The following is a 124,951-nucleotide window of genomic DNA, read 5'->3' as shown; positions in this document are numbered from 1 at the left end:
TTTAATACTTCATATCCTTTTCCACAGACAGACAGAAATGCAAATACATTTCCCAAAGACATATTTCCTGGCAGTGTTTGCAGTTTCTGCAGAAGCATCCACAGAAGGAGATGTTAGAAGACCACGCTCTTATCCAGAATTGTGAAATGCAGCTCCAGTTCTGCAGAGCAGGGGTGTACCTCTGTATTCCCTAACAGGAAAAAGGCTGCATCAGTTTTCATGTCCACCACTGGACAATGCACAGGAGAAGGCACACACCTGCCTTCTGTGCCAGCTTTGTCCTCCAGACCCACCCCTGCATTTTCTTCCAGGAAGTCACTCAAGTTCAAGGTAAAGAAAATCAAGCAAGTTTTCCTTACCTTTTGAGTTTTCCCTCTATATTGCTCTCCTGGGATGCCACCTGTAGGACTGAGTCCATCTCTGTAGCCCTCAGCATAAGGATATGGACCTGTGGGAGTGAGTTCCAAGGAGGCCACAGAGATGATCAGAGGGCTGAAGCAGCTCTCCTTTGAAGAGCTGTGATTGTTCAGCATGAAAAGAGAAGGCTCTGAGGTGACCTCATGGTGGCCTTCCAGCACCTAAAGGGGGCTTATAAAAAGGAGGAAAAGAGGCTTGTGGAAAGAGCATATAGTGACAGGACAAGGAACAGGAATTTTCTTGGAGCTGAAGAACCTGGACATATCCTGGCTTTATCTTGGGCACAGCATTGCTCCTGAGCTGGCTTCTCCAACATAAGGAAAAGAGCAAAAATTTTGTCCTAAAAAGTACAATGCTCTGTTTATAGCACTGGTTACTTCATCAATATCTTGCCTTATCCCTTCCTGTACATTGTTCGTGGGCATTTCACAGCATTTTCCTGGAAAATGTTTTGTGGATAATGGTTGCTATTTTTCTTCTTGTTCTTGGGTATTTTTATGGAGACCTTTGTATATATCAACCTTGCACATACTGGTAGGTTATATGTTCTTGTCTGCTCTGGGTCCAGAGGGTTAATTATACCATGATTATTCAGGTCTGTTTTTCCTCTATATAAGGCAAAATTTCTTAGGAAGGAAGAACAACACAATTAGCATAAGCTAAACAAAACTTACACTAAAAGGCATTTGAGGCAATATCTCAAAAAAAAAAAGCTCTAAGCCACAGGACAAGAGCAGGCACCGACCATCAGACAATTTTGGTGTTGCAGCTAAGACAAGCTAGGCAAAAAGTTGCTAAGGTAAATTGCAAGTGATGCATCTTAACATGCATTTTGCACCAATGGCCAAAATCAAGCAAAGATAGATTTAAGGCCTGACAACTTGAGGTCTAGTAAAGCAATGTTTTGAAGCTCAAGATCTGCTGTTAGTGTGGCTGAACTACAAGTTTACAATTTCTAGGTGAGAAAAGGCAAATCCAAGGCCTCTTTGATATGAAAGGTATGAAATGTCAGAAATTCTGTTTTCAGTGATTTGTTCGTGGAGAGCAAACATATGCTTTATTCTGTAAGGAATTTCCAAGAGTTACGAGGAGTTAAGTCCTTGAAACAACCTATGGTACTGTGGACTTTGCAATGGGAGGTCAGTACTTCTGATAACTTAGGCAGCTTCTAAAAAACCCAAGGTTTTTAGATTCTAGTGCCTTTAGTAAGGGTGCTATGGCTTATGTATTTCATATTTCCTGATATTTGACTGTGTCTGAAATAATGTTTGCCCTTGTTTTACACATACAGTTATCGATGCTAAAGCAATTTATTTTTGGAGAAGTAAGCATGAACAAGAAAGCAGCCTGGCACTCTAGGCAAATATGTGCTGAGGCAGAGCTTTGTTTTCAGGTATGCGTCTTTTGCAGAATTATCTGCTTACCTATCTCTGCAACTCCAATGTCAGAGTAATCTGAAATAGTGCTGATTTATCTATTTTCCTCACTATGGAATTGTTTGAATTCTGAAGGCATTCCCCTGGCATTAAGTACTGCTGCAGTCATGCCTCCACTTATCTCCTTAGCTTTAACTCAGGTTTCCACAGCAGTGACTGGCCAGTGCTGCCTGGTTTGGGCAGATGTGTCTCTGGGGACATGTGGACACCGTGTTACTGGTGCCACCTGGGCTGTGCTCCCAAGCCAGGCCCGGGAGTGGGTCTGCATGAGGCCACAAGCCTTCATGGAGGACAAAGAGGATTTCTGTGGCATTAGCAAAGTGCAGCCTTCCCAGCAGGAGAGTTTAGTAAGAAAATTATGCTTTCCATTTCTGCTTCTTGCTAAAGGGCAGAATAAATATTGATGTGCTAGTAAGGTCCAGCTGAGCTGTCTGAATAATCCTCTAATAAATTGTACAATAAAGAAGTGAATTCAGTAGGAGATCGGCTGTTTACACTGATGTGTAATTGATCTCCAGCAAATAACACATGCAGTTAGAATCTTTCTTGCTTTTAATATGGACATTTCAGCCCTGGGGACATGGAGGATGAGATGGCACAAGCCATTCCCTGCTCCTCGACTTGTAATATCATAGTTTGCAAAGCCACCAGGAGCAGGAGCAGTGGGAGCCACTGCTGGCCAGTTGAACCCTGAGGCTCTGCATGGGCAGCATGCAGCTACACAGGCCAGGGACTGATGTCTGGCAGAAATACCTCACTAGGCAGAACTGGTTCTGCTCCTGCTGCTGCAGCCTCAACACCAAGAGCTGACAAGGGAGCTGGCTCTGCGTTGCTGCAGGGGAACTGTGTGCAGGAGCTTCATCCAGGGCTAACAGGCTGCTGAAGGAAGAAGGGCAGCTCTGGGGTTCTGGATACCTGCTGTGGTCTTGGACCTCCGACTTCAGAGCAAACTTTCTGAAAACAAGGCACACGATAGCTGGGAATGTGCACACTGCTTCCTCAGAGATCCTGAAAGAGATCCACCGCTGTTTCCCCCTATATACCTCATACTTGGCCAGGAGGCAGAGGTACCTGCCTGTCCTGTCCTGGACAGGAAATCCTGTCCAAATATCTTGGAGAGGCCTGCCCCTGCTCTTCTTCCTGTCACAGCAGCTACAAGGCAAGGGACACAATGTTCTCCTTACAGTCCAAAGTTGCACTTCTCAAGTCTTCTACACACCTTCTGCAACAGACCCACCTCTGTGTCACATAACAGCACAAGAGGCCCTGCTGCTCACCCTGTTTTTTCCTTGGTACCACAGAGGGATAGGCACTTCCCACATGCTTCCCTCCTGCTGCCTAGCCTGTGACAGCCATGCTGAGCTGCAGGGCACCACACCTTTTACAGCTTCTCACCCTCTGCTGAGGAGCTGCCCTGGCGCTGGGCTTTGGCCGCAGGGTTTGTGCCTAGCAGTGAGCACTGCTTGTGCTTTGGCCCCAGGACGGGTTTTACGTGCGTCCTTCGGGGTCCTGGAGCGTGTCTGTGCGAAAGGCTTGTTGGGCTGCAAGCGATGGCGAGCCCGGGTCGCTGCCCGCTGTCAGGGGAGGTGGTGGCAGCCCGCCCGTCCGGCCATCGCACAGCGCGGCGGTCTGCCTCCTCCAGAGGGCACCGCCCCAGCCTGCCGGCGAGCAGAAAGAAGCCTTGGGGATGCAGAGCACGTTGCCATACGCATGGCCAGTTTCAGTGCTAGGAAGGCTTTATTTAGAGCCTGTGAAATGAGATAAGCCAGACAGCGTTGTGTTGGTATCAGTAGACAAAAGAACTGAAAGTAAGGGCTCTGCATAACACCACCAACAAAAAAAAGATGTATCGAGTCTGATGTTAGATGATTCATAAAATAATTAGCGTTTCCAAGTGTGTCCTAATTTCAGACAAAAATGAAAATACAACAAGATGAGCAGAAAATGATGGGTTATGCTTTTAGAACAAGGCACTTTAATTGAGCCAGATGGGCCCAGATGTTTCCTCACACTCTGACTGAAATGATCACCTATTCAGAGAGATATGTTGTGGGAGAAACTGTAACAAAGATGCAAGAGGAAATTTTCCACAAGCAATGAATACATTAAGGAGACTTGAGGCAGCTCTTACTGCTCTAGTGAGGCTAATTGTGTATGAAAATAGGAACATTTCATACTGACTTAAAGAGGCGCTTGCTGCTGCTAACGCTTCAGCTTGTATTTTGATCCAAGAAAGACTTAATAATCACTCTCCTCTCTCATCAACTAGTTCTGATTCCAGGTCTCCTTTTGGTCATCTGCTCTTTCTGTTCCTGGTTAATGCAAGTTAATCTCCCCTCTCTGTGCTTCAGCTTTCCTGATAACAGTGATAACATTGGTAACAGTGGCTGCTTGTCTTCGAACCTGCTTTTAGAGTATCAGTTTGAAGTTACACCCGTGAGAAATGGTTTTACATAGTTGCAACATTTGACATAATCAACCTAACCAGAGATCTCTAAAGAGTGTCTCACACTGTGAAGGCCTCCCTTCTTCCCTGCAGATACATTTGAAACTGCCAAGGGATTCTGTGTTTGTGGGGAGGTGTAAAGCATGTGTGCACTCATGCAGATGTGCCCACACAAGAAAATGGAAATTTAAGATGATAAAACTAGGAGACTATTTGGTATTAGGAAGATATTGAGGCCATCAGGTCTGGAATGGGTCTGGTGATCCTTGTCCTGTCTGTCCTGAGTGCTCCCTTGTTCCCTGCACTCCACCTCACCCTCTTGGCTGCAGTCAATCACAGTGGTATGAGAGAGTAGGCTTGGTTTATTTTTCTGCTCAGGTTTGCTTTATTTTTTGGCTGTGGTGCTCAGGTGCACAGCTGTGTGGAAGCTGTCCTTGGACAGCCCTGAGTGCATAGCTCCATATCCTGTTACGTGATCCTCTGCTTTGCTGTCCTTGTCCTTCCCTTTCACAGCTCAATCCCCTCTCAGATAAACAGAACATACAAAAATGACACAACAGGGGGGTGGCTGGGAAAGTGAGGAAACCAAGTTCATCACTGTGAGAGTCTTTAATGGAAAACTCACCAATCTGGGAGCCAAATCCCTTCCTCTAAATACTCTCAGAGTGAGGAAAGGGGGTCTCCCACCTGGCCTAATCTTCAAAGTGCTCCACTGTCAGCCTCTGCACTGGATCTGTGGCTCTTGGAGCCCCACCACATACATAGAAGGAACTGATGGGCCTTGGATGACTTGGGGTAGGGCCTCTGTCTCTTCAGAGACGTTCACTGGGAGCTGTGTACCCCTTCTCCATCAGCTGTATCTCAGTCTAGCTCAGCTGGAAAGGAAGACAGGGTATAATTTTTTAGTATTATGCTAATTAACATTATAGAGCAATGTTTCTCTCTCAGGTGCACCTGACCCAGCTCCTGCACTGTTAGGAACTAGTTTCTGCTCAGGCTGCAGAGCAAAAACCTCCAATGAGATCTAGTGATTCCTTCTCTTCCTTGTATGATGAAAGGGTTAGTCCCAGGGACCTGGGTTTGCTTTACAGCCAAACAGGAGACTGCTCCCTGTGACTAACTTAGGGCAGCAGGCTTCTCTCCACACACCTCAAACGCTGTTGCAGAATGGCAGAGGACCTTCACAAACACAGCATCTGAGATAGTGCTTGAGGCATGAGAAGCTGCTGCATCCATCAAACACAACCCGGTTCTTCTTGGGAAGGGATTCATAAAAGGAGGGCAGTGGAGAGCTGGACAGCAGTACCAACAAACATTTCTCTGGAGACTTGTTCCTCCTCAGCTTGGCCCGTTTTCTCTGAGCTCCTAGTGTGCACAATTGGTGTTCTGATGCTTGCTGTGAAGGCCTGTTTGCACATCTCAAATTGTCTAGAGTTGTACCAGTAGCATAATAGTCCCCAAGGTGAATTTTCTTATTGGTTCTATTCTTCATATAAGAAAAGCCTAAAGTCATTTTTCAAATCTTTAGCGATGCTCTGGATCCCTGTATTGTGGATTAACCACTGAGAGTCCCAGTGGGCAGAGCTCATACATATGTTCAGTTGTTTCAAGCAATGCCACAAGCACACAGCTGTTAAAAGAATAATCTTATGCAGGTAGTAACTCCTTACCATCCCCTCACACCTGTTACTTAGCTTACAAAATCTCCTTTCTGCTGATGGGAATAAAGAGCATTTGTTTTTCCCCCTTTTCAGTAGGTTTCTGGGTAGGAGTTAGTTGTGCAGAAACAAAAATTACACAATTTCCTGGCCTGATTTTGGTGTAGGAGGCAGTACCCGCCCCACGCTCTCCCTGGGCAGCTGCAGCACAGAGTGGCTCAGAAAAACGCAGCTGGGAGGAGGGAGAGAGGAGGGAGGGAGGGAGGTGTAAAGGCTCCCTGGGCATCCTCAGGCACTATAGCTGCACAGAGACATAAACCTGCCTTGAAGCATGCCTTGGTAGATGTTTACCCTCAGCTGTTGCTACCACTGGACCTCAGAAATGAGGGATATTCATTTAGGAAACAGACCTCTCTGGGTAACCACCAATCCTTCCTTAAGCTGTTCTCCTACAATGCACACAAGTGCGTGAACCACAGCTCCCAAATGCAGAGTGCTTTTTGCATGAACCCTGGGATGTGGGAACATTGCTCCCTCAGCTTTGGCAACCCAAATGCAACCTTACTGATGATCTGGATAACCTCTCCCTTGTGACTGCATCACAAGCTTTCCTTGGTTTTGTTTTTTTTCCCTTGGACATAGAAGGCAGTGAGAAGATGAGATAAAGACAAATTGCAGTGCTGTGAGACACAGTGGTTCCTCAGTAGATTCACAGAAACTCTCCCAGGAGTGCAAAAGCTGTTCTCAGATCTCTGGTTTATGTTGGTGTTTGAGCACTTAGCGTATGTGATACTGCAAGAGTCACTGAATCCTAATCAAAGCAACTTTCAGAAAGAGAGAAGCTGCTTGACAATGAATCTGGGCGCCAGGGGTTCAGGCATTTTAAACCCTGGCATTCGGCAGCTGTTTCCTGGAGGGACTGCTCTAGGGGATCTGGTATTTCAGAGAACTCCTTTCAAAGCAAGAGTCAGTTGTTAAACCAGGCACGGGGGAGTCTGAATATTTATTCAACCTTAGCTCTGCCCCTTTGAGCGTGACACAGCAGTTCCCTAGTGTGAACATCCACCTGCTGTCAAATTACCTGCTGCAGCCTGGACAGGGAGTTGTGTTCACAGAAGTCCTAGGAAGAAGTTTTCCCTATGCTGAAAACATTGCATTCTGCCTCCTGGAAGCACAGAAACAAGCAAGAATGTATTCAGGCACTCTAGTTTCTTCCAAATATATGTACATCCCACCATTGCTGGTAAAGGAATTGGATTACCTCACTGGGTATAAACACAGGTTCTTGGGGTTTTTTGGAGAGAGGCTATGCACTCTCTGGCCTGGAGATGAGGCAACTCCCTGAGACAAAGCACACATGTCCCCCTCCCACTGTCCCACCATCACAGGGACTTTCAGCATCTGGAATAAAATATGCCTGAGCACTTCTACCAGAAACACATTTCTGAGGGTTCCCCTGAGGAGAAACCCCCCTGATTTGGGTCAATGCTGCTTTCTGCATTTTGCAAACAACTATTGTAAGGATGTGACTTATTTGTGTGTACCACCTGAAACAAGTCAAGTGCCCTCCAAAACATCAGAGAAACCTTTGCCATCCTGGATTATCTGTGCAACCAACCCCCAACAGATCCTGCTCTAACAACAGCATCCTGTCTTCCTCCTTTTTCTCAGGTAGTGTCAGGTCTAACAGTTAGTAGATATGGGAGTTCTTCTGTCTCAACAATATGATAATCATTCTCTCTCTGCCCTACTTCTAGGCTTTCTGGCATTCAGAAAGGTCAATAGTTCAATTCCTAAAGGAGCTGAATACATACTTCTTTTGTATCTGAAGAACTGAATAAAACAGAGGGTGTTGGGTTTTTTTTGAGACTGTATATTGGGGACAATCTAAAACTTTCTTGTTATTCTAGTTCCCCTGGCATAGCTGCAAAGAAGTTCTACCAGCAGAAAGCATCTTTTGCCAGCTGATGTATAGCATCTGTTTTGTCCATGGTTAACACACTTTTTAAACAACAGTCCTTTGTGAAAAGGAGGATGTAGCATCACTATGCTGGAGGGGAGGGGTGTCAAACTGCCCAAGGAATTGGTGCAAGAAGGAGGAGCAGTGGGGAGTGCAAGAGGGCTCAAGCATGGGCTTGAGAGCCCCTGTGGACATACCCACAGCTGTGCCTTAGAGAGGATGCTGAGTGAAACTTCCTCAAGGACCTTTGGAGACTCTGGCTGAGGCTGAATGGCATTAGTGCTGGTATGACATGTGTGCCATGGAACTAACTATCCTGCCTGGAAACTGCTACAAGTTGGAGGGAGTTCATTTACTATGCCTTGATTTCTGTTCATCTGATTATGAGTTTCCTCAAGAGCAGGTTGTTCAGTGCCTGTTCCAACAAAAATCTGTCCCCAGTAAGGTTCATGGTATCTTCACACGCCATACCAAGTGTAGCCACAACAGAGAGAGATGGTCAAAACATCACTTATGTTTGTTCAGACTGAGCAGGAAGGTGGAAAAATGCGGGTCACTCCACCCTAGTGGCGGGATAACTTGCTCTGCTTCCCTTGCATAGGTAAGAAGGAGAGAGGTTAGTGCCTACTGTTCTCACTCCAGTCTCAGCAGGCTTAACACCAACATGGTGATGACACTAAATGTCAGGCAGTTTCATGAAGATGCAGATCATGTGCTGTTGTTTTAGCAGATTTCCCAGGCACTGGTCTCTGGATAAGAACTCAGTTCCAGGGGTTAGCTCAAGAGAAGGCAGACTTTGCAAAGAAACTGAGCTTAGAAACTATGTATTAAAAATGAACTGTGCATTGCAGCAGGTGAATTGAAATGAATGCATTATAAATAATAAATAGAATAAATAGCATGTGATTTAAATCCTATAAATATAACAGAAGGGAATACTTGTGTACTGAACATTTTGAAATCTTGAAAATGTTAAAATACCACAGATGGGTACCCAAACATTGCAGAGACTTCTGATGCAGCTCAATTTTTTTTACTTTGGTTTTACAAGTGCTAGTCTGGATTGTAGGCAGTTTGAGGGCAAAAAGCAAAAGCAAAAAAAAGTCTGCATTACTTCCATAGCTTCTTACTGAAGACCACATTCTCTGGTTCCTCTTTCCTCTTTGATCCAGCTTAAACTGAAGGTTTTAACATAATACTCATAATCCTTCAAAGAAATCTAAGACTCTGAAAGAAATGCAAACATTTATTGCCTTTGCTGCTTTCCTACTTCCCTTTTTTGTATATGCAGCTTGGGATTAAAAGCAGCTGCTCTTGGTTTTTGTTTGCACAACACCCAAATCAGCAGATTTGGTCCATCTCTGGGTTTTCTATATTCTGCTGAAAAGCCTCATTTTCTAGGCAACCATCAAGCTTGCATTCCTGCAGGAGCCCAGACTGAATCTGCCTGCCTGAAGGCAGCAGCAGGTGCTTTGTTCTCCTTTCCCTCATGCCACTTCTGAAATGACACAGCTGTCCTTACAAGAGATCTCTGCTTCCATTTGTATCATCTGCACCAGCCTGGAAAGCCATTTATATTCCCACTGCTTGTACAAACATCTATATGGTAGTGCTTACTGTATCCCATGGCAGGGGATTCTGTGATTCTGTGATTTTACTACAGTCCTTAAGCAAAATCTCAGGCACTCATATGAAAAGAACTGCCTTAAATGGGGGATCACTGTGCCCTTGAGGCTTTGTGAAATAAACTTCTGTTGTGTAGCGTAGTAAAAAAAGAAGCTCTGAAAGCATTTCCCCATTGATGCTACATCATATTGTCCTTTCCTTGATTTCCACATAGTCTCCTGTTTCCTACAAACTTCAAATTAAGAAATTCTTTCTATCAAGAACATACAAGGAAGCTGCTGTTTGACCACAGCTCTTGAATTTAGAGATATGTTGGTGTTCCTTTCCTTGAGCAGTCCTGACTGTTAATAGGGCATTGTGTGCCACTCAGTGCATGACCCCAAGACTGGCCCCGTGCAAATAATCAGAACTTCCCACAGAATAAAGTTCTGCTCATTCTGAGTGAAAAAGCAGGTCCTTCATTAACTTTACTGCCTTTTGCTCATGCTATTCTTATGAGAGTAGTCCCCAGATGGCACTGTTTGGCCATTTAATACGATTATTTCTTGTCTGCTTTTTATAAAGTTCATATGCAATATAGTCTTTGAAGAAATGCTACAGATTCTCTCCATACAGAAGGGAGGAACTGCTTCCTAGGAGCCATGGCTTGATGATGGGATTATTTATTTCTTCTTGCTTTTACAGTCTCCCCCTCAGAAATGGCTTCATTATTTTTGAATGTCAGTGTTCCACAATTCTCTGCTCTCCAGGAGCCCCTTCTTCCTATGATAGATGTCCTCTCTTGCCTTAGAATGTTCTTCAAGTATCGCAAGCAGCCAGCAGCTGACAGCAAGGCCCTGCTGTACTTGGCTAGGTGGCATATCCTAAAACATCATACTCATAACCTGCCATCCTTCTTTGCAGCTCCAAATTCCCATACTTATACTGTCAAGGGTGTTTATATTTCTTTCCTTTTTTTAATGTCTTTTTTTATGACTGCTTTCATTGTTAAGTCACACTTCAACTACTTATAGGAAAACCAAGGTGACTTTGAAACATTTTTCTCCAGACAGAATTTCAAGCTGGTAAGGGACTTTTAAACTGTTAATAACTACCAAGATTGTAACTGCTATGGTTTGACAAAAAGTCAAAGAATAATTTTTCTTGTTGCATTCAGTGCTCAGGAAGGGGATCCAGAACCAGATAAAAACAGGGTAGCACAATGGACAGAAATATCTGGGGAAGGATGCCATCCATAGTGGCAGTGAAACCTGTTCTTGGGTGGAAAGAATTAAGTTCCTCATCTAGTAAGGAAAATTATGAGCTTCAGAAGCAAAGAATGTGTCTATTCAGTAAAGTCACGTTAACACAACAAAATGAGGGAGACAGATTTATAGGTACTCCGCTGGGGATTCTGAGGAATGGCTGATTAATAGAAGTCAAGGGTGGTAGGTGCTGACTGCAATAGCCCATTTAGAGACAGGACTGATCTGTGCTGTCCTGTGGATGGTAACTTGTTTACATTTTTACTAGTGATTTTTGGCACAAGAATTAGAACTGGATCATTTAAGGAGATGAGAGCAATGATACAACAAGAGCTTCAGTAATCTAAAGTGATAAGATGATGGTCCTGAGAACCAGCAGCTTGAATCTTTGTGTTCAGCTGGAAATACATCAGAGGTCATGTAGGTGGAACAAAATGCATGACAGCATGCCAGTTACAAAACGATCAGAGAACTGGTGGGGCACAGCTGGGAGAAGATCTTCAGATATATCATGGCCACTGCCAGCAGAGAGGAAAGAGACTCTCAGGGTTACTTGGGACCTACTGAGGCCTTCCTCAAACATTGTGGGCAGTGCTGGCCACTTGCAACATTGAAATGAGGGCCAGCGTGAGAAACTATAACCTAGGTGGGTGCAGCACAGCCAAAAAGGGCCAAAGTGTGGTGACAGTTTTCTCGACAAAGTTACCAGTGCAGGGAGATGAAAAACCTGCTGGGAGTGAGAGGAGCTAAGCTGGATGACATAAAATTCTGGCATGTGAACAAGGGATCCTCAGTATGCTGAGGGTGGAAATTCACAGCTTCCTGGTAATTGTAATTCATCCTCTTGGACAACCTAAGAAGCCCAAATAACAACAATGTGGATTGTGACTGGTTTAAGGAAGCCAGCATATAAAATAATAGGAAAATGATGAGATGTGGCCCCTTCATCTACTTCCCTGTGCCATTTTCTTGAAAAAAAAGAGATGTGATTTTTCATAGTTCATTCTTCCTTGTAGAGTTTTTGGGACCAAGCTTAATCACTGTTACAAGCAAAATAATACAAAAAGACCCCTCCAAAAACAAACCAGAAGGGGAAATAAAACAACAACAAAAAAATCTTGACCTGGTATTGTACCTATTACATGGTGTGGTTTTGGTGTTCTGCTATGTTGATAATTAAATTCACAGTAGAGTCTGCTGCAGTTTAAAAGAGTGTGTAAGGAGGACTCCTACTTCAATAAAAGAGGATTTGCAGATACCTGTCCTAATAATACAAGCATTCAAGGAATGGAAAACCTTTCTTACTAAGGGCTGAATAGAAATCTCATCTTCTTGACAGTTTTTGATTCTTGGTTATAGTAATTCTTGTGCTCATTGAAAGCTTTCAAAATTTATTAAAATGGACACAAAACTACGGGGTTTTTTTTTCTTTTTCTACTGTCAGGAGCCCTGGTTATCTTCGAACATCTTTCAAAAGCTCAGCTGGTTCCAGTGTTGCTGAGACCCAAGTCCCATTCTTCATCTACATTTTGAGAACACAGGCATTGAGAACAGCCTAAGTAAGGGAGAAATCCTGCTTAAGCTTTGTCTCATTTGATGGATATGCCAGAAGCTGTCTTGGAAATGAAAAAAAAAAAAAGCTCAGACAAGGAAACTTTTTCAGTTTACTAGTGCAGATAAGGTTAAAAGCCTGCAATTAGATGTAAGGAGTTCTTGACTTATTTCCTCTAGAAATAGGCTTTACAGGCTTATAATGTTTCTGTGTGGCACTGTCAGTCCATCTTAATACTTTATTCCTCTTATCAAGTACAAAGAAACATGCAGAGAGGCAACAATGTTGCATGACTTGAGGAGACAGGTGGCTGAGTAAGGTAGAGAGGACCTATGAAAGGCTGGAAGTGATATTGAGCCCCTCAAGATTTGGGCGTCTCAAGAGCTGAATCAAACTTTGCAATTTTTTTTTTGTTGTTGTCAATCAGTAGATGTAGATCATAACTAGACAGTTGTGATTAAGCAATTGCATTGTGAACACTATATGCTTGGCTAGTGTTTGTTTTAGAGAGAAGGGAAGCAATCCCAAGATGAATGGCCTGTCTGGATGAGACTCCACCAGGAGTAAGGTCAGGACTGAGCAGTAACTGGGGGAGACGTAATTCCAGCAGTGGCCCACCAACTCAGTGACCACCTACTGCAAATAGACCCCGGCATCAGACAGGGGGAAGAACTGCACCTGCAGACTAATTAGCATGGCAAATAGGGGGTTGAGTACTAATTAATGGCAGTCACGTAATCTGTAAGCAATGAATGCTGATGTTTGTTTGTTAAAATGTACAAATCATGTAAAGTTTTGATGACTGGGAGCCAGTCTTTTGTGGGCTACCACCCTGCTCCCTCCTTTGCACAAACCAGAATAAGAGGTAGAAATACCTTGCCTGGGTGTGTGAGTTGGTGCTACACAACACAGAAGGAGCCCACAGTTGGCACAAGAGAAACACTAAAGCAAAATTCTGCCTTATTAGACCTTAGAAATCCATGAGACATCATAATTGGCTCGGTTAGGTGGGGGAAGCAAGAGGTCCAGCCATATGAAGAAAGGAAACTCTGGAAAACCTAGATGGTTTAGTTTTTCTGTCTGGCACTGTTTTCTTGGCCTGGCTGCAGTGGTCAGGTGTGAACACAGGTAATTGAAATGTGGTAATGCAGATAGTCTGTCCCAGGATCTTACTTCCCCTCGGTGACACTGCACCAGGCTTGGCCTCCTGTGACCATTCAGGCAGGTCAAGTTCCCCCTGATCCTCTATGCTCCTTCACAGGGCAGGCAATGGCTGACAGCTTCCCCCCACAGAAAACACACCACTCTGCTATTGCAGAAGCAAGCTGGGAAAACCCCAAAATCAATGGTCTTGAAGACCTAGTTGATTTAGGGCATGGAGGAGAGAGGGCCCAGGTGTGATGACTCTGATCCATGCAGGAGCAGCTAGACTTTTTCCATAGGGGAGGAAATGGGTACATCTGCATGGCAGGCTGTTACTCTGTGACAAAGCTATCAGAGCAAGACATTCTAGGTGCACAGCCCTGGAAGAGATTTATCCCGAAACTATAAACACTTGAAAACATTTTTCAGAATTTGCTGATGCCAGGGCCTGATGAGGCTGATTAATTACCCTAGGTGACTAAAGACAGCTAAGTTGCTGTTTCTTCCCCCCTCACAAACACTTTTGCTTTGGATAATTTAGCAGGTGACAGTTTCTTGTTTTCCTGACCTCCCTGCAGCCACTAACACATCTTATTAAGGCCCCTTGCATAGTTTCAGCTTTTCCCTTGGCGATGACTTGGCTATCCAGTGTGAAATTTGACAAGTGCACACTTCAGCTAGCAAGCACACCAACAGCCTGCACCCTCAACGCCTGCCAGACTCCCTCACTCTCTGCTTTCTTAGCTCAGACAGTTGAAGAGCGTCGGAGCATTAAGATGAGCAGGCTTGTGATGCTGGCTTGGTACAGCACAGCAATTCCCTACAGTGAAAAGCAACACATAAAGATCTCTCTCCTGGAAACAATTGCACGAGGAAGTGTCAGAGAAGAAGATGTTTTCTGAAACAAGAAGTGCTTATGTTATGTTCTGGTATTTTTTAACACAGTCTAGTGTTTAGTTAGTAAAAAATACCTAGGCCTAAGGTAAATAAAGGCAGTATCATTGAACATCTGGCACCTGCAGGTAAGTCACTTAAAAGTGACGGTTTTGGCTTAGGAAAGGGAAAGATGTGAGGCAAGAAGTCTATGGAGATAAAAAATGCTTTACTAGGATATTTTAGGAATGTTATTTTAGTAAAGTCATATGTCATGGAAGAATGCAGCTACATTTCCTACTTCATGGTTGTAATTTTTTATCACCATTGCTTGCAGGGACACAGGAAGAGAAGATTTCTGCAGCATGAGAAATTCTCAGTCGGATAAAGACCATGTGAATAAAGAAAGCCCTATAGCACTAGGCATATCAGGCAAGCAAGGAGGATTGGAGGGAGTTGAATTCATCACCTGCATGCTGAGTATAATGTATTAATGTCATGGAGAAGCAGTAGCTAAGCAGGAAAAGGGACAGTCTGGTTTCTTGCAGTTGCAGGGAGGAGGTGCTGGATTCCCTGGTAACCAAGATGCAAACATTTGGTTGTTTTGCACATTTTTCTGGATAGGATGCTTTGGCACCTGATAGGGAGTCAGCTTACACAACAGGCAGTTTCCTTGATAGGGACACTGACAATGTCTGTTTATTGTTTTCAGTCATCATTAAATCTGGAAAAACCTAGTATCACTGGGTTCCCTGTTCATTACCTCTCCAAAAATAGCTAAGGCCGTCAGGAAGAGCAGGAGAGAGATAAGAAAGAAAGTGGGATTGAAGGAGGGTAAAAGATAAGTAAGATTAGTGGGTAAAATTGTAGGGACGAGAGATTATGGTTAGTTTTCATGTGTCATGAAAAAATGTTGCTTCAGCTGAGCCCTGATTTGGCTCCTTCTCTCAGTGCCTGCTCTGAAGGCTGGATGACTGGCATTACTCTAACTTGTGGAGTCTGCTGACATTTGGAGGAAGTTTCAGACACTAATACTACCAGAATCAGTCTATCTACTTAAGTGGTTTTGGAAGTTTTCCTTGAGGTTTTACTCTTTTTCATTCACGTTTTAACTAGTTCATTTAGACGGAATGAAAAACTTACCTTGGGTCAGCATCCCATGATCTGTTCTTATCAGCAGCACATATGGGGTTCACAGTCAGTGACCCCAGTTTATGGCTGCAGCTCTGAAAGAACCTGCCTGGATGAGTGCACAAACATAGCTCTAAAGCCAGGGCTTTCTCAAGTAGGAATGACTAGGTACATCTCTGTACAACCCCGTGTAGAGAAAGAGGGATGCAGATATTGCTACTAAACCGTGCAAGCTTTGAGTGCAAGGCTCTGGGGGAAACTAACAAGCAGCTTCTTTCTCCAATTAATTCTTGCTCTGCAGCTTTGCTTTCCCTTCAAAAGCAAGTAATCTCATACTGCGGCAAGTAACAAGTCTGCAGTCTACAGAAACAAACCAGGCTTTGGCTCCCTACAGCTCACAGCTCAGGGGTTATCAGGGGTTATCGTCTTCAGTGATCCCTGGTTGCCTCAATCTCAAATCCCATAAGCTCTGCAAGCAGGGTTTCCAAAATAGCTAAATCTGAAGGCAGACTTCTGTGCATGTGTGCATGTGTGCACACGTGCTTGTGTGCACAAAGATAGACAATCAATTATTTGATGTGGATAAAGTTATTGAATTATTTCTTAACGTGTTTTTTTTTCCTATGTGAAGAAATTTCTGATTAGTCTCAGATTTCAGAAGCTGGATTTACAATGCAGGGCTTTTGCTTTGTCTTTTGCCTCAGCAACTGCAAATCTCTGGAGGCTTTGCAGTGCACCAGAATGGAGGAGGAGAGTCACACTTCAGCAGACAGACTTTTATAACCTTTTCTGATGTTTTACTGTGTCTTAAATACAGCAGAGACCTGACATACATTCAAATTGCCATGTACTGAAGAATGGAGAAATAATAGGAGAGAAAAAATTATTATGTGTCCTTCTGAATTTCTAACTGCATCACAGTGTTTCAGAGTGTCAGATCACCGTGGAAAGTCTCGTTTTTTATTACAGTTTCACTTAATTTTGAATTAATTCTTCCTCACACCCCTTGCATGTAAAAATGATTGCTTTTGCTTATACATACCAATTTTGCCACTGTCCATATTCTTGCTCCACTTGTGTATTCCCCAATACAATATTAAATGTATTAGGGACAAGTTTAAGAGGTATCACTGATTACAGAAAAGAGATGCTTGTTTAAACCATTGGCATGAGGTGCTCACATATCTGACATTGTCAGTGACAGAAGAGATGAGCAGGTTTCACATAAACACACATATTCAGATGTGAAATCCTGTTAAATTAGGCCCAGAGAGGAGAATAACTGAGGCAGTTCAAAAAGCAAGGGGGTGATCTGCAGATACCCAGAACTTATCAACAGCAGGCAAACAGGCCTGAGAGCAAAAGTACAAGGGAATTATTAAAAATAAAGCTAAGTAAGACAATGGAAAAATTAAAAAAAAAACCCTGAGAAAACTGACTGCATATTGTCTGTATTTGAAACTAAAGGAGAAGGGAAGATAGGGTCTGTTTTTCTAGTCAAATTGTGATGCATAAGAAGTGAAAGAATCAGGAGAGAAGAAGCTGGGGAAGCAGACATGCTGAGTGCTGACTAATGGTCAGCCTTTCATTTAGGCGTGGCAGAGGACACAGAGACTGTTGGAAGGGCGTGTGCTCCTCCCTCGCAGGACACACAATTTTTTACTAGCTGACCCCGTAGAGAAAAGCCTGAGGGATGCCAGAGCGACTTACAGCATCACCTGGCTGCTTTAAATGCTGGTGGCAATCACTCTCACCAAAAATGTGTTCCTACTGGTTCCTATATTTACCTGTTGAAGACAAGGCTTGGTTGGCTTTCAGTCTGCTGATTTCTCAGCAGATTTGGGAAAATGCCTCTAGAGAAGGCTCTGCACAGAGCACTAAATTCCTTCTTCCTCAACACACAGAGATGTAAATTTGCTTGAGTGGCTCTTCACAACAGCAGCAGTAGCAACATGCTCTCCTATAGAGAAAGATGCAAATTCATCTCCCACAGGGATGGGTTGTACCATGCTCTAAAATGTTTGCTGGCTGTGATGAAACAAAAGCCTTCTGAATCACATGAAGTGCACTATATTGCACCTTTCCAGACATTCTGGCATGAACCTTTAACCTTCCAAAGAGTATTTAAGTCAGCCAGTACCTATTGACATGAATTGGTGCACGCAACACTGACTGTGCGCTTACAAACTGGGAAGCACACAAACACTTCCTCTGAAAGCTCACGAAATCACCGGCTCTCAGGGCATAAATGTGTTATGCACAACAGAGAGGGTTGTACCCCAGAGCTTGTAAAACGGCCACAGCAGTGCGCAGCAGTGATTGTCAATACATTATGTTGCAACATGCTTGTAGGCTCACAGACAGACAGATTTAAAGTGTGGTACAACGCTCAGGATTCTTCCTGTATCTGACCCCTGCAGTTAAGTGCTACAGTTATGGACTTGAAAGCATGTTGCTACAAGAACTTGCCAAATGGTGATGGTACTCAGTAAATGCCCAGTGACAGGTCCCAGGGAGTGTGAATCACACGCTAGATACTGTTTTTTATGTCTGTAGAGAAATCCTTTTTCCTGAACGCAGAAATTCTGATCTTCTGTGGGAATTTGAAGGTTGGAATGACAGGAGAAAGATGCAGTTTGGGGAATTTCCACTTACTGAAAGGGAAAGTAAGCTTTACACATGAAATAACATGAAGACAGACATTTCTTAGATGCTGTTTTGTGATGCATAAACATTTCTTACATTAGGTTACTTTATATTTGTTAGGCAACCTTTCCTAGTTTCTGGTTGGAGAGTCTCACTAATTCAAGGTTTAAAGGAGAGGAAAAATACCCATAAAAAAGCAACCAATACAGCTTCTCTTTGATGCACAAATAACGTAACTTTAAGGCATACTACCTAAAGTAATTTTAAAGTTTGTATACAATGGCCCAAAGTTGCCTTTTGCCATGTCCTACTGTTTCAAGCAACATTCCTTGCATGGTTTTTTTTTTTCTGAATTTGATTGCACAGCTCATAATCAGCTGAAGTTAATAACTGAATACTGACTTTCATGGGCCTTCAGAGTTGTGCTTCTGCAAAAAAACAAGTGAATAGTGTCTGCAAAAATGCAATTTCTTTTAGAAATAATGGGTTTGGATCATCTCAAGAAGTGGAAATGTTATCAGTATTCTCAGTAGAAGCATGAAGTGGTAAAAGTGGCCAGAAAATGCACTCAGGTAGCCTAAAGGTAGCATATTGCTCAGGAATGCTCATACGTAAAGAGCATGAATACACAGCACTCAGCCTCCTTGATTTTTTTTTCTTTGTATTTGGAGACCCTATGAAAGGCCAAACACAAAGCTTTTATCCTGAACCCACTCACACATGCCTCTCACATCACAGCAACTTTGCCTTGTGGCAGGTGTTGCAAAGCCCAGAATTAACAGCTGGCCAATGTAACGGGCAGTAAAACCACAAACTGACCAACTGCAGCAGGGAAACATTTCTCAAAGCACAGTACAACACATTTGGCCTATGTTTACACAGAACAGATCATGCGTTGTGCTGAGGGAAAAGACCCAGTGGGAAAACCACCCTGGCATCAGCTGTCATGGTTCTTGCAGGGTCACACGGGAGCACAGGCACACAGCTGTGGGTGGTGGCTGCAAACAGGCGCCGTGCCAGCAGCAGACTGTGGCAGTGCAGCTTTGTCCCGAATGACCACAAGGGGACACGTCCAGGTGTAAGTGGAAATGGAGCCGGCAGGGTGCTGTGCTTGTTAGATCAGGGAAAACGTGCCACTCACAGGTAAAGCCAAGGACTTGTGTACACTGCAGAAACATGTGCCGCATCTTTCAAGCACAGTGGTGGGCCATACAAAAACTTCCTGGGTAGGAATGAGGAGCAGTTTTCTTTGGGAGAATGAAATTTTGAGGCTATCCTCCTATTTCAGTATACATAGCAAGACCGGTATAAACTCTGTTCACTTTGCAGAGAGTTTTTGGTTTCCTTTTTCAGAAAATTTAAGTTTAAAACTTACTTCTCCTCATCTTCTGACATGATCTGCCTGCCATAGTCCATTTCCATTCAAACGGAAAGATTAAGAGATACCACTATCCAGTTTTATTAAGAGGTGTGTGTTTGCCCGGCGAAAGATTCTGCTTGCCAACACCCGCAGCAGCCACAGTCCAGGACTCCTTCCTGCCCGGCCAAGCACTCTTTGCTGCAGCAATTCGTCAAACCTGCTTTCTGCTCCCGCCGGGGAACGCGGGGTCGGGACGCGGGGTGGGATGAGGAGTCGGGACGCGGGGTACGATGTGGAGTTGGGTCGCAGGTGTGGGACGCGCGACCGGGATGCAGAAGGGGCAAGCAGAGGCAGGAACGCAGAGACCGAAAGCACAGGAATGCAGAGATCGGACGTGAGTCCCGGAGGCGAATCGCGGAGGTGGAACGAGGATCCAGGAGGCGGGCTCGGAGGCGGGATGCGAAAGCAGGAGTTGGTCCGGAGGTTGGTCCGGAGGCGGGTCCGGAGGCGGGGCGCGGGTCCGTGAGGCGGGTCCGGAGGCGGGGCGCGGGTCCGTGAGGCGGGTTGTGGGGGAGGAACGAGGGGCTGTACTTCCGCTTCGGTGTTGCTGTTACGCGCTGGCGGAGGGGCTGCCGGGACACTGGCCAATAGCGAGGCTTGGCGGAAGCGCGCGCTGGTTGCTGGTTGGCGGGCGGCGGGCCGGAGGCGGGGCCAGGCGGGCGGGGCGGGCGTGCCGCAGGTACCGCCCCCCAGAGCCGGCGCAGCGCCGGCCGGGCCGGGTCGGGTCGGGTCAGGTCGGGTCGGTGCCGCTGTCGCTGGTGCCGAACCAGGATGTGGCTGCGCTCCGGGGTGTTCGCCTCCTCCTGCCTCCTCGTGCAGGCTTTGGGCGTCGCGCTATTCCTCCGTGGCTTCTTCCCGGTGCCCGTCAGGTCCGTGCCCCGCAGAGAGGCCCGCGCGGACCCTCCCGCCGAACCGGCCCCGCCCGGCCCAGGTAACGCGAGCAGCTGCCGGGCGCGCCCGTCGCGCGGTGTCGCGGAACATCTTTCTGTAGCGCCCTCGTGTTTCCAGACCAGTTTCCCGAGTAGTTTAGAACTTAACTGGTTTTCACGTAGTTATGGATCACAGGCAGGTGTACCTGCTCGCAGTCGAAAAGCGTCAAGCGTCAGCTGTCACTTTTTTGAAAGGTGTGTTTTCCTGTCGTTTTATTTCCCTCTCCCTGACTCTGATGGAGCCGTGATACCCCGGCCTGTTCAATGGCACCTTGTTTGCATTAAATGATGCCGCCTCGGCTAAAACGCCTCACGCTTTTCCTGTGATCATTCGCTGGCTGTGTTGTGCCCGAGATTCATTGTTCATTGATGTTTCTGTGGTGTATGAGTGTCCTAATGCCACCTCAGTGAGACTTTTAACACCTCAGTAGTGACAGAGCAACTGTAGTAATGCAGGTTGCAATGTGTACGGTATTGCCATCCGTCATTGTTTCTGTGAAATCGCTGTCTTTACAGGTCCTACTCTGGTCCAGAGCTGAATTTGTGAAACCAGAATTTTCAAGACTCTTTTTAAGGAGCCTGTAGAGGATGTGCTAATAAAGCAGTTGTCTCATATGTTCAGTCACAAATTGTATTAAAGTAATGGGAAGAGGACTGTGTACTTGAGGGACCGTTTTTCACCAGTTTGGAGCTTGTGGGGTGAAACCTCAGGTTCACTTGGCAGCTAGATCGAGTTGTATTTTGCTCATACAAAGCTCTTGATTGGAGCACCAAGTTATGGTTAACTTTTTGGAGCAGGACTGTAATAGCCAAACTGGGTCTTTAGCTGCTTGATATTTACTGTTAATTCTTCTAAGTGTGTGACGTTATGCCTGTAGGGACAGGCTTACTTAAATTGCGAGACACAGTGGAGAGAACAGAAGGTTGTGTGGTTTAGAGTGTGGTGTGCTGGTTAAGCAGGAACGCTGAAAGAATCTAGTCTGGTAACAGACTGTGTGGTTTCTGCTGAAAGGCAGGTTGATTTTTAGCTGGAGTTTACCAAGAGTATCACAGATATTTGAAAGGCTGCTGTGAGTGAAATATTGCATTCACATGTGATTATTAGCAGAAGACTTAATGTAGAAGGAGACTGTTCGGATGGGAAGGAGATGTCAGACAATTTGGTTTTGGAAGGACTGGTTTGTGTTGAAGAGTGGAAGTGTGTGCCACAGGGCTCTACAAGCAGTTTAAATTTAGGCATGTCATGAGCAAGTCTAGGTGTAGTAGGCAAAAATGGAGTGACAGTAGAAAAATGCTTACTTTCTGTAGTACTTGGTTACAGTATGCTAGCAGAGTGATGTCTGGATGATATTGCCCAGGGTATTGCTTACTAAACCGCGATGCAGAAGGCTTTCAACCTACTTTAGACCTATTCGGAAAACAACGTTTCTCCAGTGCTTCTTAAATTCCTGAATGTTTCACTTTGTGAGTCCTGACTGCTGTTGAGTGCATGCTGTCATAGCTGTAAAAAGGCTTGATACTGAATGCTTGCAGCACATTATTGTAATAAGTTCTTGGTAGAGAACCTGTGGTTTTCTTCACAGAGTTCAGGTTCATTTAGAGTAACTGTTTTCTAAGTAACCCTGGCAGAGATAAATAAGCATGCTGCATGGCAAGACTTGGACAATGTGTTGCTTTAGCTATCTTACAGTAAGTATTTTCATATGGCTTGTAAATTACTCCAAATTCATTTGAACTTCTCAACACTTTGGCTTTCTGATAAATCACACTGCAGGAGAAATTTAGGAGTAGGGCGTATGTGTCTGTGATGTTCAGATCATTTTTGGTGTCCAGCAAGCTTTCTTTCACTAAGCAGTGGATAGGGAAAAGATATAACTAACAAAACATCTGGTGATGCCTTCTTGTTTTTCATGGAGAGCCAAAGCATGCCTGATAAGTTGATAATTCAAGTCCTGAAAAAAAAAAAAATTATCAGTTTAATTGGGATTGCTTGCAGTCAGCATTTTGTTGTTGTTGAGATTTCCTTCTTCCTGCTGTGTCCTCCTTCTCCATTTCCTGATCTGGAAAAATCACTAGCAGTAACTAGTCTGTGAATGTCAGTTGGTTGATGCTTATCTGTGTAACCCCAAAATAAAATTTCTGAGGTTGTTTTTGATGTTGCTGTGTTAGACACACCATTATCTGCAACCTGTCCAAACTGTCAACCACTTTTGCAGAAAAAATCTTTACTCTGAAGGACTGTAAAACCCTAACTTTATATAACACATTTAGAGAGCAGTTGATTCAACATGATGGTGTCTGGATAGAGGCCTGTGGGTAGGATACATTCTGCTTCCATTTTGCCCTTCTGTGTTTTTTCCTGTTAGAGAAATGAGATCTGTAGAGGTTGGAGCAAAAATGCTGCTGTAAGTCCTGAATGTCACCATGTGGACCAAGTTCAATGCAGATGAAGGAAGAGTTGCTGTGGCCAGAATTAAATCCATGCAAGAGAAAGAGGTGGGCTTGAAGGCATGGCGTTGCCTACTGCTTGATGCACAGCAGCATTTTTCTGTACCCACCTATATGTTCAGAGAATTCTGGAATTGGATTTTGGCCCTGCAGCTGCTATCACTGAAGTAGCCTGTCATACAGTCTTCTACCTTGAAGGGAGTGAATGTGCGTAAATCTGTTTGATTCAAGTTTCAGTGAAATTGTCTCTTTCTTTGTAATCTTCCTGTTATCTTACGGTGAGACTCCATACAAAAGTGTTGTTTATGTTGTGATGTGCAAAACTGGGTATTAGCACAGGTGAATGCTATGTCTTTTTTCTAACAGAAGTTTTCTGTCAGATACAATTAGTTCAGCTTTACTGAAGTAAAAAGAGAGAAGGTAGCAGCTGTTACTTTGAATGCTCTCCATTACAAAGCTTTTCCTTAGTTTTCTCAATTTCATGTCACACATTGTTTTCACATCGTATTTTACTTCCTAAAGGTGATATTGGAGTTGTGTTATTCCTGTGCTGGATGGCTTGAAAACTCTTCTTCAGATTACTTCTCAGGTTTGCTGTCTGCAGCTTCTTGTTTCTGGGTGTAGAATTAATAAAGAAGTCGAAAGCACCCATTTATGTGGTGAAGTCGTCCTTTAACTTCTGTCTCGTCTTTGGTAAAATTTTTTGACTTTTATATGCCCTGTTTTTGTTGCTTAGGAATGGTTTCTAACTGGACCAAGATTCCTCCACCACTTTTCAAAAAAGTTGTCATTGTGCTGATAGATGCTTTGAGAGATGATTTTGTGTTTGGACCCAAAGGTAAACAGTTCATGCCGTACACTACTCAAGTTGTTGAAAAAGGGACTTCCTACAGTTTCATTGCTGAAGCCAAGCCACCCACTGTGACTATGCCTCGAATTAAAGTAAGTGGGATTTTTTTCTATCATTTCATTGGAGAAGCTTTTGAAGTATGAGGTGTTTCATATGCTTGGAGTTGGCATAAAGGACACGTGTGTGGTGTTGGTGCAATCTATGGCTGAATGTCTCTGTGCGGTAGTAGTGCATGTGGTAGACTCCTGATTTGCCGTGCGCAAGAGGTTAAGGACAGGTAAGGCCCTAGTCCAGGCTTAAGTGATCGATGTAGCGTTTTTATTTGTAATCATGGGAAGGCAGTAGTCTCTTAGTTGTCCAGTTTTCCAGAGGTCTTCTATCTAGAAACATTTTTATTGTATTTCTCTGTGTTCTTGTAACTTCTGAGAGAAAATCCACTTTAGTATGAAATTGTTTTGTCATAGGGATGTTTCTAAAGAGCTTAAAAAGGAAATTCTGCCAAGTTCCAGGTAAATAAAAGATGAATTGTGTTGGTGTCATCAAAATACTAGATCATCCAGGCTTATCAGTGGTAGATCTGAGTAGCAACTCTGTGCACCGAAGAGGCCGAGGCAGTGATCAGTGGTAGGCTAACTAGCAGGAGAGTGAAGGAGAGACAGTCTGGTAACTCTTTATAGGTGGGCTTCAGTGCTTCTTCTAGAAGTTTCTTACTTACTGTTTTGAAGGTACTGTTGTTGTTAATGTTGAGTCAGTTTACTTACACCTAAATTTTCTTTTGGTGGTTTAATGACCAGCAAACATCAACTGTTTGTTTGATGAAAAGACCGAAAGTCTTTTTTCTGTCCATTAATTGAGACAGTAATACTTTTATTTTCTGTAAAGCAGTAATCATGTACATAAACTAGCACTGTGTTGTGGCAGATGAGATTATGTGGCAAGACAGCTTGTGTTCTTTTACTTTGTTATATTTCATTCTCAAAAATGTGATTTGTCTACCATCTGGCTTATTCCTTCCTCCCATAGCTGCTGTCTTCTGAGCACTGGAAGTTTCCTGTTTAATGCGTCTCTTTTCTTCTTTCATTAGGCTTTGATGACAGGTAGCATACCTGGTTTCATTGATGTTGTTGTGAACCTCAATTCTCCAGCTCTCTTGGATGACAATCTGATATGGCAGGCAAAAACAGCTGGGAAAAGAATCATATTTTATGGTGATGATACTTGGGTCAAATTGTTCCCAAAGCACTTCGTGGAATATGATGGAACAACATCATTTTTTGTGTCAGACTTCACAGAGGTGAGAGGTTTTGTATGATCCTAAGTTAAATGAAGTGAGTACAATCAGACAGTGTCAGTTTTTGAGAATACGTGAATAAAGCTACCCTTGTTCTGAGATATTCACCTGGCAATTAAATAGAAATTGAATTTGTATGTCATTTTGGTGTGGGTGCTGTAAAGCTAAGCATTTGAATCCCTCATGCATCTGCTGTAAAAAGTGTTGGGATGATACGTAATCATCAATTTATCACTCTTTAATTTAACTAAGCATGCCATTTTCTCACAAAACTTGCTCTGGTTGGAAGTTAGACTAGTTGCTTTGTTTAAAAATTCTGCTAACCACATTTTCAGTTTGCTATCAGATATTTTTAATTAGTGCAATCTTTAAGAGGTCCATTAATATATTAGCTTGGTGTCTTAAAGGTATACTTTTATAGTATTGCATCACTTTTGTAATTGCAATGGGAGCAGTGTTTCTTTATGTTGTAAAAGAAGGAGCATAGAAAGTAAGTGAAACAAATGCTGATAATTTTTACTCTGGGCACATTAGAAGAGTAAATGCTTTGACAAATTTACTTCATTTTTGAACCTTTATGATTTTTAAAACCTCAAGCCATTGACCTGCTGCTACTGACTGAAGTATTTTATTATTTAAGAAAGTTAGAAAGGTCTAATGTGAATTGGAAGACGTGTTTAATTGTTTATATTGATGAGACTTGCAAAAGCTTCCACCTGAAGTAAAAAGTACCAATGTTCTACTAGATCTGTGGTTATGTGGCTCTCAAACTCTTTATGCAGTCCTTATGCTGTCTTAATGCAGTGTATTAAACACACAGCTTTTTACAGTTCTTTTGGTAGTTATATACAGACTCAACAAAGTAGTATCACATGGGAAATATTGTAGGGATTTTTAATAACTGAAGAGAATATATGCAACTAAAAATGTATTGTCAATCTAAGCAGGAAAACAGTTGGGTTAGTTTGAATAGAACTTTGCAGTTTTTCTTTCTCACTGTGTTGTCAGTTCTTTTACTCATAGCAAGTTCCACCTTCTTGTGTTTGCACACTAGCAAAAATGGAGCTGAGAAATTAGGGTTTGTTGTACCCCTGAGCTTCCCATCATTAAACTGAGACATTTTGTTGTACTTTTGATATGATGTGTCACATGTGAAGTGATAATCTGGATTGTGCAGGGTGAAAGTGACTGAAAAGTTCTTGGGACAGTTTTTAAAAGTTTCTATGGAAGCTTGGCAACTAGATTGCCTTGTTGCATGTAACCTGGTGTGTCCTTACCAGAAAAGATTAAATGGGGTGAAGAATCTATTTTGTTAGACAAATATATTTGAGTGCCTGACATTGAACTAATCAATTTTTTTTCTTGTTAACATTGCCCGTGTAAGTTCATCAACTTCTATGGAATTTTCATGGGTAGTATATGGTTAATTTTTTTGTGCTTTTTAAAAGAGGGAAGGTTTTTTTTTACCATATAGTTGTTTTCCTTTTCTTTGAGGTTGATGATAATGTTACCAGGCATTTGGATAGGGTGCTAAAGAGAGAAGACTGGGATCTCCTAATACTACATTATCTGGGGTTGGACCATATTGGTCATATGACTGGGCCAAACAGCCCATTAGTGGGACCAAAACTTCGTGAAATGGATAACATACTGAAGAAGATTCATATTTCCCTTCTTTCAAAGGTAATACAGGTTCTTCTTGGGTCAATGTCTGTTAGTTGTGGACTGACATTAAAATGCTTGCTGGTTGTTGTTGTTAGCTTCTTTATTAATAGACTAAAGTGTGTATTCTGTTCTTTGCTTTCCTGGGCTATTTCCCAGTGTAGAATTTTTAAGGATTTGGTGGCTGACCTTAGTAACATCTGCTAACAGCCTCTTCTGGGCAGCTGTGGGACATAATATCCCCTTGATGTGCAGGAAGAGGAGAGGAATGCCTGCCAAAGTTCTCTCATCACTAGTGAATTAAAATGGTTATTGATGTGCTTTCAAGTAATGAAATTCTGCAGAAGGAGGAATGGGCATGTGTAGCTAATGGTTCTGATGTCCAGAATTATGAAGGCATACTTAATTCTTAGATAGTTGATAAATTCAAATGGAAGTGGTGGTCTTAATCTGCATTTTTTATGGTAAATGTAGCACATCTGAATCTATTTTTAGATTTGTAAATACTAGTTGTCACTTACCTAAGCAGTCTGGATACTGAAATACCAAGTCCTAGTTCCAGGTGGCCTGAAGCTCTTTTTTTTTATTGTTTGTTTTTGGCTACTGCAATTCAGAATAACTGATCATGAAATTTTAATAATATTTTTAGTCAAGTGGGTACTATAACATGAAAAAAAAGGTTAAATCCTGTGTGTGGAAGTTCCAGGAATGCTACAGTTTTCTGTTTTTTAGTATCTTTGTTTTTGCCATTTATATTCAAGCCTTTATCTTTGTTTTAGAATACAGACATAATAAAAGCACTTTATTTTTTGGATAGCATGTGTACTGGTAATAACTAGAGATGATACAAAAGTGCTTTGTTGTTGAATGACTGTTAATTTTCTGCCACTTTGGTTAGCTCAAAATTCTTGGACAGACCTCACTTAAGTTTCTGTTTCTCTTTATTCAGAAACATACACCTCATTCAACATCATTCTTCAACAATCATTATCAATTAGTCTTCATTGACTGTTAGATTTAAATACCAAATCAGTCAGATTTCAATCCCTAATAAAGCCCTTGGGAAACTATCAACCATTAGAAACAGGATTATTTTTTAATATTGAATTGATATTACGTTAGTATTTACAATATTAGTAATTTGGCATTTATATTAAAAGTTAGTGAAGCTGAGGGAATGAAGAGGGGGATTATTTCTGTGTTAATGATGCTCTTCTGGGACTCCTGATTTTCTTCTCATGGTGATAGCCTTTATTTAGTCTTCCAGAGAGTTTCTTGTAACTCTGTAAATTCAGGGTTTTTTAAAAAAGCTTTTTTTGTGCCTTTTTTTTTTTTTTTTTTGCTAAGATACTGGCAAGCATGTTAGATATGAATATGCCTTAACTTTTAAAAATTACTATTACTGAGTTATACTTAATTGCAGTGATCTCTTATTATCTGCCCCAGGGTGAGCAAGTTTCAAAACTGAAGTTAATTTTGAGACATATTCATGTTTGAAAATGATGAAGATAGTGAAATTATATAAATTAATTCTGTTTGTATGGTAACTTAGATTTTTTTTCTGTGATTTGCAGGAGGAAGCTTCTCTTCCCAATTTGTTAGTTGTTTGTGGGGATCATGGAATGTCTGAAACAGGCAGTCATGGTGGTTCTTCAGAAGGAGAAGTGCACACACCACTACTGTTTATCAGCTCTGCTTTTGGGAAGAGAAGTGGTAAGGATCAAAGAAGCATGACGTTTTTTAGAACTGTCCTAGTTTCAGATGGAATAGAGTTAATTTTCCACTTAGTGGCTTGTACAGGACTGTTTTCTGGATTCAGTATAAGAATAATGTTGATAACAGACTGGTGTTTTCATGTTTACTCTGAATCAAGGACTTTCCTGTTTCCCGTGCTCTGCCATTGAGCAGGTGCAAAAGGAGCCATTAAGGAGCATAGCAAGGACATCTGACCTGAACTGGCCAAAGGGATATTTCATGCCATGGAACATCAGTCCTAGTATATAAACTGGGGCTGCCAGTCACTGCTTGGGGATGGAGTGGACATCACTCAGCAGGGGGTGACAAATTTTGTTGTGAAGCACTTGTTTCTCTTGGGTTTTTATTCTTCTCCCATCTTCTTTTCATTACTATTATTAGTATAATATTTAATTTTGTTTCAATTATTAAACTGTTCTAGTCTCGACCCATGAGGTTTACCTTTTCTTTCTCCTCCCCACCAGGATGGGGGGTGGCTGCATGGTACTTGGTGCAAGGCTCCAGTAGGTACCAGTGCATAGTGTACTCTAATAGGATGGGAACACTACTACTGTATATAGCTGTAACAAGAATAGCAATAATAATTATGTGTAGATTATAGTAGTTATTATTGTAAGGGAAAGAGGGGAGAGAGAGGAATAAAACCCAAGAGAAATGTGTGATGCACAATGCAATTGCTCACCACCTGCTGATTGGTGCCCAGCCCATCTTCAAGCAGCAATCCACAGCATCCAGTCAACTCCCTCCAGTTTGTATACTGGCTACGATGTGCTATGATTTGGAGTATTCCTTAAAGCAGTTCAGGTCAGCTGCTTCAACAGTGTTCCCTCCCAGCTTCTCATGCTCTCTGGCAGAGCACAGGATGTGGAAAAGTTCTTGATTTAGTGTAAGCCCTTCTGACCAGCAGCTAAAACATCAGTGTGGTATCAACATTATTCTCATACTGAATCCAAAACATAGCCCCTGTATCGGATACTAGGAAGAAAATTAACTCTGTCCCAGTTGAAACCAGGACTAGAACACACTGTCAACTCTTAATTTATATTATACTAGAATTCTTTTTGAAAAGTGCTTTGGTTTGTTTTACAGTTATTTTGGAAGCCCATTCTGTGTGTCTAAAACTCTGGTTTCAGCTAAAGTTAGCATCTGTATCTCGGTGAAACCGAGAATCATGAATGAAGCTTTGTAACCAGTGAGAGAATTGTGTATTTCTGAGATGATAATCTTTTACAGCACTTTTACATCCAAATGTTGAATGCTAATGAGTTCTATTATCAGAATATTGGGCTAATGGTAAATGAATAGATGTATATACAAAATCCTATTTGAAGTGGGTTGAAACTGTGTCTTTCAGGGCCAGAATATTTCCTTGGCCTCTATTCTTCTCTCTCAGACAGCTAGGATAGAAGAATGAAAATTTCTCACACGGAGTCCCCCAGAAGGAGGAAGAAAGCCCTTGGGAGACTAGAGACTATTGGAAATAGGATTATTTGATTATTTTTTAACATTAAATTGATCTGACCCTTGTGAAAGGGTGAGAGGTGATGGCACTGATAACATAACTATTGATTGCTAAGTCTTAAGGATAGAATATGGACCACGAGTTTGTTTACTGTACAGGCTGCTTAGTTTTATATAACTGATGTGAGTTCACATGGTTCTAAAGCTGATTTTCTACTTGTAGATAATGACAAAAACCAAAAAACAGACAGTTAAAGGCAAGAGGCAATAAAGAAATGGACTGGGAATCTTAATCTACTTTGTAGAGTTGTGCTTAAACAAAATTCTTGACTGAGTGGATAGGTGGAATGCAATTATACCAGGAGTGAATATTTTCCTCAAAATAATACTCCCTTCTGCCTTTCCTTCTGCCACTTGTTCATTTCCATGTCATTTCTTTTCTTCTAAAACCTTTGTGCAGAAACTTGATTTATTTATCTTGCTGGAAGTTCCTGCAGCATGGTGGAGGTAGATTTTCCTGTAAAGTTGTTATCCAGCTGCAGTAGAAAGCACTGCTTGAGGAGTCCTTGACTTCTTCTCCAGTCTGTAAACAAAACAAAGTCAAGAGTGGATCAAAACTCTTGGCTAAATTTTTATTTTATGAATTTCACTAGCATGTGTTGACAGCCAGGCCACAAGAGTATAGATTCTGTAAATGCAGTCTCCTGTTCATTGGAATTAGTTTCTGTGAGGTTTAACCTGAATGAGCAGTTCTTACAATTCAGTGAAACGTATCTATTTACCCGTCTTTTGGAATAGCATTTGTGATTTCTAATGCCTTTGTAAATATCCAGCAGTTTACTTTTCATTGGTACAGTAATCAGGATTCTAGTGACTGCTCCTTATGATCCTACTGTAAACAAAATGTACGGTGGTTAATTTGGTAGACCTCAAAATAGTAATCCTGTGGGCTTTTTACATTTAGTATGCTGTCAGAGTATTACTTGTATAGCCTTCTACAGAGATGTGTCACCCATGATTGGCTAAATGTGTTTGGGTAGTTTGGCTTTTTTTTACCAGTTAAGAACTTGCCTTTAAAGATAAAATCAGAAAACTGCTGACATACAGGCACTCATGCAAAGAGGCTTTATGGATTATAGATGGCATTCTGTACAAGTATGGGATTAATCAGAGCTAGATGAGAAATGAGGCAAATTTTAATGCTCTTAAAAGCAGCCTTGAGAGGAATAAAGACTATATAGAATTCTTTCTATACTGCATTTAAGTCAAAACTCAATGCTTGAAGTTACAAAGAGGATGAAATAAAAGCATATAGAAAACCACCGTTACCTAACTGGTTTAGGATGAAAAGAAACAGCTGGAAAAACAAACAGAAGGTTCCTTATGTTAGTAAAATCATTCATGTCTGTAGATTTCTGTGGGACTGAAGGCTAATCCTGATAACTGCAGTAAGTTAATGGAATCTTACACAGGACCCTTAAAAAATCACTAGGTTTTCCTGCAGGTAGCCATGGATTTGGAGCCTCAACATTCTTTACCTGATGTCTAATTCTGTTTTCCTAGCAACCTGATATTAATTAAATCTTGAGCTGTTGTCATTATATCAAGATGCTTCTGGAATGCTGTCAGCATTATTTTAGGTTCTCATTCTTTGTTCATATATTAAATCGACCAACTGTAGTGTTTTCTATTATTTCTAATGTAAAAGTTATGAAACTCTCTTAGGATGTAGGCTGCAATTTGATATTAAGGTGATGTCCTGGACCATCCATTTTCTTACTTCTACTTGTATAACATTTATTTTATGTTTACAGTAGTTATTATCATTGAAGAGTGGCGCTGGCAAAGAATTTAATAAATTTTGGATTTACAGCAGCAGAGGATAGCAGCTGAGAAAGATCAGTCAGCTCTCTGTAGACCACTTAAAATAGCTGATCTAACACCAATGAAACAATTTTGAATCTAAAAAGGTACCAGCTGTCTCTGGAGAAATAGAATGGACTTGTTATTGAAATACTTCTTTTCCTCTCTCTTTTTCTTTCTCTTAGCTCCTCCAGCCCAACCTGAGCATGTGCAGCAAACAGATTTAGCTAGCACATTGGCAATAGGTCTTGGCCTACCAATTTCAAGAAACAGTGTTGGGAACCTTATATTGCCAGTTGTTGGAGGCAAGACAATGAGAGAACAGCTACGTTTTATGCACTTGAATGGGTTCCAGCTCAGCAGATTGCTGCAAGAGAATATGCCTGCATATGAAAAAGGTAAATTAGCTAAAAAAATGTTACAGATATACTAAAAGGAGGTTGTTTATAAAACAGTTTGGATTTTTAAATTCAATAGTATGGCATTGCACTGCAAGTTAGCTATTCTTTTGAGAGCAGTATTCAGAACAGTTGTACTAAATTCAATCTTTACTGCAACCTACTTTATACTGCTTCTGAATACAATTTTTTAAATGACTACTAATATTCCTAGTTGGCAAAAGAGCAAAAATAAGATGGAGTAAGATTAAAGTAAAAATGCCAATGTAGTTAAATCTCAGTGGTTTCATAACTGCTCTTTGTGAGGTGTTCTATATAGGGCACTGACTCTGAGCTATTTGGAGAATTAACACAATGGACTGAATTTTCTAGTTTAAATAAAAAGATGCTTCAAGTAAAGCTGGGAGATAATTTAGGGTAAGTTATCTTTTTATTTCATTTTTATGTATTTACTTGAAATGAGAACCTGGAGAACTGCTTATTAAAAATGCATGAATGTGTGTGTGTGTGTATGTGTGTGTGTGTGTGTTTATTTGGAGGAAAGAATAAAAAACAAGTAGAAAAAATAAACCAAACCTAGCAAAATGTTGTATTTCATTAGGAAGCATGATACAGACTGCAGTATAAATAATGAAGTTAATATGATAATTTTGTTAAAAAAATTGAGTCAGAGGGTGAAGGAGAATATTTTACCATTGACATTAGAAGATGTCTTAAAGTGACTCTGAAGCTTGTCAATTGATTTGTAATCTGTTGAGTTATTAAAATAACTAGATGAGAATGCAGAGCTATTGTATTGCTAAGAATAATTAAAGTGAATACCAGCGTAGATTTTAGCAAAATAATTGTTCTAGGTCAAGAATCAATTATCTTTCAACATCACAGCTTCTAATCATAATTAAACCTTGTCCAGGAATCTCAACAGAACAAATTCTGCTTGTAGCAACAACATGCCTATAGCAGGACCCATGCTCCATCTCTTCTGACATTTTTCTTCTGCACAAATTTCTTCACTTAACCCAGTTGTGTCAAGTGAGGAACTTGCCCTGTTGAGGGGTTTCAGGATACGACTGTGTTGCTGAAAATGCCATCACAAAACTCCTATCTTACAGTATTTCTGCAAACACTGATGAAACAGGCTGGAGTTTCTACCAGCTTCTTGTTTATATCTTCATTTTCATTTTATTTTTTTGTCTGGGAACAGTTTAATTTCAACTTGTAGCTTTCATCTGAGAAATGAAAGTCAAAATTGCTGAGGATAAAAATGTGAGAAATTTTTATGGTGCTTGCTTGTGACTGCAAACTTATTAGAGGTGATACCATACTGGAAAGAGTTTGAGAGCCAAAGCACCCACAATGACTTTCTCTCTTTTCAGTAATGGAAAGTCTCAATAATGTGGTGGAAATTAAGCTTTTTTTACAGAGTCTTAATGTCAATTTCCCCTGTTTCTGTGGACTTCTTAGAGAGGGTCTTGTTTTTCTTAGAGTGTCCTAGATGTGCAAGGCTTTGGTCTGTTCAGTTAAGACTGGCAGGGAAGCAGTATGTTCTGTTTCTTTAGTATTGTTTGATTGATGTGGATACTTCAGGCCTAGAAGTACTAAAGACAATGCCACTAACTCAGTGACTTACATATGTAACTCAAGAGCTGCATGGATGGCCATTTGTTTTGCATGGCCTTTAAGTGAAGATAAATGCTTCCCACTATCCCACTACAGAAACATAGACATCTCTCCAGATTCCCCTTACCTTGCAGAGAAGTTAGTATATTCAGTAATCTGATTCATGTCCAAGAAGGTTGCCTGCTCTTTAAAAAAGGGAAAAAGGAAGGGTTCTGGGAACTGCTGAACCAGTCAGCCTCACCGCTATACTTGTAAAGATCACAGAACAGATCTTCCTGGAAGACATTTTAAACATGTGGAAGACAGAAAGGTTATTGGAAATTACTGACACTACTTTGCCATGGGAAAATTGTGCCTGGCTAATTTAATGTCCTTCTATGATGGACAAAAGATGTGTCATCTACTTAGACTTCTGTAAGGCGTTTGGTAAGGCCTCCCTAAACATTCGTGCTGCTGTTGTTAGAGTGATATGGTTAGACAAATGGACTCTGTAATGAATAAGAAATTGGCTGCATGTCTGTAAAGTCGGTGGCTTAATGTCTAATTGGAAGCCAATAATGAATGGTGATGTAGCAAAAGATGTCTCCATTAACAGTGCTGGCAATGAATGAGATAATCTTAAAAGCAACTTCCAGCCTGAATAATTCTACAATTCTAAGATTGTAAGTTTGGAATGTGAGGAGGGAAAATTTATCTTTATGTGAGAGAGTGGTGACAGGCATGTAGCTGTTCCTGGGAGTGGATGATGAAATAGTTGAGAACTTCTGAGTCAGGATTAGTGCACAGACCAACATGGGCAATATTTTATGGGTGTCTAGGGCAGACAGTTGGATTGTAAGGAATTGTAGCTTTTGTTGTAAGGATTGTAGCTTTTCAGACAACTAGAGGAGGTCTTATTTTCACCATCCATGGTGCTCATGTGATGCTTCAGCCATCCTGTTGCATTTCAGGCTAGATAGCTGGACAGTGAGATGGACTGAAAAGTGGCTCACCTGCTGGGTTCATGTGAATGTGATCAGCGGTACAAAGTCTCCCTGAAAGCTGTTGTGATCAACCACAGGGCTTGACTCAAGCTAGAACTATTCAGCATCTTCATCAATGATCTGGCCAGTGGTACAAAGTGACATCTCAGCAAAGGAAGGACACAACAGAGATCTGGGAGAAGTGCTTGATGCAATAGGTGGGTCTCCTGCCACTCAGAAGCACTTTGATAGCCTGGAGAAATGGGCTGACAGGAACCTCTTAAGGTTCAGCAAAGGGAAATGCTAAATCCTACAGCTGGGAAGAAGTAATCCCAATGTATCATAGCAGATTGGGTTTTGGGTGGCTGGAGGCAGCTGGAGGAACCACCACGGGGTGACTGGGGATACCAAGGTGAGTATCAGGCAGCAGAGCACCCTTGTGGAAAGAAGCGCAATAGCATCCAAGGTAGCATTAGACAGTGTCAGTAGTCAGTCAGGCTGGTCAGTCCTGCCTCTCCTATCAGTTGTGGTGAGCGGGCATCAGGAGTCTTGGGTCTGGTGCTGGGCTTCTCGGTACCATAATTTAGTGGATGTAACATAGTAAGTGTAGTGCATGGTCATGAAGGTGATGAAGGAATTGGAATGTCTGTCGTATGAGGAGGGGCTGAGGGTGCTAGGTCTGTTTAGGAGGGGTCTTATCAATGTAGGTAATATATGATGGGAGGCAATAAACAAGATAGGACCAGGGTATAATTGGTGGTCCTCACAAAAAATTTGGAGGAAACCTTTTTCGGTAAGATTTGTCAAACACTAGAATGAGTTGGCAAGAGGGGTTGTGGAGGCTTCATACCTGTAAACATTCAAGACCTGACTGGACACAGGTCTGAGCAGTCTTCTTTAACTCACCCTACTCAGAGCCTTTAATCTGTATTTATGGAACTTCTGAGCACTCAGCAGAGTTGTGCTGACAGCTCTTGAGCTGTATAATTTCTGAATTCCACAGACAAGGTCTTCTGCCAGATTTTTTGGAGTAAAAGAAACCCCAAAAAATAGTTGGATTCAGCTGGACATCACTCCATTTGTTTAGTTGGACATCACTCATATTGAAACTGCTGCTGCAGTTTCAAGCTTTCCACTGCAGATTCTCCTCTAGGAACAACTAGTGGATCAAAACATTTCAGTTTCAATGCTAAGAAAAATGCCTATACTTGCAAGGATAGCATAAGCCTTGCTGCTTTAAAAAAAATATATTTTTGACTCTTGAAGTCCTGTCCACTGCTGTAACTTACAGCACAGAGATTAGAGCAACAGCTGTTGGTGGCACCATGAGGATGATGACTGAGTCAGGAAAAGACTCACCCATTTTAAGCTATATCATAAAATGTACATTCATTTTTGGTGGAATATTGGTTTCCTTCTTAACACAGTGATATGAAGTCAGCTGTCAGTTGAGTTGAATTGCTGTCAGATGGGAAGGCAGAATGATTTTAATAAGCTGTTTCATAAAGAAGCCATGGATTTCCCTGAATTCAACTGCTCCAATGTTAAGAGCAAACTGTAACTGTACACAAAAATGTCATAATTTCATCTTCAAATGTGTTTTAAATGTATCTGTTAAAATAAATAAAGAACAGAATGAAGGCAGGTCAGTAACTTCCCCCCCCCCCACCATATTTGTTTGCATAAACACGCATTTTCAAACAAAAAAGCTGCACAACATTTAATGGGACTTGGGCTTTGCTTTATTGAGGTTCAAAAGAATCCTCACATTTAAGCATATCATCAAGTAAATTAAATTTTACATGAGAAACTTGAAGGTTGACTAAGGGCTTTATTATTTAAAATATATTTTTGAAACATGGTAATAAATTGTAATGTGAGGCATAAGATTTTCTTTTGATAGATGTGGATACATGCAGCTAAAGAAAAAGTCTGAAAAAGGAGAATAAAAATAGCCAGCAAAAATTAAAAAGCTGAAAGAAGAATTATCTAAAAACACACTTTGGGTTTTTGAGCAAGTTCATACCTCAGTGTAAGATAGGCAGCCCTAGGTATCTAGCAATGCTTCCTTTATGTTCTGAACTTCTGAACATGTAGTTGAATGATAAATTAGGACCTCTTCTTTGAAAGACATTTTACAGTGGAATGAAGAGCCATGCTGGAGAGCAAGTTGGCTGGTGGTATTAAAATGAGTGCAAGCTTTTCAATTTGGGACTGATCCTAAACTTGTATTAGATTAAAATAATTTGACTTTTACTGGGACATGTATATGTTGAAACTGGAGAAGTCACTTTTACATTATTCATTCTTTCTTATAACTCTTTTTAAATTATTGTTGCCTGTGACTGGAACTAAGTGAAATTATTGTCAAACAGATGCTTGCAAAGCTTATCCATCTGGTTGTGATAAGATGGTAGTGAGGCTGAAGCAGAAATTGCTAATGTAATACTATGCAAGTAAAACATTGCCAGTGCTTTGTGAAATACGCAGTTGGGCAAGCTTTCTTTGGATTTTGCTTCAATTTTGACTTGTTTTATAAGTATCTTGTATGGGAGTGACTTGCCAGTATTACCTGCCTGTTACCAAAATGTGTCTCCAACAACTTAATGCCCATGACCCATATTATTTTATGCCTTCTGCATATAAATGTGCCACTTAACCAATATAACTGAAGTCCTCTAATGAAATTTGGCAACCATGGTCTTCTATTCCTCTCTGAAAGATCTTTAAATAATTCATTCATGAGAGTTTGGCTAAAAGTCATCTTTCATAGCATGGACACCATAGTTTTGATGGGCAGTTAGCATGGAAAGGAAAAGATGAGAATGAAATAAAAATGCTGAAGGGGCTGAAGAGGAAGACTAGTCAAGAAGCATGAAAATGGAGCAGAAGATGTGGAGAAAATTTATTTATGTTTCAAAATATAGCTTGAACTCATTTCAGTCTTCTGTATAATGAAAAAGTGTCATGCCAAATCTCAGTTTGATTAAAGCTCATTTTAGATGATCCTTCATGGATGTCCTCAAATGTATGAATATTTAACTCTTATTTCAAATATACTGAACGAGAAACTTTACAGGGAAGTCAAAAGAATTACAGGAAGGAAATAGAATCGTCTGTGTGCACTGGCAGCTATCTTGATATACAGGTGTTTGCTGCTGGCTGGATTGTGCTTTCTGGCAGATTCCTGCAAGTCCCCTGCATAGCAGGGTCAGCATGCCTTGGAGTCTGCTGGAAGTCTTAGGAAAACAAACTGCACATTTTGAGTTAAACATTGCCTTTTAAAATTCTCACCTTAAATTCAGCCCACAGTAAATGATGAAATATCTTGTATGGTAAGAGACATGAAAATAGTAATTCTTTCATGACTACATGAGTTGAGAATAGAAATACTTCATTCAGCTTCACTCACTTGAAATAAAATTTAAAATATTTCTAGATTTAATAATGCACTTTTGCTGAAAGGGCTTAAAAAAAATAAAGTGGTTTTTTTCCAAGTGGAATACACTGTTCATCTACGAGGAGTGAAAAAGAACTGCAGCTTAAGTCTTTGTGACACCAAAGTTATTTCACTCATTGTTTTAACCTTTCTTGTCTGAAACTGTACAGCAAATGTTTCACCGTACTTTAAGCTAAAAAGGGAAGAACTGCACATTATATAAAATTTCCAAATTGACTTTTTGTACTTAAGTTATCATTACCTCTCAAATTAAATTGCAGGGAAATAGCAAGTACTATTAGTGTGAAGTGAAATTAAACATATATTTTTCAGAAAAAATGCAGATAAATGTGAATATTCGTGCATAACATAAGTTTCAGTGAGCTATGAGGTTCTGAAAATTATGCTCTTGCTTTCCATGTGTTATCAACTGAATTTGTATTGTGAATGCATACTGTATTCAATGATCAGTATTTGAAAAGCAGAGTCACAGATTAGGTAAAATAGGACTGGATCACTGCAGGTTATTTAGTCCAACTGTCCTGCTCGAGCAGGATCCCCTACAGCACATTACTCAGGAATGTGTCCAGACAACTTTTGCATATCTCGAGAAAAGGGCTCTGCAACCTTTCCGTGCAACCTGTTCCAGTGCTCAGCCACCCACAGAGTAAAAAAGTTCTTCCTCATGTTTAGGTAGAACTTCTGTGTTCCTGTTGCCTCTTGTCAACAGGCAGACTCCTGCCTGTTGCTGGGCACTATGGAGAAGAGCCTGGCTCCTTCCTCTTGACACCCTCCTTTCAGATACTTACAGACATTGATGAAGTCCCCTCTCATCCATCTCTTCTTGAAGATGAACAGGCCCAGCTCCCTCAGTCTTTCTTTGTAGAAGAGATGCTTCAGTCCCCTCATCATCTTTGCTGCCCTCCACTGGACCTGCTCCAGAAGCTCCATGTCTCTCTTGTCCTGAGGAGCCCAGAACTCCAGATGTGCCTCACCAGGGCTGAGCAGAGGGACAGGATCACCTCCCTTGACCTCCTGGCAATATTCTCCCTAATGCACCCCCGGGTCCCATTGGCTTTCTTGGCCCCCAGGACACACTGCTGGCTCATGGACAGCTTGTTGTCTACCAGGACCCCCAGGTGCTTCTCCACAGAGCTGCTTCCCAGCAGGTCACCCCCAGCCTGGGCTGGTGCCTGTGGTTGTTCCTCCCCAGGTGCATGAGGGTTACCCTGCTCTTGCCTCTGTTGAATTTCAGATGTTTCTTTTCCCGTCCCTCCAGCTTGGCATGGTACTTCTGAAGGGCTGCACATCCCTCTGGGGTATTGGCCATCCCCTCAGCTTTGTGTCATTAGGGAACTTGATCACGGGAGGCCTCTGTGCCTTCATCCAAGTTGTTGGTGATTAAGTTAAACTTCTTTGGACCCAGTGTCGATCCTTAGGGGATGCTGCTACTAACAGGCCTCCAGCTAGATAGACTTTACACTGCTGATTAAAACCCTCTGAGCTCTGCCTTTCTTTTAGTTCTCAGTCCACCTTCACCATCCACTCATCCAACCCATACTACCAGCTGATGTGGCATGTGTGTTGTGTCATTTGGTGTTTTCCCTATATATCAGCTATTTGATAATTTCCTATTTAGCTTATACAATGTGTTCCAGTGGACAGCATTGCTTTCTTCCCCCTCCAGTATCTGAAGCATTTAAATTGTTTGTCCTGGAAACATTTTGTAAAAATGAATGCTTATTCTAATAAGTTTGTCAATTGTTGGAGGTCTTGACAGTTTATTAGGTTAGAATTAATTGCTTTTATTCCAAGTAACTGGTATTGCTGCAGAAAGATAGTGTGATTTTGTACCCATGAAAAACTTTTCAACTGCCATATCAATTATATGTTTTTATACATTTTACAAGCAAATAAAAAAATATGATCACATCTCCAAGTAATCTTAGTTCATGGACCCTCTTTCTTCTTTTCTCTTTTTCTCTTCAGATCCCGGATATGAACATTTTAAGATAGCAGAAAAATCCCATGGAAATTGGATCAAATTGTATTTAGAGGGGAATAATTCAGAAATACTCTTAAATCTTGGAAAGAAGGTCCTGAAGCAATACTTAGAGGCCCTCAAGACTTTGAGTTCTTCATTAAGCAAACAAGTGGCACAATATGACATGTATTCAATGATGGTGGGGACTGTGATCATCATGGAGGTATGAAAATCTTTTCTGTGTAAAAGTTAAGTGCACAAAAGTAAAGTATCTTGGTGTTGGATATCTAATGTATACACTTACTAGTCTTTAAAATTACTGAATATGGGTTCTTAGGGTTGGCTGACATTCTGCTTGCATGATTAATACTCTTTTTAAAGTAAAATCTGGCCTTTAAAATGATTCAACTGTGCTTTTGATATGAATTACTTACATTTTAGTGTATCTAGTTACAGTAGATATGCAGATGTGCTACAACTTTAATTACTCCCATATTAGTTAGCCTCCTATTTTTGAGTGACTTTACTGCATTAGGAAAAAGAAAAAGAGTCTGGCAAGTAAATCCCTAGCTGTTCCTCTTTATCTAATATTGAGTATAGCTGCTGCAAACAGGCAATACCTTATATGGAAAACTCTCACAGTTCCAGGAACTGTTCCTTGTACTGATAGATTTAGAGCCCTGAAATAAATACTTGCTGTAGAGTTACCTCCTCATATCTCCTGTAGTTACAAGGATAAGAAATACCATATCTTTAATTTTAAGTGGATCTCTCCAAGTGATGTTTTGGGGAAATTCAAGCACTGGGTCTCCTTTGTCCTGACGGGGCTCTGTGCCTTGTCTCCCATGCACTGCTCTCTGCATAGAGTGCTTCTGAAATGGCTTTCTGGTAGAGTGCTCAGTGGGGTTAGTCACTCTGCTGATCACTTCACAGGAATGAGTTCCACGGTGCCCTTGGGTAGATGGGATGGTAGGTTCTGTTCCTGCTCTACAGATGGAAGATCTGGAGGTGGACAAAGTTCAGTGCAAAGCTGAAGGTGCATATCTTTCTTTGTTCCTTTATTTTCAGAACCTGTTCATTCAAGTTGGTGACAGTTACTTTAGATTTTTTTTTGGTCTGCAGTTGTAGATGCTTACTATTTCTTGAAAACAAATCTTAGGTGTTATACAAAATCAGTCTTCATCAAAGAAATATGCAGCTACTAACCACAGAAATTTTTGTTGAGAAGTGTATGCTTAGCGTAGCTGTAAGACTTCAGCAAAATGGCTGGAGTTATTTATTTTCTCCAGTGCAACACCAAAGAAACTGCCTTGCTCTCCAAAATGTTTGTCTTGATATCAATTTTCCACCTTCACTGAATAAATAAGAGTAGAGAAACTCAGATGTCTCTTCAAACTACATTATGCTATAAATGCCATTTATCCTGTATTTCAGATGAGGAGAATACCTCTGAGATGTGAACTGATGACAGTGCATTTGTTCAAAAGACCTAAATGTAGTTTGGTAGATACCTACAGTTCAAGCATTTTCCTGCCATGAGTGCTGTTTTGGTTTTGAGTGATGGGCTGAAATGTAAGACTTAAGCCATAACTGCATATTTTCATAACCAAATGAAATATGCAGTAGAATGTGAAGAAACAGCAGACTATTGCAAAGATTTTTTTTGTCTACTTTACTATGTCTCACTGTAGTGTGGGAAAAATTTTTAGGCATAGGTCTTCACAAGTGACAGTGAAAGATTACGGGTTGACAGTGGTCTGATATAGTTGTTTTTGTTTTGATTTGTTTTAATCTTGCTCTAGCACCAGCTGATTGAGGTCAGTCTAGTCCTAGCTCCATCTCTGCAGCTTGCAAGCATTTTAGCGTGTGGCTGAAATTTCCCACTTTTTGGTAAAGGTTTGTATACGAGTTGCAGAAAGTTTCTTTGTGTTGATCATCTCTGCTGCCACAGTTATGTAAGAGAAAACTTGGAATTCTGCTTGATCTGTGTGCAGGTCAGAGCAAAGTGAAAGTAAAACCAATAAATTCAACTAAGATCAGGAGAGATAAAAGAAGTACTGGGAGAATTCATAAACTAGAAATTCAGCATACACTTGTGTGATGGTATGAGAACTTCCCCTTGTTTGGGAAGCTATTTAGCTCAGCAGGATCTCATACATATGTATTTCTCATACAGGAAATAAATTTCCTTTGACAGAGTGGATTAACTTCAGGCATTTACAGGTGACAAACAATGGGTCAAATTTGTTTGGTTAGGAACTATTTTGATACTGGGAGTTCAAGATCTTTTACAGGGAATGAAGGTCATACATATCATTGGTTGCCACAGGTGAGGAGGCAAATGATGATTTATTAAACTTGGGAACTTGTGTGTTTAAGCCCTTAATAAGTGAAAAGACAATATTGGGTTCTCCCATTTATATGGTAATATCTTACTGAGGGAAAAGAAATCCAACATAATTCTTCACCATTGTTTTTACAAAGTATGCATATTAGCATAGTGACATGGATGACAGCAGCATGATTTTTTAATGTGAATTCTTACTGTATAGCTAACCTCAATTTTTTTTTTACTGCTATAGCTAACCTCAATTTTCAAGGTATTAATTCTTTTTTTTCTAGGTTCTGATACTGCTTTTGCTCAGTGTTCCAAAAGCCTTGAGCAAGCGGGCAGAATTTGAAGTGCCCCTCTCCCCTCCACTGTTCTCTCTGCTGTTTTACTTGATGTGTCTGATGCTGTGTGCTGTTCATGTCATTGTATGCACATCAGCAGAAAGTTTGTGCTATTTCTGCAGTATGTCCTGGTTAACAGCAGTTGGAGTGATGATGCTGATTTCTGCACTCATGTGTGGTATTTTATCTGCTGTCGGAAAGATCTTAGAGAATTACAGACTTCCACTGAAGGTGAGAGCATGCATTAATTGTGTTTCAAAATGTTTTATCTTTCATATACTGTCTTATATCTTTCATAATATTGTCAGTTAAAATTCTGTTTTCTCTGCATGTGCTTAAAGAAATTCTTATTTGTAATGCAATATGAATATGTATTATTATTTAAAATTGTAATTGAAATGTGTTGTTGTTCCTGTGGCATGATACTGACCTGATGAAGATCTAAGAAGTGCTTTTTTTGACATGATTTGAGGAATTTTTTTAAAATACTGTACAGTATTTTCTGGTTGACTTTATGAGATTGGAAACAATTATGCCTTGTACAAATCCTATGCTTTTACATAGTTAGGTTTCACAATTGCAATTAAAGCAAGATGTATAATGCTTTACAACAATATGAACAAAGGAAAAGTGATGATACAACAGACAGTAATGCTGTAAGTATACCTTTTCTTGTGTTGGTGTTACTAATGTTTGGGTTTTTTAAAATAGTTTTGAAAATGCAACAGAGAGAGATAATTTAATCTGTCTTTTCTACTTTTTAAGTTTAAGGAATAGAGTTTGTTAAAATCTTGGGAGTTCTCAAAGTGTTCTCAGTGCAAGGAGTTACCTTCTGTATGTTACTTGATGAGTTTTATTGTTTGTGTTCAGTAGAATACAGGTAATTCAAAGGAAAGTGACTTTTCAATGCCTTTTCTTCCACTGTGAAACTCAGTGTGCTAAGAGCCGTCAGTCAGACCATAAAATCAGCTTCTAGCTGTTTTTTCTACTGCTTGTTAGTCATATTTTTCAAAGGTCTCTGATGTTCAATAGCTTCACTGCTCATAGTACTCCATTTGATGGTGCAGTCTCTGTGCAGTACAGTCCTTCATCAATCTGTTTCGTAGAATCAAGCTTGGGGGTTTAGTACCTTTTTTTTAGTGTCTGACAAAATAGGGCAAGTACATTGCTTTTATGATATGACAACATGCTCTATCAAGGAAAAAAACAAACTTTCCAACTTGAAGAAACATTTTGTAACAGCTGTATTTCTTACAATTCAGAAAATTCAGAATTCCTGAGTAAAGATTTATTTTGCAGTCTGTGCAGATATGTGCTGTAATTCCTGAGTGTAGATTTAAATTCTTATAAGTAGGGTTGCTAATATATTTTATTCAAACTATGCCAGATTATAATTTTGTTTCCATAATTTCTGACTAGGTGGTTTTTTTCTTAGAAAAAGAAATAATTGAAATAATTATTAATGCTTCAGTGTAGAAATCTCACGCGTACTTGGTGTGCAATGACAAACACAACTACGAAAGATAAACTTGTTTTTCATTTTGTTACTAGTTTTTCTAATTTTAGTAAACAGTAGAAATTGAAATACGATGCATTTTGTGGACCTGCATAAAATTTACGTACATACCACTTCAGTAGCATGGAAAGCAATTGCAAGAGATGATACCTTTCTTCTCCAGGTGGATAGTCTCAAAGAATCACAGAATGATAGAATGGTCTGGGTTGGAAGGGATACAAAAGATCATTTGGTTCCAAATCCCTTCCATGGGCAGAGACACCTTCCACTGGACCAGATGCTCAGAACTCTGTCTAGCCTGACCCTGTTGGGGCATCCACAGCTTCTCTGGGCAACCTGTTCTAGTGTCTCACTACCCTCAGATCATCTGCTTCAAGTTGATAATACACAAATGAGATTTTCATCAATTGTTTGTATGTTTTTTTTTTTCCCAGGGCTGGGGCAGATAGAAATAAAAAATATTGGATTCTCCATCCGAGGCTGGTCTGTGATTGTATTCCTACCTGAGATATATCTGAAAATGGGGAAGCTTAAGTAAATCTTATGAAGTTTAGGCAATAGTAATTCTGGTTGGGCAGACATGACTTTGTATTCAGACCAGTAGAAATACATTTTTGTCATCCTGTCTTCACTCCTATTCCATAGGTGACTGAATTACTGGATGTATCTCATCGCATCAGTCAGGGATGTTCAAGTTCCACGTGTCTGTTCAAGTTCCAAACAAAGCTTGAAATATTTCTTGGGTTTAGTTAGTATGTGCCTTCATTCCAGATATGTGTAAAAGCAGTGACTTGGTTCTGAATAACATTTTTATCAGTCTCAAGGCTGTTGTAGAATGATGTGGCGGGGTTTTTTTGGGTCTGCTTAGACAAATACAGAGCCTGAGAAGGTGAAAGGAGCAGTGTATAATCTGGTGCTGCTTGTAATGAAGATGTGTTCCAAACGTTCATCTCCATCTTTCATCCCCTTTCCAGTAGAATGCCTAGGTTTCAGGGGAGAAATGGGTTGCTTTCGTATGCTGTGTGTTGATCTCGAGGGGCCTTCTGTGTGAGTTGTGAGTGTCACTTATGCTAAAATATCTCTGAATCCAAGTGTTTTGTGACCTGTGCATCTCCACAGATGTTTTGTGAATCTGCCTGTAGAGTCCACTTCTGACAGAATTCTGAAGCCCTCATCTTCTGATGGTGGGAATAGAATCCTGAATCTTGCCCTTTCTGGTTAAAAAAAAAGCTAAAAAGCCTTTTCTAAGCTCAAGCTATACGATAAAATGTAGGTATTCTAAAAGTAATTAAGATAAGCTCTCCTGTTAATGGCTTCAGAGCTTTTTTCCTTCAAATTGTTTCCGTTCTCTTCTAAAGATTTCTCTGAAGTGCTTCTCATTTGTAATGCTTTTTTTTCCCCACTGTGGCTGAATATAGAAACTGATTACCAAGTTCATGAATTTTCTGAAGACCAGTGCAGGCAGTGTTAGCATCTGCTTCCTGATGGTTATTTATAGATTCTGATTGCTGTGTTTTTAGCAGAACCAGTCCCTTCTTTTAGTGATACTTCAGGCTTTAAATAGTTCTGCAGCCCTTTATGAATTCCAGAAAATTGTTTAAAATTTTAACTTGTTGTTCATAGTTTCACTGTAATTGCTTGGTAGTTGATATAAGCATGGTATTTACTACTACTAATTGTGGGTTTTTTTTTCCCTGTTTCTGTTAGAAATAAAAACTAACCATATTTTTGAACTAGAATACAGAAGTTAAGGCTTGTCAAGTAGAGGTCTTGAGAATTTTCATTATGCAGAATTATAGTGGGTTTTTATAACATATACAAAATGTCCTTCTTTCAGTTTATTTTAAAGCACCTGTTCATTTAACAGTACTTTTGATTTTCCTCCTTTTTTTGATATTCTTGATGAATTGAACAATGTTACATTTTTATGCAATTGCACCTAAAATATTTTTGTCATTTTCTGACCTGGGGAGAAAAAAGCTGATTAGGTAGTGTCTTTACCAGATAGTGTTCAAAAATTATCCCAAACTGCTGTGAAAATGTAGGAGCAAGTGTGATCTGTAGTACTTTGTCATGGAAAAGTTACCATCATAGAGAATCATGGGTTCAGGGAGCTCAGGTATCAGAAGGGAACATAATGATAAGTGTTTAAATTGTGAGTGATGGTGAGCATGAAAAATAAAATGTTTCTCCTCTGAAGAGTAGTTGCAGAATTTCTCAGGCATTAGCTGTAGATGGTTAATCACAAAAAAAAAAAAGTAACTGGAATAAGAGAGTGCAGGAGGCTTTATTTCAAAGTGTAGAAGTTTCAAAATTTAATGATCAAAGGTGCATGTACTCTGTCATTTATGTACTGACACTTTTGCAAGCTGGCAAGGTATGTTCAAAGATGGGGCAGAGAGGTCAGTTTCTGTTGCTTAAATATTAATGCTGATACATCAGTTGTTAAAGTTGCCTTGGCTTGGGAGATGATATGTTTACATCGTTTGAAGCCTGGCATTTAAAGATTTCTAAACAAAAGCTTTTGTTTTAAGTTTTTTTTGCCAAGATACCAAACAAACTGAGAGTAATACAGGTTTTTTATTGTCTGGAGTGTCTGCTGAGTTCCTGAGGGCTGGAAATGTTCAGCAGCTGGAAAAACAGAGCTGTGAATATCAGAGTAAGACCTACATTTCAATGCCTTTAAACCAAATCTAAAAAATAGGTACAATCTAAATAATCGAAGGTCAGACTGTATATGACACCATACTCATGGCATTCGTAATAAGGCACAGTTAGTTACTATATAAGGAATTAGAAGTAAATGTAGAAAACCTTGATGAAGGTATTTCTAGAATTTCTTAAGATTATCAAGGCTCGGGAGATTATAATTTGCATCATAATTTTTAATTTTGCATAGTGATTTAACTCTGATCTGAGATGTGGTTTATCACTAAATGTCATTGGATTTTAATCCTTTGATGTAAATGTAGGAGTAATTTTTTTCTCTTTTCACTGAAGTTAGGAGAGACAAGCAGGCAAAAAATACAGATTTCTGATCCTGGGTCATTTCACATTAATGCCATCATTTTAATGAGATTTTTGTATGTTCCCCATTGATAATGCATCACTTCTTCAGTTTTCATATCAGTTGCTGACAGAAACCAGATACAGGAGACCAGTCCTTCTATAGATTTTATGTTATGTCTTACAAAGAAGACAAATTATATCATGGACTTTTTCATTCTCATTTATTTAGGATCTCAGATTCCTTTGTCTCTGCAAGCTGATGGTGCTTACATGCTCGTTTATTTAGTTAGCCAAGATCTTTAAGGTCAGCATGATAGAATTATTGGAATTTAAACTTGCTGAAGATCCATCATGTACTGTTCTTGTCTCAGCTTTGTGAATTTCATGCTCTTTGGTCTTTGCAGAGACTACCTTGTCCTTTTGTTCCAAATACCAGCTTATGGTATTTGCTTTTCAGAATAGAGTACTAAACAAACCTGAGTGGTCTTTAGAACACCAAAGAAATTTCAAATGCTAGTAAATTTAGATTGAACCTGGGCATTTTTTCTGATTATTGGTATTTTTCTCTCCATTATTGTTGTGTGTAACCTCATGAAGACTTTTTGGTTGTGTGGGATTTTGTTTGTATGTTTGTTTGTGTTGTTGTGTTCTGTTGGTTTTTGTTTTAAGTTAAACGAATTTGATGTAATGTATTCTTTAACAACACAAGAAATGAAGCAGATGTGAATAGGTCATAATTGTAGTTATAGCTCCTGCATCCTTTCACATATGTGTCATTAAATTTTGATTTTGCAAAAGTTCTTTTTTTCCTAAACCAAAACTAATAATGTTAACTATCTTCTTGCATCATGTGTTTGTTGTCCTCTCGATGTTACATTGTCTTGCTTATTGGACAAAAATACATGTGCTGCTGTCAGTAAGTCATAAACACAAGTAATACTTGCATTTAAGATGCTCAGAGATACTTGTATTGTTTGTACATGCTTACTTATTATTGGCTCAAAGGTCAGTTTGGTTTGATTTTCTATTAACATGATTTAAACTGTGCAGGAATAGTAGTACACTGTACATCTTTTAATTTAGTATTTTCTCTCTGAAATTTATCCCTGTGAATATTCAAGATTTTTTAAAAAGTTTGTTCATAGGTCAGATGTAGGAGGATGATGTAGTTAAAATACGCAGTTAAAGAAATGAATGTGAAAGTAGTTTCAGATATCTTTGTTCTGAAGTAAAAATGGCATGCAGTAATTTCAGTCTGGCTTTTAAATTTTTGTTTCACTAGGTGCTTCAAATACATTTTAAGAGATTCTGCATAATATTCTGTAATAGTGCAAAATTAGATAAAATAAAATAGTAATGTGTGACAGTGTCTTGACAATGTTGTTCCCAAAATTCTTCACAAGCATGTATGCTAGCCTATTCATTAAGGTATTGTTAGGAAGCTCCTGGTGGTTCCAGTGTCCTCTGGTTCTTGCTTTTACTTGCTCTGGTCTCAAGTTTTTGACATACAGGCTTGTCCCCAGCTACTTGCAGTGGCATCTTGAAACACCCACAGGTGGGACAGGGAATGGGGTTGAACAGAATATAGGAGAGGATTTAGTAAGACAGGATAGACCACAGTGACCAGGCACAGGGCTCAGTCCGAGATGTCCACTGGCTCCTGCTTATATATGACTGAATCCTTTCTCCTTTCCCCTCTTACTTTGCCCCTGCTTCCAGCATGTTCCTCACCACCCCCTCTTCCCCACCCTTGACATTCTTGAATCTCTCTTTAATGAGTTGGTAGAGATCCACAGGCGCTCTCAGATACCTGTAATGCCCATGTACTGTCACTTCTCCCTTATCTGTTACAGAGTCCAGACTGATGCTCTTCAGAGCTGTGCCTGTGATTTCTTACTGGCCTGTCAGTTAATGGCTGAAGAGTTTTGGTCATCTCTGTGATCTTCCTTAGTGCATACTTACCATGGTTGTGTCTCTCTGTGGTCTTTTCATGGCTTTCTCTTTGTGCTGAAATGGTTCTTTACTTGATAACAGCAATAAACTGGGTACTCTCAACTTCCTCATGCCCTTATGCTTTCTCTTTAGCCCTACCATTGAAGGCAGTAATGGTAAGGCAATTCCAATTAGCTGCTGAGAACAGGAAATTGAGCTAATGAAGGCATTAGACAAAAAATATTGTGGTTTTAGATAAGCACAGTTTGTAAAGTAAATAATAGATGGGTAAAGGTTTAAAGTAGATTTTATGATGAAAGACGCATTTCAAGCTAAGCAAGGTCACGGGGTGCCATCAGGCAGCAACTTTGTTAACTTGAGTAGTGAAGGCTGTCACTGCATTGAGTTGAAGATATCACAGATTTCAACTGCTAGAGAATTACCTATTATCTATATCTCAAGATTTCTGCCGGATTTCTATTTTTACTTCTACTGATATGCAACAGGGCATGAACTTCCTTTGAACCTTCTGTTACAGGGTGGTAGGGAATCTTAATCTGTAAAGTTGTGATGATTATTCATAGAGAAGTTTTATTCCTTAAACAGAATGCAGTTTTAAAAATCATTACTATGTTGTAGTGCTGAGTATGCTTCACTGAAATTTTGAATTTCTAAAGATAGAAATAAGTTATCCTGCTATTTGTTTTGTTTTCATTGGTGAATACTTACAAGTGAAAGTTTTACATACTTTTTCACCACTTCTTTTTTTCTTTTCTTTTTTTTTTTCAGAATCCTGTTGCTTCCAGTTATAGCTGGTCAGAAATAGATGTCCTGATTCTGGCTGGAACTATTGGCCATGTTTTGAGTTTGGGGGCAAGCAGTTTTATAGAAGAGGAACATCAAACCTGGTATTTTCTTATCAATACACTTTGTTTGGTGCTGTGTCAGGAACTTTGTAGAAATAATTTTCTTCTGAAAGAATGTGACCCTCAACATAGCACCAATGTGAAACAAAATTTTGATAGTGTCAGGGAATCCTCTGAGTGCAAGAATATAGACATTCCAGCTGCAAGTAATTCAAAACTGGGCAAGGCTACCTCTTCATCTGAATTCATAAAAGGATCAGATAAGTGGATAAGCTTAGCAACTCCATGGATCATCCTTATTTGCTGTCGGCTACTTCGATCCTTGAATCAGACAGGTGTTCAGTGGGCTCATCGGCCAGACTTTGGACACTGGTTGACAAGGTTGGTATCTGATTTACTGCCACACTTTCTGTCTTATTTAAAAATTAATGTGTGTTTAATTTGGTGGAATATATATTTTTCTATATGGTTTCTGATCAGGAAGTGCTGCAAACATACAAAGCAGATAAATGGTGAAGTGACATAAGGAATTTTTTCATTTCTATTTCATGCAGGAGTAATTTCTTGTGTACTATCAATAGTTTATAATCTTTGCCCTGCACCATGACATACCTAATTAATGTCAATTATACATGATAGGTTTATCAGAAGCAAAAAGTAAATATTTTCCATGTGTAAGTCAACAGTGTCTGGTTTGAGAAATTAAAAATTACTTAATAGAATTAAGCTTTTGAAATTAAGGCAGGAAGGTTCTGCATAATTCCAAACTTTATGAAGTCACAAGAGAAGATGCCACACATAGAATTCATCCTTGTCTATCACATGCTTGTAATGTGTGGGTGAAAAGGTGAAGGAATTTATTGAGTGTAATATGATAAACATGAAAGGGATTTTTTATAACTGAAAGTACGGCAGAGAAGGGCTTCTGCTTTTTCTAATGCCTTTCAGTATTTTTAAGGACTAAAGTTATTATTCAGTGGTACTTGAACTGTCTCATGTACTTCAGTTAGTGGATAGAGATGCAATACTTTTTGGCTATCTAGTCAATGTTTTGCAAACAGCATATGAAGAGGCTCTGCTGTGTAAGATAAATAGATTTCTTGCCAGTATTTTACAACACATGGATGAAATGTCATTCATCATTCATTAAAAATGACATGAGGAAATGGACTAATATGAGACTTGTTATTTATTGGCAGCCTCACAGATGAAATGCTAATTGCAGTGACAGGCATAAGTGCTGAAAGACATGAGTTATGAGGGAATTTATTGCGTTATAGCAGTTGTTCTATACCAGAGTTTTGCAGACATCTTTTATGAAAAATCCTTTCCTTAGGATTTTTCCTCCTAAGAATCTGAGAGGCCTCAGAAACAAAATGTAAACAATGGTTATCTGCTGCTGTGGAATGTAACAGGTGGATCTTTGATTGGCCCATGTTAGATGTTTGTGGCCAACCACAGCCCAGCTGGATCAGAGAGAGAGCTGAGCCGCAAACCTCTGTTATCATCCTTTGCTATTCTATTCTTAGCTAGCCTTCTGATGAAATCCTTTCTTCTATTATTTTAGTATAGTTTTAATGTAATATATATCATAAAATAATAAATCAAGGCTTCTGAAACATGGAGTCAGATCCTCATCTCTTCCTTCATCCTAAGACCCCTGTGAACACTGTCACACCAGAGTTTTCAGCATGCATTTCTGCTCTTGAGGTCAGGAAATGAGGAAAAAATGTCATATTTCCTATATCAAGTCCATATGATAGATAACTCACTTCTTCACTATGCGCTAAGCCAATGTGTGAGCAGGATGAGGTATGATTTGGTGTGACTGTGAGGATTTGTACAATTAATCCTGAGCATCTGCAGAAGATTTATTTGTCCAGTTATGTCCTGAGCCAGATTTTTTTCTTCAGACTGTCAGTCCTTTTCTTTGGAGTGTGCTGGTGCCAACAAGGCCATGAAATAAGGACCTGATACTCCTGCAGCTGAAAAGTTTGGTTTGTTTTAGATACATCCTTTTCCTCATGTGGTCTGCCAGAGATGTTTATTTACTCTTGGAAATGTTACCAGACTTATAAAAATTGTGTGTGTGTGTGTGTGTGTATGGACTTAACTTTCGAAGATCCTCTCTTGCTTTAATATGCTCCCACGTCTGATTTCTTGGTGCTAAGTATGCCTGGAAAGCAGCAAAACTTTTTGTAGCTTTGGCCTGTGGGGGGGTCTCAGGGGGATAACACAGATGGAGTGTAGACTGCAGATAGAACAGGTGCTTCCTAATTTATAACAAAAGTGGGAAATTCTATATGCCCAGCACTAACACTAGTTGCCTGTCAGGAACTTCCAAGCAACCCATTCAGGTAAACCTAAAGCTTTTTACATATTTTTGGTTTACTCTGGTGTTTTTTGTGGTTTTTTGGTGGTGTTTTGTTTGGTTGGTTGGTTGGTTTTTTTGTGTGTGTCTGTGGTTTTTTTTTTTTTTTTTTTGGTTTTTTTTTGTTATTGTTGCTCTTGAGGAAGGAGAGGGGAGAAGGGAGAGAGGATTCTATTTTTGTGTTTGATTTTTGTCCCTGTGAATTGGAATTCATGTGAATTTGAATATGTCCATATCTTTCTCTGCACTGGGTGTCCCCTAACTGGAGCCATGGTTGAACCCAGGGTGAGAAATAACCTTCCTCTGTCTTCGAGTAGGGTTCTGCATGTGCAGCTCCACATGCTGTTGGTTGCCTTTGTTACAAGGGCATCTTGCATTGCTGATCCTTGAGTCAGGGTCCACCCAGGCATTTAGTCACCTCTGAGAAGATGGTCAGCCCCCAGTCTGTCCTGATATGTGTAGCTATTTCTTCCAAGCTGCAGGACATTCCTCTTTCACTCATTGAACTTCATAAGATCACTGGTGGGGAATTTCTTCAGGCTGTCAAGGGGCCTTTGAATGTCATCAGACCCACCTACGGTACCAACCATCCCTCCCAGTTGTGTATTGTGTGCAGACTTGCTGAAGGGGCACTGCCCCATCCCCCAGGTCATTAGTGGAGACATTAGTGGAGACATATTGGCCCCCCTGGTGGGGGCCAATACCCAAATCCTAGGGTTGACAGGTAGTGACTGCCCTCCACATGGACTTTGTGCTACTAACGGCAACTCTGTGAATCCAGCATTTGAGTATTTTTCAGTCTGCCTGACTGTCCACTTATCTAGCATGAGATTGCCCATGGGAATGTTATGGGAGCTGTTATGGGAGCTGGTGAGCAAGGTTAACAACCTTGTTAAAGCACAGATAAACCACAATGCCTGTTTTGTGCTCTTCCACTGAGCCTGTCTCATCACAAAAATCTGTCAGGTTGATAAACTGTTCTCCTTCCTAAAGCCATCACAACCCTATTATTAAAACTGTCTGCCTCCCCCTTCAGTAAGGCTGAAGTATAGCAGTTAGACATCAAAACAAAAACACCAGAATTTTACAGATAAATTTCTTCCTTTGTTCCCTATCAAATTATGGCCTCACATTGAGTGTATTTGCTTAAGTCTTGAAGTAAGTAGAAGAGAAAAGATTCTATGTCTGTAGTCTTAGGCTATGACTGATTGTTTGGCTAAAATGCTATATTTTGCCATACAAGGCAAGGAACTTGCTTTCTTTCTCCTCACCTCACTGGCCTGTATTTTACTTGTTCCTGTGTCAGTATGGTGAACTACTACGTCACTGCATAGACATGTCTGGAATAATAACTCAAGATGGCATGGGAAACTCTTGGTTTTCAGTTGGACTTTCACTTTTCACTTTAATTTACCATCAGTCTTGGCAGGCAATTGGGCTGACTTAGTAACAGGAATGCAGGATGGGAAATGTATACAAGTCAGCACTGCTGTTGTTGCAATTACTGTAAGAAGAGAATGTGGAAGTGTCTGCATCTTTTGAAGTGCTCCAGACAAACAGTTTTTTCTTTCTGCTGTTGTCAAGCATTCCTTACAAAACCCACTTGCCTTTCAAATCTAATTGAGAAAGAAGCAATGATTCCCTACCTTGTACTTTGGGAGGCTTAAAAAGCTTATGCAACAGTCCAGAGTGTTGTGCCATGGCAGGCTAAGAGGATATGTGATTAGGACTGTCACTGTCACAGTTCTGCCTTCTCCCTTTCGTTGGTGCAACTACTTCTGCTGTGTTTAGGGACCAAGTGAAAGAGCAGAGCCCTGGCAGCCCTGGCACATGTTGACTCAGGCTACTGTGGGACTACATCTTGACTTAAAACAACGGAGCAATTTTCAGCCTAACAGGAGAATATTATGTAGGTGTCCATGGTGACATAAACTTCAGTTGCAATATAGAGTTAAAAGATTAGTAATATTTGAAGTATGACAATTTTTGAACTTGAATGATGGGATGTAGTTGAGTGTATGACTCTGTTATGGCTCACTGAACAAGCTTTGGAAAGGTTAGTCAATGATGCAGCTAAATCTTTACACATCCTGTGGTCTGTAAAGTGTCTGGGAATTCCTATTTGGCCAGCATGCTTACATTTTCTTTGGTCAGAGGTTTTAACATCTTTATTCCTTCTCCTTCACATGATATTAGGGTTGTAGAGATCTCTGTTTCCCTAGTGATTTGATCAGTATTGAGATTAATAGAATGAATTAAAAGTTGGGGATAAACTGAGTTGCATAAAGCATTTATTGTTCTTCCCAAAATGCATTGCTAGTCTATAAGGTTGATTGTTATTCTGTTTTTAGTATTTGTTTAATTGGCTTAATTATGTCTTAATAGCATGTTTTTTACTAGTAAGAATTAGGAACCTTACTTAGATCATGTGTGCTGTTAGTTTGAGTTTGGGCTACTCAGACTTTTTCTAGCCTGCCTTCTGTTTTGTCTCTAAGATAAACTAATGAACAAACAGCCCTCTTTTTTTGTTCCTCTGTATTTATTTTCTGGACATCTGCGCTCATGCTCAGACTAGGATTTTGCTTAACTAGACAGTGCTAAAGGGGCTCAGCATTTAAAACAGAGAGACTGTTGTCTAGATTTTCCTGTTTGATATAAGCATCAAAACACAGAAAATCAATCTTCCTATAGTGTGTTGAATTTGGCTACTAGGAAAGCATTCAGCAGGGCTGAAATAAGGAAAATGTTCTTTGTTACTTACAGACAGACTGAAACCCGAAAAATACTTTGATGGGACAAAAAGCAAAAGAAAATCAGACAGTAGATGAAATGAAAGAAAACATGCAATCTAAATCTGACTGGAAGTCAAGTTTTCTTTTTGGTTGGTTGGTATTCAGTTAGCTTTATTTGGCTGTTAATCTTGGTCAGCGCTGATAATTGAAAGTATCTTCCATGTACTTCCTCCATGGAAGTGTCAGCTTGAAGAGAAGTGACAAGAAGCATCAGCATGGAAAGATGATAACATTTTCTTTAAATAATATATTAACCATCCCCAAATGCCCTTCCCCTCAAAGCTAGCACACCTTGTGACTTCTGTGTATTTGGTTGTAAAACGAAAGAAACAATTAAAAAAGACCACATCCACTTAAGTTATTAATCATGCATATTTACAATTTGTTTCACTCTACTTGTATTTGCAGTAGTGAGGTGAGGTACAAACAGTGGAAGAAAATGTCTTCAACCTTCCTTCTATTACCAGAAGTATGAGTGTAGACCTAACAAGCTGATACAGTAGGAAGGTAGAGCCAAAGTGCTCTTTTTTCCTTCCTTTCTCACCAGATTTTCTCTCAGGGGACTATTGGTTCTTCACTTTTGGTTTTGTGGTTTGTCCAAAAGCCAGGACAGGGCAGCTGAGATCAGAATAGCTTGTTTGTGCTTGTATTTCTGAGCAGACTATCAAAACCATTTAGAACTTTCCATTATCTTTCAAAATATATGCTAATTACATGTGCTTTTAACTGCCTAACTGTAAGAACCTTGGCTGGAAAACCTTGAAACAGTAGGTGATTTGTGCTGACCTGACTTGGCTGTCTGTAAATCCTTTCCTTGTTTCATCAGCAAATGCTATGAAACATGCGGGTAGGGTTTTTTCCAACAGATTTATATGATTCCAAAAAAATCCAAACAGAAGATCACAGGAGACTGTTACCAGAATACCTGGACATGAGATGTGTGTTAATCCCTGTGCTAGCAGTCAAGAATGTAAACTCAATGTGTATTGAGTTTTTTAGATAAAGAGACAAAGATGATGATGAGGGTGTGCTGTTATTTATCCCTGATTTGTCTTGCTCTCACACAATGACTAGCCAAGGAGAATATGACCAGAATGGTTAGAGTTTTCTGTAAGTCCTCAAAAGTGGCTACTAAATTAGTTAGTTATATTTTGATCATAAAGAAGGTGGTGCTTGCGTTACTTCATAGGTTGCTGCAGGAGTCCCCTGTTTCTGCTCTCTCCATGTGTATAGGGAAAATAATTGGGAGGAGAAACATCAAGACTACATTTTCTGTTTCATAGTATTCTAGATTTTATGCCTCTCACTTTTCTCCACTGGGTTTCAGAGAATAGTTCATCTCTTGGGAATTTTGTTAAGGTGTACAAGCTACTTGACTGGGTCCTGCATGCAGAACTAACAGGACAATTTATCTGCCCTACAACCTTTCCTCCATGACTTTTCAAGCACCACACTTGGAACAGCTATTGGTCAAGCTCCTGATAAAATGTATACTAGGGAATAGGAAAGTAAACCTGTTTTTGAAGTACAATAATTTTTATTAAATCAGAGATAAAACTGGAGTTTCATAAGTGTGATTGAATTCAATGCAGCTAACAGCCCAGGCACACTGTTGATTTCTTGAAGTTAGTGATCTTTTATCATGGGATTTTGAGTTGTGGAAAACAGAAGATGGAGCCCTTAGCTCTCAAAATCTAAATGTAGTTCATAACTGAAGGCAGATTTAACAAAATTAGTGGTTTTATATTATTTGGGATACTGGGAATATTTTCAGTAGGCATGGGTTGGCAGTTCTTGGACTACAGCAGGCTTTCTGAAGCTACATGTTAAGGAGTGGGTGCAGATCTTTTCCTTACCCCATTACATTTTGCAGTGCTGGCTCCTACTACTGAAGATTTAAATATATAACACTGGCAGCATGCTGAGTGGAATGCCCTTGTTTCTGGAATGAGTGTTACCTATTTAAGATGCAGGGGAACAAACAAACAAGCTGTGTCTGTGATCTTCTCTGCCAGTGATGCAAATTTTATGTCTGTCTCTTGAATGTATTGACAGAATACAAGGGTCTGTAGTTGCTTAAGGGAATCATATTGTGCTAGCGAGTTTGTGTGTGTGTGTTTGTGTCTGTTTTAAACTATGTAAGTATATTTTTGGTCATTTTGGGTAGATAATATGTTCTATAGGTGGTAGGGTAGGTAATGTGTCTAAAATGAAGCAAATACATATGTAGTTATTTCAAAAGACGGTTCTGATCCTGTAGTGCAAAAATATTTGTATAGGGCTAGAAAATAAAATACTGTAGTATAAGAAAAACACACCATTTCAAAATGTATAAATTACAAAACTCTAGTTTAAAAGCAGTAGACCCTTTTCCATTATGCAATATGCAGCTCAGTTTTATATAATTAACAGAATAACTAGCATATGGTGGAACACAATAATTACACTTTTAATATGCATGCTTGAATAGAAAACCTCATTAATAAAACTGCTTTTCTAAAAATACTAAAATATTTTACCATACCTCTTGGAAAGTTCATAACAGACACCATAGCAGTGATTAATTTGGTGCTGCATTAATTAATACAGTTTGTTTAATACAGTGCTGTAGCTAAGGCTTTATCAAATGTGTTTAGCACTAATTACTGGTTTTAAAGGGTTTTTTTTGTTTGTTTTTTTTCCCAGCTCTGAACATAAATCTGAACTCTCCTTCTTGGCTGCAGTTTCCCTTCTTATGATCTTCTTTCTGGTTCAAAGAAGATGCTCCCTGGTTTCAAAAATTGCTATGGCACTTGGGCTCCTGGGAGTCTACAGTTACCGGGCAGCTATTGGAAATGTCACATTTCCATGGCAACATGGTGGCAAAGATATTTCAAAGTAAGTTCATCAGCAGATAAGTAACTGTTTCTAACAAGGTGTTGAACACTGCCTATCAGGGGATGAGTTGGATAGGATGTTCTAGGTTGGAATTACATTCTTAGGAATAGAATTGTAGTTTATAGGTAACCAGCACTGAATTTTTGTGATGCGTGCTTAATTTCAAGCCACATGAAGTGTCTTTTCACTGTGACACATGAGAAACCAGTCAGATAAACATTAATATGAGGGAAATCTAGTAGGTATACTCTATATTCTTTGCTACTAAAACCTCCAAATGCACCTTCTCTTGTTTTTAGATGGATTTACCACATCTAGCAGAGCACAAGTTAAGCTCATTTAGCTACTTCTTAGTTTCAAAAGTCCTTAGTAGTTCAGAGAGCTGCTTTTCCATACCTTACTTTTGCAGTTGAGTGTTCTATAACATAGGCTTTCAATAAAGGTAAATCATGCTTGACCAACCTGACTGTCTTCTGCTATGAAACAAATACAGGGATGAACAGGGGGAGAGCAGTGGATGTTGTCTACCCTGATTTCAGCAAGGATTTCAACACTCTTTCTCACATTTCAACCCTCGTAGACAAGCTCAAGTAGTGTGGACTGGATGAGTGGACACTTAGGTCTTGGCTGAGTGGCACATCTACACAGCCCTCAACAGGCTGGAGAGTTGGGCAGAGAAAGGGGCGTGACCTGCTGGGAAGCAGCTCTGTAGAGAAGCACCTGGGAGTCCTGGTGGACAACAAGCTGTCCATGAGCCAGCAGTGTGTCCTGGGGGCCAAGAAGGCCATTGGGACCCTGGGGTGCATTAGGGAGAGCATTGCCAGGAGGTTGAGGGAGGTGATCCTGTCCCTCTGCTCAGCCCTGGTGAGGCACATCTGGAGTTCTGAGTCCAGTTCTGGGCTCCTCAGGACAAGAGAGACATGGAGGTCCTAGGCTGAGTTGGCAGGTGGACTCTGAAAGTGGTTAGGAGACTGGAACATCTCTTGAATGAGGAAAGGCTTGGGGAGCTGGGCCTGTGTAGCCATGAGAAGAGAAGGACTGAGAGACAACTCAGCAGTGTCTCTGAAAGAAAGATGTCAGAGAATGGATCCAGGCTCTTCTTGGTGGTGCCAAGCAACAGGACAAGAGACAGTGGGCAAAAACTGATGCACAGGAAGTTCAATTTGAATATGAAGAAGTTCCTAACTGTGAGGGTGACCAGACACTGGAACAGGTTGCATGGAGATGTTGTTAAGCCTCCCTCACAGGAGATATTCAAGAACTGTCTGGAAACAATCCTGTGCAACATTCTCTAGTTTGTGCAATGTGCTCTGTTTGAGGCTTGAGCAGGAAGGCTGGATCAGATGACTTGCTGTAGTCCCTTTTGGTCTTAGTTTCTCAGACCTTGCACTTCTAGAATATAAGGTTACAGTTTTTAAGCTTACTGATCCTCCTTCTTGTCAGCTTTTTTGAACAGCATGCTGTGTTTCCATCAGAAGCTGGCTTTCACTGGAAATTAAGAGGCAAATGAATTTATAAGTGGTTTGAAGATAATGTAAGTGCTAATTACACTTACAACTTAAGACGTACATTTTTCTGTAATGGAATTGCTTAGGGATTTCAAAAATACTAGCCTTGGATTTAACCTGTTTGGCAGAACTGGTTGGTCTTGACCTCTCTTGAAAGGTTCTGAAGTAGGTGTTAGTAAGTAACTAATCTTTCTGGTTTATTTACTTATTAACTTTTTTTCAATTTTATTTTTTCTTTAGGGGGATTACTGAAGCTCGTTTTGTTTATGTCTTTGTTCTTGGCATAGTCTTCACTGGCACTAAAGATTTACTAAAGTCACAGGTTATTTCTGCAGACTCCAGCACGAAGAGCACAGGATTATGGGAAGTATATAGTGGATTGGTTCTACTAGCAGCTCTTCTATTTAGACCTCACAATTTACCAGTCTTGGTGTTTTGTCTGCTGATTCAGACAATGATGACAAAATATATTTGGATACCTTTGAAATTTGATGCAGCACAGATTACTATCATGCACTACTGGTTTGGCCAAGCTTTCTTCTATTTTCAGGTAAGCTGAATACTCTCTCTGCTGCAGAGGGGGAGATGGAATAGTTTTTCAGAGAAATATTATTGTCCATTGTAAATAAAATGCTAACTAAATATTACAGTGGAAGACTTTACTGAGTTCTCAGAAGGATTTAGTTTCTAAATGCTTTAATAATGTTTAGTTTTCAGAATCAGGGAAAGATGCATTCCTTAGTGTCTTATCCTTATTGTAGATTTCCAAAAGTGTTACAAAGATCAGAGAGCTGCACCCAGATGATTTTGGTCTGTTAATGGGCCTCATAAGTACTTTTCAGATGATAATTACTTTAAAAATGTCATCTGAGTTGTTTAATACCAGTAAAGGACAGGTGGCTTTTGTCACTGGTTATTGATAATTACGATAGGTCTATATACTGTTTAAGACTGAAAGAAAATGCTGTGGTATGAGGATCTTTCTACTTCTAGTATTGTGGGAACTGTAGGTAGCAGGCTGTCTAAAGAGAGCATTTGTTAACCTGGGAATCAGGTTTAAAAGGTGGGGTTTGCAAAATTTCAATGTAGGACCTCCGTTGACTACCTCTGAGCCATGGCTGTGGATGTTGAAACTCTGGTCAAGCTTAGGGTACTATAACTGCAGATTGAGGGTAGTGTATGTCTAGGCAGGGGACAGCTGATGCAGGTAAGATCATCATGATTCATCCCTTTGTCCCCACTTTTCCTCTGCAGAGGGCCTAGCATGTCTTGCTTGAGTGGCTTTTGCATGTTTTGAATGTTATTTAGGCAGTCACTTTTGATTACAGTCTTCTGAGAGCGCCTCTTAGTGCAGCTGGCAAAATGCTGAAGACCCATCTCTGTACTGAGGTAGCAAACCATAACAGCTACCCAAAATTTAATGGTGAGGAGGCTGGCATGAAAATCCTAGTGGAAAAGAGACTAAAAAAGAATAGTTCTGATTTTTTCATTAAGCAACAAATGGTTAATGTTTTCAGTGATGTTGAGCTCTTGATATACTTGGCTGAGAATTTCACAGGACCAAGAAATTACAGGAGAGTTGAAGCTGGAAGATGCCTCTGGAGATCAGTTAGTCCAGTCTGACCCTGACATGAATCAGCAGATCAAACAGACCAGGTTGGTCTGAACTGTCCATTCCCTATTTCAAATACTTGAAAGGGTGAAGACTCTGCAAGCTCCCTGGGTAGTTGGTCCAGGGCTTGACCACCCTAGCTAGTAAAAAAAGCTTTTTCTGATTTTAATCAGAACTTCTTGCATTTCTGTTTCTGTGTATTGCTTATCGTTCCTTTGCTAGTCATTAGTGGGTGACTGAGAAAAATCACAGTCTGGCTACATTTTCTGTACTCCTCTCATCAGGTATTTATACACATTGTTATGATCCTTGCTGAGCTTTCTCCTCTTGAGAGTAAAAAGACATAGGGAGTTGCTTGTATGACGTGTTTTGTTCCTGCTGTCATCTGTGGTGCTTCAGTGGAATTTTTCTGGCACACCCATGGCTTTTCCATGGTGGCAAGCCCAGAACTGGACCCAGGCACCCAAATGTGGGTCTCACCACTGCTTATTAGAGAGAATGGAGATATCCCTTATATAGCTTAGTAGAGTCCTGGATGCTGTTGGTCTTTGCACAAAAAGGACAATGGCTGGCTGATCTCTTCCAAACTGCATTCCATATGGTTAGTTCCCAGTGTCACCAAAGGCATGATTTTATTCCTCCCCAGGTGCTAGATTTGACATTTCCCTTTGGTGAACTTGCTGAATTTCTTGTCATTTCATTCCTTCAGCCTGTTGAGATGCCTCTGATGGCACCTCTGATGGCAGCTGACCCATGTGCCGTATCTGCCACTCTCCCAGTTCTGTATTGTGTGCAGACTTCCTGAGAGAACTCTCTGCCTACTGCCCAGGTCATTGGTAAAGATGTTAAACAGTATCAGCCCCATTGTCAATCCTTGTGGCTGATCACTAGTGATTGGCCTCCAGATGGCTTCAAGCTGCTGATAGCAGCCCTGTGAAGTCAACATTTGAGCATTTTCCAGTCCACATGACTGTCCAGCTTCCTAGCCTGGACTGCATCCATTTGTTTGCCTGAGGAGATACTTAAAAGTGCTTGTGGGGTGAATGTGCCTTAGATAAATGTAGCCCATGTATCTTCAACCAGCATTGCATGATGGAAAAGAAAACAAAAGCTTCTTAAAGTAATAGTTTTGATTTGGAAGTTTAATGTGGCAGATGAAATGTTGTGTCTTTTCTGCTGTGAATGATGCAAAAAAAGTTTGGACTAACTTTTCTGGAAGAATTTACATCAACTTTGAAGCAGCTATAAACATCTTCCAGAAATAAGCTATTAGAGGTATCAGGAGCTTGATACATCTTTCTATTTTACTGTGCTGTGTCAAAGGGTTTTTTTCTACACCAGTAAAAACATATTTATGCAAGACCAATAGAAGATAACAGGATCTAGTAACATCTGTTTCAACTTTCTAGTGGTCTTAAACTGGTGTTATGGGGAAGGCTGCTCTTTTTTGTTATGAATGTTTTGCAATTTTAACTACCCTTGCAATTGAGGAATTTTTTCATTTTTAGAAGATTGGAAGTGATTTCCATTTTACATGACTGCAGATTGTGTTACTGCACATCCTGCAGTTTCAGAGCATCTGCCTAGGCCCTGTCACTCTGCTGGCAAGTTTGACATTTCTTCTAGAAGTGTTTCCTTTGGAAATGATATTTTCCAGTATGATACAGATTTCAGCAAACTTCAGGATATTTGAAAAATTAGATCTGACAGGGGAGTTTCTTCCACATAGACATGTTGCTGAGTCACAGCATCCAAATCTCATAAATGAGAAAATCTCCATTGCTCTATTATGAGCCAGATTTCTAGATGGGTCTTTGTGCATCTCCCATCACTGTAAGATCTGGAAAATTATCTGATCTGGATGATGCTTACCTATCAGAACTTCTGTTAGAAGCACAGCAAAGCTTTTCCCCCGATGTTGCTTCTCCTGCTGCTATGTATGAAATAGAACAGGCCCAGATAAGAAGCTGCCTTTTTCTGTCCCCAAAGCTCTAGCTTTGAAAATATTATTTTGAATAGCAATGGCTTAGCAAAAGTTTTGAGAAATTCTTAAGTTGTTTTAGCACAGTACCCTTTAAAAAGTAACAATTTCTGCAGAACATGCTAACAGTCTTCTAGAATTTTTTTGTGTGTCGGTTCACAAAAATGAAGGTGCATGCCTATTCATGATGCCCAAGGCTGATTAAAATGACAAATGAATTGTAACAGAACAGGACAGATTTCCTCTATTGTCTCTCGTTATTTCTCTTTTTGTTTTTCTATTTTCAGAACATCTTAGAAATGTTTCAGAAATAGAGAAATCAATTCTTCTAATGAAAAAAACAACAGCTTTTAAGGGTCAAGTCAGATGGAATTTTCTTTCCCACCCCCCTCCTCCCCCCACCCCCTTAGAGAACAAGTTTTTGGTTCTCTTTTAGAAATGTTTTAAGTACATTCATATTAGATGCCTTTTTAGGGTGGAAATTAAGAGTTTGACCAAAATACCCATCTTTAGATGTTGGCTTGTTCTTTCATTCTCTGATGAAAAAACTGTTCTGAAGGTATGGAAAGAAGCAAATTAATTCATACAAGGGTAAGAGGGACTTTGTTTTTGCATTTCACAATTGAAAAAAAGTTATCTGATATGCAGAATTTTAGCATAGAAAAGTAGAATATTTGAGCTGGTAGTTCATAAATTACAGAGGCTACAAAGGTGCTTCAAAATCTAGTTAATGCTCTCTCTTAAATTTGTAAATTTCTCTCAGTTTGTGCTGAGAATAGTTTTTCCAGTCTGGGTCCATATTTCCAAGGATGGAAGGAACTTGTTCCAAAAATGATGTGTAATTTCATGCCTCTTTTATGTTGTTTTTCTCTGTGTGGCATTCTGATCTGCATTATCTGGGAAAATTAAAAAGCTGGTGACGTACAAAACCAAATTCTTCATTATTAGTTTTTTTAAAAATGTATTTAAATATCTTCTTCCCTTTCCTTTGAGTTCTGTCTAGAGATGAATGACTTGTTGCAAAGGGAAAAGTACTCACTCTGTACAGCTGAAAATCAGGATTGAAATGTTTCTTTAGTTTATTTGTGACACATAATTAACTGGCAACTTTATGTTGATAATGAACTGCCACTGGAGTACAGATGCAGGTTCCATACCAGATATACAGCAGGTGAGCTTTTACCAATATTTATGCTATTTTTTTATGTGTACCTGAGTTGGAAAAAAAATCTAAAAAATCTCCTGTGCTGGGCCACCAGTCTACCAAACACATGGAGGTAACCTCTCCCTGTTTACTCACATCTCCTTTGACAAATGCAGGCACTCAAGGTTTCTTCATGTATCTCAAGAGTACTCTAGGCAAGTGACTCAGGTGAAGCTACAGATGATTCTGCATGGTTGTATGCATTTTCCAGCTCTTCCTTAAGTGAGTGGTGGAGGGTGGAGGTCTGGATGTACCCATACTGGTTCAGTAACAGATTTTACTTGTTTGAATAAGCCATTTGATCTTTTTTCTTTATTTGTGGGAAAACCAGGAAGATCTTTGCTTAGTGACAAGCAGATTCAGATCCCCACCTTACTTCTGTGCCTCCCCATGAAGTGACAGTGTTCTTACTGAGTACAGTTCAGGTGTCCCAGGTTTAGGAACTCTGTCCTGTCCATGACCATCAGTGCTGAGTTCATACATTTTGACTGACTTAGGACAGAGTTGTCTTTCAGACTGAGCATGTATGGTTTGTTCTCAGACACTGAATAAACATTAAGGAAGTACAGCTGGGCTGTTTCTGGAGGAAGGAGTCCATCAAATTCTCCCTTTCAGTATTGACCTCTGTTCAGCTTGCTCTTGATAACAGTCATTTGTTTACTGCCTCAGGAGCAAGCAATACTTATGCTAGAATTCTAGGGGAGAGATGTGAAGGAAGCACAACTGTATTATGAGGTATGATATGTACTGCTGGCATAGATTTAAATGTCTTCCTTTACTTTTTTTCTCCAAGTTTTGTGGTCACTAGAGCTTCAGTATTAAACTTACTGAGTTCAGAGTGATGCTAAGGTTTTAATTTCCAGACAGACATAAAGATGTAATGTAGCATACAAAAAAATAGCAGGCTTATGGTTGAAATACAAAAACTGAATACCACTGAAATTCACTGGTGATGTAGATCACATTGGATGCTAAATTTATACTGTGTTGCCTAAATGAGGCAGGAGAAGAGAAAAATAAATGTGATATGGAATGCTTCCATCTGGAAGTAGGAGAGAGGTTTGGAGAACTACTTTTTGCACATGTCTTGGTGTGATTATGATGTAAATGAGAGTTGCCCATGTTGCTGAGTCTTTATTAAGTCTTGGTAGACGATATGTTACATAATGACTAAAGGAGTAACTGTCTTGCTGAGTGTGGATTGTAAGTGATGGCCTTTTGAATATGATAGTAAAAATAGCCTTGTTCAGGATAGCATATTTAATGAATGAGGCACTGTTCTTTCAAAAAAGTATTGTAGAGTCCTTCAAGACTTCATGGAAGTAGATCTGCAAAAATCCCAAGTGTACAGAATAAGCAAGGCTGACAGGAACAGATACTACTTTTTATTAATCAGTTGCTATAACTGATGAACATGGGGGAAAAAATGAAGTGCCTGGGTGTGGAAGCTACAAAACTTTTTGATTTTGAATGTAATAGGAAAAAAATAGAAGGATGGGTTGAAAACAAATACCTTGATATTACACTTGGTTTTACATTCTGCATTTCGTCTGTGTCTGAACCCTGAATGCATCTTCTGTCTCAGTTTAGTTAGCAGACTTCAGGGTCATGTCCTTGATTGAGAGAGGAGCTGATGGGAGAAAAGCAGAAGGAAAGGCCTGGCTCTTCTTTCCATTCTGGTTCTGCTTTAATCTGATGCTTTACTGCCTGTGTAAGCAGGTATGTGTGTTCCTGTCTTAAACTTTCTTGATCCTGCCCTGGACCTGGACCTGATGGCTGGGCTTTCTGTGGACTTGCCTTGTCACTACAGACTTGCGATCCCTAGGCTGCATCTAGCCCTGATCATTATCTCTGGATCCAGCCCTGACGTGGTCATGTCACTGAAGAGTCCTGACTTACTGCTCTCACCTGCCTTGTTTTCACACTGTTTTCCCAGCTTATCTTCTTTTGCAGAACCAAAGTCCCTTTCTGCTTTCTTGCAGTTTGGATCTAAAAGGCAAATTTGTCAAACAGTTGTAAATTAAATGGGAAGGCTATGTGTGATGTCATTTTTCCAGCATTTTAGTAAGATTTTTGTGAATATTAAGCAGAGGAAAAGGTTGCTCACACAGGTTGTGTAGTCTTCATGCTTGGAGGTTTCTAGAGATTGTCTGGATAAAGTGTTGTGTTATTAATGTGGAGCTGGGTAAACCCAATTTGTTTTCTAGTCTTGTTTTAGTAATTAAAGGCTTGATTTATCACTTTGTGTGAATTGATGAAGTGAAGGAAAGGTTAAAATACTCCAGTATTGTCAAAAATAGATGAAGTTAATACATTTAGTCAGAATACTACTTATTTACCAGGATATTATTGCAAGCTTGAGAATCTCTTGATGAATTTTGCAATGAGCTTGAATAATTGATTGTTTTCTCCTAAGCCCTGAGTTGTCCACGTCTCATAACTCAGCAGTCATTTCCCAAAAGTATGTTGTATATCATTACTATTTGTCCTTAAAATACAGTAAGAATAAAAATAAATTACTTGGTTTCTTTTCTCTTTAATAGCCCAGCTCATAAAAAACTTACTTTGCTGTAAATATTGCTAAAAATGTTTTTGTTTCCTTGTGTGAATGCTCATAAATGAGCAAAAATTCGATGTATTTATTTATTAGTCTTGTGGAATTTTGTTGCCATGCTTAGAGCAGTATATCTGCAGAATGGGAGAAAGAAAATACAGTTCCAGTTTCTGGTGGTTTTTATCACTAGAAGAAACCAGAATAGGTTTGTATATTTAGAATTATTTGGATCTAATTCGGCTTGCCTTTAAGTAAAGAGATGGACTGAGTGACTATTTAAAGTGATTTTAACTTTTTCTTGTTATGGTTTCAAAGCATTGTAGGATAATTTACGTTGGAAAGGACTCCCAGTTCAGTCCCATTTTCAGAACAGTGTCAACTGTGAGGTCAATTGAGATGGCTCAGGGTCTTGAAACCTCCAAGGTCTGTCTGGAGACAGCAGAACCTTTCTGGCCAACCATTTCTGAAATACTAGAGTGGTATGTTAAAATAAAAGGAGGCACTCTGAATTGTCAGTTATTTATTGTGTGGTGTATTAGAATTTATAGCTTTGAAAATTTAGTGTAAATACATGAATTTGTCTTGGAGAAAGATATTTAACGTGAAGAAAAAATGCTTCTTCCTACTCACTGGGACTCTTCCAGTAGAATAGTGGCAGTAGTATCCATGAGACTCAGATTCACGGTAGGAACAAGATGTTTGGACACTTCACAGTGTGATTGGAGTTGTGTGCGGATCCAAATGTGTGCGTCCTTGTTCTACAGCTATGTCACTTTAAGCAAAGTCAAAGACAGATGGAGTGAGCCCTGTGGTGAAGGGACTCAGGGAGCTGAGGAGGAGAACCTGTTCCTTCTTCCAGCTTCCTTGCTTGCCTTGACTACCTTCTACATGGAAGTACATATTTTTGTCTGCACCAGTTCTGTAGGACCAGTGACGTGCACTGCAGTGCAGCATTTATTCTTGCTTCTTCACATATACAGTGGCATGGGGAGTTTCCCCAGGATGCCAACGATCAACCATGTGCATGAGGACTAAGCAGTGTAAAGAGACTTTTCAGCTCCTCGTGACACAAGCAGGAGGGGTCTTCTAATGTCTCAGCTTTTCTACTCTGTATGCATCATGCAGAGGAGAAGGGCAATGAAAAATAAGTAGATGTGGTGGGCAAAAGACCTGCTGCTGTTGACAGGGACTGGAGGAAAATAGAGCAAGTTCCTTCCCTACCTGTCCCTGTCAAACTGTAGCTTATTGAGAAGCAGCACCTTGCTCAGCACTCAGAGTGCTTACACTTACCTTTCTGCTCTTGCCATGACCTCAGTCTGTACTGGTTAAACCTGAGAAGTAGTCTTATTTTGCAGCTTCCTTTTGCAGTCTCATATTACAGGTTCTAGGGCACAGACGCGCTTTCTTTTTTAGCTGCTTGTCCTTAGTTGTGCTGTGCTTTGCTCCTGGCATTTCTGGGCATTGCGCTAAATGCATAACAATAACTGATTACACTGGTGCAATGATTTACTACAGTGGTGCATGATGAAAGTCAAAATGAGGAAGACTAACAGTCATAAGTGAAGATTTTTATACTGTATGATATCTTGGTAAACTCTATACCATACAGCCCTCTTACAGATTCAGGCTCCCCTTACATTCTGGGGATATCTTCATGGTGAGATTGATGGAGATGGTGACTACTCATAATGGGTTCTGAAAGGTTCCATCAACACAGATGCCTTTTTTCTCTTAGGTTTTAGGGCTGTCTCAGAAATAGGGTTTTTTGCTGGTGCCTCGTTAGTTATGTACCTAAAAGAGCTGTCTATCTTTTATGCTTCCCTCTGTGCTCTGGGCTTTGTGACAGAAATGTGTATTTGATGATAGCACTTCCTTGCTGGGTTAACTTGCAGTTCAAGAGGACTGCAGTCACGAAGGTGACCCAAGGTCAGGTTTGAGGGAAATGGAGAGCTACCACTCCTCATATGCTCTGTGGGGATTGAGTCCAAAGCTATTGGTGGTGACAGCTGTCCTTACATTAATGTTGTTCTGGAATTCTGTAGGTGGAAAAAGAGGGTTTGATGGCTGTTAGAAGATCAGTGCTGTAGAAACTGAGCAGTTTCTCAAGGTACAGCAAGAATATCTGAGAGCTTTCTCAGTAGTCTGAGGAAACCTATCTGTGACCTTTTAATTTAAGAAATATTCTGCCTTAATCATAGGGTGTCTTTGTTACTTTAGGTATTTGGGTAAAGTTAAGTACTTTTGGATTTTCAATGGAAAACACTTCCTTCAATTTTACATTGTTTCTTGTTATTTAGTGGTCCTGGTCACTGGAAAAGAAAACTAGGTAAAACATATCAGACTTTGACAGCTCTTGGTATTTTAATTGCTGTATGTTCCTTCTGTTTTTCTCTTGGTAGTTTTAAATGCCTTTTATTGATGATTCAGGCTATCTAGACTGACTTCTGGTCTATTTCAATGCAATCTTATGTGGTACAGGGACTTGAGAAGGAGAAGCCTCTCTAAATTTGCCTGTCTTAATCTGTTTACATGCAGGAACTTGTGCCATGAGGCAGGCAGGTGGGCGATGTAATGTTCCATTACAGCTCTAATTTAGAGTCCTGCTGTCTCTAAGGGCAAGAAATATTTATTCCTGGTGTAATTTTAGGCAGCAGACCTAAAATCTTGTGTTCTAACCTTGTGTGACAAAAATAATGCACATTTTTCAATAATGTGTCTGAAAGCAGCAACTGGAACTGTTTATTTTAAATTCTTTATTTTTTTAATGTAACTTACTAAACAATAGGCATGTTAATTTGCAGAAAAAGTAAGACTCACAAAGTAGCATGTTGTTTATGCCTTTGTTAATCTGTAAATTTTAGTTAAAAGCACTTGTTTGGTAAACTGTATTATTGAAAGTCACATGTAAAGAATACGGCTGTACTTTAAAGCAATTCAAAGAGTAAGTCCTTAATGGGTGCAATAGTTAATATTATTCTAATGTATTTAAAATGTATCTTTGTAGGTATTTGGATATTTACTATTTTATCCCTATTTTCAGGGAAATTCAAATGGCATTGCTACTGTGGACATTTCAGCAGGTTTTGTGGGACTAGACAGCTATGTGGAGATACCAGCTATCTTCCTCACAGCATTTGCCACATACGCGGGACCTTTCCTTTGGGCCATCCATCTGCTGTGCTACTTGAGTTCTGAAGTTAGGAGGTAATAATTGTTGAACTAAAGTAATGCTCCTCTATGCACTGCAGTTATAAACACCATCTATAACATGTATATATTTGCAAAGAAATTTTTGTTCACATAGTCTTTTTCCCTGAAAGTTAGTTTTGTATTAAAAACATGCATGTTACTTTTTTCAGTATAAGTTCACCTAACTCTACCAGTTCCATTTTATCTGCAGAAGCTTTGCTTTGGGAATATACATGTATGTTTTACTAATTTTGTTTCTTAATGAGTTCTCAGTTTGCTGTGCTAAATTACTTAATTTTTTTTTTTTTTTATGACAGCATGTTCTGCCTAAAAACATTTTTTCTTGAAACCTTTTGAGACCTGAGAAGGGCTTTTTAAAGTATTAGAATAGAATTCAAACTTAACTAACATGATGTTCTTTGAATGTCCTTGGACATAGTGACATGCCAAGTTTTATAAATAAAACACACTAATATTATTGTATGTTACTGGTTATTGCAGTCATTTGTAGCTAAAATATTTGTACTTCTTTGGGTATCTTGTGTAGTGGATGAGTTAAAGTAAAATGAATTATTGCATTGGAATTAGAATTTTAAGACAGTTGTAAAATGCTTATGTAATTTAGGAGTGTGCATATAACATCCAATTGGATTCTCTAAAATTGCTTTTAACTCATCATTAAGGGTATTTAAACTGAGTGGTACAATATGTTTAAATAGGGGAGTTATTGTATCATACCAATGTACAAATGCCAGAACTTCATGAATTTTCACAGAATTGACATTTGACAGTGACAAAATTCTTACCATCTCAGAGTCTTTTCTCTGTTATCTACTTTCTTTTAGTGATTGTAAAAATATTACAGTAGGCTCAGTAGGTGGGATTTTAGGCAGTATTTAGTTTATCACAAATTTTTACCTTACTTGTCAACATCTGTAAACCTCTGATTCCCTTTTATCTACACAGTGTCATCTGGTCTCACTCTGTCAGTGATTTTTTGTTTTCTGGCTTCTCTCCTCTCCTTTTGCTTCTCTGTTTTGGGCTATGCCTACACTGTGTACTTGTGTTGGCTCATTAAAGGTGTAGGGAGATGGGATCTCTGTGCAGCTGACAAAACTGCACAGACCAGTGGAGGTTTTTTAGCCAGGAGGGACCTGTTGTAGCAGACTGAATTTGTGCCCAGTCACTGCGTCCATTTTTCTGGATTAACAGGCCCCTTAACAGGTATTCAGAGTTATTAACCTTTGTTCACTGATTTGCCTGTCAGCTACATGGCTCTCTAAAGATGTCTAGCAGTCTCTTGTTGCTGTGGATTTATGCAGACCAGTGCTGGGCCATTGTATTGATCTACTCGTGCACTTCTTAGTGTAAATTGAGACTCTCTGTAGAACCTTACGTCTTAGTCTGGGGCCAGCTACCCTGAAGTTGTCTTTGGTCTTAAATAGATTGATACTTTGGTCTAAGTACTGGTGTTTGAATATAATACTTCTGAAAGCCAGGCTTTTCTCTGTTCATTCACTTTGTTCATTTTTTTGCTTCAGCAAGAGTATATGTGGAGTACACTAAATATTGATGTTTTGATTTGTGTAACCTTATAAAGCCTTTCCTGAATTTTCCTTACTGCCTGCTGACTTGACACCAGACTGAGTTATAACTCTGTTTCTAATGCTCCCCAGTTTAGCTTTAGTTACTGCTTTGCTCAATCAATACATTTTTCTAGTGTCCAAACTCTTCAAGTGTTCTCCATTCTTTCACTCTATTTTACAAAATAGTGAACCTGTACATATAAAAAGTGTTGCCACTTGTCTTCTGGTAAATATGTTACCCGTGAGTCTGGGTACTGCTTGCATTCTTTCAATGTCCTTTTTTTCCCAATTCCTTTATACCTCTGGTGTGACTTGTTTAAAATAGCTCTGTGCTATTTTAAGAGTTCACATCCGTGTTTCTGCCATGTTGAATTTTTTTCTTGTGGTGTAACTCTCCATTCTTTGTTGTGTACTGTAGATGCTTTTGAACTGGCACTTTTGGTTTGAGCTTGGAGGATTCCAAGCAGAGTAGAGAGCACTGCCTTGGTGGCATTCTCTGGGGAAGGAGAAGAAAAAAATTTAGCTTCTGTAATTTAAAGAACTGCAGTTTTATTGTTTAAAACCTAGACTGCAGACTGTGATGAACACTAACATACAATGAAGAGAAAGTGATAACATACAGCATGTTTTGGAAAGCTCTTCTAACAAAATAACAAAAAACTGTAGGTGACAAAATCTTTGAGTATCTGTACTTGTTTAATATTACTTCAAATAATGTGCCTCTACAGTAATGTTTCTTGTTGTTCTGATGTTTTCCTGGTTGAATTTTTGCAGATTAAATCTCAGCTAGTAGTGTTGCCAGGTACAGAGCTGGCTTAACCTGCTCTCAAGCAGGTAGCTACGGCCAGTAACTCCCACATCACTTAAGTAAGTAGATTCCATCAAGCAGCTTGTGTCTCTACCCGTTCTAAGGTTCATTTCGGTCAAATGGTAAGGTTGTTTCCTCAATGAAACAGTCCATAAATATGGACTGGAATCTCTAGCTGCTGGGACTTGCTTAAATTGATATGTTAATCTGCTCGGAACTTGGTCTATATGCTTTTTATTTTTTATTCTTGTGCTTTGCCATTGCTGTCCAAATGGTTCTTATTACTTGCTTGTTACTCCTTGGAACCAAAGCTGAAACTGAAGAAGGCAGGGGGTCAGCTACTTCATATGCTTTCTTAAGTGTATGGGACACTGAACTTTTTTTAAAAAAATGCTAGATGCTTTAGGATGTTCTTTATAAAAGCTTCTTACTAACTGCTTTATAGCAATATGCTTTGGTCAGTGGAATTCAAACCTCTGCTTTTTGATTGTGGTTCTGAGTGCAAGATTAAGATGAGCCCAGAACTACTCAGGAGTATCATTATTAGCAAAGAGCCTGGCATTCTGCAGCCTGTTTAACAGCTGTTGCATCTGAGGAGGTTGGCCTGGATAGGAAAGCCTGATTCCAGGGCTGTCTTTGTGAATTTCAACCACTCTAGCAGAGTCCATGTAATTAACAGCTGCATCAGCTGGGTTGGCTTACCAGACCTTCTTGCATTGGGCATCACTGCATAGGTGCAAGTACCCTTCCCTCTTTTGGCACTTTGCATTTATGAAGCCACAGAGTCTGGAGTCCAGCCCTCCTATTGAAAGGAGGGTCAGTCAGAGCAAGCAGAGATATTCCAGGGTCTTCTTGAACAACCTGTTCCAGGAGTTGAACAGTTGTTCACTGGTGTTTAAGGGAAATTTGTTGTGCATCATTCATCCTTTCACCGAGCACCAGTGAGACGAGTCTGAGTACATCTTCTTGTGCCTATGAGACATTTATGAACATTGGTGAGAACCCTGCCAAACTTTGTCTGCTCAAGGTTAAACAGTCCCAGCTTTCTCAGCCTCTCACTTTATCAGATGCTCCAGTCTCTGAAATATATTTGTGAGCTTTCGGTGCATTCTCTCCAGTAGACCCATGTCTGTCTTGTACTGGAGACCCCAAAACTGGATCCAGAACCTAGGTGTGATCTTACAACTGCTTAACAGAGAGGGAAGATCACCTTCTTCAACCTGCTGGCTCCACTTTTTGCACTACAGCCTTGGGTTGGTTCATGGGAACATTGCTTGCTTATGCTCAACTTGTTGTCCAGCAGGAATGACATACATCCTTCTCTACCTAGCTGCTTTCCAGATGGTCAGCCCCAAGCCTGTTCTGGTGTGTGGTGCAGAATTTGGCATCTCCCTTTGTTAAACATCTTGAGTTTCTTGTCAGTCCATTTCTCCAGCCTGTCGAGATCCCTCTGAGTAGTAGCAGACCATCTGCTGACCCAAGTCCCGCACAAACTGCTCCCAGTTGTGTGTTGGGTGCAGGCCTGCTGAGGGGGCACTGCCCCATCACCTACTTCATTAGTGAAGACATTAAGCAGTACTGGCCCCTGTGTGACATCCTGTGGTTGACTACTGGTGACTGGCCTTCAGATGGAATTTCTACAGCATCTCAATAATTTTTCAGTTCACGTGAATGTCCACTTTTCTTAGCCTGGACTAGGCTAGGAAAATACCAGAAAATACCAGTTTGCATGAGGAGATGTGATGAGAGACATTAAAAGCCTACTTGTGAGATGAAAGTGCGTTAGATACATGTAGCCCATGTATCATACCAGTATTTTGCTGGTATGATAAGGTGGAATAGAAGATAAGGATGTTTTCAGATAGTACATTCGCTGTGGAAATGTAGTTGGAAGTCCTTAAACAATTTGCTTTCATCTGAATAAACTCGTGAAACTATAAGATATTCTCCTCATATGGAAAGGTAAATGTGTTTCTAAAATAATTAAGTGGCATATGATAGACACTAGCATGGATATTACTGCCACTTTTAATCGTTCAGGCTCTCCTGAGAAACTTGGCAGCATAAATGTGAAGGGATTTTCACAGACAGAAATAGAAAGAACTCTTTAGGTTCAGTCTCCATGGAAACCATGCAATAACTCTTGAAACTATTTTTGAGATGGGGAGTACTGATTAAACTGATGCCTGAACTTAACCAAGTGTTCTGTGTGTGACTTGCATAAATTCCTGTGAGTACCTGGTTCATATAAAAGGTAGTTTTTACAGTGACCACTCTATTGCTCTGTTCTGGATTAGAACTTCGGGGTTTTGGCTCCCTAAAACTGGAAAAGGGCCATGTTGTTGGATAATTTAACCTATATTATAAGACCTCACTGTGCAGGTACACTCCATATGGATTCAGTTTCCGAGCTCCTACCAAAACAAAATTGTCATGTGGGTGATGTTCACAGTGTTGTGTAATTACCACTCTTCAGTTAGGCATCGTGATAGTTTTCAGATTACCAGCACATTCAAATCTGTGTTTTACTTGGTTTAGTTAGTTAAGTGTCAGGGTGAACTGGTGGGTGTTTCCTAGCACTAGAAGCCTGCATGCCTATTAGTTTTTGTTCCTCAGATATCAAAAGTTGTAACAGTGCTTTCACATTAGCAAATGGCTTTCAGATAGCAAAAATGGATGTATGCCCAACAGGAGGGTGTTAATAGTTGCATAACTTTAATGTTATGCCTTGACTCTGTTAATGTAGAGCTCTGGCACATCAAACTTAAATTTTGCTCTGAATTCTTTTATGATGCTGATCTAAACAGAATTAGGAAGGTGTGCTAGCTGAAGGAATTTCAGCAGTTCATATCAGCTTTTGCTATCATCAGCCCATTGTGTTTGATTGATCGAGTCCCCCATCTTGGTTTGAAAACACAGGTGTCTGTTAAGGAGGGCAGGAGCCTCTCTTGAAATGGAAAATGTAAACTCCCTCCCTCTGAATTATTACAATTCTGAAATTAATGCACTCTCAGGCAAGATATGGGAGTAGGAATAACAGTTCTTTATTAGGGAAAATAAAAATGCAGTAATATAAAACAACACTGGCAGAGTCAGAATATGACCTGACACCCTCTGGGTCAGGGTGTTGGTAGCAGTCTGACTGAATGGTGGCTGCAGTCCTCCTGCAGTGACAGGTGTGATTCTGTTGGAGCAGGGATCCTGTAGAAGGGTGCAGTTTTCCTCTGAAGGTCCAGTGGTGGTGTAGATGGGCCTGGTCTTCCTCTGGGAATCCAGTGGAGAGGAAAGCTGCTCCTCTGGGAATCCAGTGGGAAGAGGCTGCCTGTTGTGTTCCATATCTCAGATGATATTTTGGAAGGAATGCTTGGCTCCTCCCCCTGAACGAAGCATCTCACAATGGGATGATGGGACTTCATCAGTCATGCAGTGAGACTCAGTGGCCCATTAACGGGAGATATCTCCTGGAGGGAGGATGGGTCATGGAAAAGATAAAGGAAACTGCCCAATTAACAGAAGATAACTGCCCCACCTCTAAGAGAAGGCGATAGAATAGACCCCCCCATTTGCAATCTAAGACACCCCCCATTCACTACCCATGTTAATGCATTAAAACTTTTCCTTCTAGCGTAAGGTGGACATGCAGTAAGTGTTTCAATACCTTTTTTTTGAGTCCTGGGTAGAAAGTGTCTTCTTAAAGACAAAGGACAGTCCAAACATTTTCCACTGAATCCTTCAATATTTTATACAAATAGTTTTTAATTCTTCTGTTTAAATCCATTCTGTCTTACTAGGTGTTAGCTGAACAAGGTGTAAGCTGAAAAAATGTTGGCATCTATGAGTATATGCTGCTGCATTCTCTAAAATTGTAATACTTATTATCTGTTATATTGTAGCAGTCTCATTCTCTAAATAAATAAAAAGAAATACAGAGGTCATCTACTTGTTTGTTGATATGTATGGAAATCTGGAAGTGATTGGCTCAAACTGGGCTGGGGTTTTATTGCCATGAGCTGGAGGAGTATTCTACTCACTTATGTTTTTCCTGAGATGCTGTCATTGTAGAGATGGCTGAAGATTTCTCTTGGACTTTATTACTACTCTGTGATGGATACCTCTTCAGTCATTCCTTTTCATGTTGTTGAGACACTGACTTTTCCTATGAGGCTTCCTCCAGGCAGCCATGACTTTCAGCGTTGAAAAGTATTTTCTAATTGGAAAGTGATCCAGCAAAATAGGGTTGCTTCTGTTATAAACAAATAACAAGTTACTTCCAAGCCATTTGCAAAATAAATATCATCATTTTGCTCCATTAATCAGTTTTAGGAGCTGAAGCACTTTCTATGTAAGTATTAAGGAAACTTGTGTGCACAGAATTTATGAGTAAACAGATTGGGGGTAGGTTAGGTTATTTTTGCTTTCTATAGATAAAATTAGGTGTCTGAATAGATTTAGAACTTAAAAAATTATAATCTAATTTTTGATGGAGTTAGCATATCCAACATGAGGTTTGCTTTCCAGTAATGACTGGAAATTGAGAACGTGTCCTCCAGTGTGCTAGCTACTGCCCAAATCATTGAGGCTTACTCATTTGGCTTTTAAATGGTCTTATGGATGCTGTTTATTACAATTGCTATGAGATTTGTTCTCATCAGCAGAACTGCAGTCTTAGGTAGAGAACACTTCGAGTAACATCAGCTACACTTTTTAATTGAAATGGTCTATCACTTTGTAGGTAATACTGAATTGAAAGGATTCTGAAAATCTTTTTTATTTCTGCCCAAGCTCTGGTTTGAGGTTGTCATGGTTACATTGTCTTCTTCCTCTTGTTCTTCTGGTTTTCATGTGACTTTTGCTCAAGAGCACATAGCTGAGTTTACAGTTCTCATTGCATCTTTAGACTGCAACTACCTAAAGTGCAAGTATGTAGCACCACTTTGCTGTACAAAAGGGCGCAGTATTTGTTCTTTATTTTTGTTTTGAACCTCTGTATTGTGAGACAGTATTTTTCTGCCATCCTATATGGTTAGATTTCCCAAAGTTGCTTGCACAAAAGAGTTCATTAGATGTTAATACATGCAAAGCTTATTGAATATTAAGACAATCAGTATTAACTGTGTTGGACATGAGTAGCCTAGGGGAAGTTTTGTGTTCCAGTGGTAAGCATGCAGAGTATCCTCAAAGAATAATGACAGTCTAGTCAGAAACTGTTGCAGGATTCTAAAAGGACTTGAAAAGCTGAAAAGCTAATAATGAAAGGTTGGTTAAGTTTTGTGTCTGTAAATAAACTTATAGCATAGCAGTCCTTCCTATTGTTACTGAACTATGCTTACTGGAACTTAACAGAGGAAAACTAAAAAAAACACATCATTCTGCAATAAGCAGAATTTTAGTAAGGTTGTATGGAGAAGGGATTAGGTTTTTCTACACTACCATGTAAGAAAATTTTGATTAGTCAGCCCAGCTCATAGTAGATGTTGAGCTGTGAAGCTTGGTGCTGCTAAAAAATGAAGATTTCATTTTCCCATGTGCTTTCCTGCTGTCTCTGACTCACTGTCCTTCTTTATATCTTGCCTGCTGTCTCTTCTCTCATTCCTCCTTATCCTTTTCTTTAGCTTGTTTGGTATCTTTCCTATCCCTCTCTTGTTATCCGCTTGCCAGCAGCACCCCACCCCACCCCAAACTTCCCTTCTTTCTTGGACACACTTTGCACCTGTTTTTCATACTTTTTCTCCCTTGCATGTGCAACACATCTCTCCCTCTCACACTTGCATCGAGATAAGACCGCTGCATGCAGACTGAGAGAGACCAAGATGGAAAGCATAGAATTACAGGAGTAAACAATTATTTATGCATATGAGGTGTCCCAGTAAAACGGGGGCACCTGGATGTGGTTTAACACCTCTGTTCATTCTCCTCTCTCACTGTGTCAGTCTCTCTCTCTGTCTCTGTATGGTGCTACACCTGTCTTCTCTCCACTCCCCTCCTTCTTGCTTTCCTATCCTGTCAGACACTTACCCTTCTTGTGCACGTTGCCTGTCTCTCATGGCTGTGCTTTCATTATCCCATGTGTTTGGGTTTCCTGCCTCTTTTACATGCAGACTTTTCCTACTTGCCACATGTGTTTGCTTTATGCCTCTTGTGCTTCCTGTCCTAGCTATGCTTACCTCTCTCTCTTGGGCTTCCTCACTCCCTCCTCCTCAGTGCCCTCCTGTCACTCTCATGATTCTGCCCCTCACAAGCATGCTTCTTCCTGTTTCATGCTTCTGCATGAGCTTTCCTCCTCACACACTTCCTCACTCACACTTCATGGATCCCTGACTCCCCATCAAGGCTTTTCCCCTTCTTTCTTACTCAGTTTTTCCATCTCTCAGTCATGCTTGCTCCTTCTCATGTATGCATTCTTCCTGCTTTATGTGCTCTTTACATTTTCTCTCACACACTTCTGCCCTTCTCTCACATACCTTTCTCCCTCTCTCTCGCCTTTTCCTCTCACCTTTATGCTCTTCTCCTGATTGGCACACTTCTCTCCTCTTTTGAGCCTTCCCATCTTGCAGCTCCCCCCTTGTATGCTTCCCCCTCTCACGCATGCAACTCTCATTGCTCGTGCACTTTCTCCCTCTTGCAAGCATGCAAATGCTCTCCCTCTCTCATTTGAATGTGCTTTGTTTTTCTCTTGCTTTCTTGTGCATGTTTGGTCTCTTGTTTCTTTCTCTTGTGCATCCTCATGTCTCTTGTTTATCCTTTTTGTGTCTTCCTTTGCCTTTTGCAGCTTTTCTCTTTTATTACATGCTTTCCCATGCCTCACAGATTTTCCAGCTTTCGCATGCACTCAAATACTTTAAAATCCAAACTGCTTGCACTCTCCTCTGTGCCATGTTAAATCTTTTACCTGGGTCCTCATCTTCTCCCTCACCCTTCTTCTTTCACATGCCTTTTTCTCTAGGACTTCCCTCCCTCATTCCCTTTGTCTCTTTATCTTTTACTTTCTCCTTTGTATGTATTCCAGTCTCTTGACAGACATACTTTCTTGCATGCACTGTGCCTTTCTTGAGCTTGCAGTGTCTCACTTGTGCTTTCTTCTTCTCACTCGTTCTCTATCCTTTCCACCTCTATAGTTTTTCTTCTAAATCTGTAGAGCTTGCCCCAGCCATACCCTGCTTTGGCTTGTCTTGAAGCTGCTTTTCCTCCCTCTTAGATTTGCATTTCCTCTCTCTTGGGGATTTCCTATCTGTCTTTCAAGCTTTTTTGAGACCCCTTCCCAAAACAGAGTGGCTTCCCTTCCTCTCTTCCCTGTCATTATCTCCAGTTGTTCTTCCTCCTCTCAGTTGTTCCTTTCCCACATCTCTTCTCCCTCTCACTGCAAAGCTTCTTCTCTCTTTATGTCTGCACCCACATTTCCCTCTCTCTCTCTGATAGGTTTTACCTTTTTTTCATGTACTTTGCTTTGCCTGCCCCTCATCTGTATCTTTATCAGTGATCTTTACAAGCGGATTAAGTCACGACACCAAGTTAGGTAGAAGTGTTGATCTGCTGGAGGACAGGAAGGCCCTGGAGAAGGATCTGTACAGGCTGGATTGATGGGCCTAGGCCAGTAGTATGATACTGAAAAAGGCCAAGTGCCAGGTCCTATCCTTGGATCACAACAACCTACAGGCTGGGAGCAGAATGGCTGGAAAGCTTCCTGGTGGGAAAGGACCGGGCAGGGATACTCGTTGGCAGCTGAACATCAAGTGCCCAGGTTGGCCACAATGGCCAATGGCACCCTGGCCTGTATCAGCAATAGTGTGGCCAGCAGGACCAGGGCAGTGATTGCCCCTCTGTACTTGGCTCTGGTGAGGCCACACCTTGAGTGCTGTGTCCAGTTCTGGGCCCCTCACTACTGGAAGGATATTCAGGGGCTGGAGCATATCCAGAGAGGGCAGTGGAGCTGATGAAGGGTCTGGAGCACAAGTCTTATGAGGAGCAGCTTAGAGAATGGGATTATTTAGCCTGGAGAAAAGGAGGCTCTCCACAATTACCAGAAAGGAAGTTATAGCTAGGTGGGGGTCAGACTTGCTTCCAAGCAGCAAGTCATAGGACAAAAGGAAGCGGCCTCAAGCTGGACTAGGGGAAGTTTAGATTGGATGTTAAGAAAAAGTTTCTTCACTGAAATGATTGTCAAGCATTGGAACAGGCTACCCAGGGAAGTAGCTGGGTCACCATCCCTAGTGGTACTTAGATGTGCAGATGTGGCACTTTGGGGCATGGTTTGGGGTGGACTTGACAGTGCTGGGTTCATGGTTGTACTCAAAGATCTTAAGAGTCTTTTCCAGCCTTAATGACTTTGTATGTTTTTTGCATGTATGTTCCCTCTCATGCTTTCCCTGCTATCCAATTCTTGCTTTCTCCTGTGTGCTTTGCCTCTCCTGCCTTTTGCCTGAATATTGTGCTGTGCCTCTCTCATGTGCCTTTTTTCTTGCAACTCTGAACTTCCCTTTCTTATTCTGTCACTTTGTTCTTGTGCTTTGACCTTTGCCTCCACTTGTGTGTTTCTTCTTGCATGCATTTTCCCTCCTTTGTACACTTCATCTCTGACATATCTTTCATTCCCTTCTGCCTGTTGTCGTCTTTACACACGTGTTGCCTTCTCTCTCACATACTCTGTCTTTCATGTGGGCTTTATCTGTCACATGCTTTGCTCTTCCCTCATTTGTGCTTTGTCCCTTGTGTCATGTGCTTCGCCTTTCTTCCTCTCTTCCTCTCTTCCTCTCTTTCTTTCTCTCTGTCTCTTTCTCTCTGTCTCTCTCTCTCTCTTTTTCTTTCCTTCCTTCCTTCTGCCACTTCCTTCCTTTCTCACTTTTCTCTTTCTCTCTCTTTCTCTCCTCAGTGTTTTGCACTCATGCTTTGCCTCTTGTGCATGTGCACTTCGACTCTTGTGTGTGTGCTTTGCCACTCTGTCTCCCACAGATGCATTTTGTGGCTTTGTCTTTTGTGCTTTGCAGTCATTGTGTCGATTTAGCCATTTTACTCTCCTAGTCTCTCTTCTTATAGTGTCTAACATTCTTCTCTCTCATGCATTTCCATCTTTCAGTTTTTCTCTCCTTGGACTTTGTCTCATGACAGCTTTCTGTCTCTCACTATCCCCCTTGTGTCGCTTGCTGTCTTAATTTATTTTTTGCCTCACTGTACTTCTCTTTCCTGCTCACTCCTTCTCAATCCCTTCTTCTCAGTCACACCCCCAACCATTCCTCTCCTTCCTGAACTTTCCATCTCACTCTGCATCTCTTTTTGCGTCCCTCTTCCCCATCAATCTGTGTCTCTTTGACCTCTGTCCTTCTCTTCCTTCATCTCTTCTGCTGTCTCCTGTCTTTCCGCCTCCATGAGATGGGCTTTTCCTCTCTCATTTGTATCTCTGCCCTGCAGCTTTTCTTGTCTTCCAGACATATTTTGCCTCTCACTCACTTCACTTGCATGATGTTTTTTCCCATGTTTGCCTTTTTACATTCTTCCTTGCTTTGCCTCTTTCACTTTTTCCATTCCTCATGTGCTTTCTCACCTCTTTGACACATTCTTGCACTTTCCCTCTCCTTCATGCTTTCATTTCCTTGCTTATGCTTTCCCTACACTGCTTGCTGTTTCTTGCTCTTGGCATTCCACTGCCTTCATTTCTCTATCCATCTGTCTCTTGGGCTTTTTCTTTGTCTTAGATGTGTTTTCTCTCCCTCCCCTCCTCACAAATTACCTCTCAGTCCTTTCTTCTCTTTGTGTAGCTTCTGCCTTTGTCTTTTCTTGTCTTAGGCTTTCTCTGGACTCCTCTTTGCATTCCACTTGTATCTATCCTTCCCTGTTTTCCCTCTTAGCAGTGTGCTTTTTTCAGTCAATTCGCTCTTACTTCTCAACCTTTGCCTTCCTCTTGGTCATGTTGTCCTCCTCCCAAAGAAACTGTCTCCTTCTTGTAGAGGTGCTTTCTCTTCCATTCTGATCAGTCTTCTCTTTCACAGACCTTGCCCTCTCCTACAACCTTAAACACATCTGCTTTCTCTCACATACATAACCTCTCACAGACATGTTGCTTCTCTCTTGGTTTGCTTTTCCCTTATGTTTTTGTGAATGTTCATGCTTTTGTATGTTTCTTTTCTATTTTTCTGTGTTACTCACTTTTTCCTCCCTGCTGTCATCCTGTGGCTTCTCTTTTTCTTGCTTTCACTTTCCCTCACTTTTTCTCTCTTCTGTCTCCAAATTCCCTCCCTCCCTCCCTCCTTTGATCTTCCCATTTCCCTACTCTCTTTACCCTCCTTTTACTCTATCTCAGATGTTTTCCATTTCACATTCACTCTCTCACATGGTCTTCCCTATTTACTTTCTTCGCCTCTCTCACTCTGGTTCTGACATGCTCTTTGTCCCTCTGTCACATGCTTTGACTCTCTTGAGTGTTGTTACTTTCTTTTGCACTTCCCTCTTCTCACTCTTTCTTCTCTCTGTCATTCTTTCCTCCCCTTTGGTTGCTTTTCCATCTCAGACACATTTTTCTACTTTGATGTGTTCACTTTCCCTCTTGCTCATGTTTGCCATCTCTTGCTCATACTTTCCCTACCCCTGATCTCTTCCCATTCCCATGCCATTTAGGCATGCTTTTCCTCCCTGATGTGCTTGTTCTCTCCTTTCCTCACAGATTTCTCTCAAAGGGAGCTGAGCAGGTGGGTTCTTCCTCTCAGCAGCCATTCAGGCACAGGGAGGTGCAGAGGTGCTATTAAAAGAAGGCTCTGAGGACCATGGTGAACAGGGCCTGTGTTTGAGGGAGCAGTGTGGCAGTTTGTGCAGGCAGGGTTGCAGTCATCCTCCTCCTAGTGGGGTTTTTATTTTGTATTGGGGGTGGGTTGTTTGTTTGTTTGGTTGGTTGGTTGGTTGATTGGTTGGTTAGTTTTGGGATTTTTTTCAGCAATAGTCTCTAAATGATGCCATAGCTAGTAAAAGTGTACCAACCCAAACAGAACCCCTCAAGAAGGACGAATCTGTCCAGACCCTTTCCTGTAAGGAGTGTTTGAGCCTGTGAGAAGTACCAAGGGATGGATGGTGCCTGCCTGCGGTGTGAACAGCTGAATGATCTCCCCTGTCTGGTGGCCAAGCTAAGGAGGAAGTCAAAAGACTAAGGAGTATTAGGGAAAGCGAAAGGGAAATATTTTTGTGGAGTTTCACCCTTCCATCCGTGAGAGAAGCCCTCCAGGAGCCAGAGGACTCCTGTGCCTCCTACAATCAGGCAGAAGGAGGAGACCTAGTAGATGAAGGAGAATGGAAATGGGTTTCTTCTTGGGGACTTAATAAAAAGTTCTTCCTGACCCTCATTACCTGCCGAGGTGCCACTTCAGAACAGGTATGAGGCCTGAATCCAGAGGGTCAGCCAGATGATATTGAAGAAAATAATCTGCCTGGAGAGCCTCCAGATTACATTTCATCTGTCAGATGGATCACTACCTCTAGCATTAAAAAGAAAAGTAGTCACAGTAGGTGACTCCCTTCTGAGGGGAGTAGAGGACTTTGTATATTGACCAGACCCATCCTACAGGGAGGTCTGCTGCCTCCTTGGGGCCCAGGTATGGGATATCACCAGGAGACTCCCTGGGCTGATTCAGCCCTCTGATTATTACCCTCTGCTGACACTCCAGGCTGGCAGTGATGAGACTGAAAAGAGGAGTTAAAAGGGACTTCATGGCTCTGGGTTGATGGGGTAGAGTGGTGTTCTGCTCAGTCCCTTCAGTGGCAGGGACAGATGATGAAAGGAACATGAGAACCCACATTATCACCAAGTGGGCTGGTGCCATCAGCAGAATTTTGGGTTTTTTGATCATGGGGCTGCTTTTACACCACATGGCTTGCTGAAGTCAGGTGGGCTTCATCTGTCTATGAAGGCAGAAGGATTCTAGCCCATGAATTGGCAGGACTCATTTAGAGGGCTTTCACCTATGTTCAAAGGGGGAAGTAGATGCAACTAGGCTCTCCAGAAACAAGCCCATGGTGGTAAGCCTGAATCAGGGCTGAAATCAGCAGCCCAATTGAAGTGCATGTACACTAATGTGTGCAGCATGGGTAACAAACAAGAGGAGCTGGAAGCCATGGTACAGCAGGAAAGCGATGACTTTGTTGCCATTACAGAAATGTGGTGAGACGACTCACATAACTGGAGTGCTGCAATGGATAGCTACAAGCTCTTTAGAAGGGACAGGAAAGGGAGAAGAGGTGGAAGGGGGTAGCCCTGTATATTAGGGGGGCTCTTTACACCACAGAACTTGAGATTAATGATGATATGGTTGAGTGCCTATGGTTAAGAACCAAGGGAAAGGCCAACAAGGCCGACATCCTGGTGGGAATCTGTTATAGGCTACCCAACTAAGATTAAGAGGTGAATGATCTTTTCTATAGGCAGCTGGAAAATGTTTCACAATCACCAGCCCTTGTTCTTGTAGGTGCCTTTAACCTGCCAGATACCTTCTGGGAACTCAACACAACGGAGAAGAGGCAGTCTAGGAGGTTCCTAGAGTGTGTGGAGGACAACTTCTTGTTGCAGCTGGTGAGCGAGCCTACCAGGGTAGGGACAATGCTAGACCTGCTGTTTGCAAACAGAGAAGGGCTGGTGGGAGATGTGGTGGTTGGAGGCCACCCAGTGCACAGTGATCATGGAAATTACAGTTTTCAGTATTTGGTGAAACAAGGAGGGGGGTCAAGTCCACACTGGACTTCTAAAGGGCAGACATTGGCCTATTCAACAGACTTAGTCAGAGAGTTCCTTGGGAAGCAGCCCTTAGAAACAAAGGGGTCCAGGATGGATGGGCATGCTTCAAAACAGAAATCTTGAGGGCACAGGAGCAGGCTGTCCCTGTGTGCCAAAAGATGAGCCATCGGGGAAGACAACCAGTCTGGGTGAGCAAAGAACTTGTGAAGGAGCTAAGGAAAAGAAAGAGGGTGTATCACCTTTGGAAGGAGAGTCAGGTGTCTCAGGAAATGTTTAAGGGAAATGTTGCTTAGTTGGTTGTGTAGGAAAAAAATTAGAGAGCCAAAAGCCCAGTGGGAACTCAATCTGGCCACTTCTGTGAAGGAAAATAAAAAAATGTTATTTTTAATACATCAATGGCAAAAGGAGATGCAAGGATAACCTCCATTCTCTATTAGATGCAGGAGGGAATTTAGTAACTAAAGATGATGAAAAGGCAGACATACTTAACACTTTCTTTGCCTCAATTTTCAGGAGAAAGACAGGTTGTCCTCAGGACAGCTGTCCTCCTGGGCTGGTAGATGGGGACAGGGAGCAGAATGGTTCCCTGTTATCCAGGAGGAGGCAGTCAGAGACCTGTGGAGCCACTTAGATGCTCACAAGTCTGCGGGCCCAGGTAGCCATCCCAGGGGGAGGAGGGAGCTGGCAGATGAGCTTGTGAAGCCTCTCTCCATCATTTACCAGCAGTCCTGGCTCACTGGGGGGGTCCCAGATGACTGGAAGCTGGTCAATGTGATGTCCATCCACAAAAAGGGCAGGAAGGAAGATCCAGGACACTACAGACCTGTCAGCCTGACCTCTGTGCCTGGCAGGAGAATGGCACAGATCATCCCAAGTGTGGTCACATGGCACCTCCAGGATGGCCCAGGGCTCAGATGCTGCCAGCATGGATTTAGGAGGGGCAGGTCCTGCCTGACCAACCTGATCTCCTTTTATAACCAGGTGACCCACCTGGTGGATGAGGGGAAGGCTGTGGATGTTCTCTACCTGACCTTCAGCAATGCCTTTGACACCATCTCTCCACAGGACCTCCGCTCCTGGAAAAAGCTGGCAGCCCATGGCTTGGACAGGAGCACTCTTTGCTGGGTTCAGAACTGGCTGGATGGCCGGGCCCAGAGAGTGGAGGTGAATTGTGTCACATCCAGTTGGTGGCAGTCACCAGTGGTGTCCCTCAGGGGTCTGTGCTGGGACCAGTTCTGTTTCATGTCTTCATTGATGATCAGGACAAGGGGATTGAGTTCACCATCAGTAAATTTGCAGATGACATCAAGCTGGGAGCAAGTATTGATCTGTTAGAGGGTAGGAGGGCTCTGCAGAGGGACCTGGACAGGCTGGATAGATGGGCTGAGTCCAAGGATATGAGGTTTAACAAGTCCAAGTCCCAGGTCCCAGACCTGAGTCACAACAACCTGCAGCACCACAGGCTGGGGATGGTGTGGCTGGACAGTGCCCAGGCAGAGAGGGACCCGGGGGTGCTGATCCACAGCTGACTGAACATGAGCCAGCAGTGTGCCCTGGGGGCCAAGAAGGCCAAGGGCATCCTGGCCTGTGTCAGGAATAGTGTGGCCAGCAGGAGCAGGGAGGTCATTCTTCCCCTGTACTCAGCACTGGTGTGGCAACACCTCGAGTGCTGTGTCCAGTTCTGGGCCCCTGAATTTAGGGAGAATGTTGAGATGCTTGAATGTGTCTAGAGGGGGGCAACAAGGCTGGTGAACAGTCTGGGACATAGGTCCTGTGAGGAATGGTGGGGGAGCTGGGGTTGTTTAGCCTGGAAAAAAGGAGGCTCAGGGAAGACCTTACCTCTCTCTACAAGTGCCTGAAAGGTGTTTGTAACCAGATGGGTCTCTTCTCCCCAGCAACAACTGACAGAACGAGAGGACACAGTCTTAAGCTGCACCAGGGGAAGATGAGATTAGATGTCAGGAAAAAATTCTTCACTGAAAGAGTGATTGGGCACTGGAACTATCTGCCCAGGAGGTTGGTGAATTCACCGTCCTTGGACATGTTTAAAGAAAGACTGGATGTGGCACTCAGTGCCATGGTTTAGTTGATAAGGTGGTGTTAGCTCATAGGTTGGTCTTGATGACCTCAGGTCTTTTCCAACCTAGTTAATTCTGTGATTCTGTAATTCTCCCTAAGTATCCCTCTCTTTTCCCTTTGTTATCCCTTTCCCTTTGGCTCTGTCATTTGCCTCTTCTACTTTTTTTTTCCTCACACTTGCCCTTTCACAGGCTTCCCACACCCTTTTCCTCTCTCTGTGTCCTTTACCCATGCGTGATGCACCTTGTACCTACCTGTCTCAACAGCCTCCCTCTTAGATGCATCCTCCTCACTCTCATGTGTTTCCTCTCTCACATGAATTCTGCCTGTCATGCTTACATTATCTTACATGTGTGCTTTTTCTTGCTTGCTGTTCTCATTCTCTGGCACTGCCCTCTCTTACGTGTATTACTATTCTTAATTTCTGTGTCTTCCTTCCTCTCTTGTGTGCTTTCTGTCTCACAAAATTACCCTTCCTGTTTGCACTTTCAATGCCACTTGTGCTTTCTGTCTTGTCCAGTGTCATTGTTCCCTGTCTCACTGTCATTACCTTGGTCTTGTTCCCTCTCTTTTTCTCTAGCTTTCCCTCTCTCCTCATTTCCCTCTTTTTTTATTGTCCTCAGTTCCCCCTTACCTCTCTTTCTTCAACTCCCACCCTCTCTGTCACTTGCCTTGTCTTTCTCACACACTTTCCCAGCAGTATATGATTTGCTTCCTTCTCACCTGCCGTTCTTCTCTCTGTCATGTGCTTCCCCATAACTTTTCATGATTTACTGATGTCATGTTGTCATGTTCTGCTCACCTTGCACTTTCTCACACCTCTTCCCCATCTTCACCTCATCCATATTCCTTCTGTCACACACATGTTTCCTCATGCTGTCATTCAGTTTTATTGTCTGTCTGGTATGTGGTTTTTGTCTTGGATGTGCACTTTGTGCTCGCTCTCTAATGCTTTGCTTCCCTTGCATGCTTTTTCTTCCCCTTGTGCTATACTGTTTCCTTTTTTTATCTTGTGTTAAGTCTTTCTCTCTCACTAACCTCCTCTCTCACGCTTTCCCACCTTTCTCACATTTTTCCTCTTGGACTTCCCTTTTGCTTATGCTTCCAGCCTCTGGCTAATGCTTTCCCCCCCTAGCTTGCTACCTCTCTCTCTGTTGTTCTCTGTCCTTGTCCCACTTGCTGCCTTTCACACTTCCTCTAGCTTTACATTTCTCACAGTATGTTTCCCTCTCTGTCATATGCCCTTACTGCTGTCTTCAGTGTTCATGTCCTCTCTCCTGAGTGTGCATTTTCTCTCTTTTGGATGCTCTTTGACCCCTTCTCTTGCTTTCTCTGTCTCGCTTGCATGTCTTCACTCATTTGTGTGTATCATCTTTTTCTTGCACACCCTTGCCCTCTGTCCCTTTGCTCTTCTGCTGCCCTCCTTTCTTGCATTGCTATACAAAGCACACAGTTCTCCTCTCCTCTGCTTGTACTTCCTCTCTTACTCCTACTGTCAATTTCCTGTGCTCCTTTCCTACCTCTGTCATGCTACCCTTTTCATCTTTTATTACCCCTTTTGCTTTCCCTTCTCCCTTCTTTCTCTTGTTTTCCTTCCCTCTTGCACGATTTCTTGTTTGTCTCCATCTTTCCCACACTTTTCCCTCTATCGTGGGCTCTCTTACTTCGCCACCTTGTAGTTTTCTCCCTTGCATGCTTTATGTCACTTGCATTATAGCCTCAGCACATGCTGTCACTCTTGGTTGTGCTTCTTGTGTGTCTCTCACTCAGCAGCACTCCTCTCACTGTCTACTTGCTAGTTCCCTCTCTCTGCATTTCTCTCTTCCATAATTTAATTCATCTTGCTGCCCCCTCACTTACCCTCCAAAATTCACCCTAACACTCCTTCTCTTGCTTCCTTACTCTTGCTTCTCACACACCTTGGCACTCACTGGCATACACAGGTTCTGTCACTCCCACATGCTCCTTCCCCATCAATCTGTCTCTCCTGGGGTCTTTCCCTCTCCCTTCACCCCTCTCTGGACATCCCTTCCCTCCCACCCACTGTACCTTTGGCTCCCCCTATCAGATGTCTTTCACCTTCTTACCCTCTTTTACTTTTTCACACATTCTATCACTTTCTTCCTTGCTTTCTCACACTTGCCTCACAGGGCTTCTTCCCTTTCTACCATGCTTGTCTTGCCTCCTGCTCTTGTGTATAGGCATTTCCCTATCCCTATGGCACTCCTTGCATGTTTTTTTCCTTTTCTTGTGGGTTGTCTCACATATTTTGTTTCTCTTTTATACTTCTTTGCTTTTACTGCTTTCTCTTGACCACATTTAGTTTCAGTTGAGCAGTATCCCAGTCTCTCTTGCTTGTACTTTTCTGATTTCATGCACACCGCCTTTTTCTTACCTTCACTTGCTTTTTCACTTCCCCTCTTCTCTTTTACTCATACTTTCTGTCTCACTTTGACACATTCCATCCCTCTTTCACACATTCCATCCCTGTTTGTTTTTGTGCTTTTCTTTTAGTTAATGCTTTCAATTCCTAGAATTCTGTATCATGGCTTTACTTTGTTGCGTGTGCTTTTCCTTTGGTCTGCTGCAGTTTTCCTTGCTTGCCCTTGTACACTTTTCTCCCTTGTGTATGCTACCCCACCCTCTCAGCCTCATACTCTGTTGTTGATTTCCTCATCTTTTAAGTTTCTACTTCCTTGCATGCATGCTTTCCTTCTCTCTCTATTGTGTGTCCCCCTTTTTCTGCATGTGTTTTTCCTCTCTGGTACACTTTCCTCATCTCACAGTCTTATGCTTCCTCTCTATTGCTTTTACTTTCCCTCTCTTAGGCACACTTTCCCTCCCTTATGCAGCCATTTTCCTCCTTTCCAGTGCTGACTTGGAAACCTTCCAATCTCATTTGTGTACTTTCCTGTTCTGTCACATGCTTGTGATTCCACATCTGTATTCCTAATAAAATTGTCTTCTTCTTAAATTCTCTCTCATTTTTTCATCCATTTTCCCCTGCCTATCCCCTCTCTGACACCTTTCCTCTCTCTTGGGCACATAATTTCTCATCTTCTCTCTGGTGTCCCCATATGCTCACACCCACAGACACATTCAGTGTGTGTTCCTGGTATGCTTTCCCTCCTTTTCCCTGTTGTTTTTCACCTTTCTCTCATACTTCTCATATTTCTCTCATGGACTTTCTCTTCCTCAATTTCTTGCTCTATTATATGCATTCCCTCTCTGACAGGCTCTTTCACTTTCCCATACACACTTTACCTCTTATTTGCTCAAGTGTCCCTTGTCTCTATTGTGAATGTTTATCACTTTTACACTCTCTTGGTCTTTCTCAATCAACATATGTTCCCCTCTTGTACCTACCTTCCTTCCTTCCTTCCTTCCTTCCTTCCTTCCTTCCTTCCTTCCTTCCTTCCTTCCTTCCTTCCTTCCTTCCTTCCTTCCTTCCTTCCTTCCTTCCTTCCTTCCTTCCTTCCTTCCTTCCTTCCTTCCTTCCTTCCTTCCTTCCTTCCTTCCTTCCTTCCTTCCTTCCTTCCTTCCTTCCTTCCTTCCTTCCTTCCTTCCTTCCTTCCTTCCTTCCTTCCTTCCTTCCTTCCTTCCGCCACTTCCGCCACTTCCGCCACTTCCGCCACTTCCGCCACTTCCTTCCGCCACTTCCGCCACTTCCTTCCTTCCGCCACTTCCTTCCTTCCGCCACTTCCGCCACTTCCTTCCGCCACTTCCTTCCGCCACTTCCTTCCGCCACTTCCTTCCGCCACTTCCGCCACTTCCGCCACTTCCTTCCGCCACTTCCTTCCGCCACTTCCTTCCGCCACTTCCTTCCGCCACTTCCTTCCTTCCTTCCGCCACTTCCTTCCTTCCGCCACTTCCTTCCGCCACTTCCCCCACTTCCCCCACTTCCCCCACTTCCTTCCTTCCGCCACTTCCTTCCTTCCGCCACTTCCTTCCGCCACTTCTGTCACTTCCTTCCTTCCTTCCTTCCTTCCTTCCTTCCTTCCTTCCTTCCTGCCTTCCTTCCTTCCTGCCTTCCTGCCTTCCTGCCTTCCTTCCTTCCGCCACTTCTGCCACTTCTGCCACTTCCGCCACTTCCGCCACTTCCTTCCTTCCGCCACTTCCTTCCTTCCGCCACTTCCTTCCTTCCGCCCCTTCCGCCACTTCCTTCCGCCACTTCCGTCACTTCCTTCCTTCCGCCACTTCCTTCCTTCCTTCCTTCCGCCACTTCCTTCCTCCCTTCCTCCCTTCCTTCCCTCCCTTCCTTCCCTTCCCTCCTCAAAGTGCAAATTAACAACTGCAATCTTCTGATAGTTGTGTTCTGTCTGTTTACATTTTCTGTCTCAGAGCCATTATAATTACAGTGTAACCAAAACTAGGGCATGAAAAATCCTGTGTTGATTTGTCTGACTTCTCAGCTGGGGTCCAAAGAGGAGGAGGTTCTGCAGTTACTAATCAAGGTATCTTCATAAAACATCAGATTAATCTTGCAATTAATTACATTTTGTTCAGTGTTCCTTTTGCAGTTAATGATATTAGCAGTGTCTCATCCTTTCCATCCTTGCAGAGATCTTAGGTCTACAGATCATGCTGTAATCCATTTTGCTTGGATTATGGTTTGTGGGGCTCTGCAGTCCTTATCCCAATGCTGAGTATTGCTCTTAAAAGTAGTTTGCACAAAGCTGAATCCAACACTCCTATAAACTTGCATAAGTAAAAAGTGTGTATGACACTTGGGCTTAGTAAGAGTATCCCTGTGTAATCCCAGAAGGCATCTCATTGCACCGCAAGGAATAAAGGGTCTCTGAAGATGAATGTGCTGTGCATTGTGCTAGAAAAAGCTGTGAAGAAAGTTGGGAGCAATATTCTGATACAATGCATGAATGCACAGTTCACTGAAGAAATTATTCCATTGCCCCTTTCTCTTCAGTATTTTGCATATTCCTCCCTATTTATTCTGAAACAGATTGGAGCATAGTACCGACTTTGTTTCCTCTCTTAAACCAACAAGAGCTTCATGATGATATTGGGCTCTGAGTGGTTTATGCTGCTGCTCAAGCACAAGCAGAGTCATTCAGAAGATCACTGCTAGAAAGAGAGTGTCAGACTTGCAGACCTTTGCTTATATACCTCTTTACCTCTATACCTCTTATATCTATTTATTGTAGCAATGTTTCTAGATATAACCTGTACTTTTGCTGGTATTGGCCTAGTCCTATTATTCTTACAAGTTTTTTTTTCCTTTTTCTCCATTACTTTTCTGTTCTCCTCTGTTCCATGGCCAACATAACTACTTGGTTCTGGTAGCTGTGACATACTGTCATTCTGCATTTATCTAGGATTTTTCTATCTTCTTTTCTCACACCTTTTCTGGAAGTTAACAAATTCTTATTGAATGTGTGTGTTACTGGGATGGCAGGAGTAATTTGAGGAGAGAGCTCAAATTTTATTTAAGTCGTAAGTTTAAAAATAGTTACTGTAGTGGAAAAATACAAGAAAGAATTGAGTCTGCCCTCAGTGCAGAAGAGTGAGAATTGCTTCACAGAACCACAAATCACCCCAGGTTGGAGATGCCCTTAAAAGATCATCTGGTTCAACCTTTTCTGGGAAGAGGAGCCTCCATGAGATCATCTAGCATGCTGTCCAGTCTTGTCTTGAGAATTTGCAGTGAGGGGATCTCTACCAGATCCCTGGCAAGATTGTATCTGTGAGTGATAGTTCTCACTATAGAACATATCTTTTTTATACTGAGATGAAACCTCTCCCAGCACTACTTGTACCCATTGCTGTATATTTTCTCCATGTACCACCTGGTGAGGAAAGCGTCTCCATCCTTTGTTGCCATCTTGAAATAATAAAGCACAGGAATGCTGTGATGAAGTCTCCCTGAGCCTTCTCCATGAAGAAGAGACTTAACTTCTAATGTCTTATGTTGTACAGCTCTTTCATGCTCTCCAGTCCTTCTTTAGAGCCCCTCCAGCCTGTCCATGTCTTTTTGGAAGGGTGGGGAATAGAACTGAACGTAGTACTACAGGTATGGCCTGACAAGCACTTAGTAGTGTTGGGATAACCACATCTCTCCCTGCTAGTAGTACCCCTGAGAATGCAGCCCAGGACGTGATTTGCCTGTTGCTGCAGCAGTGCTCTGCTGACTCGTGTTTAGCTTGTTGTTCCCCAGTACGCCCAGGTCCCTTTTGGCAGCACTGTTTCCCAGTCACGTGCGTGCATCCTAGCCCATAACCCGGGTCCAGGACTTTGTGAAACTTCATATAGGTCTTAATAGCTTGATCAGATCTCTCAGTAAGACAGCTCTCCCTTCTACTCTGTCCACCTCAACACCCAGTTTAGTGCCCAACAGCACATTAGCTGTGTTTTCAAGTCCTACCATCTAGACATGATTCATCCAGAATTAATAATGTATTTATGAAAATGTTCAGCCGTTTGGGGCTCAGTAGCATTCACTGTGGGACCCTACTTGTGACTGACTGCCACAGTGAGTAAAAAACATAGATTACCACCCATTCTGGCCTTGCTGGTCAGTTTCCTATCCTCAGTTACTCTTAAATAAATTGTGCTTTACCTTTCTAGAAATGCCTTGTATCACTGTCAGTATGTCTTGTTATACTGGTATATTTTAACATATTACACTTGAATTTAATTGAATAACCTGGACACTAACAGTCTGTGTTAAATTTCTTCAGATCCTGTCTGTCAATAACAATTGTCGGATGCAATTTTTCTTTACACCTTTAGCTAAGGTCATGAAGAATAACTGTTTGTTTACAAAGATGGGCAGGAAATTGTGCAGATGCACCTGAGCAGAAAATCAACCTGTGAATTTCCTTGTTATTCCTTGCATGTATGATGCCATTGTAAAATGCTTCAGGTTTTTTTCCTACTGGAAAGCTTATGAAGTGTTCAGTGAATTCTGGAAGAATAGTCATAGAAAATTGAGTGATGCTGGGCTTTGAAATACTTAGGATTTGTGTTTTGCTTGTTAGGATGGTTTGGTTATACCTTGCTGCAGTAAAATCTGGGACAGTGTCAAGAGGAATAGGCTGGCTTGGTTTAGTGTTTTTTTTCTTTTTTGTCTTTTTTGTTTTGTTTTGTTTTTTGTGGGGTTTTTTTTTGTTTGTTTGTTTTGGTTTGGTTTTTGGTTTGGTTTGGTTTTTTCAGGGTTTTTTCAGGTTTTTTTGTGTGTGTATGTTTTTGTTTTGGGTTCTTTGTGTGTATATGTGGTTTTTTGTTTTGTTTGGTTTGGTTTGGTTTTTTTTTTTTTGCTTATTTTGCTGACATGAAGCTCACAGCACAACTGATTATGCCAGCAGTGAGAACCAGAAAAAACATTGATACAATTCTACTTTTCATACTCTTGATGCTGAAATCAAGAGAATTGAAGTTTTAAGTCCTAATAGCTTTTTACAGCTAAGTCTTTGTGAGAACCTGCTGAACCCTGTACTACAATCCACATGTGCTACAGTCCCCTGTAACTTACTGCCACAGACATGACCTTGCTCAGGTAGTTGTACCTTCTCTGCCTTTCTTACTGGGACAAGAATGCAGAGGGCAGAGAAAAATCAGTCATCCCCAAGTTCCTAATTTCCATGGCAGCAGAATACACTTAACAGCCCTTTTATCTTGCTGGCAAGCACCATTTTTGACATCTATCCATTGATAGGGTATTGTGACAAAATTGTGACTTCATAGCATTAAAACTGTGGTTCTGATTCGTAGTTTCTACCAGAATTAATAATGTAAATTTCCAGAGGACTCTTGGTTCCCTTGGAACTGATAAATATATTAAGTGTTTTTCCATGAAAATGCAGGATTGTGTTCTATAATCTAAAATAGTGTTGTAGAATTATACTAAGTGGGAATGGGACATGTGAGAGAGATAGAGCAAATTTGTTCTTGCTGCTGAACTGCTTGGTACTTGCTTAGATCAGAGAAATTTCTTACACATTGCAGATACTCTAAGATGTTGGAGAAATTTTGAATGCTACACAGTTTGTTTCTGAGTGCAACCCTTCATTAGTATGTATGGGGCAGATGAGCAAAATCCTGAGTATTTTTCAGAGGGCACTAAACAGGGAGATCTTTGAAACTGCAGAATGCCTAGAAAGAGAAGTGCCACTTAATACTGTAGAAGATGTTAATACAGTGACAGTACAGTAATTGCCTTCAAATAGGCAAAATTCAGGATCTCCAGTTGGAGATAATTTAGGCAGTGATGTTCAACTAGAAAAGGGGGAGGTGGAAGGGCAGAAATGCTAGAGGGTAACTTGCATTGAAAGGACTCAGCAGATTCATAGTGAAACCCTCCAGAGCAACCCTCCTCTTCCAGCCCTAGAAGAGCAACAATAGTAGGGTATTCCGCCCTCATATGCTTGCATGTTTCTATGCTGTTTATTTGGTATGGTGTGTTGGAAAAAGGGTTGGAACACTGTAAACACTGTAAAGATTACTTTAAAATTCCTTGCGGATGCATTTGTAGGCCTGTCTGTGGAGATGTTTTTCTTGATTTTTAAGCTACAAAACTTGTTGCCACCAGCTGCCAAGTATTCTGTATAACTAGGAGACATGTTTTCACAAGATAATAGTGGTTTGGGTTTTTTTTTTTGTTTTGTGGGGGTTTTTTCCGGGTGGATTTTTTTTTTTTTTTTTGCATTGTAGTTTTTTTTCATTTTGCAAGACTTGTATTACTGAGTGGCACCTTAGAGATGGATTTAGAGGTGAAAAATTTGTTGATGGAACATCTACTATTAGGGTTTAGGATATCAAAAGAAGTGGTAAACGTATTAATATAACAGTTTCTTGGGCATATTTTACTATGCATTAAATATTTTCCGTTAAGAGACAGTTTTTGCTGAAAGCCAATGTTTTCTAGACCATACTTAATGTTTGCATTCTAATTACAGCATGTTTATTGATTTTAATCTGTAGTGTTCTTTGCTTCAGAACTCTCCAAAAACATTACTTTTTCCAGGATCTCACATGAAGTTTGGATATGCTTTGCCATTTGTAACACATGGATCTCTGTTTCAAGTCCCCATAAGCTGACTTTCTAGATGAGATGATTATTAGAAGCTGAGTATTCCTTTTTGTTACTCCTGCATTGTGCAGAGGCCTTAATAGTGGGCTGTTTTTGTCAGAACATGGAGGTAGTTTATACCTGTCTGTGCTCTTCTCCTTTAAATAATGAAAGGTATTAATTGCTGAAGAACGATTCAGGGTGGATTAGTTACAGTTTGGTACTTTAGATGTGTCCTGTAGTCTTCCATTATTTTAATTGGAGCAGCACTGAGAATTTGCAAGGTTATTCATTACTGGCTGGTCCAGATCATAAACATAAGGATACATGAGTGGCATCCCACAGACAGCTTTCTCTGTTCTTCTGGTGAATTAGTTTGGAGTAACTCAGAAACTGGCGGAACTAGCTGGATTGTCACGGTCATGTTATCAGTAGCTGCCTAATCCCTGGATGCTGCCTTCCTTGTGGCCTGGAGATGCTGTGTGCACTGTGTCTGTAGAATGAGAAGAAGGAGCACACAAAGGGCATTACTACTCGCTGTGCAAATTTTGTCCCTGGCCAAAGTAAGAGAAAAGAATGATGATGTGCTAAGTTGTTGCCTTAGGATCAGGCCAGGTGGGTCTCACTGCTTCTGCTCAGTCACTCCAGTGCTCTGTCTGCAAGGATGCATGTGTGAACGCTTTCACCAGCTCTGAGATAAACCTAATTATTCTGCTGTTGAATCCCACTAACAGTTTAACTTTGTGGATACAGTGTGCTTTTGCTGCCTTCTCTAAATTGCACCATTGCATCATACAGCAAAACTGTCCAAGTTTTCCCTCTAAAGATATGTGTCTGTGTTATCTTGAGAGGTGAAGTGAGTGCTGAGAGCTTTTGTAAGTAGAGGTATCCTGTAAGTAGAAAACAGCTGTTTTTATGATATCGGAATACAGAAAGAATTGGATCATTGACCTGCAGATTCATCTATATGATCTATCAAGTGCATTTTTTAACTCTAGAAAATGTTTTTAAAAATGCCTGTTTGTCTGACTGAAAAGCCATTTCCTCTGTTTATTCAGTGGTCATCTGACTATTACAAATACTATTTTACTACGAATACTGTTTTAACTCATATCAGCATCAAGACAGCTAAGACTGAGTGAACTGCACTTTGTTTAATCCTTGTCAATAAAATCAGTTATTAAACATAAAGTTGGTTGTTTACACAAGCTCACTGAAGATTAAGATGGTTATGCAGCAGCAAGGAGCAGTCTAATTCACTCCCAAGCTCCGTTTTCTTGGCTAAGCAGCAAAGGAAATAGTTTTCTGTGAACTGAATATATGCTTTTCAGTCATTCATGCCTGCTGTTCTTGATTTTAAAACTCTGCTTTCATTACCTGTTCTTCCTTCTACTGAAAGCCTTGGGAATTTAGATCTTGACTTCACTGGAAAACAGGACTGTATCCAAGTTATTTTTATTTTAAAAATAAGAAGTTTAATGGTTTATGTAAAATACTGCGTTCTGTAGCTTACTTAGTCATAAGTAACTAATTAACATCTTGCAGAAGTGCTAGCCATGTTAAATTTTTATTACTTGGAACAAGATTAGAATTAAAAACTGGGAGGAGCAGAACAGATCCTCAGATCAGGATTTCGCTGTACAACATTTCCACTCTTTGCCAGTGTGTTCTTTTGGGAACTGCTTATGTAAAATATTTTGATGGGGAGAGGAAAATGTTTGCTTATTATTCCAGTGAAATAGTTTTTTCCTTCCTTTTTTCTGAAGGGGTAAACTTCTGAATTTAGTGTGAATTAATCTCAGCAGATGTATTTTGGGGAAATTGGACAGGGGCCAACCCAGCATTGCTTTGAGTTGGTGCCTCAGGAGAGGGAGGACAATCAAAGTGCAGAAAACCTTTTCACTTCCATTTTCATCTGACTTTTGTCATCCGCCAAAATACATCGATGTGGCAAATATGGTCCATGTAAGTTACATGGGGCAGACATTTCTTGGGATGCAGTGGACCCAGCTGAGCTAAGCACCTGTGACAGGAATGCAATGTATCACTCTTGTGAGATTTAGAATATGGTATTTGGAGAATGTTATGTGGTGCAGTGTGATGCAATATCCTGTTTCAGCTATCCCACTTCCTCCCTCAGGTGTGCCAACAACAACCTCTCCCTTCCCCTCCCCTTGCCCCCTTGCTAAGTGCTGTCCGTCAATCTTAACATTCCAGCAAGGCCATGGTCTGATTGGCAAAAGTTCAAAAGAGGCTTCTCAGCCCTGGAGTCATTGGGCTATCCAGGTGTCACTTGTCTCCTGAGACTTCCCCCCTCCTACCTGGTTGGTGGCACATCTATCCCTTCCCTCCCCCTCTCCCTGGGCTTAAAAGACACGGGCACCATGCAGTTCGGAGTTCTGTTGGAGCTGTTACAAGATTCAGAGGTCTGTGACCTAGGCATAAAGCTCTGGATCAAACCCTCCAGCAGGACCCAACTCCTTTTTCCTTCACCTCGCCTAAAGCCTTTCCACCAGAGGTAAAACTGAGTTCCTGCATGCCTGGACTTGTCCCAAGTGCCAGCTGCAACATACAGCCAGCCAAAGGTGTCTCTGATGTAAAACCACCTCAGTTGCTGCTTCTGGTCAAGCAGCAAGAGCCAGATGAGCCCAGGTACGGTCCATCCAGTAATATTGGGATCATATTCCAATAGTTATGTTAGTTAGCTTTGTGAAGCTTTCCAATAGCACGGTTTTTATGTTGTTTTGTACAGTGTTGCTGGCTATATGGGCAGTGGTGCAGTCTGACAAGTGTAATGCCCTTTACAAGGGGGCTGCATGCTCCATCTGATTGTCTGTTAACAGGTTAGCAGCTTTGTGAGAAGTACTGTCGTCCTCTCTTCTTCCTACCATTCAGGTCTGGTGGAACGGCACTGCAAGGTCAACAGGAGACAAATCGGTCTTGAAACTGCTTAATGGAAACTTTGACAATTAGAACAAAATACATTAAAGTACAGAGCAATCTAAGGTTGAAGTGAACTACTGGGCACCTTTATTGTAATCTATGCTTACACCTACATACACATTATAGGATATATAGAGGTGACAAGAACAAATTTTATTGGTTCATCATTGCATTAACAATCAGCTTTCTAAAACAAAGTGGAGGTCTCTGAATACTCCTTGTGCTGTGAAGTAATGCTGAAGAGGGGAGGAACTCAGGTGTCTTTTCTGAGTTTTCCTGAGAATGACCTCCTCTGTTTTTGTTCCCAGGAACTCTGCAGCAGTGGGTCACGGCTGTTTCTGCTACGCTCTGATGCGTTCCATCCCAGTTGCCATCTACGTTGTTTTGGTGACAGGTCTACGCTACCACCTGTTCATATGGAGTGTCTTCTCACCAAAGCTCCTCTACGAGGGAGTGCATGTGTTCATCACAGCTACTGTCTGCCTGTTCTTCACAGCAATGGATCAGAACCACTCCTACAAAGTGCAAGACTGAAAATGGGTGTGTGGTGTGTGGTTCTGCATTGCAATATCCACTGTGCCACTGGATTGGAAGAAGGAAAATACTGACTTTAAATTGTTGTGGAGATTTTGAAGAGTAAATTGTTAAAAGAGTTGTTTATTTTACTCAAGATCAGTCTTGTGTTAAAACTGAGCTTGCTTTAGAAATGTTGAATTGAAATAAACTGTCTTTTCAAGGATACCTTTTGTTCTATAGCTGTCATTATAGCGCTTCCCAAGTAACAGAATGGTGATATTACATGTTTTGAATTTGAAAATATACATCTTGATATAAATACAGACCAGTGCCTTGTAGGCACAGAAGAAATCCTGTGTGCATATAATTTTTTTACTTTCTTAGACTACAGAATCCTAAAAATGTGCAGGATTTCTAGGTGCTGTTCAGAAGATCCTGAATCCATTAGCTTCAGGGGATTTTTGTGTTTGTTTTCTTTCTAGTGGACGCATTGAAATTTTTATTGTACAAACATCCCAGGTAAGAGATTTTGTTTTGCATAGGCAGCAAGCATTTCTGTTTAAAAGCAGCATTTTTCTTTGTAGGATGAGTGCCATCATTGTTTGTAATGGATTTCGATCTGCACTTCAGACACCGAATAAGAAACACTTATGGTCTAACAAAGTAATGAATCTTTTATGGAGTCCATTCACAGCTAAAATGTTGTTTCTTCTTATCAATGTTATCTTCTTATCTTCTTAAATGATAAATCAGGTTGGTGCTGCTATGCTGAACATTTGATCATGTTTTCCACACATTGGTAGAGAGTTTTGAGCAGTGAACAGGAAAACAGTTTAATGGATTAAGTTAGCAGCAGAATAAAATGTGTAAAAGGTGTGTTTTCAGTTTGCATCACCACCCCCCTAGTGACCTGTCTAGCCATCTCACTTGAATGTGCTGTAATTAATTTCTAACAATGTTGTTTTCCTTGGTTCTGTAAAGAAGATACATGTTAACGACTATACTGACTATCAGTATTCATGTGGGGTCCTTTTACTTCTTTGTTTTGTCCATCGAGTTAGTCTAAATATATTTGAGGTATATCAGAAGAGAAGCAGACCTTTTAACTTTTGTTACAAATATGGAAAAATAAAGCTTTCAAGACCAATATAGCTGACAGCACAGTTAAAATCACTGATGTCCTTTTTGTCTCGTGTTACAGATAATGCAGATCTCAAAATGTAGGCCTTTAGTTTTTATACATTAATACTAGGCCATCTTGATTACTCGTAAGGAAATATTTTTTCAGCTATAAAACAACTAAAATTTTCAATATACTGGCAGCATATTGCTCATTACCTGAAGGAGAGAATACTCTATCTTAATGTCCTTTACTGTGACCTGCTGGAAGATTGAAAATTAAATATTTCTAATAAATCACATTTTACTGGCAATTAAGGTTATTTAAATCAGTTTGTATTTGTGAATGTGCATCTACCATTTTCACAATTCTCAATTTTTTTTTGGTTACCTGCTGGCTAGCATCCATGTTGGCATTATCAACATATTGTCTGTTTACTTACATCGTTAATTTGTAAGCAGTCCTCCCTAAAATTCATAAAGATTATGTTTATAAGACATTTAAATCAGAGGGAGAGGGTGCTAATAAAGAGATGGAAGGCATAGAGCAGAGCTTCTGGTGTACAGAATCCTAAAACAATGTGGGATGACATTTACAAGGTCTTTTATTGCTTCCTTCTGGGTTTGTTTTTTTTCTTTTGTTGTTGTTGCTTTTTTGTTGTTTGTTTGGTTGTTTTTTTTTTTTTTTTGTTTGGGGTTTTTTTTTTTAGTTTTTTGGGGTTTTTTTGGTTGGTTGGGTTTTTTTTGGTTTTTTTTGTTTGTTTGTTTTTTGTGGGTTTTCTTTTTGCTTCTAGTGTATCTCTTTTATCAAATAGTGGAATCTAAACTATTGTGTGTGTATTAAGATTGCATTTTTTCAGATTACTTAGTTAAATGATCAGTGTCCCCCTTCTCCTCTGGCGTTGAAAGAGAAAACATCCCTGTCCAGATTGGATACAGTATTAAATGGCTTGGGAAGGCTGTTACTTAGGTCTTCAAGACCAGGAAAGGGGGGAGGAAGGAGAAGAGACTGCATTTCTGTCTCAAGTCAACTCATGAGTTTGCATGATATATGAAAGAAACATGGTGCTTTCAGCTTCAAAATCGACATTTCAATTCTTTTTCGTCCCTTCCCTTTGGGTGTAGGCAAATGAAACAATGCTTCATGAGCTTGTGGGCTCTAGCAATGCAAATCTTAGGCAGTGAAGGAATGAATTAGTTTCTGCTGCAGGCAACCAAGCTTTAACTGAGGGATTATGTTACAATAATTTTATTTTTAATCAACATAAAGCAAATGCCTGAATACAAATTCTTAATTCTTATCTCACTAGTTAGTTGTTGCACCTCACTTCTTGTCATGTTCAGCATGTTTTAAACTCTCAGACAAGGAGACAAGTGACATGGGAAGCAGGAATGCTACTGGGATGTTTTTTGCGATTCTGAGCATATCAGTTTCTTCTGTCCACATCACCTGTAGTCCCTGCTCCAGTGTGGGATCAGCCTGGAATTCCTTGGTAGTGCCCTGTGCATAGGCACAGACTCCTCCTTAAATACCTTCTGAGCAGGGATGTTTCCTCTGTTTGGATAAAGCTTTGCCATGTTAAATATTTCTGCTCAGCACCTTTACAGACAGTGCAGCCAGTTACTGTGGGCTACTGTCTGCTCTGCTAGATTTCACTGGGTTACCACCAGCCAGCACAACTCAAAGCTAGCTGATGTCTGGTCTGTCCCATGGATTCGCAGTGGTGAACCTTGAGCTTCATTCTTGTAAATGAATTCAGGTTTAAGAAAAAATATTAAATCTATTTGTATTTCAGGTACTACATATATGTATTTCTGCTCTCTAGGAAAAGAAGCCTCCATTTTCCCTGCTTCTATAAAAGCCAGCACAAAATCCACAGTGTGAACCCCAGCCTTTCCAGCAGGCAAGGCACGTGTGTTAGGCCACTGTTCCTCTGTGGTTCTCTCTGTAAGGGTCAGGGCAGTTTCTGGAATCTCTCACACCAGGCATTTGCAAACTAAAGATCCAAGATTTAGCTCCACAATTGCACAGTTGCAGTGGAGGGGCTACAGTTGCGAGTTACCATGAAGGGCTTCCTCTGAAAAACCAGGGTTTTCCTGAGTGCTTCACCACCAGAAGGAGGGGAAGGGAGCTGTGATCCCACTGGTCAGTGGGGCAGGAGAAGGAGCTGGCTGATGTCATTATAGGCATCCCACTCTCCTGACTGTGAAAGACTGTGATCAGGTGCTGTTTGTGAGGCTGGCATTGCACCATCTTACAGTAGTATGGAAAGTCTGGGAAATAGCCTCTCTTCAGTCCACAGGCAGATAATACAGAGGGAGACCCTTTGCCAAGAGCTACATGGAGGGAAAATGACTGAGAGGGAGTTTGCCCAATGTGTTTGGCCCATTGGTACTTGATTTCTTCTTTTAAGAGATGACAGACTCTGTGGAGAAGGGAAGAGCGTGGATGTTGAGCAACTTGAGCAAGGCCTTTAGCAGGGTGAACTTGGCAGCCACATGTTGAGCTAATAGATGAGTAGCTTGAAGGATGGACTGGATCTCTGGGCTCAATGGTCTGAGTCACCCCAACTTGGCCTTGTTTGTCAGAGAAGTGATGTGATACTAGGGCAAGGCACTTTAGGATCATTCTTAAGCTGGATGAGGGGAGAGACCAGAGCAAATCTGGAAATGGTACCAGGTAGGTGGACTGGTGTATATGCTAAAGGGAGGACCACCCTTTGGAGGGAGCGTGGCACACTGCTGACAGCCTGCAGTACAGCCTGGGCACGTGTCCCTGGCTGGTGATGGTGCAGGGTGGTGCCCACGGGCTGCTGAGCAGCCCTGACAGCCTGATCCTGTTCCCCAGCTCATCACTGTTCAAGGAGCAAGTGCACACACATCTGCATGGACAGTTTATCTAGTACCTGGCCTGGATCCCAGTGGCCTGCCTTGCTGCTGTCAGTCAGACAAGGGAACCCCAGAGGTTTCCAGCTTCTGTTGCTGGTATCCAGACCTTTTCTCCTACGAGTGAGCCCAGCTTGAAGTTCACTGCTGCTCATAAACATCTATCAAGACTAGAGGATGCACTCAAAAGAAGTAGGATTTAATGAGAGGAGGGAACACTCAGCAGTGATGAAGTGAAGGACACAAACAGAAATACACACACTAGAGGCCTGTTTATACAGAGTCAGCACTTTTTCTCTACATTTTCCTCTGCTTTTCCATGTTTATTCCTTTCTGAGCCATCTTGGTATTTCCTTTTCTTGTCCTTTTGTCTCTTCCCTAAGTATTATGTAATGACTTGCATGTTTCATCAATCCCCTTAAACACACATCATAAATTTTACTGAATCCTGAAGTGCTTTTCCTTGTGGATCCCATGAGTCCTGTGCTCCTCCAGGCAATAAATTCCTTGAGTCTGCAAGGTCTTCAGGAGGTGACGTTTCTTTTTTTTACTAATCCTGGTGTGCTTCACACCAGGGATAATTGTCCGGTTGCTTAGTGAGTGATTATATTGTCATCTAAATAAATTAGTATAAATTGTTGATTGAGCAATTAGGTTAGCTGAGATCCTCAGCAAGTCCTTGCCCATCTGACCTTTGTGCAATCATGAACAGTCTGTTATCACCTAACTTCACAGTGATTTGTGCCTTGTTTCAGCCTGAGCATGAGGATGCATCAGAGACCTTTTCGCTGCCATCAGCTCCAAGGAGGGAAGGCACAGAGGTGAATTTTTCTCAGACGAGGAGAGGGAGAGCCTCAAAGACAACAGGCACAAGTTGGAGTACAGGACATTTCCAGGAGTTCAGGGGACTCTTTTCTTACCTGTGTGTTTACTGTGGGGATGAGCCCCAGGTCTCCACCCTGGGAGATCTTCCAGCACTGGAGCAACCTCATTTAGTTACCCCCTCTGTGTGTTGGAAATTGTACTGTGTGTGCTCTGAAGTTCTTTTCCAGCCAACATTCAGCAAGGATTCAGTGTTTTTATTGTGCTTGAAGCCATCTCTGCAATTTCTTACTGACCGTTTCACAGGTTACTTCCTGAAGTCAAAAACTTTGTAATTGATTTCATAATTAAAAAAACAGTAATAAAGAAAATGTCTGTGTCATTAAAAAAATAGATAAACCTCACAGTTGAAAATTGTTATTAGTTTCTGTAGCCATGCATTTATACCCTAGTTGTAATGTCACCTGCCCTTCAGTGCCTCTGTAGCTTGAGTATTTTCAGACTTGATTACAAAAGGTGCCCCATTCTGTATTGTCTCTGATTCAGATGGTTCCCCAAAATGTTCAACTTGCCTATCAGGCCTGAAGTGACACTTGTGGCCTGACTGTGATTTCTGCAGGTCTGTGTTGAGTATGTTTGATAGGACACACATAGGTGACTAACTTTCTGTTTATAGATTGAGAAATAGGCCTGTGGACATTAATTGCTTTTGTTTTCCTGATGGGGGACAGAGGGTCATCCCAAAGGACTTGTTACCTGTCCCTCAACATTTGATGAAAAGATTGGGTTGCCATGAGCAATAGCCCTGTTCCTTCAGCTGTCTCTCCCACTCAGTATAACACTGTTGTCCTCCCCACCTGCAGGGTACTGAGGCATTTTCTGTGTGATACAGTGGTTAAGGTATAACTCAGTGAAAAGTTCAATCTGTTGCTCAAAGCACCACTGTTTTTGCATAACATCATTGTCATTTGAAGAACTAAGGATGCCAGCCACTAGAGATGGGTCTTAAGCATGGCACTTAGTCTCAACATGAGCTATACACAGCAAAACTTTAACCACCTATGCCTTTTTTGGACCTCTGACATTTCCACTGCAGTGTGTTGCATTTGCTGATGTCTGCTGCAAAGACTACCTGTGATGCAGAACCTGACACAGTCCCATTCAAATGGGACACAGCAAATATGCACCCAGTACTGCATGTTGGTGTGTTAGTCACCAGCAGAAGACATGGGGTCCCAAACACTCAGAAGACCCTGCACCTGTTACCCTGAGAGCTGATTCTATCTGTGTAGATAGGAAGACTTGAGGTCAACTTTTCTTAATAGAAAAAAAGCCCTGAAAAGCTGATGTCTTTGGAGGCTGAGGGAGTTCCCAAAATAGCCCTTCTTGGTGTTAGACTTTTGCTGGCCTGCAGAGGCTGTTAGTATGGGGTGGTCCCCTGGGGAAGCTGAGTCTGTGGTCACAGGGACAGCTCTGGAGAGCCGTGTAGTGTCTGGCTTGCTGGTTTGGCACAAGTTTTTCGTTTGTACTGTGGGTGGCTTTTTGTTTTGGATAAATGTTTAAAAGAGTAACATGGCTGGAGTCAACCCCCATAGTAGTGAGTGGCTTAGGAGTGGGTGAACAGCTCCTTAGATTTTGCTTGCACATGAACTCACCCTGCACATCAGTGGTCAGGCACTTTTGGCAGTGGCACTGAAAGCCTAGTTCCTCCACAAAAGCCCTGCTGGAGGGGCCTTGTCAGTGGAGTAAGGTCCCTGGTCCTTCCCTTGCACAACTGGAACACAAGGCAGCTGCTGAGAAAAGACAGAGAGGCCTGTTAGAGAGGATTTTCACAGCTGGAGGTGCAGTTATGACTGGAGAATTGTTGTCCACAGCTCTGACAAAGACATGCTTCTGGGAGCGTGAACATCTCCTTTCTGCTCTGTGAGGCAGAAACTCTCCAACGTTGCCTGTTTAATGTTGCTCAACAGCGTGCCACAGCACATAAGTAGTGGCTTCCCTCCTGCTTTGCCATAAGTGTGAGGGCAGCCCTGTGGAGATCCACCATGGGAGGGAAATGGGTGGCACTGCCTCAGGGACCCCAGCACAGCGCAGCACAGCACTTTGTGTTCTCACTTGAAATGAGGTGCCTGCAGTGATGAATCCTTTGGTGATCAGCAGCATGGGGCACAGCTTTGGTTTACAAAGCGCAGTCTGATGTGTGCAGTGTGTGAAAGATGAATATGTGGAGAGCCATTCTCAGCTGTGTGTGATTAGAATCTCCATGCCTGGCAGGTCTGGGTGCACAGAGGGCTGCCCAGGGAACCCCTGTAAGGCAACTGGGGCTCATTTTTGAGGCTCACAGTAGCAGACTGAGAGGATTCCCTGGTGGGATGTGAAGAACATTTAAGGGAAAGTAGAGCTGTGGTAAGGGATGTGCAAGGATGAAACAAAATGGTAGTTATTGAGAGCAATGGTGTGGAACTTTTCTATTGAGGGGTAGTTTTTGCAGGGTGGGCTGTGTTGTCAATGCCATCTGCCCTTTCAACACATGTAGCATTTCTGAGTGAGCCAAAATAAATCCCTTTTATGAAAACCCCAGAATTAAAAAAAAAGGGAAAAACCAACTAAGCAAAAACCCCCAAATCACATCAAACCAAACCAAACCAAACCAAACCAAACCAAACCAAACCAAATCAAACCCCAACTAGAAAAACCCAATCACAATAATCAAGACAGTTGTCTGCCTGGAACCAATAGTTCAGCTACATATAAATTCACAACAGCTGATTTCCAATAGGCTTTGATTTCACCATCCAGCTCAAAAAGTTTTGCTAGTGGAGAGAAAGGGGAACAGAAGGAAACAAAAAGTATGTTAGTGATCATATCTGTCCTGCTGACCTGTTTAAATCAAACCTGGAGAAAAAGAGTTTGCAGAATATTCTGAATTTCCATATCCCTTGGCTAAACATCCACAATGTCTTAAGTAGAAAGTTCCCAGGGCAGGCCTCTGCTATTACCCTGACTTCAGCAATGCTTCTTACACTGTCTCACATAACATCCTTGTAGATAAACTCAGGAAATGTGGGTTAAATGAACAGACAGTGAGCTGGATCAAGAACTGGCTGAAATGGCAGAGTTTGGAGGGTTGTGACCAGCAGAGTAGAGTCCAATTGAAGACCTCTAGTGGTGGCATTCCCCAGGGATCAATACTGGATCCAGTCTTACTCAGCTTGTTTATCAACACCTGGAATGAAGGGATAGAATGAACCCTAAGCCAGTTTGCAGATGACACAGAACTGGGGGAGTGGCTGGCACACCTGAAGGCTTTGCTGCCACTCAGAGGGACCTTCAGGAGCTGGAGAGTTGGGCAGAGGGAAACCTAATGGGGCTCAACAGGGGCAGGTTTAGAGTGCTGCACCTGGGGAGGAACAACCCCAGGCACCAGCCCAGGCTGGGGGTGACCTGCTGGAGAGCAGCTCTGTGCAGAAGGAGCTGGGGGTCCTGGTGGACAAGAAGCTGTCCATGAGCCAGCAGTGCCCTTGCAGCCAGGAGGGCCAGTGGGATCCTGGGGGACATCAGGAAAAGTGTGGCCAGCAGGTCAAGGGAGGTGATTGTGCCCCTCTTCTCCACTCTAGTGAGGCACATCTGGAGTGCTGTGACCAGTTCTGGGCTCCTCAGTGCAAGAAAGACAAGGAGCTACTGGAGAGGGTCCTGTGGAGAGCTGCCAAGATGATCTGGGGCCTGGAGCATCTCTCTTATGAGAAATGAGAAACTGTGAGAGCTGGGCCTGTTTAGTCTGGGGAAGAGAAGACTGAGAGATTTGTATTTGCACACAAATATCTCCAAGGCACATGCCCAGAGAATGCTGCCAGACTTCTCAGCAGTGCCAGAAACAGAACAAGGGTTAGTGGCCATTACCATAACACAAGAAATTCCACCTCAACACAAGGAGGAATTTCTTTACATTGAGGGTGGCAGCACATGGGAACAGACTGTCCAGGGAGGTCATTGTGTCTCCCTCTCTGGAGGTGTTCAAAACCCACCTGGGCATGTTCCTGTGACACCTGCTCAGGGTGACCCTGCTTTGGCACCAGGGCTGGGCTGGATGATCTTCTGAGGTCCCTTCCAACCCAAAAAATTCAGTGATTCTGGGCAGTCAGAACTTAGCTAGTGTCCCTTCCACATAACAGCAGCCTGACCAGTCCAAACACATAGGCTTTGGACAAAGAACAGGTGTTGAAACCTGGCCTTGCTACTTCCCCTGGTCCTGGAACAACCTTATTTAAATGCAAAGTGAAGAAGCTCCTACAAGTTCTTCCTTACTCACCAAAGAGACAGTCATCTGACAAATGTGCCACAGTAGCAGAATTTTGCTGGGTTTTTGATGAAGGCTCTAATCCACAACCATGGCCAACACCTGCACCTCTGCCTTAGCATGCTTGTGGTGGAGTCTGGACATCTGCTGCCTGTTCTGATTCCTGAGTACAAGTGCAGGATCAAAATGAGTCACACTTTCCATCTTTCCCCCTCACTGCTGTCAGGGTGTGTGACACTGTCTGCACTGCATTCCCATCTCAGCAGAAAGGGAGCCAGGAGTGTCACACAGCCTGCCTTTGACTTGGACAGTGAGCTGGGAATTAACGCTTTTTCCTCCTCATTGAATGCTGTAGGGCCATGGCTGGGGGCTGTCTGCCACCCGAGGGGACATGCAACACTGTCCTAGCTCACAGATCAGCACAGACACACAAAGGTCTGACTTTCCTTCTGCCTTTTAAGGATCACTTGTGTGGAGCCTGCTTGCTTGCCCTAGGGTGAATTTTGCAGAGCAAAAATCATGATACCAAAAGTATACCACGTGCTATATGCCACAGCTAGCAGACAGGTATAGACAAACAAGATATTTAAAGCCTGAAACTCAGATGATAAAATACTAGATGATTAGCAAAGTAATTTTACTCCATTTGTAACAAATGTGCTCATTTGCATGAGGAGTGCAATGAACGTAGATTAGATGAAACAAAAGCACAGAGATTGGGCAGTTTTCCTCTTTTATGCAGAGACTATAATTAGTCTGTATTTTGATATGTGATGGTTTGAAAATATCTTAGCTGCATACAGAGCAAGTGTAACTTCCCTGGAAGTGTTTCACCTGCTGTTAGATGCTTAAATTGAATTGCTCAATTTTTTTTCATCAGACCAATTACATTATTTTACATTGTTACATGTGACGTGCCTCCCCCCCTCCCACCCAAACTCCACTAAAGGTACTGTTTCCCTGGAATGGGCTTTTTAATTGAGCCTTGCTTATTCCCACTAAAATGAGGGGTGTTTTTCTCATAGTGCCAAGAGAGCCCTAACTTGCAAATCATTTCCAGTTGCCATCACTGAAATCTCTTACTTGCCTGATGCTGTATTGCTTGAGATGTATGAAGTACTCTTAGAAAATAAAGACCAAATCAGTTTAATTCTTCATTTGAAATGTTAGTGCCATGCTGCTTTTATGTAGGCAAATGCGTATTGAGTCCTATTTTCTGAGTGTAATTGCCTTAAGTGCTGTTGATCTTGCAAAGAGAATGGTGCAGTCTCTAATTCAAGGGCATCAAAGATCCAGATCCTGAAAATGCTTAAGCATGTGGAGAAGGCCTTCTCAAGGGATGACACAGACATCCAGCTACTCTTGTGCTCAAGGCTGGGTCTGCATTTGCCAGACTGATACAGGAGAGGCACTCTCCATCTTATCCCTGAGCAGGGCTGGTCGTTGGAGGGAGAGACTTGGCAGGAGAGGAGAAGTGGTGAGAACAGTTGCAGGCAGGAGAAGAGCAGTGTGGATAGAGTGTTTGGAATCAGATGGAAGTAGCCAGATGGGACATGGAAAACACCAGGAAGGCAAATGAACAGAGGCAAAAGAGGAAGACTGAAATATGTGAATACAGTGTCAGAGAGCGATCCTTCAACTTATTGGTAGCAATGTGAAAAAGCTGGGTTGAAATCTGTTTGCAAGGTGTTTCTTGAGGGCTTGTGACTAACTTCAATCCACTCTGTTTGTGAATTGAAATACAAAGAAAACTAAAGGGGCCTTAAGAACATAGTCTGGACAAAATGACTAGCGGTGGAAAACTAAGCTAGTTTGAAGGCCAGTAGCATTTATAAGAACTGCAAATTAAAACTCTCTGCTCTTACTGAGAACTCTCCCTCTCCATCTCACGGAACATTCATTCTGTTCCACACTGGATGATTTCTAATGAGCAGCATCCTACAGTACAATATCTGAATGCTGGGATCTCACTGTGTTTAGCCTGGCTTGCTGACTGGCAAGCACTTCATGGGATCCTGTCATGATCACCCTCTGTGCAGCTTCAGACCTGCACAGAGCAATGTGCCTTGATGTAGTGCAGGTAGAAAAACAGCACAAGAAAGACCTGGACCTAAGCAGGTCCACCTAGTGGAGAAGAGCCACAAGAATGAGGGCTGGAACATTTCTCCTAGAAGGAGAGGATGAGAGAATTCAGGCTGTTCAACCTGGAGAAGAAAAACATCCTAGAAGACTTACAGCACCATCCAGTACTTAAAGGGACTTTATAATAAAGATGGAGACAAACACTTTATTAGGATCTGCAGCAACAGTTTTAAATTAAAAGAAGATTTAGAATTAGGAAAAAATTCTTTACTGTGAGGGTAGTGCTCAGAGAAGCTGTGGATGCCCAATTTCTGGCAGCAATCAAGGCCAGGCTGGGTTGAGCTCTGAGCAACATGGACTAGTGAAATATGTCCTGGCCCATGGCAAGGGGGCTGGAACTAGATGACCTTTGAGGTCCCCTCTACGTCAAACCATTTTATGATTCTAGGTTTCTATGATTCTATGAAATTTAGACTAGATATAAAGAAGAAATATTTCATTATAAGGGTGATGAAACACTGGCACGGGTTTCCCAGGGAAGTGGTGGATGCACCATTCCTGGAAATGTTCAAGGTCAGGTTGGACAGGTCTCTGAGCTAGCTGACAGAGTTGAAGATGTCCCTGCTTATTGCAGGGGTCTTAGGCTGCAGGATCTTCAAAGATCCCTTACAAGCCAAATCTTCTACGATGCTATGGAAAGCAGGGATAGGGTGGGAAAGCTGTAAATGTAATGTAAAAATATCCATAGATATTGCACCCTGAGCATTGCTGGAATTGATAGTACAGAACAATTTCCTTTTTCATGCATGAATGTTTTACAAAAGACTCATTTTATGGCTCCCACTTCACAGAGCTGCTTCCTCCCTCAAGGTAACATCTCAAGAAAGGTCCTGTCACTGCTTGTGAATGAAGGAGGGAAGCTTGTTTTAAGGAGGATGAAGCTAGCAAGTGATTGAGAATTTTCATTGCTTTAAAGAGAGAGAGATTTACTGGTGAAAGAAAAACACAGCAAGTCCATGAATAGATATGTATCTAGAAATCCCTTATTTTCTGAGCACAGCCTCTTACAGGAATATGCAAAACCACTCCAAGTGGAAGACAGCATCTGTACTTGCTTGTTTTGCTTGTTTCTGTGTCATGGCTTCTAGCTTTCAGGAAACTTCTACCCTCTCTTGCTTTAACTGCTGAGTCCTTGCACTACTCAGCTGCACACAAACCAGCTTGTGGTAGCACCACTGCCATGTGCCTCTTTCAGGGTGCACCTCACAACTTTATGCATGCCTTTCTGTGTATGTGTTTGGCCCTCTGCTGCATCTCACACAGCTATGTTGAGAGAAACTACTATGTTTCAAGAGGGAGAAAAGCTGGTTTAGATCAGCAGTGCTGTGCCCCTACTTTCACAGGGCCATTACTGCCTTGTTGGTATGTAGACAAAAGGGGTAGGGGGAAGTTTCTGGGATTCTGCTCCTTTTAATGACAAATTATTTTTTTCCCAAATTAAATGGCATAGATCAAACTCATCCTCTTCTGCATGCTTCTCCATAACTGCTGTCTGTTGTGTAAAACAACACAAAAACATGAGTATTTCAGTCTGCTAACTGATGAGGCTGGCAGCATGCTATGGCATGGAAACTGCAGCTGGTCTAGCTCTGATCTTGCAGGAGGAGGATTGAGGAAGGCAAAGGGAAACATTTAGCCTATCCTTTCTTCTGCTGTGTAATGTATTCACAGGAAAATGAGCTTCTACCCATGCTCAGCTTCCTCAGTCCAGGCTGAATTCACAGCATTGATTTCATGGTTAGAAATGGGTGACAAAATGGGAGAGAAAACTGGCAGAGGCAGGTTTTTCTCCAGAGCCCTCTGATTAGAGCTTCAATATGGCCAAGACGAGGGGACAGTTCTCTGGGTCCCTCCAGCTCTAGGCAGCCAGGAGCTTTAACTGCAGTGTGCTCTTGCCCTTGAAGTGGTTTGACCCTGGCTGGATGCCAGGCACCCACCAAAGACATGCTCTCACTCCTCTCCAACAGTGCACAGGGGAGAGAAAATATAACAGAGATGTTTGTGAGGTGAGATCAGGACTGGGAGAGATCACTCACCAAATACCATCATGGGCAAAACTGACTCCATTTGAGGATTTTAATTGAATTTATTGGTAGCAAAATCAGAGGAGGATAATGAGAAATTAGAAAAGTATTAAAAACCATCTTCCCCTCCTCTCCCCCTGCCCCTTCCCAGATCTACCTCCTTCCCCAGAAGAGCAGGGAGACAGGGAATGGGGTTCAGTTCATCACACATTGTTTCTGCTGCTGCTCAGGGGCAGGAGTTGTTCCCCTGGTGTGGCTTCAGTGTGGCATCCCTCTCACTGGAGACAATTCTCCATGAGCTGCTGCAACACGGGTCGTTCTTACACAGGGCGCAGTCCTTCAGGCACAGTCTGCTCCAGCATGGGTCCCTCACAAGGAAATCTGCTCCAGCTCCTCTCTCCATGGGTCTGCAGGTCCCTGTCAGAAGCCTGGTCCAGCACAGGCCTCCCAGAGGGTCACAGCCTCCTCTCAGGCATCCACCTTCTCCAGCACAGGGCTCCTCCATGGGCTGTGCGTGGAACTCTGCATCCTGGTGATCCTCCATGGGCTGCAGGGGCACAGCTGCTCACCATGGTCTTCACCAGTGGCTGCAGGGGAATCCCAACTCCAGTGCCTGGAGCAGCTCCTGCCCCTCCTTCTTCACTGACCTTGGTGTCTGCAAAGTTGTTCCTCTCTCATATTCTCATCCCAGTCTTCTCTGGCCGCAATTGAATCTGCACAGTAATATTTTTTTCCCTCCTAAAATACGTTACCACAGAGACATTACTATAATTCTTGGCTGTCTAGCCCTGACCAGTGGCAGGTCCATCCCAGAGCCATTTGGCATTGGCTCTGTTTGACATGTGTCACCATTGAGTCAGGACTGGGAAGGATAGGTGACACATACTCCATACATGATCAGAGGCTAATAATAATTTTATTAGGAAACCCGTTCTTTTTATACATGGTATTATACAGATGGACCTGATTGGTCCTTTAATCAACACATTCCACACCGTCACCATTGGCTAACTAAGAAATCACCCTCTGGTAAACATCTTTCCATAACACATTCCATATGTTCACAAACATTAGGTGCAGAAATGTAAGAATGATTAAATTCTTTTCTCTGAGCTTCTCGCAGCTTTTCCCAGAACAATTCCTGGGAAATTTTCTCTCTCTGACCAGGCTGTGGGTATACACAGACATGGGACCACTCTTGTAGTGCCCCCACCACCAAAGCCTGTCCAAACAAACCCAGTACAACCCCTTCCTGCTGACTCTCTTTTCCTTTGTATGAAGCAGCTGAATGTCCATCAGAGCTGAGGTTCCTCCCTCAGATATTGAGTTGTTTTCCTCTGTGCTGTGAATATTTCCACTACTTATGCAAGCTGAAGGACTGAGAGGGAAAGCGAGGAGCCCTGCTCTCAGCACAGCTTGCAGTGTGACCTGCAGGGAACCCAGAGAGATGTCCCTGTGCACAAGACCAGGTTAGATCTAGAAATGACATGATTTCTTGCAGAGGCAAGGCATGAAGGGGAGAGAATAAATTTTATTATCTAAGGCAAAAATTAGGCAAGTTCTTGCATGAATGTCTACATGAAGAATATGCATGTGAGGGAAATATCAGTGATAAAAAGTCAGAAAACCAAAGGAAAACATGTGCTAGCTCCCAGAAATCCCAACTAACAACATTTCTTGATATGGCCATCCACAAGGGTTTGTGGAAGAAGGCAGCTTACTACACTGCAGCATCTCACTGCCAGCTGACGTGCAGGAAGGAAGAGTTTGGTAATTCCTGCAGCTCTGTGGGAAGCTTTCAGCTGGTGCTCTTAGAGACTGATGTCCTTTAAGCTAGTACTCAGCAGTCCCACCCGGACTTGTGAATGTCCATGTTCATGTAAGTATCTAGACAGGAATGATTTCTCTGGTGAGTCTGCTCCTCTGGTGTGTGAGAACAACATTTCAGTGGTTCCTTCCTGAAAACAACTGTTTTCCAGACCTCAAAGATAATATGTGAAGAAAAGGCAAAAATTTTCTTAAACTGGACAAAGTGAGTAGGGCCATCTTGTCCAGACAAAAAGCCTGAAAGAAAAACAACACAGAGTTTCAAGAGGCTTGTGCATTGCCAAGAATAGAGTTATCTGAAGGTGTACATGGATCTCCAGTGTCTAATCTAAGAGGGGAGCAGTTTTCTGGGCATGTTGCTCTCTCAGGTGCACCCAACAAAAGCAAGAAGCTGGTTGATGATGTGCTGACAGGTGAGGGTGGAGCTCCCTGAGGACATTGCTTCAAGGAGCTAAGGGCTGCTGGAGGATGAGACTCCCAAATGAAATGGAAGATGGGGAGCTCTTAATTTCTGTGCTTCACAGAAAGCCACCACCATTTTCCCAGGTGTGCACATGCTCATTTAGGAGATTTGATTTTCAGTGTGTGAAGTTCTGGCACAGATGGGTTATGAGGGAAGACAGAAACCCCATACCCATGATGTGGGCACTAGCCCTGCCTGAAGGTAATTTGTTGCCTCTGTCTTAAGAGAATCCACCTCAAGGGTCTGACATAGGCAGAACGTGGCAGAAAGGGAATTAAGTGTGAGATCCTTGGTGAGGAGGACACCCTCTGCAGTCAGGGATGGGCCAGGGTGGGTGGTTCAGGGCTTGTGCTGAGGAAGTGGCACTGGGGCTGTATGAAGGTGAGCAATTGCACTGGGGCTGCTGGGGCAAGGTGCAAACTCAGCCCTGGTCCTCCACAGGCTGATTTTGGGGTGTTTTCAACATGTCCTTGAAAGCAGATGCATACCCACACAGATTGTGGAACCCCAGCCCCAGCCCCTGGCCTCCTGTCTCACAAATGCTGTGTAGGGGCAGAGCAGCTGGAGCTCTCTGCACGGAGATGTGCTATGATGTCTTCTGGAGAGCTGAGCAACAAGACAAAAGCCAGCCCTTACATTCAGTTGTCTGCTGTGTGCTGCCATTAATCCACTTCAGTTTATTTGGCAGCAGCAATCAGAATGAATTAATTTGGGATTTTTAGGCTGTTGAATGTTTTTCCTCAGGCAGCTTTCTGTTGAGTTCTGGGCTCTGGGAATTAGCTGCTATTTAAAGCAGCAGTGTGTGAACTTTCCTGATGGCTTGTGCTCTGTCTGTCCAACTGAGACAGAGGAAGAAGTGATGCGTGTGGGTGCTAGTCAGTGCTCTGCCTTGGCTCCTCCATCCCCAGTGGGATTGATCTTGTTGAGTTTCTAGGATGTAGGCTTTCAAATCTTCCTGAGTGCTGGGGTCTGCTCTGTGGCAGATAATGTCATACTAGAGACCTGTACAGTCTTGATCTCTCCAGGAAGGGAAGGGGCTTGACATCCACTTCTTTAGGGCTAAAGAAGAGGGTTTTTTGCTGTTTGTTTCTTGATGCAGACAATTCCATCTGCTGATTCTACTTACAGAGCTGCCCCAGGGGACCTGTCGTTGGTGTTGGAAGTAAAGCAGCTAAATAGAAAGATTGAGCTATGAAAAGGCAGCAGGGGAGTTTGGGGAGTGGTGCAGGGACATGAGGAGCTGCTGTGGGAGAGAAACTGTCTCCAAGCTGTTCAGAATAGAAGCAGGAGCCTGTGTCCAGGGATCTGAATGTGCTGAGCAGGGGCTGCCCTCTGCCCAGCCCAGCACCAGCGTGGGCAGGAGGGTTCACAGCAGCAGCACATGCTGAAAAGGATGAGCCATGTTTCTCTGCCTGCCTGAGCATTCAAGCACGCCCTTCATACCTTTCATACCTCCTCCTAACAGATTCTTTGACTTGCGTGCACACAGTAAGGGTCACAGGAGTCTGTGAGAAGAGCCTGGAGTCTGGAAATTGCTTGCTGAAAGGCTTAAAATCTCACATAGAGGCTGGGATCTGCAGCCTGACCTTCAGATGGGCAGAGAACATACCAAAGGCTTTAACATTTGGAAACAAAATAGCAGAACTTCCCAATAGCTTTGTGTGACCGAAACCCGGTTTTCAGCTTCTCTTTATGTTCAGCTCCAGTTTTTCCCCCTTTTTGTATCATGAAGTAGCTTTTGCTTTGCTCTGCAGTGAGAATTGAAAGGTGGAGCTGTCGCAGACATCTTTTTGTGAAAATCTTTTCTTTAAGATTTTTTCCCTTCTGAGAAGCTGAGGCCTCAGAAACAAAATGTAAACGATGGTTATCTGCTGCTGTGGAATGCATCAGGTTTAGCTGTGATTGGGCCATCTTGGATGTTTACAATTAATGGCCAACCACAGACCAGATAGCTTGGACTCTCTGTCTGAGCCACAGACCTTTGTTATTCATTCTTTTCCATTCTATTCTTAGCTAACCTGCTGAGGAAACCTTTCCTTCTATTTTTCTTTTTAGTATAGTTATAATGTAATATATATATATATAAAAAATAAAATAATAAATGAAGCCTTCTGAACATAAAGTCAGCATTCTCATCTCTTGACTCATCCAAGAAGCCCTGTGAACACTGTCACAGGGAGCCAGGATGAGAAATAGAGTAGGTGCAGTGGGTCCTCTGGTCTTGATCTTACAAATGCACTTGTCTGGGATGCTGCAACACAAGGTCTCTGAGATGCACACAGAAGGCTGTGGGCCACAACTGGCCCAAACTTGCACTGGCCAGAACCTGACCATCAATCCTGTGTTCAGAAGCTATAGCTCCATTTCCTCCAGTAGCTGCAAGAGCAAGCCTTGTACTAACCCCTGGACAGACTCATCCTCTGACCTTGTACTAACCCCTGGACAGGTTTATCCTTTGACCTCACCTGTAATCTGTGGTTTAGAAACATGAATCTGTTTTTTGAAACATTTAGATAAAAATCAATGCTCATCTCACACCTTTCTATTTTCAAACTAGGAATTTTTAACTGGACAGAAGTATAGGTCTGTGACAAAAAAGACAGCAGCTAGAACTGTCCTGGTGACTGATTTTGTATTTGCAAGTTACTATAGAAAACTTTTCAATCCAGATATATTTTAGCTGGCACTTGTTTAAATTGGATTCTCTGAAAATAGCATGAGTTATTTTGGAAATCTTTTCTGCCTTGAGCTTCTTAGTACCTATTAGGAAATTTTAAGTGTGCATTCACTATGCTAAAAGAATAATGGAGAACTCAGAGCAACTAGTTCTGTGTGGGATGCTTAAGGCATTAACATATTTTGAAAAGATTATTTCCAAAATAAGATACCTAAAGTTGGAACTGATCGTAATGTGAAATTCCTGCCGTTGAAAGATACAGAATGGGAATTGTAGAGAGCTGGAGTCATGTATGTGTTCTGGATTAGGATTAAGTGTTTATGTGTGCACTCTTCCAGCCTACTGCTATAGCATTAATAATATCCATTCATACGTAACAGATTTAAAAGTTATTCACTATAAGAGTCAGTTTTTGTGGTCTGAGAACTTCAGATGGAGATACTAAACTAAGTTCTGACAACTCAAACAATATTATTTGTTTTATATAGGTGGTCTTATTGTTTCTCTTTTAGTACATTGGAGGAAATTTTCCTTTTAGAGGGAAAATTACCACTGCTTCCACAGCAAGAAGAATTCCCTTTGCCTGTGCCTTTATTCTGGATGGAGGAGTTCGTGCTGGAGAAAGCCACATGATACTGGATGGAGATGCAGAGGGGTGAGCTTCTGTCAGATATGGTTTTGGCCACCCTGCTGCCCCCTAGGAACGCTGTGATTTTGGAAATGTTAATATTTGCTTCTCTCTGAAAACCTGAGATATCTTCAGGATCCCCTGAAGCTTCACCAGATCCTGATCTGGTGAAGGAGTCCTGGGAAGAAGGGAGTGGGATATTTGTATTATAGGCTGGAATATCTGCAATGTGCAGGAGAACACTTATAAGCTTCTGGGAGCTATTCTGAAAATAAGGAAGAACTGCAAGGTAGGGACAATGTGTAGGGATGATAAAACTAAGGCCTCTTTTATCTTTTAAGTCACAGGACCATCCCTGAAGTTTTCCTTGCAGCATCCAAATGCACCTTCCTCTATTTATGCAATCATATGGACCCCATTTATGGACCTTTTCCTGTAAAGTCTGCTTGTAAAGTGCTAAATCCCTCCAAAACCTCACCATGCATGACAAAATGTTTGGCATAAGCCACAACATGAAAAAAGCCATATGCTCTTCCTCCTTGCTTGTCCTGCTGCTTGAAGCCACCAATTTAGGCATAGCTATGTGAATGCTCACTTCTGAGGTTCTGAGGTTCTGAGGTTCTGAGATTTCTGTTCACTGCTGGGACTGCTGCATCTCTTTCTTGGCCCACCTCCTTACAGAGTTCACTGCTACTCAGTCAATGAATTCACTACAAACACATACAACACACACACACACACACACACACACACACAGAGTTTCATAGCTCTGCATGGCTTGTCATCCAGACCCCAAAAATGACACATGTCTGATCTGCATTTATTCTAAAAATTATCCATAGTCTACTGAGTTAATTTCTTTTCCTTCAGTAATGATCTCACAAATCTGCTCTTAGAAACAAAGGATAATGTCTGCATTTGAGGTTTTCTTCTTACACAAAATTAACTCAGCCCTCAAGCTCCTTTGTGTTGTGTTCCCTGCCTTGCAACAGTGCCTCCATGCTTATCAAAGGAAATGTGAGTTTTTGAGAGTGTCTTGAGTAATAGTCAAGCCAAACAGCTACTGGTGGATATAAAATACTTTACTAGTTAAAAAGTTCATACAGCAAACATTTGTTAATGAACAAGAGTTCTGGAAGGGCAGTCAAATGAATCCAAATCAAATTGAAACCCATTATGGTCATGTCTCACCTGGCCCACATTAAATGAATCTTGAGAGAGTGTTTGAATACATGTCCCTGTGGAACATGTCATCAGAATGCCTTCTAAATGAAAAGGCATTAAACAACTATTTGGATAAAAATTTTTTCCAGTGCCCTCCATGCCCCAATGCTTTGGAGTGTTTTGGGCTCACAGTAGTGCTAAGCAAGATCTTTAAATTTGTGGTAAATAAGTACCCTGGAGAAACACATAGTGAAGAAGAAAAGCCCTGGTTGTCTCTGTGGAGTGGTTCTTCTTTTTTAACACTCTCTGATGAGAGGCTGGGTGACTTAGGTCAGATTTCCAAGCACATCTTCACTTTCACAGCAGTTGGAGGCATACTCTTGTTCCTTTGGACAGGATGCAATCATGGAGCAGAGCTGGGACAGACTCTTCCATGCATTAAACTCTCTCTCCAACAGCTGGAAATACCTTCAAGTTTTTTCCAGCAGCTGGGCACAGAGAGACAATGTTGATGCATCTTCTTTTCCTTGCAAGGGGCCACCCTGAACTTTATAGCAGTGATTGTGACACTGCTGCAGATGCATGCTGGATGAAGGAATGACACAGGCTTGGAAACCAGCAGCCTGCCACCTCAGTCAAACCCAGGAAGGATTCAAGGAATACACAGTGGCCATGATGCAGGAATATAAGATGAGGTGGGATGTGGGAGACAGTCTTCCTTCATACGATGATGTGAAGTTGCTGAGCTGTGTCTCTGCTCTGGGCATGGCTGCAGCCTGGCACAGCAGACATGGCAAGGGGACAGGAGCGTGGATCCTCCCTGTAGTGCCGCTGTTCTCTGGTGGAGAGGCCATGGCCACAGAGCCACTTCCCTCCTTCCTTGCTCTTGGCTTTTGCTACACAAGGTACAGAGCTTGGGGCTGAATCCCACTCTGTGCTGGAGAAACTCTCTTCCAGGAGTTTCTTATGGCTGGTTTGGCATATTGCAGTCAACTATGACAAGGGTGTGCTGGTGGCACGCACCCTGGAGCCCTCCTCAGACCGACAGCTAGGGAGACAAAACTGCTGGCATGGCCTGGGATGTGTGCCAACATACCCATTGATAGGTAAATATGTCTTTGTGCCTAGGAGGAGAAGGAATCTTCCTGTCCTCTTTGAGGGGAGAGTTAACAGTGGATGTGGTGCTGGATTGGATCAAGGCATCAGGGGGCATAAAAGAAATTACAATACTGAGGGTGTAATAAACACAGATTAGAAAATAATTACTGAGATATGTCAACTCTATAAAAGAACCTGGAACCATGTGAGCTGGGTGCTGACAAACCATTAGGACAAAGATCTTGTCAATGAAGAAGGCAGTCCATATTCAGCATGACAGATCTTATGCTGGTATTCGCCCAGAGGAGTATCCTAGAGTGAGTCTGGGGTGAAAAGAGCAACACTGGGATAGAAGTGGAGCAACAGTGTCACCACTGTGCTTTCTACTGGGGTGACTGCAGCAGAAATGCTGTGTCCAGCCCTGAGCCTGCAGCTCAGAAGCATGCTGCTAATTTGAAGGAGGCTCTGAGAGGAGGGAGAAAAACAAGTAGGATACCAGGAAAGTTGCTTTTGTAATGAAACAGTTGGGAGTTCAATTTATTTGACTAATCACCCAGGAGGCCACTGGCTGACTTGATCCAAATCTGTAAGTGCCTGCTGGAAACAGAGATGTGATGACAGAGTACTGCTCTTCAGTAAAGCAGGTAGACAGATGACAAGACCCAGTTGCTGCAGATTAAAACAAAACAAATTCAAAGCTGAAATGAAGGGTAGTTTCTCCCATCTGGCTTAATTGAGGGCTGTGATAGAGTCTCAGTGATGGAGTCTCAATTGTCCAGAGATTGCCCTTGAACCTCAGCACTCCTGCCACATGCATCTAGCAGGGCAGCAAGGCCTACCTTGCTGTTCATCTGGGGAAGTCTGGCAGGGCCCTGTGGGCTTGCCTTTACCCCCACTGTGGCTCAGTCTTCTCCCCCAGAGTGACTTGCAGGTGTTGCATCCTTCAAAAGTGGAGGAATCACATAGGAGTGCAGCAGCAATGCATCATCCCCCGGCTCATATCAGGGCTTGCTTTACTGCTCTCTGGAGGCACGGGGCAGGCTGGACCACTGACAACCTGCCTGGTGCTAGTGCTGCAGGAAGCTCTGTCCTGGCATGGGGTGCTTGGCCAGGGGTCAGAGGGGAAGGCACTGCCTCTCTGGTGATAACCCCCAGGGTACCCAGACACTTGAATACTAGAGAGGGGACTGCCTGCAGATTCTGGGATCTCACTCCATGTGCCTTCCCTCCTTTATCTCAGCATAATCCTTTGCTCCTCCAACTCCTCCTGGGCCCCAAACCTGGCTGATCCAAGTGCAAGGCAAGTCTGTCCTTCTTGAGCACAAGGGAGAGAGGGAAGAATTGAGAGAGAAGAGCCACAGATGGATGCCAGATCACCCTTTCCTCTGTGCTACTTCAGGAACAGAAAGACTCTACAGAAACTTCTTCCTTGGCCTAGGCAAGGAAGGCCGTGGACAGAAGAAGAATTGTCAAGGCACACGGAATTATCAGCATCAAGTCAAAGCATGTACACTTGCGCTGTCTATGTTGCCATGACTCTAGATGGCCTGAAAAAGACAAACATCATCTTAGGCTGAGACTTATCTCTCTCCTGCTTGAGGGGACTAGCATGTCCCCATTTCATGGCAGAAAAACTCTCAGGTTTTCCATGCTCTGTTGTGTGCACCATGAAACAGAAAAACCTTTAGGGGTGCAGGTCTATTAGATGATCATGATGGAGACAATAATGGAAAAATTATCTTGTCAGCTGTGCATTTTTCTTCCAAGAGGGAGTTAAATAAAATGAAATCTTTGCTGTCAATCTGGGATCAGAGTCTGGAGTGAAACAGAGGGAGCCTGGACCTGGGCTGTTGACATGACTTTGTCTACGGCTGTATTGAACCTTACTGCTACTTCTGCTATTGGATATATTAATGTTTTATAAGACCTTGTACAAAAGCTCAGAGACGGTTTCCTTGCTAGCTGAATGGCCAAATTCTCACTGGTAGCTCAATGACCAAATTTTCACTGCTATGCCAAGGACTAATTCTAGTGTTCAGGCAGCTATGCAAAGTTCTATCCTAGCAGTGGAAGCAGCTATGAAAATAGGAGATACTGTCTCTGAGACACTGTATGACTTTTTCAATCAAAAGGGAAAAAGAGGTTTTCTGTGAGCTGTTCTGCTCCACTAGGCAGTAACACTCTGCATTTGTTAATAGCAAACTGCTGCTCCCTAGCAAAGGATTTTCTGCTCTTTATGAAATATGCCCTGCAACACTGAAGTACTCTAAAGAGGAAATTTTTTGTTTGCCAGGAAGAAGATTGTAAGAGTCATTTGGGTGCAGCCTTTCTTCCCTTGGAGGAAGGTGAGAAGGCTACTAAGGCATGATATAAGTTGCTTTTATACCTAAATTTTTGTCTAGTTTTAACCCATTCTACAGACATGATAACAAGAAGTGACTATCTGTTACCCAAACATGTAATGTTCTTCTGACCAGAGGTCTAATCCTGGTTCTTCCTCTGTCACAAACATTTCAGTTTAGAAGCTGTAGACGCAAGTGATGTGCCCCCTGCACGTGCATCTCCAGAGGCCCCACAGCTGTTTATGTCAAATTTGTGTTTTGGAGGAAAACATGCTTTTTGGTTGTCCAGGTTTCCCCTGGTTTTTGGTCTGTGGGGAGACTGGCTGCAGCTCCTGGGATTTTCTTTCTCTTTCTTTACTTACAGTGTTTCCCATGGTGGCAGCCTTGTTTCTCCACTGTCTTGCTCATGTCTGTACTGTTTCAGAAGGCAGGGAGGAGACAGCAAGTGCTGGGACGCAGTGAGCTTCGGGAGACACTTGCAGCTTCCTTTTATTGACTCCAGAGGCCTCTCTTGAGTTTGCAATCCAAATGGCTTTGGACTGGATAAAGGCACATCCTTCCCTGACAAACTCTCTGGAGACTGCATGTGTGCTCAGGGCTTGAATCAGCAGAAAAACTTCCAGTGACTCCTTATGCTCTGAATAAGGCATGGAAAGTCAGGCCAATAGTGACAGCATTGAAAACCAGATAATTAGTACCTGAGAAGCACAGGGAGAATAGAAAGAGAGATGGAATGGCTCTTCTAGGTCTTTGATTAAAAATTCTGTAAAAAAAAAAAAAAGCCAAAAATACTTGCTTTCTGTTGTAAAAAAAAAGCTGATTTTATAATGAGTGAGTAGGAGATTTCAGTTCTGGCAGAACTGGCTGGCTCTGGGCTCATAAAACTGTTATGCTTCCAGCTCTTTCACATATACCATCTCTGCTGAAAATGATGTTTGGTTGAAATCTGCCATATTTGGATGTTTGCCTGTAATTCCAGATGTTCAATGTCTTGATCAGAGTTGTTATGCAGAAATTTCAAGTTGGAGCACTGCAGAGGAGCTGGTTTGTTCTATACAAGTGCTGTATTTGCTACACACTGAAATGGGTGTGTTGAACCTTCAGTACACAATGCAGAGGAAGTCACTCAGGATCCCAGGGGTTCATTGCACAATCTTGTCTGTGATGGGACTTGTTCTGTGCAGTGAGCTGGACACAGATTCATAGAATCTTCTATTTGAATGGTGTGGGTTGGAAGGGATCTTAAACATCACCCAGTTCCAAATCCCCCACCATGGGCAGGGATACCTTCCACTAGATCACATGATTCAAAGCCCCATCCAACGTGACTGTGAACACTTCCAGGGATGGGGCATCCACAGCTTCTCTGGGCAACCTGTTCTAGTGCCTTAGCAGCCTCATAGGGAAGAAATTCTTTCTAATAACTAATCTAAATTCTCATCTTTTAATTTTAAACCATTCCCCCTTGGCCTATCACTGCATGTCCTTATAAAAAGTTTCT

The 124,951-nt window shown here is 41.7% G+C and overlaps 1 protein-coding gene across 2 annotated transcripts; it reads left to right on the top strand.

The window, feature by feature from the left end:
• The first annotated feature begins 20,220 nt into the window (after positions 1 to 20,220).
• Positions 20,221 to 101,394, top strand: PIGG (phosphatidylinositol glycan anchor biosynthesis class G (EMM blood group)). Of its 2 annotated transcripts, XM_054652362.2 has the most exons (13): positions 20,221 to 20,483; positions 23,666 to 23,871; positions 24,864 to 25,073; positions 26,565 to 26,753; positions 28,307 to 28,445; positions 31,997 to 32,209; positions 40,220 to 40,437; positions 42,837 to 43,118; positions 50,134 to 50,591; positions 58,059 to 58,250; positions 59,999 to 60,308; positions 70,150 to 70,313; positions 99,754 to 101,394. In XM_054652362.2, the coding sequence occupies exons 1-13, from the start codon at positions 20,324 to 20,326 to the stop codon at positions 99,977 to 99,979; spliced, it is 2,967 nt and encodes a 988-aa protein (XP_054508337.1). In that variant the 5' UTR covers positions 20,221 to 20,323; the 3' UTR covers positions 99,980 to 101,394. The 2 variants fall into 2 exon arrangements, with proteins under 2 accessions (XP_054508337.1, XP_077027387.1); XM_077171272.1 differs by lacking the exons at positions 42,837 to 43,118; positions 50,134 to 50,591; positions 58,059 to 58,250; ... (1 more) ...; positions 70,150 to 70,313; positions 99,754 to 101,394 and adding an exon at positions 41,148 to 41,168.
• Positions 101,395 to 124,951: the final 23,557 nt, after the last annotated feature.

Source organism: Agelaius phoeniceus, chromosome Z (genome assembly GCF_051311805.1).
Source record: "Agelaius phoeniceus isolate bAgePho1 chromosome Z, bAgePho1.hap1, whole genome shotgun sequence".
Classification (NCBI taxonomy): Eukaryota; Metazoa; Chordata; class Aves; order Passeriformes; family Icteridae; genus Agelaius; species Agelaius phoeniceus.
Note: the sequence above shows the minus strand (reverse complement) of the source record. Positions and strands in the feature narration are given on the sequence as shown.

What these genes read in the sequence shown, in the direction of transcription:
- PIGG (XM_054652362.2), top strand. Translation starts at nt 20,324, where the DNA reads ATGTGGCTGCGCTCCGGGGTGTTCGCCTCCTCCTGCCTCCTCGTGCAG. An exon ending in GGACTGTGATCATCATGGAG is followed by an intron (nt 40,438 to 42,836) that starts GTATGAAAATCT and finishes TTTTTTTTCTAG; the next exon opens with GTTCTGATACTGCTTTTGCT. An exon ending in TTGAGTTCTGAAGTTAGGAG is followed by an intron (nt 70,314 to 99,753) that starts GTAATAATTGTT and finishes TTTTGTTCCCAG; the next exon opens with GAACTCTGCAGCAGTGGGTC.